This window comes from Mya arenaria, chromosome 15 (genome assembly GCF_026914265.1).
Source record: "Mya arenaria isolate MELC-2E11 chromosome 15, ASM2691426v1".
NCBI classification, from domain to species: Eukaryota; Metazoa; Mollusca; class Bivalvia; order Myida; family Myidae; genus Mya; species Mya arenaria.
The window spans coordinates 39,957,689-40,101,867 of record NC_069136.1 but is presented as its reverse complement, the minus strand read 5'-3'; the positions used below and the strand labels follow the sequence as shown (position 1 = coordinate 40,101,867).

At 35.1% G+C, this 144,179-nt stretch overlaps 2 protein-coding genes across 2 annotated transcripts; one reads left to right on the top strand and one right to left on the bottom strand.

Moving 5' to 3' along the window:
• Window positions 1-22,945: 22,945 nt before the first annotated feature.
• LOC128220755 (uncharacterized) lies at window positions 22,946-32,911 on the bottom strand. Its single transcript, XM_052929261.1, has 3 exons — window positions 32,893-32,911; window positions 31,014-31,096; window positions 22,946-24,099 (listed from the first exon to the last, which is right to left on the bottom strand). The coding sequence occupies exons 2-3, from the start codon at window positions 31,093-31,095 to the stop codon at window positions 23,057-23,059; spliced, it is 1,125 nt and encodes a 374-aa protein (XP_052785221.1). The 5' UTR covers window position 31,096; window positions 32,893-32,911; the 3' UTR covers window positions 22,946-23,056.
• A 7,625-nt stretch (window positions 32,912-40,536) lies between these two features.
• LOC128219375 (somatostatin receptor type 2-like) lies at window positions 40,537-142,271 on the top strand. Its single transcript, XM_052927184.1, has 3 exons — window positions 40,537-40,641; window positions 141,090-141,581; window positions 141,846-142,271. The coding sequence occupies exons 1-3, from the start codon at window positions 40,537-40,539 to the stop codon at window positions 142,269-142,271; spliced, it is 1,023 nt and encodes a 340-aa protein (XP_052783144.1).
• The last annotated feature ends 1,908 nt before the right edge of the window (window positions 142,272-144,179 follow it).

Below are 144,179 nucleotides of genomic sequence, written 5' to 3'. Positions count from 1 at the left end.
GTTTTGAATATGATTGTCATTTATGTTGTAGACGAGGAAACAACAAAACTTCTGGTTTGATCCCTCACAGTTCGGCACATAATCCTGTGAAACCCTCGTCGGAACCGTTTGTTTGCCAGTCCATAAACGATCCAATTCAATCCGGAATTCAGGAATCCCAGCAATAGCGAGTACTCTCTCATACACACACATTTTAGCCTTCTTTTTTGAGAGATGTTCGTTTCTAATAATAATGTGAGGGTTATGAAAGGTAGCCAGCATAATGCAAAAATAATGTACACTTTTGCCATGAGTTTGGCTTTGTCAGATTTTCGCTTGGATTTTCTTACATTAGTTTCCCCATTGATACTCAAATCCTTCGCTTTTTGTTTCTGAGTGGACCTTATCTTCCATAGCACAAATGTAAATAGAACACTGTTAAACACGAGCTGAATGGTTAAAAACACAACCACTGCGATGGAGACTTCTCTGGAAATCCTCGTACTCTGAGAGCAAACCTTTGTCTCAAATGTCGATCTGCTTCCTATCATGAACGTTGGAACGAAGGACGCCAGTATGGAGATTGTCCAGATGGCGCCAATCATAAACCGCACACGTCGCGTGTTTGTCTTATGCCGTAACATATGACGAAGTGGAAACACAATGGCGCAGAATCTATCCAAGGACATAGTCATCAGGGAAAGACCTGAACAGATGATGGAAAGACCGCACACAGCCATCTTGAAGAAACAAAAGTAAATACTAACCTCAATGTCTAAGGTATCTAATAGTAGTTTCAGTAGATGAAGACTTATTCCAAAGGCTATACATATGTCGGCTACAGCCAGATTGCCGATAAGCATAAACATACTTCCTTTGAACTGATTAGAAAATTTTCTTAGTGTCACAAGAATCAATGTATTTCCAAAGTACGTTGTCGTGACGACGATAAAAGCAACGCATATAGATAAAAAGTGAAATGTTCTTTTCCTTGTACATTCAATAAGGTGTTCGTATTCCATTTGCGTGTCATCTTTCATAGTTTCGTTTGTCCCATTCATTGCTAATCATGCGTTGTTACATTAGAATAATATAAATATATATATATTCCGTTCTTGATGAAGATGCTACTTGTAAGTTGGAATTCTGTAATTTATTGTATAACACGTTGAGGAATGAACTGTTACGTTTTACGCACTTTTTTAATATACGGTATCCAGGTAACGATCTGTGAATTCCAATAAAAAGTCTAAAAGCGGTGGAAGTATTTTCTAAACCTCATGTCCTTCTAAGAATCTCTATTCTGTTAGCGTGGACTCACACTCGCTACAAAATTCATTTTTCTTTGAAACAAAGTTCTCGATCAACTTACAATGAGTGATATCGCAAACAACAATGTCGCTGTGCCATCCCAAGTGAGTTCACTTTTAATTATGTCGAATCAGATAAATCCGTCCAATGAAAATCGATCATGGGATCGGCGATCATTCATAACACTGCACGTTTCACAAGATAATGACTATTCCATATAGTACTTTACAACATCAGCGTGGCCGATAGCAAACAAATCTAGTAGAGTCATAAAAGTTTTTGAATTTTATTGTCAAAACATAAACTTCAATTTGAAATGAATGTATATGAATTTTTGAAAATTAAAATACATGACTGCATACCGTAGAATTTGTTCAATTTACTGTTCATCTATTTCCTTTTTTTCTATCAATAAATCCCTTACAATTCTTTGTTTGTCAAATTTGGCGTTTTGTTTTCGCTAAACATCAGTGGTATCCTTGTTTGTCTTCGAATGGCAATTATGTCAAAATCGCCATTAAGTGCCGTGATGTTATCATGTGAGAAAACGATAATCGTTTTTGCAGGAAGGAATATATAGTCACAAAGGCATATTTTTAGTTTCAATAGTCTCATCCAGACAACTTATAACAACATAATAGATATAGCTTTTTAAAAAGTATTGTCACTTTTTGCATAGGAGACTATAGCAAAAAATACGATAAATATATACAACATTCAGGTTCGATATATGTTCAACACATCGTATTTTATATATATATATATATATATATATATATATATATATATATATATATATATATATATATATATATATATATATATTCATAAATGAACACTAATAGGGCGGCGTTTTTTATTCAGCGTTGACATTGAAAACGATACAAACACAGCGAAAAATGTATTTCCTTACATTTTGTACACTGTTCATATATTTCAACATCGAGAATTCAAGGTATTTGTTTATATTAGTAGAGAAGGTTGTTCTACTTGATACATGTTCACTGTATTTATGGAAAAACGAATTGGCAGCACAATGTTGTTGGATTTTTCCGACTTGGCTTAATCTCAAAAACTATTATTAATTTGAGAGTAACTTAACTCATCGTCTTGAAGCTTGGTGATCATGGGAATGCAAAAGGAGTGAAGGTAAACTTTAATATAAATATAATTTTCAAAAAAATATAACAGTTGGACTGTCTTGAATTTTAATACGGTAATGCATAATATCAAGATATAATAAATATTTAAACTTACCGGAATGGGATAAACTCGTTTAATCTCATTTTATGTTTTTAATTATTTTCTTTCCCGTGTACGAACACACAATGACTTGTCGAGTTTCAGTAAAAGTATGTCCAAATTCTTTAAAAAATAGACTTGAGCTGTAATTAAATGAAAGATGTGTATTTGATTTACTTTGAAATTGTTTTTAAAGAAAACATGAAGATAAAAATACGGGATCAAAAAATAAAACTATTTTCTTCGAAAAGATAACATTGCATTTGTGTGAAACAGGGACAGTACTTCGCTGTTCCATTCACTGGTACTGTGACGGGTAGCTCCCCTTTGTATGTAAAAAGAAGCGTTTTTTAAAGAAATAACAGTATTAAAATAAGAGTGCAAAAACTCGTAAATATAAGGATTGAAATTCAATTCGTGGGCATTCATGCGATCATGCCCCGCTCAAAATGGCAATTGACCCATGAATTGCAGTGATGAATGTAGGTTGCAATGACATAGCCATCATGGGAACCAAATAATTATTCATTTGGATTATACTATGGTATAGTTTAGCTAGATTTTGATTGAAATAGCAACATAATTGTAATAAAAGGTATTCCATTGAACATACTTCTGTAAGGTGTAAAGTGATTCAGCATGTGCATAGAAAGAGTGTTTTCGAAGCAAGATATACTAATCTGAAGAAATGTTGATATTCTTCATAAAGACGCCTAAACCGAAGGCGTTTTTTACATATTCTATAAATAAAGCAGCTATTTGACAAACTGCGTCTGTATTGCAGAAAAAATAATGGTTCTTTTAATCACCATATGATTTGTTGTTCATTTTATTCGAATATTGCATGTATATCTGAACCCGGGAAATACATGTAAATGGCCGGTAGCGAAACATAATGACTATGATTTAAGTTACATGGTTAAGGCTTAATATGCACACCCACAATGTCACAATACAGGAAAGAAAGACAATGCATGCACCAAAATAGCTTTATTAATAGATGTTTGGAATAGCACCTGAGGGTAGGGGGAGAGGTGGGGTGATGCAGTTCTGTATGCATTTAAGGATCCCTCGAAATTTATTCTTGAAAAAGTGAGGTTATTTTCCATTTTGATATTGTACATAGAAAAAACCTAATAAGATGCATTTAACATTGAGAAAAAAGGATGTGAGCATTTGAATACGTTTTTTGTGTATACAATTATTTAACAAAATGTTCAAAAATTCTATATTGTAAACAATAAAATCTTTATGATTGTGCCATTTGTACAGTTTATACCCAACTAATTAAAATATTCGCTATTAGCTTGGAGCTCATGACCACAGCAATATCTAAAGTCCTTAAATAGGTGTCGGTATAGTCCAAGATAAACGCGATGACTTTGTACTGGGTATAACAACAGACAAAATGTTTGTATCTGCCATCAGTTAGATCGGATAGTTCAACACTAATAAATAATCCGATAAACTCAAATTTTAAAACAAGAGTCAATAACCAAAGGAGTCTTTTACATTTCAAATAACTGAAACGTGCTCATAAAACTACTGTCATTGATAAACTCACAAGCAGATATCGGGGTCCAGAAATGCGAACAAGCATCTTGCAAATTGCTGTTTGTGACCAACTGTTCACCAGTAATTGCATCAGACCATATTGACGTGTTTGCATGAGACAAAGGCTAAACAAGCACGGACATGGTTACATTACCACTTAGTGACAAGTTAAAAACAAGAACTGTTGGGTCACTCTCTGGTCATAACAAAATGGCATGATGATATCCTGGCGACATCGTGCACCACTATCCCTCTTATGATGCGGTACCCGACGATCACATTATACGAGTTTATGGTTTTAGACACATCCAAACACTACCGTAATAACCCTCAATCGCTGACTTAGGCCAGATTTTGTTTTTCAATTTACGGGAGCGTCGCAGCTTAACTTTTTTGCCACCGCCTATTCCGTTTTACTCCAGTACAAGAAGTTTCCTATCAAACTTGCATATATTTTAGTTTACATGAGCTGTCATTAAATGAAAGATGTGAAGTAGATTTCCTTTAAATTGTTTTTTAAAGATAAAATAAAGATAAAAAATACGAGATCATAAGATATAACTATTTTCTGCGTTTGTGTGAAACGGTTAAAAAAGGGTCAGTACTCTGCTGCTCCATTCATCGGTTAGTGACGCGTTGCTCCCCTTTGTATATAAAAAGAAGCTCTTTTAAATGATTTTGAGAAAAAACTGTATTACAATAAGTGTGCAAAAAACTTGTAAATGTAAGGATTGAAATTCAATTCGGGAGCATTCATTCGATCTTTAATACCCCGCTCAAAATGGCAATTTATCGATAAAGCGCATACGCTAATGAATTTCAGTCCTTAAATAATTGCAGTGATGAATGTTGGTTGCAATGACATGGCCATCATGGGAACCAAATAATTATTTGAATTATACTATTGTATATAATGATTTTAGTTACCTAACGTATATTTGAAGGGTATTTGCAGTAGGAGCATTATTATTTTTCCGACTATGGCTATGGAGACTAACCTTATATTATTGGATAAAAGTATATATTGATATAAACTTATTTAACTGACCTTGCCAAATTATTGAACAAAAAAAATAATATCATTGATGTTTATTTTTTTCTCCCTAATTTCAAAGTCAGAAGACCCAATGCATTTTCTAAAAGCTATGTAATTGTACTGATGTTAAATGGATGTTTCCTTATTGTCAAGGTGGTAGACCCAATATTACCTTATACAAGTGTAATTTTATTTATGTGTATTGGTTAACCTTCTATTTTAGCAATTATACCATATTGTCTTATATAATTGTACTTGTATCGATGCGTGATGGTTAAGATCTTTGATACAACACTTCTCTTCTAAAATGTTTAAGATTGTGCCATTTGTACCATTTATACACAACTAATCAAATTATTCGCGATGAGCTTGGAAACCATGACCACAGAACTCTCTGAAGTCCTTAACTAGGTGTGGGTACAGACCAACCTAAACGCGATATTTTGTCTTGGGTATAAGAACTGGCGCAATATTTGTATCTGCCATTTCAGTTAGATCGGGTAGATGCACACTAATTGATAATCCGATAAACTCCGATTTTACAACAAATGAGTCTAAGAAGTCGTTTATATTTCAACTACCTAAAACATGCTCATGCAACTACTGTTATTGATAAACTCGCAAGCAGATATCGGGGTCCGGAAATGCGAACAAGCATCTTGCAAATTGATGTTTGTGACCAACTGTTTACAAGTAATTGCATCAGACCATATTGACGTGTTTGCACAACACAAAAGCTAAGCAAATATGGAAATGGTCACATTACCACTTAGTGACAAGTTAAAAACAAGAACTGTTAGGTCACTCTCTGGTCATAACAAAATGTCATGATGATATCCTGGCGACCTCGTGCACCACTATCCCTCTTATGATACGATACCCGACGATCGCATTAAACGAGTTTATGGTTTCAGGTTTTCTGGTTATCCATTTTTAATGGTAAAATGTGCATACTTATTGGAAACCACGAAACCAGTCTACCTGCAATGGAAACATGGCAGGTACGATACGGTATTTTTCCCCAGCGTGTCTGGTCTATGTTAGAGCACTAAAAATCTATCTCGATATTGTTTTAATATTTAAATATCCGCTGCAAATCAGCTCAGTTAAAAAAAATTGTAAATCATTGCATGCATATATGTTAGCAGAGAAGTCATAATAGTACAATTACGAGTTTTTGCAGAACATGTTAAACCATTTAATATATGGAGTTGACAGCTTTTTGTGCAATGTTCATAATGAAAAATGCAATAACACATGGTCAGAACATCAAAACAAAATATTCCCAATTTTTGTCAAAATAAAAATCAAATCTGATAAAAAAATATTTTACCCACCTCCTTACACCTATGTTAAAGAAAATGCCCGTAAAATGAAGATACGACATTTTGGTTATAGTGTGAAGGCATTTACACGTCACATGGACCTAAGTATAACTAATATAGTGCATTAATGTGTGTGTAGGCTGAGTTTGTGTCTAAACTAACGTGCTATATTTGTTTTAATAGCTAGTATATTTTGTACTTTTTGTTATGCTCCACATTTTCATGGACTGTGATAACATTACAATAAGCAGGAGATGCACAGCAGGGGATTGTCATGCCAAACATATCTAGGCCAATCACATGAATTAACAGATAATAAACTGTGCTGAGCAATCCTCATTTTGCCTTAAAATACCAAAGAATGAGTATTTTTATTGCCGCACATGTTCTTTTGGAATATTTTGTAGAACCACACAGACCTTTTATCAGCTGCAGTTTCTGCATTCCTGACACGACTACGAGGGTTCGACTCGCGGCTGACTTTGAACCCCGAGGAATTGGCATTTCACTTAGTACTTTAAATTCAAGTTTCTGGATAACACGGAGGAGAATCACGTTATCGCTATAGTACATCGGCCGAACAAAATGGCGAATAGGTCTCCCGCTTCAACCAATAACTTCGGCTTTTACTGATGGTGAATGTTAAGGTAGGATCTTCAAAATAGGCGCAGAATACCCGCATTGTAGCACAGTTTACCCGCGTGATTTTTGTTTTTCGGAGGTTTGCTTAGTTTAAGCCTGAAACTCGATACAAATTTAATTTTTGGTCTTACATTGTCCGAATAAGTCAGTTTTCCGTGTGTTTTAGAGCAAAAAGCGAGTATATGAAACAAATGTCTACAAAATATTAATTAAATTTGCGAATGAATCCTTTGTTCTGAACAATTTTCAAAGCGATCACGTGAATCTCCCCTGTGGATAAGGCTAATCGCCCCCCATCCACGATTATTTTTCTCCCGATTCTATTTCTCTTAATACTGCAGCATAAAAGGCTCTTAGGATAGTAAAACTGAAATGAAAATTAAGGTTAACGGTTAAACAAATCTAAACGACCGTTTGTGTCAGTACAAGAAGTATCACCATCTGATGTGATGTCCAGTACACAATCTAATAAACAAATTGAAAGTTAGTTTATAAAAAGCCATACTCTGAGTCTCTATAAGTACATGGTGTTTCCGGTACGGATCGAAAATCCGATCCGAGGGCACGCGCGAAAACCGAGTTACCGATTACGCAGCGTGCCCGCGGGTCGGATTTTTTTATCCGGACTGGAAAATCATAATTTATAGTTTTTCTTGCATATCGTAAATAATCAATTTGTGGAAATATTGACGTAGAAAACGCCTTTTGTACATTTCACCAAAAAGCGCGTGCCACGTTGTTTACTGACGTTATAGAGCGCAGTAATTTTAAATCACTATTGACGTCAAATTGTTCTACTAAAAAAATAGCGTTTTTACGATGATTTATTTTCAAATTTAATTAAAAGTCTTGCATACTAACATATTTGATTGTGCTTTTTTGAAATGGCATTATATACTGTTCATACACCATTCAATAAAAGAAATAAGAAGTGACGCGTTGTTGCGCGTGACTTATCTTACATGGTGGGTGTAAGACGGGTTTTTCCAGCACTGGTCTCATGACCGGAAACACACGTCCGGTATGCAATATATATATATATATATATATATATATATATATATATATATATATATATATATATATATATATATATATATATATATATATATACCGCAACTTGGATGCTTCTGAGAAATCAGTATTTACCTTTTGCTCTCAAAACTGTATAATCATATGCACTTTTCGAATCAGTGTAACTGTCAGACAATGGCAACCCCAACTGTTTAGCCAACACTCCCTGAGTCTAGTATTTGTCTCAATGAAGTAATGTTCACTTTAGGGGAAGTGAAATCTGATTTGATTTTACTATTTAAAACGGCTTTTTTACCCTATTTGAGCTCGTCGACGTCGTCTTCCTCTTATGCGCAGTCGTTTCTCTTCACGATTCAAGGACTCCAACCATAATTTCGGTCACTTCATCGTCCGATTCGCCTTGGGCATCCGAATCCAGCCCCTTCACACCAAATACAGTGTCGGCCCATAACGAAATGCTGCCGGGTCGTAGTACCCCTTCAAGAAGTTCTTAAGAAAATGTTTCCCCCCATTCAGTTAGCATTTGATGATGAGTATCTTGTATGTATTTTCAAGTTTACACATGATTTATATCATATTTGAAGATAATATATGTGGTTTTGAACGATATTTTGCAGGACCTCTTTCTTGGGTGGATGTATACAGAGATGACCCCAGAGATGCGGCCATGACTGTGGCACAGTGACGTTATATATAGTGACTGTAAAGAAATGATAAATGCAGAAAAACGAACTATCGTGGTGTGGTTTTCCGGTGTTAAATCAACAGACAAAGTGTTCATAATTTGTGGAAAAATAATAGCTGAAATCTATTCTGCAAATTCATAATAAAGTGGTGAACTTGAGTGATTTTACAAGACGGGCAATTTCGTTGAGGGCCGTGTTCCCTTGTAATCAAATACCGTAGAGTGAATAGGGGACATTACACTAATCACCGCATCACTATTCCACACTCTTCTCTAAATTACTTATCTCAACTTCCGAAGTTCAAATGCGGTTCAGCCTTTTATAATCAACTGGTTTTTTTTCTTCCTTGAAGACATTGTTATAAAAATACAAAAATAACACTCACAAAGCTATGCAAAATGATCGCCACAACAATTAACAATATCCTGACGGGCCACTTACACAGAAATGAACAAACCGCAATGCCCTTCCAATCTCCGCCCTCTAAATGTATGTAATAAATACCGGAGATAACCAAGAAAAACAACGCTATAAGTATCAAACTATAAAATAATATTTCTCAAATAATCCACTCGTACAACCGGACGAACAAAGTTTGACTTTAGGTTCTGCGAAATATATTAAAAACAGCCAACCAGAATACAGTTCGAACGCAATGACCCCACTCACTACTGCAGCAAATGCAAATAGAACGTGAAAGTGCATTACGCAGTGAACAATTTTAAAGTTACAATAATGCGATTGAAAATGATACTTTATGTTAATATTTTACATTAATTAGAGTAATGCAAATAATTAATAATTATTATACCTTAAAATCAGCCCAAAACCTGCAATCAGGAAGAATAAAGCATAAATATCTCAGAGATATATATAGTGTTTGTCGATTTTTTTTTAATATGACATGCCTTTTTATTGCATCAATCAATTGAATGCTAAAACTGGCAAATGAAATTATAATCGATAGATTTTCTACATGAATGTTCTAAGTGTAACTCATCAGTGTAACGACAATTTTGTTGTTCATCGCCTGTGCGCTTGCCCACACGGCAACAGTCTTCGAAATAACATATGGTGGTGTGTGTCCACACGGCAACAGTCTTCGAAATAACATATGGTGGTGTGTGTCCACACGGCAACAATCTTCGAAATAACATATGGTGGTGTGTGTCCACACGGCAACAATCTTCGAAATAACATATGGTGGTGTGTGTCCACACGGCAACAGTCTTCGAAATAACATATGGTGGTGTGTGTCCACACGGCAACAATCCACACGGCAACAATCTTCGAAATAACATATGGTGGTGTGTGTCCACACGGCAACAGTCTTCAATATAACATATGGTGGTGTGTGTCCACACGGCAACAGTCTTCGAAATAACATATGGTGGTGTGTGTCCACTCGGCAACAGTCTTCAATATAACATATGGTGGTGTGTGTCCACACGTCAACAGTCTTCGAAATAACATATGGTGGTGTGTGTCCACTCGGCAACAGTCTTCGAAATAACATATGGTTGTGTGTGTCCACACGGCAACAATCTTCGAAATAATATATGGTGGTGTGTGTCCACACGGCAACAATCTTCGAAATAACATATGGTGGTGTGTGTCCACACGGCAACAATCTTCGAAATAACATATGGTGGTGTGTGTCCACACGGCAACAATCTTCGAAATAACATATGGTGGTGTGTGTCCACACGGCAACAGTCTTTAATATAACATATGGTGGTGTGTGTCCACACGGCAACAGTCTTCAATATAACATATGGTGGTGTGTGTCCACACGGCAACTATCTTTAATATAACATATGATGGTGTGTGTCCACACGGCAACAATCTTCGAAATAACATATGGTGGTGTGTGTCCACACGGCAACAGTCTTCAATATAACATATGGTGGTGTGTGTCCACACGGCAACAGTCTTCCATATAACATATGGTGGTATGTGTCCACACGGCAACAGTCTTCCATATAACATATGGTCGTGTGTGTCCACACGGCAACAGTCTTCAATATAACATATGGTGGTGTGTGTCCACACGGCAACAGTCTTCAATATAACATATGGTGGTGTGTGTCCACACGGCAACAATCTTCAATATAACATATGGTGGTGTGGGTCCACACGGCAACAATCTTCGAAATAACATATGGTGGTGTGTGTCCACACGGCAACAATCTTCGAAATAACATATGGTGGTGTGGGTCCACACGGCAACAATCTTCGAAATAACATATGGTGGTGTGTGTCCACACGGCAACAATCTTCAATATAACATATGATGGTGTGTGTCCACACGGCAACAGTCTTCGAAATAACATATGGTGGTGTGTGTCCACACGGCAACAGTCTTCGAAATAACATATGGTGGTGTGTGTCCACACGGCAACAATCTTCGAAATAACATATGGTGTTGTGTGTCCACACGGCAACAATCTTCGAATTAACATATGGTGGTGTGTGTCCACACGGCAACAGTCTTCGAAATAACATATGGTGGTGTATGTCCACACGGCAACAATCTTCGAAATAACATATGGTGGTGTGTGTCCACACGGCAACAATCTTCGAAATAACATATGGTGGTGTGTGTCCACACGTCAACAGTCTTCGAAATAACATATGGTGGTGTGTGTCCACTCGGCAACAGTCTTCGAAATAACATATGGTTGTGTGTGTCCACACGGCAACAATCTTCGAAATAATATATGGTGGTGTGTGTCCACACGGCAACAATCTTCGAAATAACATATGGTGGTGTGTGTCCACACGGCAACAATCTTCGAAATAACATATGGTGGTGTGTGTCCACACGGCAACAATCTTCGAAATAACATATGGTGGTGTGTGTCCACACGGCAACAGTCTTTAATATAACATATGGTGGTGTGTGTCCACACGGCAACAGTCTTCAATATAACATATGGTGGTGTGTGTCCACACGGCAACTATCTTTAATATAACATATGATGGTGTGTGTCCACACGGCAACAATCTTCGAAATAACATATGGTGGTGTGTGTCCACACGGCAACAGTCTTCAATATAACATATGGTGGTGTGTGTCCACACGGCAACAGTCTTCCATATAACATATGGTGGTATGTGTCCACACGGCAACAGTCTTCCATATAACATATGGTGGTGTGTGTCCACACGGCAACAGTCTTCAATATAACATATGGTGGTGTGTGTCCACACGGCAACAGTCTTCAATATAACATATGGTGGTGTGTGTCCACACGGCAACAATCTTCAATATAACATATGGTGGTGTGGGTCCACACGGCAACAATCTTCGAAATAACATATGGTGGTGTGTGTCCACACGGCAACAATCTTCGAAATAACATATGGTGGTGTGTGTCCACACGGCAACAATCTTCGAAATAACATATGGTGGTGTGTGTCCACACGGCAACAATCTTCAATATAACATATGATGGTGTGTGTCCACACGGCAACAGTCTTCGAAATAACATATGGTGGTGTGTGTCCACACGGCAACAGTCTTCGAAATAACATATGGTGGTGTGTGTCCACACGGCAACAATCTTCGAAATAACATATGGTGTTGTGTGTCCACACGGCAACAATCTTCGAATTAACATATGGTGGTGTGTGTCCACACGGCAACAGTCTTCGAAATAACATATGGTGGTGTATGTCCACACGGCAACAATCTTCGAAATAACATATGGTGGTGTGTGTCCACACGGCAACAATCTTCGAAATAACATATGGTGGTGTGTGTCCACACGGCAACAGTCTTCGAAATAACATTTGGTGGTGTGTGTCCACACGGCAACAGTCTTCGAAATAACATTTGGTGGTGTGTGTCCACACGGCAACAGTCTTCGAAATAACATATGGTGGTGTGTGTCCACACGGCAACAATCTTCGAAATAACATATGGTGGTGTGTGTCTACACGGCAACAGTCTTCGAAATAACATATGGTGGTGTGTGTGCACTCGGCAACAGTCTTCAATATAACATATGGTGGTGTGTGTCCACACGGCAACAGTCTTCGAAATAACATATGGTGGTGTGTGTCCACACGGCAACAGTCTTCGAAATAACATATGGTGGTTTGTGTCCACACGGCAACAATCTTCGAAATTACATATGGTGGTGTGTGTCCACACGGCAACAATCTTCGAAATAACATATGGTGGTGTGTGTCCACACGGCAACAGTCTTCGAAATAACATATGCTGGTGTTTGTACACACAAGATGGAACTGTAGAATAAATATTTACACCTCATCTTCCATTCCTGAAATGAAATGCCTTTCGGCAATTGCAGTTATCATCCGATGAACGCAATTCATCGCATAACAATATACATGAACCGTGTTGATCTTGTTATTGTTTGTATTGTGTAGGCTGGTCCCAAAAATTAGAAATCAACACTACAGAAACTGTTAATTTATGCCATGTTAGATGTATTGTTGCCATAAGTGTTCCAATTTTAAGTTTACAAGTGATTTCAAGTGGTTGATCTTTTCATGTGTTATTTGATAAAATGTGTCCGGTTACAGTCGAGTCGATATATTTACAGAATGGGTAGACGGGATTACAGAAAGGTTTTCTTAAATGAAATGATTTTTTTTTTAAACAGTTCTTATAAAAATGATTGGTGTAAATATAAGAAATGAATTGCGGGATTGATGTCATTATCGGGGATATGAAAGAATTCGGCTGGTCAAAGTACGCCTGGTGTCCTTCGGACTCCACACACTTTCAGATAGGCAATCATTTAGTACTGGGCTTAATCAAAAAGGTCTTAAGAATTTCAACTTTCGCGAGTGTTAAAAGGTCCGCGTACTGCCACTCATCCGATACACAGTCCCTGCGTCTGATGACTGCGTTGACAATTTGTCAGCCAATAAGTTTGTATTCTAAACCAGTCATGACCTGAATTATATATCAATAATTAAGAAGGACTCTTTCGCAACGCTAACTCCGCCCATTCTTTACTATCAAGATTTTAATTCATGTCATTTAACTATAACATTTGATAGTTGCTTGTCTGTATTAGTGATCTTATTGACATAAGTGGATTCTTCTATATTTACATCATTCATAGTACGTAATTGGGTATACTTTAATTAGTGTACATCATTGAAACAATAATAAGAAACTTAATTTGATTTGTTTTTCAAGTGTTTATATCGTAGAAACTCATTTGGTTCACGGATATAAATTGAAAGCTTGAATGTCAATTTCTAACTTTACAGCCTAATTTCTTTTATCAGTTATAATTAATTAATAACTTACGCTGTTGTAACCTTAATAAGATTGAGTGTTTTGTTCTACATACATTTTTGTTACCAGGAAAGTGTTATTGAGTGACTTTGTTTAATTTTTAAAACACTCAATAAGTCACATACTCGTACATTTCATCAGCAGGCATCTAGAACGAAAATTTGTACATTAATGGTCTGATATATTTTCTCAGATTTGTTCCTCTTTCCAAGGATATCAAATATAAACTTTTTACTTAAAACATACGATTTCTTCACGACTTCACATATGTCTATCCTTAAGAAATCTTAGAGGCTGTTCTTAAATTTATAGAACCTCATTGCATGTTTAATTAAGTAGGTCCCGGCAATTCTCAGTAGCTCTTCGACAGGTCTTGACAGTTGCTAGTTTTTTAGTCATTCTTAGCAGGTCTCAGTAGCTCTCGGCCGGTCTCAGTAGCTTTTGACAGTTCTTAGAAGCTCTTGGCAGGTCTAAGTAGCTCTTGGAAGGTGTAAGTAGCTCCTGGTTGGCAGGTCTAGTAGCTCTTGGCAGGTCTCAGTAGCTCTTGGCAGTTCTTAGTAGCTTTTGGCAGATCTAAGTAGCTCTTGGAAGGTCTAAGCCGCTAATGGCAGGTCTTAGAAGCTCTTGGTTGGCAGGTCATAGTGTCTCCTGACAGATGTAATTGCTCTTGGCAGGTCTCAGTAGCTCTTGGCTACTATACTAGTCGGCATTATGTTTTCATCCGTGCTCTAGAAAGGACAAATGAGGCGCTAGAGTCGGCGCATTGTTGTTACATACATGTCATTTATGCTCTAGAAAATACGAAATAGACGCTAGACTCGGCGATGTGTTGTCTTATATATGCCATCTGTACTCTTGAAAGGTCGAATAAGGCGCTAGAGAAGACGCTGTGTTGTCATCTATATGTCATCCGTGCTCTAGAAAGGACGTAAGAGGCGCTAGAGTCGGCGCTGTGTTGTCATCTATATGTCATCCGTGCTCTAGAATGGACGTAAGAGGCACTAAAGTCGGCGCTGTGTTGTCATATATATGTCATCCGTGCTCTAGAAAGGACGTAAGAGGCGCTAGAGTCGGCGCTGTGTTGTTATTTTTATGTCATATGTCCTCTAGAAAGGACGCATGATGCGCTAGAATCGGCGCAGTGTTGTCATCTACTAGTATATGTCATCCGTGCTCTAAAAAAGACGTTTGAGGCACTAGAGTCGGCGCTGTGTTGTCATTTATATGTCATCCGTGCTCTAGAAAGGACGTAAGAGGCGCTAGAGTCGGCGCTGTGTTGTCATATATATGTCATCTGTACTCTAGAAAGGACGTTTGAGGCACTAGAGTCGGCGCTGTGTTGTCATATATATGTCATCTGTACTCTAGAAAGGACGTTTGAGGCACTAGAGTCGGCGCTGTGTTGTCATCTATATGTCATCCGTGCTCTAGAAAGGACGTAAGAGGCGCTAGAGTCGGCGCTGTGTTGTTATTTATATGTCATATGTCCTCTAGAAAGGGCGCATGATGCGCTAGAATCGGCGCAGTGTTATCATTACTAGTATATGTCATCCGTGCTCTAGAAAAGACGTTTGAGGCACTAGAGTCGGCGCTGTGTTGTCATTTATATGTCATCCGTGCTCTAGAAAGGACGTAAGAGGCGCTAGAGTCGGCGCTGTGTTGTCATATATATGTCATCTGTACTCTAGAAAGGACGTTTGAGGCACTAGAGTCGGCGCTGTGTTGTCATATATATGTCATATGTACTCTAGAAAGGACGTTTGAGGCACTAGAGTCGGCGCTGTGTTGTCATCTATATGTCATCCGTGCTCTAAAAAGGACGTAAGAGGCGCTAGAGACGGCGCTGTGTTGTTATTTATATGTCATATGTCCTCTAGAAAGGACGCATGATGCGCTAGAATTGGCGCAGTGTTGTCATATACTAGTATATGTCATCCGTGCTCTAGAAAGGACGTTTGAGGCACTAGAGTCGGCGCTGTGTTGTCATATATATGCCATCTGTACTCTAGAAAGTTCGAATGAGGCGCTAGAGTCGGCGCTGTGTTGTCATCTATATGTCATCCGTGCTCTAGAAAGGACGTAAGAGGCGCTAGAGTAGGCGCTGTGTTGTTATTTATATGTCATATGTCCTCTAGAATGGACGCATGATGCGCTAGAATCGGCGCTGTGTTGTCATATACTAGTATATGTCATCCGTGCTCTAGAAAGGACGTTTGAGGCACTAGAGTCGGCGCTGTGTTGTCATATATATGTCATCCGTGCTCTAGAAAGGACGTTTGAGACACTAGAGTCGGCGCTGTGATGTCATTTATATGTCATATGTCCTCTAGAATGAACGAATGAGGCGCTAGGGTCGGCGCTGTGTTGTCATATACTAGTATATGTCATCCGTGCTCTAGAAAGGACGTTTGAGGCACTAGAGTCGGCGCTGTGATGTCATTTATATGTCATATGTCCTCTAGAATGAACGAATGAGGCGCTAGGGTCGGCGCTGTGTTGTCATATACTAGTATATGTCATCCGTGCTCTAGAAAGGACGTTAGAGGCACTAGAGTCGGCGCTGTGTTGTCATATATATGTCATTCGTGCTTTAGAAAGGACCTTTGCGGCACTAGAGTCGGCGCTGTGTTGTCATATACTAGTATACGTCATCCATGCTCTAGAAAGGACGTTTGAGGCACTAGAGTCGGCGCGGGGTTGTCATATATATGTCATCCGTGCTCTAGAAAGGACGTAAGAGGCGCTAGAATCGGCGCTGTGTTGTCATATACTAGTACATGTCATCCGTGCTCTAGAAATGACGTTTGAGGCACTAGAGTCGGCGCTGTCCTGTCATATATGTGACATCCGTGCTCTAGAAAGGACGTTTGAGGCACTAGATTCGGCGCTGTGATGTCATATATATGTCATATGTCCTCTAGAATGGACGAATGAGGCGCTAAGGTCGACGCTGTGTTGTCATATACTAGTATATGTCATCCGTGCTCTAGAAAGGACGTATGAGGCACTAGAGTCGGCGCTGTGTTGTCATATATATGTCATCCGTGCTCTAGAAAGGACGTTTGAGGCACTAGAGTCGGCGCTGTGCTGTCATATATGTGACATCCGTGCTCTAGAAAGGACGTTTGAGGCACTAGAGTCGGCGCTGTGATGTCATATATATGTCATATGTCCTCTAGAATGGACGAATGAGGCGCTAGGGTCGGCGCTGTGCTGTCATATACTAGTATATGTCATCCGTGCTCTAGAACGGACGTTTGAGGCATTAGAGTCGGCGCTGTTTTGTCATATATATATGTCTTATGTCCTCTAGAACGGACGAAAGAGGCGCTAGGGTCGGCGCTGTGTAGTCATGTGTATATCATCTGTTCTATAGAAAGGACGAATGAGGCGCTGGAGTCGGCGCTGTGTAGTCATATATATGCAATTCCTGCTATAAAACGGACGAATGAGGCTCTAGAGTCGGCACTGTGTTGTCATCTATATGTCATCTGTGCTCTAGAAAGGACGTATGAGGCGCTAGAGTCGGCGTTGTGTTGTCATATATATGTCATATGTCCTCTAGAAAGGACGTAAGAGGCGCTAGAGTCGGCGTTGTGTTGTCATATATATGTCATATGTCCTCTAGAAAGGACGCATGATGCGCTAGAATAGGTGCTGTGTTGTCTTATACTAGTATATGTCATCCGTACTCTAAAAAGGACGTGTGAGGCACTAGAGTCGGTGCTGTGATGTCATATATATGTCATATGTCCTCTAGAATGAACGAATGAGGCGCTAGGGTCGGCGCTGTGTAGTCATGTGTATATCATCTGTGCTATAGAAAGGACAAATGAGGCGCTAGAGTCGGCGCTGTGTAGTCATATATATGCAATTCCAGCTATAAAACGGACGAATGAGGCTCTAGAGTCGGCACTGTGTAGTCATGTGTATATCATCTGTGCCCTAGAAAGGACGTATGAGGCGCTAGAGTCGACGTTGTGTTGTTATATATATGTCATATGTCCTCTAGAAAGGACGTATGGGGCGCTATAGTCGGCGCTGTGTAGTCATGTGTATGTCATCCGTGCTCAAGAAAGGACGATTGAGGCGCTAGAGTCGGCGCTGTGTTGTCATGTTAATGTCAAATGTCCTCTAGAATGGACGTATGAGGTGCTGGAATCGGCGCTGTGTTCTCCTCAATATCGGCGCTGTGTAGTCATGTGTATATCATCTGTGCTCTAGAAAAGACCATTGTGGCGCTAAAGTCGGCGCTGTGTAGAAATGTGCATGTCATCCGTGCTCTAGAAAGGACGAATGAGGCGCTAGAGTCGACGCTATGATGTCATCTATACGTTATCTTTGCTCAAGAAATGACGAATGAGGGGCTGAAGTGGACGCTATGTTGTCTTGTTTGTATCATCCATGCCCTAGAATGGACGAATGAGGCAATAGAGTCGGCGCTGTGCTGTCATATATGTCATCTGTGCTCTTAAAAGGACGAATGAGGCGTTAGAGACGGCGCTGTGCCGTCATCTATACATAATCTGTGCTTAAGAAAGGACGAATGAGGCGCTAGAGTCGGCGATGTGTTGTCATTTATATGCCATCCGTGCTCTAGAATGGACGAATGAGGAGCAAGAGACGGCGATGTGTTGTCACCTATATGTCATCCGGTTCTGGAAAGGACGAATGAGGCGCTAAAGTTGGTGCGGTGTAATCATGTGTATGTCATCCGTGCTCCAGAAAAGAGGAATGAGGTGCAAGAGACGGCGCTGTGCTGTGATCTACATGTCATATATGCTCTAAAATTAATTAGGCGCTAGAGACGGTGATTTGTTGTCATATATAAGTCATCTTCGCTCTAGAAAGGACGAATGAGGCGCAAGAGACGACGCTGTGCTGTCATCTTTACGTTATCTGTGCTCTACCTAGGACGAATGAGGCGCTAAGATCGGCGCTGTATTGTCATCTATATGTTATCTGTGCTGTAGAAAGGATGAATGAGGCGCTGTGTTGTCATGTATATGTCATCCGTGATCTAGAAAGGACGAATGAGGCGCTATAGTCTGCCCCCATGTTTATTTTAACAAAGTTCTAAACATTTAAACCATTTTAATTTTTTTCCCAAGTCGACTGTCACATTCTACGAACAATGATCGATCGAAAATATGCGCGCTTTTTTCTACAAATGCGTCACGAGATGGAACAGGCTATAAGAAATCAGAGAATAATAAAACGTCCACATGTTAATAAAACGTTCATATGTTAATTCTCGCGGTTAATATATAATAGATTAATAATACAACTTTAAAAAATATAACAATTCTATTTGATTTGAATTTTATATACATGTACATATAAATTGTACATACTTAGTTTGGTTATTATTTCAAATAATTATCTTAAATTTCAACTTGTCAGATACATAACAAAACCAAAATGTGTTATCATTGTGCATTTTTCGCTTAATACGGAAACTTTATTTGATCAAATAGATATGAACACGAATAACTGCATAACCAATCAGTTTTTTAAATCCGTAACAAAGGTAGACACACTGTTAAGGCTGTAACGTGTGTGGTTCAAAACGCAATACTTTTGATGTGAATCTGAATATTTAATCGTAGCTGACATCGGATTAATCATAAAATCATGATAAACTCCATATTTGTGTATCTTTAATTCGAATACATCCTGTATCTTCAGCCTTTGAAATTGCAGGTAGGCGATTATTTAGGGCGCTTTTGTTGATACCAAACCAGTTTCAGTTTTGGTTTCAATGGTTTCAGCAGTTTCGAAACTGGCTTTGATAGTTTTGCTTGAAGTAACAAATGCATGGTTTTGTGTACATTTTCAACAACATGGCGGAGCTACTGTACTGCTACTGAGCTACACAATTACAGATATAACCCTTTTCATTTAGCTCATTTGCCCATTGTTAGGCATTGTTATAAAAAAATATTGAGTTTCAACAAACAAGGTTGATCACTATCCGCCATGTTGTTTTCGAATTAAACAAGTTTTCGGATGTACGAACCGACGAAACTGCCTTCGGTAGAGGTTTCGATAGCTTCAAACACCGGTTTCGGCTTAATTGTTTTGGAAACAGGTTTGTCGAAGTGTTTGATGAAACTAATCACCTTATTAAACTTCAGTTAAAAAAACAAAGGTGGGGCTCTTTAAGCGACATAGACTGCCCTTTGTTTCATTTAAAATGGTGCAGTAAAAGAAAAGTTATCTTTGATTTTAGTCTTTATTTTAAGAAAAATGTTGCCTTCTGTCGTAGTATATATGACGTAATTTATCACGTGGTATACACACACTGCTACTGCCACGCATCTTATACAAACTCCTACATCAGATTTGCGTTGACAATATATCGGCCTATGAGACAGCTCGCTACGCAAACTCAACTTATTCTTGTTCATTAAAATATTACTTCAGGTCATCTTACTATAACATATTTCACATGTTTGTCAAGTCAAGGGCAAAAATAAAACTATGTAACAGTTTTATGACATGAAGTGTATTCTTAATGATTAAGAATGGGCGGAGTGAACGTAGCGAACTAGTCCTTCTTAATCATAAAGTATTAACTTTATGTTATATAACTGACTTAGAATACAACCTCATTGGCTGATACATTGTCAACGCAAAATCTGGCGCAAGGAGTGTGTATCGAATGACTGGCAGTAGGCGGACCTTAAAGTACGCGCGAAGAAAAAAATCTTAATGATTATGGGTTGTCCGCTTAGCGCACTCGCTTCTCACCAAGGCGACCCGGGTTCGATTCCCGGCCTGGTCGCATGTCAGATTGGCTTGTGGTCACCAAACCGGACAAGTGGGTTTTTCCCGGTACGCCGGTTTCCCCCACAACACAAGACCACACTCTCGCGCAACATCGTGCCAACGAGAGTAACTTAGTATAAGCTATCATAGCTTCCTTTTTTCACAATCGTTGCAAAATATATAATTGTTAAAGTAAAGCAAGTGAAAGAAAATAAATAGGTCTTTATTTACTTGAGTTTATTTCATTATCAGCTATCAACAAAACAAATATCTAATTTGAAGGTAAAACTAAAACAACAATAAAAACATATAACTTTAAAGTTCAATCACGTTACTGTGGCGCTTTACTCGAGTAATTGCTCTTCGTATAAGCCGATGCAACAGACGGTGCTCAGCAAACTATGATTATAGAATGTATCCATTTAGCTCTGTCCTTAAGCAAGCATGATTGAGATAATTGAGATGTTATACTTTGATAAAACACGTTACGACCAATTCTACACAACTGTCATTGTTGAACTTGATAAATTTTCAAAAAAGAAAGATATTTAATAAAATAGTGCGAATTAGTGCCTGATTTCAAACATCCATTTCTTAAATGATAAAGCAATCACCAAAGGCCACCTTATTGATTTGGTAGTCTGTAGTAGTCTTAAAGATTTTGCCCCCCCCCCCACCACCCTCGAAAAAAAAAAAAAAATAATAATAATAAAATAGTAATGAAAATTTAATTAAAAATACTCATAATTGTAGAAATACATCCACGAAAAAAAAAATGCAAGTGCTTTTTGAGACAAACTCTGCTAAAATTTTCATTCGTAGAATTTGCTCAACTTCTGTTTAAACCTACATAGCCTAGGTTTCAAATGCTTGCTTAGTACTCAACCTCAAAACTGAATATAACATGAACTTTTGGAACATTTAATGTTTTGTCCAACAAATAAACTTTTGCAATTAAAAGAATGATATGTTATTGCGTTTTTTAATATGAATCGTATTTCAAGTATAGGATATAAGTATATATTATGTGTTTCCGGTATGGATAGAAAAATCCGACCCGAGGCCTAAGTAGGCGCGTAAGCCGGTAACGAAGCTTGCCGAGTTACCGGCCACGCAGCGTGTCCGAGGTTCGGAATTTTCGATCCGGTCCGAAAAAATATGATTGATATTACGCTTTTTGAAATGGCATAAAATACATTTCATAAGTCATACAATAAAATAAAAAAGAAGTGTCGCGTTGTTGCGCGTGACTCTTCTTACTTGTCGGGTGTAAGACTGTTTTCCCAGCACTGGTCACATGACCGGAAACAAGCGTCCGGTATGAAAGAATACGTTGTTGTACATTCATATAGTTACCATATAATTAAGTAATGGCTAAAGGTTATTTGTATCGATAAATAAATAAATCTGGAGTATCGCAAGCACTCGGCGTATACAACTGTATTAAATACTGTTTAAACAGCTTAGTGTGTGAGATTATACTTTATACACTGACCCAACTTTCCGTTTCACTGATTTAAATGAATAACAGGTGACTGCTGATTTATCAAATTGAATATAATGCATGTTTGAAAAATGCTGCTAACCCATTGCATAAATTTGAGAACTAATGAATGCTATCGTCAAATATCAACCTCAATTAGGGGTTGAAGTTTTTCCTATAAGGTTTATTGGTGTAGGAACACATGTTTACAGTGCCGATGCTTCTTTATTAATTCAGGCTAACTTCATCGTCAGTTTGGATATACCACGTGGTTTTCGACGTCACGTTAGGTTATTGCAGAAAGCAAAATACATGCGTCGACTCAGATAGGATTATCGCTGTACGTTCGTAATTTTCATATCATTTTTTACAAAACAAAGCGCATGTTAAGGGGAAATGTAACCGAGTATAGCGTACATTTTTCCACTATTTCCACCTCTTTTATAAAAATGTGACGTCACGTGGTATGTCCACAATAACCGTGCACTATTGGGTCTTTCTATAATGGTTTTGAGACTGTGTCGCGTCAAACCATTTACTTTTAAAAGTACATACTTACAACCTTAAACCACTACTAAAAGAGGAAATAGAAGAGACAACATCATTTTACACATTTAACATTGATACTGAACATTAAATATAAACTAGAATAGTGTATTGACGTCACTAGGTGGCTACATTCTTACCAATGTTAACTTTGTTCAGACAGTTTCATGATATTTTCACATTTTTCACTATATCTCGTATATGTATCCCTCCTGTATGGGATCCATACCGAAGCTTCGACAAAAACTTAAATAAACGCACAAGCCACGTGTCATTTTCCACGTGAGACCACGTGTGTACCCAGTGATGACGCGTGTACTCAAATTGGGACGTCACCTCTGTCTTTCGGGCTGCTAAAATAAGACAACCCCTTTTTACTAAGGGCGGCTTGTTTTTGAGTTTACAGTTTTCGACCAGCAAACTTTGAGGTTTGTCATACTGATGGTTGAAGTATATCGTGTTTGGAATGTACACACAATTGTCAGCTATACAATTTCGACGGACGACAAACGGTTCGTTTCCATCTATGTACGTTAGAGATGTATTACTCTTTCTTGGCACCAGAGTGTGCATAAATATGAAATACTGCTCAGTAACAAACACTGGCCCCGTTCTGTCTATCGCTGTTAATCCAGTTGTGCTATTTCCTATGTTTTGAAGAAGCTGTTTTAAAAACGGATGACGGGATCGACAAAATATTATCGCATTGTTTATGACAATATCCCTTTTATACAATATACTGCTGTGTTCAAACGGTTCACTAGGAATGATACACGTGTATTTGTACGTGACCCTGTTTAGCGGGCGTATAACCTCCACATCTGTGTCTAAATAAACCCCACCTATCTCGTACAGTACTACATATCTCAGTAAGTCACTCCGTTCAATAGGATTAATAAAATTGTCAAACACATCTATAAGCTGCGGATGTCGTCTAGCAATCAGGTCTCGTGCGTTTTCATTGGTCCAGAAAAAGTAGTCCCAAGTGGGGTTGAATTGGATGAGCGATTTTACACTCTTAATGTTAATATGTGGAACATATTCTGTTGAATGGGTTTGGTGAAAGACATGAGGTATCAACGGTTCTTTTCTGTCCTCATTCGTAGGAAAGTCTTCATTGACCGACGGTTCAAACGGTTCTAGTTCATCTGGATTAATAATTGGCGCATCGTCTTCGTTAAGTGTTTCTGACTGTTGTTGTTGTTGCTCTGAAAAAAATGAATAGCATATTAGGCCGTTTTAACATGTGCTCGGCATCAGCTGTCAGCATACTATAAAACCGAACCAGTCAAACACCATTGGGTATATTCCATATGTGCGCATGCGCATCCAGTCGGCGTCCGATCCGTGTCCGCGGCGTAAATTTGGCTTGACAAAAACAACAGCAGACATATAGAAACAGTGGTAAAACTTAATTTACGAACAAAAATGCAGAAGAAACATTAAACAAATCAGAATCAAATCAAAATATTTGTATCATTTGAACGCTTTTCTGCATGGAAATCCAACGTGTTAATAATGAGTTTTTATGTCTTTGGATATCAAAAATTACTTTTTTAAGTCGAAAAATAGTGGCGACTATTGAACTTAACTGTCGTTTTAACTCTTAGCTGAAATTCCTTCTTAGAAATGCAATTTCTTTATGATATTTTGCGTAAACTTAGAATAGGGTTTCCGTTTTAATATGCGGAGCGTTAAACGGATACGGTTAGCGTACTCATGGAATCCTAACGATTACACATAATTTGATGTGTGTATATATCCCTGTTTTGCATGCCGTTCAAATGCAATAGCCCATTCGGAACTCCTCGGCCATTTTTATAGAAAACAACCTCGGATGTATGCCGGTACATCAGTTGAAGTAGTTCGTATCTTTATTAATTATATCGTTAAATGTAGTGTTTTAGAGTCGTATTTATTGATCTAAGTTTAAATTGATTGACAGTGAAGTGTTTTACTACAAACATAATTAAGACTCCAAAGAGTAAAGTCATAAAGTTTAATTGCTAAATATAATTACTACGCGATCTACTTGCAGCGGACTTAAACGTATCACTTTTTGAGTATGTAAACCGTCCAAATACACCCGAAGTTGTTTTCGATAAAAATGGCCGAGGAGCTCCGAATGGCAATGACCCCAACATTCATCAATAAAGATAGTTCGATAAACGAGTGGTCTGTCTGTGTTGTTTAGACGGCTGAATGTATACGCATGTCCCTCTTGCAGTGTCTCTTTTTGGTATTTAAACTCAATGTGAGTATACCACATGATTACGTCATATATGCTACGTCGAAAGGCAACATTTTTCTTAAAGTAAAGACTTAAATCAAAAGTAACTTTCCTTTACTACACCATTTTAAATAAAAAAGGGCAGTATATGCCGCTTACAGAGCCCCGCCTTTGTGTTATTACAGAAGTTTGATAATGATTAGTTTCATCAAACACTTCGACAAATCTGTTTCCAAAATAATGTTTTTACAGTGCTCCGTCAGACGGCCATATTGTGAAAAGGTTTATCGAAGTGTTTTAACAAACTAAACTCTCAATCAAACTCTGGTAAAAGACCGAAGGCCGGGCTCCATACGCGGCGTAGACTGTGTTATATTTCATTTAAAATGGTGAAGAAATTGTGAAGTTATCTTTGTTTAAAGTTTTCATCTGAAGCAAAATATTGTCTTCCGACGAAGCATTTATGATACAATTCATCACGTGGTATGTATACACACACACACTGAAACTGGTTTTTGTGAATTGTTTGTTCACACTTGCGAATGCAAAACCCAAATACACTCATATATTTGAAGAGGTCTCTTAGTATTCAACTAATAAGTGCAACAGATAATTTGTAGGTAGCTTCAATTGCAACAGGTCCGTTATTGTCCATAATTTATTTTTGAAACAAGGGAATATTTTATTGTGATTTGGATGTATCTGTGATTGAATTGTAAATCCCTCCAAATGATTTAGAGAGAATTCTTATTTAACTGATACTAGCATTAATTCGATTTGAACCATCAACACTGAGTTTAAAAAGTCCATTTTTTGAAAAGCTCTTTATAAGATTGAGTACATGTAGATTGCGTGTTCTATACGCGTGGCCTTCTCCTTGTATCTGTCATTGTATAATAATGAATAACACAAAATTTACATAGAGGATAATGTTTAATTTCAGTGTAAGATCGTAATATATCTCATCGAGTGAACACTAAACGAGATGAAATAAATTGCTATATAACACTGAAACAAACGTTTTCTTTTTTGTATTTGATAATATATTTCTAAAACTGGAAACAACCTCTCTGACAAATTTCCTAGATATTTGGGCTGAAAATGTTACCTTTAGAGTGTTAGCAAGGTATTTCCATATTTGGGCTCAGTGACCTAGTTTTTGACCCCAGATGACCCATATTCGAACTTGAGCTAGAAATCATCAAGACAACCTTTCTGACAAATTTCCAGGTTATTTGGGCTGAAAATGTTACATCGAGAGTGTTATCAAGGTATTTTCATATTTAGGCTCTGTGACCTAGTTTTTGACCCCAGATGACCCATATTCGAACTTGAGTTAGAAATCTTCATAACAACCTTTCTGACAAATTTCAAGGACATTTGGGCTGAAAATGTTACCTCGAGAGTGTTAACAAGGTATATCCATATTTGGGCTCTGTGACCTAGTTTTTGACCCCAGATGACCCATATTCGAACTTGAGTTGGAAATCTTCAAAACATCCTTTCTGACAAATTTCCAGGATATTTGGGCTCAAAATGTTACCTCGAGAGTGTTAACAAGGTATTTCCATAGTTGGGCTCTGTGACCTAGTTCTTGATCTCAGATGACCCATTTTCATACTTAAGCTAGAAATCAACAAAACACTCTTTCTAGCAAATTTTCAGGATATTTGGGCTGAAAATGTTACCTCTGGAGTGTAAACAAGGTATTTCCATATTTGGGCTCTGTCACCTAATTTTTGATCCCAGATGACCCATATTTGAATTTGAGCTTGACATCTTCAAAACAACCTTTCTGACAAAATTCCAGGATATTTGGGCTGAAAATGTAAGCTCTAGAGTGTTTACAAGGTATTTCCATATTTTGGCTCTGTGCCCTAGTTTTTGATCCCAGATGACTCATTTTCGAACTTAAGTTGGAAATCTTCAAAACAACTTTTCTGACAAATTTCCAGGATATTTGGGCAAAAAATGTTGTCTCGAGAGTCTTAACAAGGTATTTCCATATTTGGGCTCTGTGACCTAGTTTTTGACCCCAGATGACCCATATTCGAACTTGGGCTAGAAATCATTCAACCAACCTTACCGACAAATTTCCAGGATATTTGGGCTAAAAATGTCACCTCTAGAGTGTTAACATGGTATTTCTATATTTGGGGTCTGTGACCTAGTTTTTGACCCCAGATGACCCATATTCGAACTTGAGCTAGAAATTATCAAAACAACCTTTCTGACATATTTTCAGGATATTTGGGCTGAAAATGTTACCTCGAGAGTGTTAACAAGGTATTTCGATAGTTGGTCTCTGTGACCTCTTTTATGACCCCAGATGACCCATATTTGAATTTGAGCTTGACATCTTCAAAACAACCTTTCTGACGAATTTCCAGGATATTTGGGCTGAAAATGTTAGCTCTAGAGTGTTAACAAGCTTTTTCCACATTTGGGCTCTGTGACCTAGTTTTTGAACCCATATGACCTATATTCAAACTTGAGCTAGAAATCGTTAAACAACCATTCTGACAAATTTCCAGGATAATTGGGCTGAAAATGTTACCCACGAGAGTGTTAACAAGATTTTTCCATATTTGGGCTCTGTGGCCTAGTTTTTGACCCCATATGACCCATATTTGAACTCGTCCGAGTTATTACTGGGACAAACATCCTGACAAAGTTTCGTGACAATTGAGGCCAAAATGTGACCCCTAGAGTGTTAACAAACGAAGTGTTGACTGACGACAGACGACGGACGACGGACAATCATCGATCCTAAAAGCTCACCCTCAGTCTGCTAATAAGAAAAGCTTTGAAATGGTCACCGCAAATAGAGCCATTCGAATGTTTAAAATCTAAGTTGGAGTTTGATCATCAGAGTCTGCTTGTTTTAACATCCGAGAAATCAAATACATGTGTTTAAATATGAGCGTCAGCATAGCGAGTTTGATTCAGTCTGCATCTGATTAAAATCTGAGTCTTCTCCGCTATCGCTTTGCTAAATCAAAAACACTTGAAAACTCACAACTAATTCTTAACAGACAATAATAGTTGTGTTACCGGACGTGGTTGTTTCTTGTCATTAAACGGCTGGAGTGTTACAGGACATGAACTTTTGGACCGTGACAGGTAATCGAAAACAGGATCGAAACCAGGAAAGGTCGGTCACTATCCAAGTCCTTAAAGGCCTAGTTTAAGGAATGTTTGGCATGGAAATCGCCTGCTGTGCATCTCCTGCTTATTGTACTGGTGTTACAGTAGGGGCCAATTTCCTGTGTATGTGTTTATTGGCTCAGGGCCATTTAGGGTCCATTTTTATAATAAAACTTCTGAAACTGCACAGCAGGATACTCCGATCGGAGATCTGATATGAGGGATCAAGGCAAGTAGATTTAAATCAATAAACAGAGGATGTGTACTATACACATTTTATTTTTTTTTTGGGGGGGGGGGGGGGTGTCACTTATAGAAGGCTTAAACAAGGCCTTTAATTTGAGCGAAACTAGTTATATTTTCCAAAGTGCTTTCTATTGTTGTTAAGCATATTGACAATGGCAGAGGAATGTAAAAATGTCACGCAAGCTATGACTAAAGCGGAATTAAATTCAGAATTTATTTATGCAGGCTCTGCATAGCTTGAGTGGCAATATTTCCGTAAACATGTATCGGAATGTAGTCAAACCATCAGTGGAAAGCATTGGGGATTTATTTGGTAAACATTCGTAATTTCTTCAGATTCATATTAAGAAATGAAAATATTTTTAAATAATATGGATAAATTTAGGAAGTTAAAATCACACAAGAAGCACTTTTGATAAATGCATTGGGGGTTGTTGTTGGAAAACCACACACATACGTAAACTTAAAGTAAACACCGCGGTCGATACACTTTAACCTTATGCAATTAATTTAACAGTGTATCACAGTATGTGTTTGCTTAAAGTGACACTTTTATTCAAAATTAATATATACAAATGTATAACAAACATCACATTTGACAAATAAACCTTCAACTACTTACTTGCATTTATGGAAAATATTAATTAATGATAATACGATTGTAACCGTGTATTTAATAGCAGAAAGTGCAAAAATATTAAATGATTGGTGAATGCTTAAATATTTACTGTGGTCCACTATAGTCTCATAAGGTAGAAATGCCGTGTTATATGCTCATTTCTTCCAAACTAAACTTTTAAGAACCATTGTTTCGACATTTGTTCATCCTTTTTGGAATATTTAAACAATATTATTAATCATGGCTTTTCTTATTTGGGAGTATGAGTGCATTTTTAAAGCTGCACTTTCACGGATATACCATTTTTACAACTTTTTTTTGTCTTGGGAAGAGCAAATTTTTAAGTAAATATCTGCAAACTAATGATATAAGATTGCTGACAAAAAGTCAGATCGTAGATCTTCATATTTCCGTTCGAAATTGTTTTATGGCCTAAACCGTTACTAACGGTTTAATAAAAATGCATAAAACATCTTTCTTTTTTTTAACTGAAATATAACAATATGCGATCTAATGTTTGTCAGCAGTCTTATATACTTGTTTTCATGGATTTTCGCAAAAAATTGGCTTGTTCCAAGACAACAAATTAAAAAGGTGTCTCAACGTTCAATCTGTGAGAATGCAGCTTTAAAGAAGGACAACGATTTGCTACAGATTAAATCAATTAAGGCGCGAGCACGACATGGCAATTTTATCAAACTTTATTAAACGAACGGAAATTAACTTATCAGCTCATTTAGAGCGCGCAAGTGGTGACTCATACAGTTCAAAAAGGAAGATCGTACTTACATTTGAGATTAAAAGATAATCAATCACATTTATTTATTTTTTTGGTCGTAGGAAATTTTGATTACTGATAACAAGATTTTAACCGCACAAAATATATTAAATGATTGGTGAATGTTAAAACATTTACTGTGGTCTATTATAGTTTCATAAAGTAGAAATACCATGTTTTATGCTCCTTTCTTTCAAATAAAACTCGGTATCCTTCTTTCGAACCATTGTTTTTGACATTTTTTTTTTTATCTTTTATGCAATATTAAAACAATATTATTAATTGCGGTAAATCTTATTTGGGAGTAAGAGTGAGTCTTTAATGTTGTTATATCATATTATGATCAGTGAGATGCTCAATTTTATGAATACCCACCCAGCTCCAGAGAAGATTGAAGAAAGGGAAGCATAATAAAAGTAAGAATAAGAAGAATACTGGCAATACAGTATTTCTCCATTTCAGTCGAGGGGGATACACAATGAGTAAGGTCACTTGTCCCGTGAGTAAAGTCATCCTGTTCTTGATATTATCAATTGTACTACAGTACGTGAAAGGAACTTATGATTGTACACAGTATCACGTTTTAATATCATGTAGACTACGAATTACTGTTGAATGGTCACCAATGGTCAATTCAGAATTATATAATATGGAGTTGGAGGGGGAGTCTGCTTTTGTTTTAAAAAACAACGATAGAAAGCCTATGTAAATGGGTTAAAAACCTGAGGCTCTGCAGACCGAGTTTGAGGCAAACTGCTTCGAGATAAAATCGAGAGAATTTGCTTTGTTCTCCCTTGAGAAACAAAACACTTGAAAACAAAAATATTTACAAACAATAGCACTTGCAATAAAGGATGTTTTTTTTAACTTTATTAAATAACATTGAACGGCTTATGGTGCTACTAAACCTGATTGACCTTTCTTGTTTTCAAACGATTGAAATTGTTTTTTTATGTGCCCAATTTTTTCGTCAACCAAAAAGTTAAAGTAATATCAACTGGGCATATTGTGCTTGATTTACATAACTGCCACTATATTATTTACAAACTAACATTTGTTACCGAACAATCTCATGCGAAACAGTAAGCAATCGTTGACCTACCTTGCGATGAAAGAAGCATGACTGTTATAACGAGGCAGATGGCAGTGCAGCAACAACACGCTCTTTTACATGTGACCCGCATGCTGAAACAGACACGGGGAGAGACAGCTAGCAAACAATTCTCTTCTTCACTAAAATAAAATTCTAAACTGGAAATGACTTGTGAAAAGTTCAGGCTGTCATCCCCTTTCCCCTTTGAATCCGAATGCTGTTTATTTTATTACGGATTAACATTTAGTATTAGTGAAAAAATGGCTCAACACTGCTTGATTTCCGTATATTTTTATCTTCTCTGGTCACTTCGGACAGTAATCTGTTTTACCACACGCGTAGCAAGACGTACATAGATATGTTTGTCCGGTGTGGTAGCGGTCAAGGATAATTCTGATTAAATAATTCGCGAATATTAAGACAAAAAGTAATACATTTTCTTGTATACAAATTATACGTTGATTGTTGTACCAGTGTATGCAAACATGAATTTGTGTTACATAAGAAAACACTAGCCATTGAATATAACTCCTGGCTTAAAAACTGATTTACATGTTATATAGCTGTCTAGTAAGAATACTTATGAATGAAAAAGCTTGTCAATCTTTCCAAATCTTATTAAGTCAAAATCGGAGTGAAAGTATCAATCCAATAAATAAGAATTCACGAAACAAGACTAAATAGAGCCAACATTTTTATTAAGGGAAAACAGCTAAACCCCCTTACCACATTTAAAGTTGTTTTTTTTGGCGGATTCACGGATATGCTACCTTCAAAACTCCTGGAATCGCCCCCTGAGATATTCAAAGAAATTCAAACCTAACCGGAGGTAGACAGGTTAAAGGTTTGTTAGTGCGCTATGTATAAGTTTTAATGCAACTTACTACGTCTGGGCCATCATCTTTAAACAAATCTGGAACCATTTAACAACCGCATAATCGTTAAATGGTAAGAACAGTGTTATTTTAAACTGTCCGTGGCTTGTGTATGTCTGTATAATTGTCCTTAGAGGTCAACATACTACTTTGTCCAATGAGAAGGCAGTATTTCTAATGTTTTCCATAACATTTATTTTGGTAAATCGGCCGTCAAAAAATATTTATTTTAATAAGGTGAAGCGGTAGATATAAACAGTGGCTTGTCCAGTAAATAGGTAGTTTACACAATACAATGTAGACCACTAAAAGTTAAATAGTGTTTGTTATTACGCAAAATAAATAGCTATGCAACTGCGCTAGCTCAAAACATTTATTTGTGTTCAAGTTTTACTTAAAAGTTAAAAAAAACAATGATTCCACTGAACCTACATTGGTTTATTTTGTTTCGTACGCACCTGCACTCTCTGATTGTGTTTATAGTCACAACTTTAAAATTTTAAAACGATTTCAATTCTTAAAAATTCATTGCATCTGACACCCCGCAGAAACATTCAAGTTAATAAATTTTCGAAATAATGTTTATTGTAATATTTAATGACGAAACGTGTGCTCGTATTTGAATTACAGTCGAATCCCGTTGGCTCGAACTCGCTTGGCACGAGTTCCTTGTTGGCTCGAACTGATGTAAAGGACCGATTTCATTATACTGAAGGAAAGCATCACCGCTTAGCTCGAACTGTCCGAGGCTCGAGGTATTTCCGACGGTCCCTGGGAGTTCGAGCGAACGGGGTTCGACTGTAGTTTGTTCATACTTTAAAACCTAAATCTTATATTAAATTTTCATTGAACTGCGCATCTGAAGAAAGCAGCAAAAGATATTCCTACCAACAATATTTCCTTAAATAATGACTTAGCGTAAGTTAGTATATCTTCACTATCGCTGTAAACTAAATAAATTTTAAACTTACCTTTCATTTTTATTGAGATGTTAGTAGAAAAATGCCGTTTACCTTATAAAACCTCTTGTAATAATTTGAAATCAGCGTCCTTTTTGTGGTTTTGGTACTATTCCACACGACTGACGTACTGACTAAACTTGAAGCAGACTAGGAAGTATAAAAAATACATGTCCGATTTTCTTAAAAACTATTGCGAAAAGTTATGTTAGGCCACTCCTTTTTTATTTTTTGGTTTACAAGAATTTTTGGAAAAAATGTCCACCGGGTGGTCGAAAAAAAAAAAAAAAAAAAAAAAGGTAAAAAGTCACAAAACATACTCTTAAAGGGTGAAAATCAGAGAACAACATAAATACATTGAAAATTTATATCATTTACTTGACATTTTAAATTTTTAAACTGCTATTAATGCATGTTTTAATACACTCAAAGTTTCAAGGTTCTAATTAAACACACAGTTTAAATCTTACCTACTGTGCATATAAAACATCAATGAAATTACTATAAAACATGTTTACATGTATAAACTACACTTTTTATCAAAGATACATTGAATATTACTCAGCAGGACATTTGTTTAGCTTTAAGGGTATGCTAAAGCAAAAGTGAATGCAGAACACTTAAAAACTGACCAATATTAAATTGGAAAAAACGGGAAGGCAAATTTTACGCTTTAAAATACACAAGAATTGCACTGTATTAAGACAACACATTACATTTTCTAAGCATTGTTTCAGTTATTTCAATATTGGAAAATGTCAATAAAGTGAAATAATTTCCAATTTTGTAAATAAGGAAGTAATATTGTATGAAGACATTGTTCTTTAATATTGTGCAAACAATTCCTGAAAAACTAAAAACCAAACTAGACCTAGATTTGAGTTTTAATAACCTTTACCATGCGGGGTCCTAGTTGTGTGTAACCCAATCCATGCTAAGTCCGGATATTTTCGGACCGGGATATTTACCATGCGATGTTCAGCAAATCCATTTCAAATTCAAAGCTTGCAGCAAATTACCACATCAGTACATAAAAATCACATAGCAAAATAATAAATCTAGCATGTGACTTAACTTTATGTACCAATGATAGCAACAGTGAAATCCATAATTATTTATCGGATATTTTCATCTTCTCCCAACTCCGCCATTTTGTGTATCATGCGTTCACAGGGCATCTATACTTCATGATTGTTTATTTTTCATTTTAAAGAGAATTCCTTGGTTACAACAACAAATCTCATTTATAGTGAAATATCAAGGTCATAACAAATTAAAATGGACTTATTCAAAATAGTTTTCCGTGTTGTTTTATCTTAATGTTTTGCACACAACTCCTGGCATTAGTAAATGGCATTAACACATGTGTTCAACTCTTTCATTGTTTTTACTCTACTATTAACCCAAACATGAATAAACATTGTAATCTAGAATAAACACAAGCTTTACATTGACTCAATGACAAGTATTTCCAAACCAGTTTGTGATTTAAAATCCATAAAGAGAACCGACCGAACTTGTGAAACTAGATCACCGGTGTCAACTTAAAAATTTTACTTTCGATTTCACCACTCACACTAAGTGCACTGTTATTTGAAATGTAACCATAAAATGTTATAAAATATTTTTTCTCACACATAATTTACAGATATTTGTGTCTACTTATTCGATGGCAGCCGCTGCCACTTATTTTTCATCTATAAACAACAATATTTTCATGACCTAAATTTGCGGGGAAAAACAACAATCACGTGACAGTTATTGTTTGTGTCGGCTGTTAAATTTGCCAATGTATTTTGCTATTGTTATTTTAACAACTCCTGCATATTTAACTTAATTATTTCATACAAAGAATGACTGCTATCGTCAATTTCGCCATTGCCAACGGCGCTGCCATAACAGTTGACTGGCTCACATGTTATCACTATAAATCGGCGAATACGGCTACGGAACAACACACCAGTCGAGATCTACTACATTCGTACTCTTATCTGTTCGTTTTTCTTTCGTTTCGCACCAAAATCAATACGGTCGGGAAAATAATCTTAAAAAAAAAGTGAAATTCATTTTTTATTTTTTTTGTACTTTTCGGAAAATTAGAACCGCCGGTTTTGTAAACCAATTTATATAAAAGTAGTGGCCTTACCTCCAATTTTAAAGCGTCTGAACAGGGCCTTGATAACAGTTGATCGTTGATATTCAATAAAACCGTGTCTGCCATAAATTCAAAGATAAGGCATTGATAAAATACCACTACAGTCAACTTTTGAAATATTATACCATACAAATAATACACATCCATACAACGAATAAAGCGGAAATGCTTCAGCCATATTGCTATCGGATCCAGGGGCGTACCCGGTCAATGCATCAGTGGACGTGATTTCGTGTAAATTTGGTAGAAAATATGCACCAATACACCAGAATGCAACAATTTAAACTAAATTAGCCAACATATTCATAAGTGATGCAGGGGCGGTTCCAGGACGGAGAGTTAGAGGGGGCGTAACTTAAGGGCGCAATCCTTTGACTTGCGCCCCTCCCACTGAACCGAAAATTAGTGGGTTTAAAGTGTTGGCAAGGGGTTTGGGGGTAGTCCCCCAAGATAGTTTTAACAAGCGTACTTTATCACTTTTCTCCCTATTTTGAAATTAATGTAAACTTGGATGTTTGTTATTGTTGTTGTTGGGTTGTTGTTTTTTTTTTTTTTTGGGGGGGGGGGGGGTGCGCCGGGCACACGTCCAAAGCTGCTACCTTATATGCGCCCTCTCCTTTATGACACTACTAAAATATAATGCCACCTAATGTTTTACTGCTTTTTTGATAATTTGGTAATATTATGAATAATTTTCAAAAAGTTTAACTTAAATCTTGTATGTGACGTCATCCACTCTATTGAGGTGATTTGACCGTGTATATACTTAAGTTCTACTAATGCACGAATGCACCAAACCAGCCTAAATAGGGCCTACATTTTTATAATGGGAATACAGCCAACACCCCTAACCACATTTAGACTATTATTTATTTCAGATTCAGGGAAGGGGCTATCTTCAAAACTCTTGGAATCGCCCCTGAGATATTCAAAGAAATGCAAAAACTAACCGGAGGCAAACAGCTTAAAGGTTTGTTAGTGCTCTACAGACAAGTTCTTATGCAACCTACTACGTCTGGGTCATCGTCTTTAAACAAATCTGGAACCATTTAACAACCACATACTCGTTAAATGGTAAGAACATTGTTATTTTAAACTGTCCGTGGCGTGTGTATGTTTGTATAATAGTCCTTAGTGGTCAACAAAATACTTTGTCCAATGAGAAGGCAGTATTTCAAATGTTTTTCAATTTAATTTGGTGAATCAGCAGTCAATAGTTATTGATTTTAATTAGGTGAAGCGGTAAATATAAACAGTGGTTGGTCCAGTTATTGGGTAGTTTACACAATAAAATGTAGACCACTAAAATGAATTATTGTTATTTTTTTTATTACGCAAACTGAAAAGCTATGAGACTGCGTTAGATCAAAACATTTATTTGTGTTTAAGTTTTACTTAAAACATAATCAAAAAATGATTCCACTGAACCTACACCGTTTTTTTTGCTTTGTACGGACCTGCACTCTTTGATTGTGTTTATAGTCACAACTTTAAAATTTTGAAACGAATTCAATTCTTAAAATAATCATTGTATCCAACATCCCGCAGAAACATTCAGATTAAATTTCGAGATAATGTTTATTATAATATTTAATGACGAAAACATGTGCTCGTATTTGACATACAGTCGAAACCCGTTGGCTCGAACTCGCTTGGCACGAGCTCCTTGTTGGCTCGAACTGATGTAAAGGATCAATTTCATAATACTGAAGGAAAGCATCACCGCTTAGCTCGAACTGTCCGAGGCTCGAGGTATTTCCGACGGTCCCTGGGAGTTCGAGCGAACGGGGTTCGACTGTAGTTTGTTCATACTTTAAAACCTAAATCTTATATTAAATTTTCATTGAACTGCGCATCTGAAGAAAGCAGCATATATCTTCACTATCGTTGTAAACTAAATAAATTTCAAACTAACCTTTCATTTTTATTGAGATGTTAGTAGAAAGATGCCGTTTACCTTATAAAACCTCTTGTAATAATTTGAAATCAGCGTCCTTTTTGTGGTTTTGGTACTATTCCACACAACTGACGTACTGACTAAACTTGAAGCAGACTAGGAAGTATAAAAAATACATGTCCGCTTTTCTTTAAAACTATTGCGAAAAGTTATGTTATCTCCAATTTTAAAGCGTCTGAACAGGGCCTTGATAACAGTTGATCGTTGATATTCGGTCAAGCCGTGCCTGCCAAAAATTCATAGATAAGGCATCGATAAAATACTAATACAAATAATTTTAATATTGTTTAAACCATATAAATAATACACATCCATACAACGAATAAAGCGGAAATGCTTAAGTTAAGACACATGACTATCGGATCCAGGGGGTGTACCCGGTCCATGCATCCTCTTGTGGACGTGATTTCGTGTAAATATGGTTGAAAATACGCATCAATACACCAGAATGCAAAATGTTCAAATAAATTAGCCAACATATTCATGAGGGATGCAGAGGCGGATCCAGGACTGAAAATTACAGGGGGCAAAACTTTGACTTTCACACATCCCTCAGTACCGGAAATTATTCGGTTTTAAGTGTTGGCAAGGGGGTTTGGGGGGGGGGGTAATCCTCAAGACAGTTTTAACAATATCTAGTCTGAAATGGTGCATCTGGGGCGTATTTTATTACTTTTCTCCCTATAATGTCAAAATAAGTAAAAGGGGGGGGGGGGGGGCGCCGGGCACACGTTCAAAGCTTCTACCTTATATGCGCACTCTCCTATATGACCCTACTAAAATATAATGCCACCTAATGTTTTATTGCTTTTTTGATTATTTGGAAATGTTATGAATAATTTTCATAAAGTTTAACTTAAATCTTGTTTGGCATGACAATCCCCTGCTGTGCATCTCCTGCTTATTGCACTGATGTCACAGTAGGGGCCAAGTTCCTGTGTATTTTTTTATTGGTACAGGGCCATTTAGGGTCCATTTCTATAATAAAACCTCCCAACTGCACAGCAGGATACTCAGATCGAAGATCTGATAAGACAATTATGCAATAAGATTAAGCTCAATACACAGAGGTTGGGGGGGGGGGGTCACTTATAGAAGGATTAAACTGGGCCTTTAATGTCTACTAACTGACCAATATTTTCAGAAGGGACTGTCTAATAGTTTAAGAGAGAACTGTCAAGTATTGTAAGAATGGAAGTCTTTATATAGATACTGTACAGTCAGTTGAGTCAACGTTATGTATACAGTTAAAAAAACAATGGGTCTCGTTACAAACATGTTTCAAGTGTCGTGATATGAAACTCACGCAGCTGATCGAGTTTCGATGATAGACGCTAACTTCTTCATTAAAATAAAACATCATGTGAACAAAACATCGAGTGTGATTTCCTTTATGCTCAATACAAAGTTTATTGATCTTGAACTGATAATTATAGCCAACTACATTTCAAGGGTTTTTGAATTGAGTTATGGTTTCCTTATTTGTACGAACAACAATTATAAGAGACTCATAAACCAGTTGTTTCAAAACTGACCCTATTGCACCTTACTAAACATTAAAGTCTGCCCTTATACAAGATGGAAGTCTGAACCTGTTGCACCTTATCAAACATTTAAGTCTGATCTTATAAAATATTGAAGTCTGACCCTATTAAGCCTTATTAAACATTACAGTCCGACTCTATAAAATTTAGAAGTCTGACCCTATTAAACCTTATAAAACATTAAAGTCTAACGCTATAAAACATGGAAGTCTGACCCTTTTTAAACTTATTAAACATAGAAGTGTGACATTATAAAACATGAAAGTCTGAGCCTATCAATCATAGAAGAATGACCCTATTTATCATAGAAGTCCGACCCTATTTATCATAGAAGTCTGACCCTATTTATCATAGAAGTCTGACCCTATTTATCATAGAAGTCTGACCTTATTTAACCTTATTAAACATAGAAGTCTGACATTATAAAACATGGAAGTCTGAGCATATCAAACATTGAAGTCTGCGCCTATAAATCATAAAAGTCTGACCCTTTTTATCATAGAAGTCTGACCCTATTTATCATAGATGTCTGACCCTATTTATCATAGAAGATTGACCCTATTTATAATATAAGTCTGACATTATAAAACATAGAAGTCTGACATTATAAAACATAGAAGTCTGACCCTATTTATGATATAAGTCTGACATTATAAAACATAGAAGTCTGACATTATAAAACATAGAAGTCTGACCCTATTTATCATAGAAGTCTGACGCAATTCATCATAGAAGTCTGACCCTATTTATCATAGAAATCAGACCCTATTTATCATAGAAGTCAGATCCCATTGATCATAGAAGTTTGACCTTATGAAACATAGAAGTCTGACTTTATGAAACATGAAAGTCACTTTGAAATGTTAATTTCGATAATAATTATCGAAATTAACATTTCAAAGTGACTTTCATGTTTTTTTGGGTCAGACTTCCATGTTTTATAAGGTCAGTCTTCCATGTTTCATAAGGTCAGACTTCCATGTTATTACTATTTGGTTACATTAAAGATCTGGGTTTAAAGTAAGTGAAACGCCACAAACTGTGCATTATGTCAGAGAAGACAGTCATGCATGCGTTCCTCAGACATAATGAACAGTGTTCGTCATACCCTTACTGACATCATCATATTTCACTTTAATATTGATTCGACGTTATCAGCATTGGTTGCTGGATTTCATATATTTATAGGAAACGTATGTGTGTTTTGTTATCAAATGTTGCCATAGTAACGACTTAAGCTTAATGCATTCATTTTTATTACAGTTATTTATAATTGCTTACTCTTGTATCGAATTCCAATTTAGTTTGCTCAATAAACCCTGCGAACGTAATCACGACATCCGGAAAACCGCCACCATGGAATCAAAACGGTTTGATACCCTCGTATTGTATTGTTGCTCAGTATATATGATGCATGTTAAAGCTGCACTCTCACAGATTGAACGTTTTGACAACTTTTTTTCATTTGTTGTCTTGGAACGAGCCAATTTTTGCGAAATCCTATGAAAACCAGTAATATAAGACTGCTGACAAAAAATTAGATCGCAGATTTTAATAAATCAAAATTGATGTTTTATGTATTTTTCTTAAACCGTAAGTAAACGGTTTAAGCCATAAAGCATTAATTTTCGAACGGAAATATGAAAATCTACAATTTGATATTTTGTCAGCAATCTTATAGCAATGGTTTGCAGAATTTTACGCAAAATCTTTCTCATTCCAAGACAAAAAATAAAAAAAAAGTTATATCTGTGAGAGTGCAGATTTAAAGTCGGAGACCAAAATAAAGCAAAATAGATCTATATGTATCGTAACATATTCAATTATTTAGTTTGTTATAAATACGAATAAAGAAACCTCAATCATTTTACAACATGCATGGTGATATTTTATTCTTATCAATACTACTAACAAGTACAAAGTTTATGTAAACTTACGCTAGTTTCACAGTATACTACTCCGTCTATCATTTACAAGACACAAAGCGGGGAAAAGACATGTATGTGTTTATAACTTAACTACTACACAATAAATGATATGACATGGACTGGTGTATACTTGTGGACATCCTCCCACTTACCAGCATCCTGTACTCTAGTGACGGATGTGAATGCCCCATCAAAAACAACTGTAGCTGTGGTATTGAAGTAAATGGATTAAATATCATACAATACATTGACAGTTAGCTTGATATCTGCTGCATATACTATTGTCAGCGTGCAGTCAGTATGTCTTTGTATTGCAAACATGCCTGCTTACGATATAACTTATTAAATACTTATGCATTACTCTATTCATTTAAACATGTGCTGGTCGTTAAGATTTTCGATACGTATATTGCATTAACGCATTTAACTGTTATTGCCTTTGTATGGGTCTCAATAAAATGTCTTTCTCTATTTATATGACTGTCATTTAACTGCTATTTCCACGTCATGTGTATATTGTATACTCGCATTTAGCCTTTCTTGCTATACATTGTGTAAATTGGACTTTCGCATTTAACTGCATTTTCCATGCCATAAGTATATTGCACACTCGCATTTACCTGTACTTGCCATGACATGTGTCCATTGAACACTCACATTTACCTGTACTTGCCATGCCATGTGTATATTGCACACTCGCATTTACCTGTACTTGCCATGCCATGTGTATATTGCATACTATGCATTTACCTGTACTTGCCATGCCATGTGTATATTGCACACTCGCATTTACCTGTACTTGCCATGCCATGTGTATATTGCATACTATGCATTTACCTGTACTTGCCATGCCATGTGTATATTGTACACTCGCATTTACCTGTACTTGCCATGCCATGTGTATATTGCATACTATGCATTTACCTGATCTTGCTATGCCATGTGTTTATTGAACACTCGCATTTACCTGTACTTGCCATGCCATGTGTATATTGAACACTAACATTTACCTGATCGTGCCATGCCATGTGTATATTGCACACTCGCATTTACCTGTACTTGCTATGCCATGTGTATATTGTACACTCGCATTTACCTGTACTTGCCATGCCATATGTATATTGAACACTCACATTTACCTGTACTTGCCATGCCATGTGTATATTGCACACTCGCATTTACCTGTACTTGCCATGCCATGTGTATATTGCACACTCGCATTTACCTGTACTTGCCATGCCATGTGTTTATTGTACACTCACATTTACCTAACCTCGCATTTACCTGTATTTGCCCTGCCATGTGTATATTGCACACTCGCATTTAACTGTATTTGCCATGCCATGTGTATATTGCACACTCGCATTTACCTGTACTTGCCCTGCCATGTGTTTATTGTACACTCACATTTACCTGTACTTGCCATGCAATGTGTTTATTGCACACTCGTATTTACCTGTATTTGCCAAGCCATGTGTATATTGTACACTCACATTTACCTGATCTCGCATTTACCTGTATTTTCCATGCCATGTGTTTATTGCACACTCGCATTTACCTGTACTTACCATGCCATGTGTTTATTGAACACTCGCATTTACCTGTATTTGCCCTGCCATGTGTATATTGCACACTCGCATTTACCTGTATTTGCCCTGCCATGTGTTTATTGCACACTCGCATTTACCTGTATTTGCCCTGCCATGTGTTTATTGAACACTCGCATTTACCTGTACTTGCCCTGCCATGTGTTTATTGAACACTCGCATATACCTGTATTTGCCATGCCATGCGATTATTGCACACTCGCCTTTACCTGCATTTGCCATGCCATGTGTTTATTGCGCACTCGCCTTTACCTGCATTTGCCATGCCATGTGTTTATTGCGCACTTGCATTTACCTGTATTTGCCCTGCCATGTGTTTATTGAACACTCGCATTTACCTGTATTTGCCCTGCCATGTGTTTATTGCACACTCGCATTTACCTGTATTTGCCCTGCCATGTGTTTATTGCACACTCGCATTTACCTGTATTTGCCCGGCCATGTGTTTATTGCACACTCGCATTTACCTGTACTTGCCATGACATGTGTATATTGAATATTGTGTATACAATGGCGTTATCTTTGATTTAAGTCTTGAATTTAACCAAAATGTTGCCTACCGACGTAGCATGTATCAATTCATGTAATGCTCATAAGTGTCCGATGTTTCATATCTTTACCAGTGTGTGTATACCACGTGATAAATTACGTCATACATGCTACGTCGGTAGGCAACATTTTGGTTAAATTCAAGACTTAAATCAAAGATAACGCCATTGTATACACAATATTCAATATACACATTCTATTCAAGTGTATTGCACATTATTGGACGAGTTTCGTTTTCTTGCAAAAGTTATTTTATAGCTGCAGTAAGAGGAATGACTACAAGGTGTTGAATTACAATGGGATGCATTGTCTGCACTTCTTAAGATATGTCAATAAGGGTTAGGGCTCAACAGCTTCGTGAAGAATTGGAAAATGCCACAGTTAAGAATGTTATATATAAAAACAGCTTATTTTACATTTTGAAACAAAAGGGTTCAGAATTAGTCATGGTTGAGTTAGAATATTTTTTTAAATAGAATAAATAGGTCTGATCAGCCAAATGTAGGTAATGTTGTTACAAGCTCTAGGGATGCAAATGAATGGCAATATCAATATTCGATCATTCGGTAATTTTGTCGATCGAATATTCGATAACTCAAATAATTATTTTTACAACTGTATTATTCATAGTCGCTATAAACGAAGATTTCCTAGTTGTATGAACATTTTCAGTGCTATTGGAATACAATCATTAATTGGAGAATGTCAAATATTTTCAGCTTAAACTGAACAGGCAATTTAAAGTAATAGATTTAATCATAAAGAATGTCATCTTTCGCGTTCAAAGGTCCTTCTACTGCCAATCATTCGATACACACTCTCTGCGTCAAATTCTGTGCTGACAATGTACCAATCAATGCGTTTGTATTCAAAGTCAGTTTTATCACCGGAAGTAATTTCTTAATGATTAAAAAGGACTCATTGGCTACGCTCACTCCACCCATTATAACCATTCAGAATTTACTTAATGTCATCTAACTACTAAATTTACTCAGAGTCTATAATAGACACTAGGAATTCTCAATAGATTAAGACGACAGGCGCTTGTAAATCAGGTATAAGACAAGCGTTTCAATGATTGCAGACGAGATCATATCTCAGAGTTTGTTTATTGCTGCTCAGATGTATAATTGGCATTTCCAACGTTGTTAAGATATACAAATTAAAGTTGCACTCTTACTCCCAAATGAGATTTACCACAATTAATAGTATTGTTTTAATATTCCAAAAGCGATGAATACATGTCAAAAACAATGGTTTTTACGAAGGATATCGAGTATAATTTGAAAGAAATGAGCAAAAATCATAGTATATCTACCTTTTGAGACTATAGTAGACCGCAGTAAATCTTTTAGCATTCACCAATCATTTAATATTTTGCGCTTTCTCCTATTAAATTCACGGTTACAATCTTCTTATCAATAGTTAATATTTTCCATAAATGCATTATTAAGTAAGTAGTTAAAGGTTTATCAGTCAAAATTCATGTCTGCTATACACGTGTATGTATTGATTTTGAATGAGAGTGTCACTTTAATATTGACTGTTTTGAGTGCAGATATGCGGACAGAATGAAGAGGTATTCAATTACCTTCCGCATGTTATACGAACGCGGCGATTAGAGCATTACTGCACAGCTTAAAGTTGTACTCTTGCAAATTGAACGTTTTGACAACTTTTTTTGTCTTGGAACTAGCCAATATATGCGAAAATCCATGGCAACCAGTTATATAACACTGCTGACAACAAATTAGATCGCAGATTTTTATATTCAAGTTAAAATATTGATGTTTTTCGCATTTTTCTTAAACCGATAGTAATGGTTTAAGCCATAAAACATCAATTTTCGAACGGAAATCTGAAAATCTGCGATCTGATCTTTTGTCAGCAATCTTTTATCATTGGTTTGCAGAAATTTACGCAAAAATTAGCTCTTTCCAAGACAAAAAATAAAAAAGTGGTAAAAATGTTTAATCTGTGAGAGTGCAGCTTAAAGATACATAAAATAATCTTAGAATGTTTCGAGAGCAGATATGCGGAAAGAATGAAAAGGTATTTTATCACCTTCCGCATATTATATGAACACGGCGATTAAAGCAATATTGTACAGCTTAATTTACAGGCAAGACAAGACTTGCAGTGAAGGCCGTTTCCTTAAGTATTTAAATTCGCATGGAAATTTATATATTTCGTAAATCATTTGAACTTGTTTGATGTCACCTTCTAAAAGCCAGTTATTTTTCAGTTATGGGGACTTATAACGCCCTTGGGTTCCGAATTTACGCGAGGGAAGCGTATTGTCACCCCGTTCAGGCTTCATGCATTAGGCAAACATCGTTGTAAAATCAAGAAAAGATAACTGTATAGACAACAAGACCGGCGCAGACACATGCTGGTCTGGACATCTAGATCCTGTGGTTATTACATGTACTCTTATTTACGTACTCTAGGCTGCTGGTAATTATTGCTCACCTATACGCATCCTTAGCTGCTAGTCTAGACACCTAGGTCCAGTAATTATTACTCGTCTTAGCTGCCGGCCTTAACACCCAGGTCATGTGGTAATTACTTACAATGCGTAATCTTAGCTGGTGGTCTTTACGTCTAGGACCTATGGTCATTACTGGTCTATACGCACAATTATCTGTTGGTCTGACACCCACTCCCTGTTGTTAATACTCTACTATACGTACCCTAAGCTGCTGGTATGGACGCATAGGCCCTATGGTTAAAAACCTTTTATACACGCTTTTGTCGCCGATCTGGAAAACTAGATTTTGTGGTTAATTCTGTTCTATACATTATCTTAGCTGCTGGTCTACACATCTATGTCCTATGGTTTTAACCCTTCTTTACACATAATTACCTGCTGGCCTCGACACCTAGATGCTGTGGTTATTCTTCTTCTTTAAGCACCGTTAGCTGCTGGTTTAGACACCTAGATGTTATGGTTATAACACCTTTATACGCGTCCTTAGCTGCTGGTCTAGACCCAAAGATCCTTTGGATATAACCCTTCTATACGCGCCCCTAACTGCTAGTCTGGACACATATATCCTATGGCCTAGCTGGAAATCCTAGGTTCTGTAATTATAACTCTCCTATAGCGTCCATTCTAGGACCTTGTTGTCCAGATCAGCACCTAAGGACGTGTGCAGCGGGGTTATAACCACAGGACCTGGGTGTCCAGACATAACCCTTCTGTAAGCGCTCTTAGCTGCTGGTCTTGACACCTAGGTCCTGTTGTTATTACTCTTTTATACGCGCCCCTAGCTGCTGATATGGACACCTAGGTCCTATGGTTATAAGTTATAACCCTTTTATACGCGACCTTAGCTGCTACTCTGGATACCTAGGTCCTATGGTTAGAACGCTTAATTGATGGTTTTGACACCTAGATGTTATGGTTATAACTCCGTTAGACGCGCCCAAGCTGCTAGTCTTGACGCCTAGGTCCTATGGTTATAACCCTTCTATACGCACCCTAGCTGCTGGACTGGACACACAGGTCCTGGAGTTATTAATCTTCTATACGCGCCACTAGCTGATAGTCTGGACACCTAGGTCCGGTCGTTATTACCCTTCTATACGCGACACTAGCTGCTAGTCTGGACACCTAGGTCCTGTGGTTATAACCATTCTATCAGCACCCTAGCTGCTGGTCTGGACACACAGGTCCTGGAGTTATTAATCTTCTATACGCGCCACTAGCTGATAGTCTGGACACCTAGGTCCGGTCGTTATTACCCTTTTATACGCGCCACTAGCTACTTGTCGTGACACCAAGGTCCTGCAATTATATATATTCTATACATGCCCCTATCTGCTAGTATGGACACCTGGGTCTGGTGGTTATTACCCTTCTATACGCACCCTAGATGCTTGTCTGGACACCGAGGTCCTTTGGTTATAATCCTTCTATACGCACACCTAGCCGCTGGTCTGAACACCTAGGTCCTATGGTTACAACCCTTCTATACGACCCTCTAGCTGCTAGCCTGGACACCTAGGTCCTGAAGTTATTTATCTTCTTTACGCGCCCTAGATGCTGATCTGGACATCAAGGTCCTGCAGTTTTTAATCTTCTATACACGCTACTAGCTGCTGGTCTGGACACCTAGGTCTGGTGGTTATTACCCTTCTATACGCGCCATTACCTGCTTGTCTGGACACAGAGGTCCGGTGGTAAATAATCTGCTGGTCTGGACACCTAGGTCCTGTAGTTATTTATCTCCTTTACGCGCCCCTAGCTGCTACTCTGGACACCTAGGTCCTAAGGTTATAACTCTTCATTTCGCGCCCCTAGGTGCTACTCTGGACACCTAGGTACTATGGTTATAACTATTGTATACGCGCCCTTAGCTGCTACTCTGGACACCTAGATCCTATGGTTATAACTAGGGATGCAAACGAATATTCGAATAATGGTTATAACGCTTCTATACGCGACATTAGCTGTTATCTAGACATCTAGGTTTTATGGTTATAACCTTCTATTTGCCCCCCCCCCCCTGCTGCTGGTCTGGACACCTAGGTCCTATGGTTATAGCCCTTCTATACGCATCCCTAGCTGCTGGTCTTGACACCTATGTCCTATGGTTATAACCTTTCTATACGCACCCCTATCCGCTGGTTAGGACATCTAGGTCCTATGGTTATAACCCCTTATATACGGCACTCTAGCTGCTAGCGTGGACACCTAGGTCCTATGGTTATAACCCTTCTATACGCGCCCCTTGCTGCTGGTCTGGGCATCTAGGTCCCATGGTTATAGCCTTCTATACGCACCCCTAGCTGCTTGTCTGGACACCTAGGTCCTTTGGTTATAATCCTTCTATACGCACACCTAGCCGCTGGTCTGAACACCTAGGTCCTATGGTTACAACCCTTCTATACGACCCTCTAGCTGCTAGCCTGGACACCTAGGTCCTATGGTTGTTATCATCTATACGCACACCTAGCTGGTAGCATGGACACCTAGGTCCTATGGTTATAACCTTCTATACGCACACCTAGTTGCTTGTCTGGACACCTAGGTCCTATGGTTATAACCTTCTATACGCACACCTAGCTGCTAGCCTGGACACCTAGGTCCTATGGTTGTAACCTTCTATACGCACACCTAGCTGCTAGCCTGGACACCTCGGTCCTATGGTTGTAACCTTCTATACGCACACCTAGCTGCTAGCCTGGACACCTAGGTCCTATGGCTGTAACCTTCTATACGCACACTTAGCTGCTTGTCTGGACACCTATCCTATGGTTGTAACCTTCTAGATGCACACCTAGCTGCTAGACTGGACACCTAGGTCCTATGGTTGTAACCTTCTATACGCACATCTAGCTGCTAGCCTGGACACCTAGGTCCTATGGTTGTAACCTTCTATACGCACATCTACCTGCTAGCCTGGACACCTAGGTCCTATGGTTGTAACCTTCTATACGCACACCTAGCTGCTAGCCTGGACACCTAGGTCCTATGGTTTAAATCTTCTATACGCCCCTCTAGCTGCTAGCCTGGACACCTAGGTCCTATGGTTGTAAACTTCTATACGCCCCTCTAGCTGCTAGCCTGGACACCTAGGTCGTATGGTTGTAACCTTCTATACGCACACCTAGCTGCTAGCCTGGACACTCTGGTCCTATGGTTGTAACCTTCTATGCGCACACCTAGCTGCTAGCCTGGACACCTAGGTCCTTTTGTTGTAACCTTCTATACGCACACCTAGCTGCTAGCCTGGACACTTAGGTCCTATGGTTTTAACCTTCTATACGAACACCTAGCTGCTAGCCTGGACACCTAGGTCCTATTGATGTAACCTTCTATACGCACACCTAGCTGCTAGCCTGGACTCCTAGGTCCTATGGTTGTAACCTTCTATACGCACCCCGAGCTGCTAGCCTGGACACCTAGGTCCTATGGTTGTAACCTTCTATACGCACCCCGGGCTGCTAGCCTGGACACCTAGGTCCTATGGTTGTATTCTTCTATACGCGCCCCGAGCTGCTAGCCTGGACATCTAGGTCCTATGGTTGTAACCTTCTATACGCGCCCCGAGCTGCTAGCCTGGACACCTAGGTCCTATGGTAATATATCTTCTTTACGCGCCTATAGCTGCTGTTCTAGACATCAAGGTGCTATGGTTATATATCTCCTTTACTGGCTATTGGTTACAAGCTATAACGATATACACACCTTAAAACCAACTTGGTGCTACCTCTGAATAGCAACAAATCACATCTAATTAATTAATGGGTAATATAATTCAAGCATTGTTTGTCACAAGACATCGATCCCGGTGGTGTTCACTTCATCGTTTTTACCTCTAATAGGAAAGCAGTTTTTTCTGGAATATTCAATCTATATGTACTATTTCGTTCCGATAAAATTCATTTATTTCCGAAAAACTTAACTTCCGTCGCAAGGTAAGTTCAGATTTTCTGACATCAACCATTGTGGCTATTATTTACTCTTGCAGGAAAATGTGGCAGTTCAACAACAATTCATTGGCAGTTACGTGACTGCCCGAAAAAGGCATGTATAAATAAAAATGGCAGTGCTAGGCAGAGTAAATTTTCCAGTAAACTGCAATAATGAATGTAATTATAGAAAGTCAGTCTATATGATTTTCCCTTCCGGAGGTCGTTTGAATAATAACTATAAAATGTTATTAGCACGGTTAATCACTTTGATTAATAAATTAAGTTTGTCAATATTTCTGATTTGAATAAACATGTGTACAGTAATTTCCTCCTTAAACACTGAACACTTAAACTAATATCAGTATATCCTATCTTGTATGTGTTAAGTGATCTGTATTGTACTTAATAAACCATTCATGAGCTTTATAGACTATGAACTATGACTGTGACTATGAACTTGCACTCTCAATCCGTAACATTGTTACGAGAGTGAATACATCTGAACATGCTGAACATCTCAACATATGGATATGTTGCTACGGCTATCCTGAAGTATTGCTTTTTCCAGTTTTGGTGTTTTCTTGGTGAAATATGTTGTGATCATACACTGAAAGAAACAACTATTTTTTTTTTACATCCGGTAAATACTTATTCGATGATCTACAGCGTAATATATATCAAACGTAGAATTATAGCGCGCACATTTTCAAATTAATAATTTATGACGTCACGTCAGTCATTACAATAGTTATATATCAAGAATATTATTTCATAATTTTGTCATTTACGATATAGCACGTGAATAAAATTCGTAACGGAAAACTTCACATGAACATTATTTAAAAAAATGTATTAAATGGCAACTCCCTGTAGATCATAAATATTTATATTTTTTTCACACCATCAACATGAATAACACGACGCCATTGGTCCAGGACTGGCCACGCGGTGACAGTATACGTTTCCATATTGGGTAACTAATATTTATATCGTACCAAAAATGGCGTATATTTTCTGAATCCGAAGAATAAATGAAACATATCCCAGATAAGGTTGATGTCCTTATCAATATTATTTTGTAACACACACACGCATGTGTGGAGAAATTTAATTTTAACGAATGAGTAACAACCCAAAAATTGTCTCGAACCGTGTCTCAAGTGCTTAGACAGAAATAGTTGGTGACAAAAGATGCTTTAAGACTAATTGTAAAAAGTGACTTAAACATTTTGGTTCAGTTGCATTTTGCTACATCGACCCCATGCAATCCTTAGAACGAAATCGCTATCAGAAAAGGTTACGGACGTTATCCAGTTTCTGTCCAAAAAGCAAAGGGCCGACATGAAACCCGTCGCTAAGAATTCATATTACGGTCTGGACCAGACCAATCAGATACCCTTGTGTTGAGGTACGACGAAGACAATCTCTTTATATCCTTTAGGGATTGGGAGCAGCCAACATGGGATTACTTAATCAAATTCTTAGAACAAATCAACTACATCGAGCTCGAGATCGAGTTCTTTTTGTCCTTTACCACCAAAAAATAAATAAAAAATAAATAAAAAAAAATGAGTTCGCCGGAAGTTTTGAATGAAACAGTGTCCTCAATTTCGACTATTCATACCGGGAATATCTGGAACATGAATTTCAGTGCTTATCTCAACATATTGAGAAGCCAATCCTTTTACCAAACGCTCATTCGGTTCAAATTTTAGATAACGGCACCCGAAACTAAAAGCCACCTCTCAAAAACAGATCATGGCAAAGAAAACAGCATGAAGCCGACCTACAAGTTAAATCTATGAGGAAAGTAAAAGACAACTCCCGGATGACTACTACGACCGTGATTATTTATTGTTTAGAGTAAACAACGGTTTCAAATTGTTAATTCACAATAACAAAACATCACGTTTTTTGGAGGTTGATAATTAATTATCGGCCACAAACGAAAAGATGCGCGTGCGTTGTGAAGATCAAATTCAAACAGAACTATTAAACGAAATTACAATAAAAGTGCATGAGAAACCATTTGTTGTATTTGTGCGACTCCAAAGAATGAAAGTTTTACTCGCGATTGTAGCAGACCATTCCGTGCTTCTGTAAGCTGCCTTTGAATTAAGAACACCTGATTTCAACATGCCATAGTTGGACTTAGCAATTACCTATCGCAGTGAGAAAATGCATCCATCAAATGTTAAAGCAATAGGTCTATATTTGTTTAGTGGACATGAAGATAACGCCAGCCTGGTAAACCAGCGTCTTAGTTTCGGCGTGCCAGGAAGTCCGGAAATCTCCAATCGTATAAGGGAAACTCATAACGACGACTAGAAAAGGCTGCAAAATAATCATCTGTTACCTGCACGATTTCCTAGATATTACCCAATCATATGAAGAATTAATGCAAGATGGCATTCCGAGAACAACATTATATTTTCCCTTTGTGAGTATTATTGCACATTTGATGGTCTAAAACAATCCAGCTTAAATCCAAAACACTTGACGTGCCATTTCCACGAATGCAGGAGAGTGTTCTTTTCCCCGTAAATGACATCTTTCATTGCTGTAAAATGAAACTGACCGCTAATCCAGACGATCTGATATTTGTTTTCCAAGCTCAAGGTGACATAAAACCCCTTACCAGTAAACTGTGTCTTAACAAGCTTAGACACTGTCTGCAGCTCTAGGGTACTAACGACACCTATATTGCAACCCTACGTTTTCGACGCGTTGGAAAAAAATACGGATACCAAACTGGGCTTTCTCCGAAAGTGATTGGAACTCTTCGTGCTACCAGGATTATACAAGCAATACTGTCCAAACTCGGTTTCATATTTTGAAGAAAGTTCGATGAATAACTGATCATTCTCACTACCCATTCTGAATGTTCCTACTACCTGGCTGTATTGGACGATTAGTTTATAGTTTAATACAAAATGCAATTAATTATATTAAATCTATTTTCTTAAATCACTAAAATATTTAAGCTACGCTGTTAAATTAAGATGGCTTGTAAGTGTTTATATGTTTGTGTTTATACTGTAATTCGCTGATCATATTAAGTATTTGTTTGACATTTAAAATGTCGTTTGTGTATATATATTGTTTGCCCGCTTCTGTAGTTTGGGGCAAAGGTTTAGTTTATGCAATAAAGTTTCCTTTACCATCTTATGCAGTTGTTGGTTTAAACAAGAACTACACGGTTTATTCTCTTTTATTAGATTCACGCGAGTTCATATTAGCATGTGAATAAAACATATCCGTTCAATATATTTTGATTTTTTCCAAGTAGATTTATGTATGTTTCACACGTATACATATAAATGGACAACATATTATATGTTCAGTTTAGGGTTGGTAAATGTACATTTTACTGATCGATCCAAGGCGGTACCTAACAATCCTTGATAAACAAACCTAGTGTTTTTATATAGTATGTATGCACTGTGCTGTTTGTGGAGTTCTGTGCTGTTTTTCCTTGTTTCTTGTCTGTGATTTTTTTGTTTTTGTGTTCTATGTCTTTGGCGTTTACCAAGTGCCATTAAACCGGGTTGATGTTTAAACATTTTGCTACTGAGCTTGTTTCTGTAGTTTTTCACATAATTATTGGTTTAAACATTTTTGATTGCATATAAGTACATAAGACATACATAACATGCATGATAAGTACATGATAAGTAAGTATTGAGGACACAGCGTTGAGATTATAGTTTAGGGCTGTTCAGTTGTCTTGCATGATTGCCCTGTTTGTGACCCTTATAAGCATTACATTTTGTTTATAAATCTGTGGATTAGCGTCGGATTGAGCGTTCATTAACTTGTCTTAATCACCAGCATGTTCAAACAAGGTTTTACCTGCATGAAGGAATAACCCAGAAATTAATTGAACTCGATATCTCATAAGATATTAAGGTCGTATATATTGTCATATGGTGTTTCGTATCAGAGTATTGGTCCTTGTAAAATGCTCGAAGTTTAAGTTATGGCTGTTTTGTATCATAATTTATCAAAAGCCACAAAGACATATTGACAAACGCTCAAACAGTTTCTTCATATTAATTGATCAAGACTCTTCAAATCAAATTTATATAATACCAAAAAATATTAGTTATTTTACATTTGAAATGATATTCATAAAAAGTTTAATTAAAGGACTCTTTTGATGAATTACCCAAGACAATAATTTATTTAGATTAAAATAAATCTTTATAAACCTTTGATCAATGACAATTTACACGCCAACTTCTGATTTATCAAACAAAGTAACGGTGTGTAAGTTTTGATGATATTTTAAGATGAGAGCTCTTCAAAGTAACAACAGTAATGGGACTTGAAACTATTATCTGCCAATATAATTGAATGTCTGACTTATCGGCTTTTATTCGAAATAAAAAAATACCAAACGCAGGAACAGAATCATCAAACTTCGTTTTAACTGTAAACTGTGTTTAAAGGTTAAGATATGACAAAATAATGCATTTCAAAATTGAGAAGCATAAGGAGTTGTTTACATGTATGCATACATAATGGATTATTCTTGCGCAGAGCAGAATACTTAAATTGACACTTGCAATATGACTTGGTTTACTTAATTTAATATATCTAATTCTAAACCAAAGAATACAATCACTTTTGCTGAATTGCAAATCGTGTCTGTACAGACGCTACAAACATTTTGCGAGATCCGCCGACGACTTTTATGTCTGTCTGAAACCCTTCCTTGTATAGTAGGCTACACGTACAAATTCACGTGTAAGTACTGTTTTCCTGTCACTTTAATATCCGAAGAGTTCTATATTTCTATATTTTGTTACAATGATGCATAAAGGCACCTTTAAAGTATAACAATAAGAATATTTATTGCAGAAATGATAAAACAGCAATCAACACTTCCCTTTTGCCAATCAACAAAAACATAATGAAACAAAAGGGAAAGAAATAAACTTCTAAGAAATATATCTGTTTTATTTTCTTTGATGTACAAATACAATAATGGAATTCTGAATTATCCAAACGTAGCTTAAATATTAAATCATCTTTAACTATTTTTAAGTCGTCTGAAATGCAATATAATCGACTGGGCGACTAAGTATCCATGTTTGGTTTCTAGAGAAACAAAGGCGTTCGCAAATATCCAAGGAAGGTATGTTGACATATATTTACTTAAGAATATTTACATGTTACAAAATATATGAAGTAATTAGACAACAATCATAGGCCTGCAAAAATGTTTGATAACTGTTTTTCTGTCGGATATTTCAACTGGTAAATCTCGTGCAAATCGTGCACCAACTAATGTTACAAGGGCGTTCTTAATACTACAGAAATGTTTGTTTCCTATGCTTTACTGACATTTTTCTCATACAAATGTATGGTATCAATCTGAGAAACAAGCAATAGTTCGTTTGTTGAATTATTTAGATGAAATGTTACAACACACGCAATTTAAACATGAGTAAATAGGATGGTTTCTCCGCCCCTTGATAAAACAAGACACACTGTTTTGGGGTATGTTGCTTTTTAAATAGAACGCTTTGTAACTGATACTTTAAAAACGGCAAAGGATCTAAATATAATGCCTTAGCGTGACACAAACTAAACATGTTTAGCTTTATAAGAGAAACAACAGCATTGTTCTGTTTGGTTTTCTTTGGCTTACATGGAAATTATTATAGACGTCTAAAAATAAACTTTCCCAAGCCGAGTTTATAGGATCAAGCCGAGTTTATAGGATCAAGGGGAGTTTATAGGATCAAGGGGCGTTTATAGGATCAAGCCGAGTTTATAGGATCAAGGGGAGTTTATAGGATCAAGCCGAGTTTATAGGATCAAGGGGAGTTTATAGGATCAAGGGGAGTTTATAGGATCAAGCCGAGTTTATAGGATCAAGGGGAGTATATAAATATCTATCATGTGTTTCCGGTACGGATAGAAAAATCCGACCAGAGGGCACGTGCGTAAGCCGGTAACGAGGCTTGCCGAGTTACCGGCCACGCACCGTGCCCGAAGGTCGGATTTTTTTATCCGGACCGGAAATACATGATTGATATATTTTCTTGCATATCTGAATTTAATAATTTGTTCAAAACAATGACGTAGAAAACGAACTTTTGTACAATTACACCAAAAAGCGCATGCGACGTTGTTTACTGACGTCATAGAGCGCAGTAATTTTAAATAGCTAAAAATAGCGTTTTACGATTATTTTTTTTAATTTTAATTAATAGTCTTGCAAACATATATATTTGATTGCCTTTTATTAAAATGGCATAATATATTTTTCATAAACCATACACTAAATGAAATAAGAAGGGGCGCGTTGTTGCGCGTGACTCATCTTACATGGGGTATGTAAGATGGGTTTTTCCAGCACTGATCACATGACCGGAAACACACGTCCGGTATGCAAGAATACCAATTGTTATTTATCGTGAGCTATTAGTATAAACCCATGAATAAGCTGAGCAACTTGCTGATAGTGTGTTGTTTCTTAAAACATGTTTTTACTCCTACTTTAACAAATACATCGGGAGTGCATTAAGTACTAGAAGCTACCGATGCGAATTATATTAATATATGTTGCAGTATCCAAACGTTGTCTATGAAACAGTTCGAATGACACATTTTTAATTTTGTATTAGTAAAAATCACTTTGCTTAGAATTTACCAACAGTAAGGCACACAACATAATGCTATTGATAAATAAATAGCCACTCATTAAGGTACAATGATGATTGAGATTTACAACATATGACATTTCACGTCCTCGTAAGTCATTAACATTTAAATCACGTGATTACTTTGTATTTGTAAAACATTATTTTAGAGAGGAATACATCTACCATGCATATATTTTGTTGTGGTAATCACAAAATAATAGAATTGTCAATAACAATTTGTAATGAATACACAGGACAAGCTCGGACTTATATATTATGTCTGGGTTGAAAACTGCGATTTTGTTTTAATCTTCTTCGGGGCAAAAATGAAAAATTCCGCCACGCCAACAGACGACAATATAGTAGCATGCTGACTTAATAACAAACGTTTCGGATATGTAGTGAAACTCAAAGAATATATTAAATGAGCTTGATCTAGATATAAGACCAATTAAGAGTTGTATGCAATGGATTTATTTCAATTTTGAGGGGAAAAGTGGCACCAAATGGTTGTTTGTTCAAAATATTATTAACCTTTCATAAAGTCTTTATTACCACTGACAGTAATATTTATGCGAAAAGCTACAGAAACAAGCTCAGTAGCAAAACGTTTAAACATAAACCCGGTTAAATGGCACTGGGTAAACGCCAAAGACATGGAACATAAAATCACAAACAAGAAACATGGAAGAACTGCACAAAACTCCACAAGCAGCACAGTGCATGCATATTATATATAAAAAATAGGTATGTTTATCAAGGATTGTTAGGTACCGCCTTGGAACGATCAGTAAAATGTAAATTTACTGGGAGTCTAAACCAGTTTATGTGCACAAACCGAACTCTTATTCCAACAATCCTACATAAAGACAAAACACAAAAGGTACATCTAATCAAAGTATGCATTAATAAAACTATGGTAAAACTAATGTATTATGTACCAAACACTTCAACCATTTATTTCATTCTCATATTACAGCTATTTATCGTCGACAGATTATTTAACACTCAAAGTACCAGTGTCAATAGAAAACTAAAGATGTGTAGGCTTCGTATTAAATATATTTTATGTAATTATAACGGATACATAAACTTAAGTTGTACTCTCTTTACGCTTTATATGTATTGTATCTAATATTAACATGTCCTTGTTAAATGATGAAAACAAATCAATTGATATGTGAATGACAATTGTTTATGATCATTTTATCAAATGTATGTTTTACTGCTTGTGTAAATATGGCGTTGCCTTGTGTATTTGAAAACAAATGTTAATCTGAACGAACAAACAAGGCGGCAAAGATTTTGTTTTATCCAATTTCTTTTAACATACTTTAATTTACTGTCATTTGCAAAGGTTATTTTGAAAGTATTATTTACAGGTTATTCTTCTCACTTGGCGGCGGCAAAATCATGAATCAAACAACGACCCTTAGGTACGAGTTCAACCGCACGTATTTCGACAATGTAACAACGTCAGTATATCCCCTAGTTAACGTGACGGCAGGGTTAGCTGCGTATGTGGACTCGCAACTAACAGCATTGGTGGTGTTTATGGTCGTCACTGGATCGACTGGATTGATTGGGAATATTTTGACGTTGTATTATTATAGAAAAATAGATACACAACGCACCACGAATAATCATCTCATCGTCCTGCTTAGCACCTACGATCTCATGCAGTGTGCCATCGTCATCCCGTTGAACATTATAGAAAGACCAATTACCGTCTTTATGTCTCAACCCAGTTTTAATGCCTTCTGTAAGATGTCAAGATATTTTGAAAGCTTAGTTACAACATGTAGTTGTTCGAGTTTGGCTGTTATTGCAGTAGACAGATATAAAAGAATTTGTCGCCCATTTGGTAATCAATTTTCATTGAAAGAAATTAGATATCATATATTAATGGCGCTGCTTTCCTCGTCAGTCTTGTTCTGACGCTACCGGTCTTTAATTTTTATAAAGGTTGGATTCTGCCAAATACCGGCATGCGTTGCTTCTTCGTGTGGTCAACTTTTGGTTTTTACTATTATGCCTTTCTGTTGGTTATAATTGTAATGGAAAACGTATCGTTATTGGTAGCTTATGGACGTATCATATACTGTTTATTCTCGCAAAAACGAAAACGAAAAATTATGATGAGGGCGTCGTTGGGAACGGAAAGACACGCTGGGGTAATTCGGACGATAAATCTAAGCTAAAAATTAACCAAATCGAGTTACGAATCACCAAAATTATGCTTGGAATTACCGTAGCATTTAATGTCAGTTTTATTCCATTTTCACTTGTCAATATTCTTGACATGTCTTTGATACTCAATAAATTTACCTGGTCTAGTTTTTCACTCTTTTTGTATACATTGTCGTTCTATTCCTATTATATTACCGCCGCAGTAAACCCCGTAATTTACGGATACTTCAATATGTCTTTCAGGAAATGGTTAATTTCCTTGTTTTGTAAATCAAAGGATCACAATGAATCAACACCTCACAAACAACGTCACGATACACACAGAAAAAACGATTGCTCTAAATATTAAACAAACGGTTTCCACACTTTGTACGTATCGAAGATCAACAGCAAAGAATAATATTTAAGTTAGGTCAAATCTTACAAATGGCACTGTAAATCAAGAGAATAAGGAAATCCCATCACAAATATACCAACTTTATCCATTCGCATAGGTATCCGATATTGTATACTATTGTTTAAAAATAAAGGTTCAAACAAGACTTTATTAACTTGTATTTCTATTTAATAGTACTATTTCCAAGAAACTAAACGTTAAATTTCTTTGTTTCACGTGCGCCTTTAAACACGTAAAATGATGACATTGTTGCCGAATAAAATACTTAAGAATGCAAATCAAGCACTAAGAACATAAGCTAAAAGCAGTTCAACAATCATGTTTCACATAGAAGGGGTGTTCGCGAGTGTTTGAGAATCGTTTACATTCAGACTGGGCTGCCCGAAAGAATTTCGATAGCTTTTTGATCGACGTGATCTTTATAGATTCAAACAATAACTGCATCATATCTTTAAAGTTTTTGCATTAGGTATTCTGAATTATATTCCTTCGTTTGCGTATAAAGTTGGGATCCCTAATCATAGAATTACTTAGGGTTTACCTATAAGTTTATTATATTTTGTTTTATTATTAACTGTTCTCAAGGTAATGCATACTTTTATCAGACTCGCGATTTACGGTCTTACTTTCTTTGGGACTGTTGGAATAAGTGTAAGCTCACAAACTAGTTTTAACACCATTGAAGTAAATTAACAATTTACTGACTGTTCCAAGAAGGTACCTAACAGTCCTTAATAAACACTTAACAATCCCCTTTTTTATTGTGTATAATTATGTACTCTTTTGGTTTGTGGAGTTTTGTGGACACATTCGATTGCAACTGATGTACCTTTCTGGTGGATAAGAACTTAAGTACTGGACTAGTCCATAGAGTTGTTTCCTATTTTATTATTGTTCCTGTTCATCTGTTTAACTGACTTTACGGAAAGACAAGCTCTTTAAGTGTAAGTAAATGTATACATTTATTGTTTAATTTGAATATGTTGATTATATTAACCTATTAAGCAACTATGTTTGTTGTTTGGCTGTATATATTTTAATATGTTTAACGTTTTTCATTTTCATTTTTAATTATCTATCATTTAAAATTTCCTTAATATATAGATGGTGTATTTTGATGATTTTGGTTAAGACAATGGTTTTGGGTTAAATGTGAAAACATAAAATGTAAACCAATTGCAATAAATAGAAATATCAGCATTATGCTTTTTTGTTTCTCTTATCGGATGCATTTGACGAATGTTTTACCAGCATCATCGGTCAAGTCAACCGAACCATACGCTAGTCCTATCCGTCAATATACTTTTGTATTTATCGATTTTTAACTAATTCCATCTTTCACTAAGGGCAGAATGGTCATGGCGTCGGACTTAATTATTCGTCATATAATTTTAATTGACTAATGTTTTGATATTGTATTTTTTTTACATTGAAATAAAATGATATTCCACACAACAAACAAATGCCCATCTGTAAATTCTTGCAGTTAGGTCTGCAAACCATTTTGTCTTAATAAACAGACCAAGTTTCTTTTGGTGGGCGTCGTTTTAATGTAATTTCAACAAGTCCTTTTCAGATACAAGTGATCGGTCTGAAACATACACAGTCTTATAGGATGCAGTCCGAAAAAATGTTTCTATTGAATGTGCGGTAAACTGCTTTTATGGTTGAATGAAAGAAATGGTTTAAAAAAAACATTGAAGAAATAAAAGCTTAAAATTAAATCAGCATTTCAAGAATATAAAATTCTAAGCTTTTTGTTTTAATATTTGTAAACAGAGACACCCCCACTCCCTTCAAAAAGGGGAAAAAGAGAGGAAAACAATAAATAGATAAAAAAAACATTATTATTTCATAGCACCGATATATGTAACCGTCAAAATTAGTTAATATAATAACTGAGTTGGAATAGACAAGTAAGTCTTGGAAGATAATCATGTAATATAACATACGCTACCTATATAGGTTTGTTAAAACGGAATACTCCAATATATCACAGGTGACGGGGCAAAATCCGACTTTATGTGGCCATAATGGCTAGCAAAAATTCCCATGACGTTTCCAAAGCTGCTCAACAATTTTGAGTGTTTTGATAAGGACTCAAAGCCAAATTACCAAATTGAATATAGAATCAAGATAAGTACGTTCAGTGTATTGAAAAAAGAGTTTGATATTTTCGATAACAATCTAACAAAAACTATTAAATTTGGTGCACAATTCAGATAAACGTTTTGATAAAAATAAGACAAAGTGGATGAAAAGGTTGAGCAGTTAGACTTCAGGCAATCATAGAATCAGTCAAAAGTAGACGTGATGGAGTAGCTAAATCTGAAGGTTAAAATAACTTTTCGAAGGCACAACGCATGATACATAGCTTGATATTTGATGGGATAGCAGAGACGCTTAATGAAAAGGAATCCGATATAGAGGTCAAAGGCTGTGGCTTTCTTAGAGAAAAGCTTAAATTAGCACAATACTTAGTTGCCTCTTGTAAGTAGTCTATGTGAAACTTTTAAAAGTGTGCTCATTAAAAAGTTGGTTAGTGGTTCGATGAATATACAACTTATTGTCTGATTCGGGTAAAGAAAGGGGTGAAACACAAGCGATATTCGTTTTACGTAATACAATTAAACCACACGTTTAACGAACTAACGTTTGCTTTGTGCATTTATTGATCTTAAAATACCATTTGATTTAGACTATAGGACGGCATTATGGTAATTACTTTTCAATATGAAAAATGTCCACTGTTGACATATTCACTTACATTTTAATATTATTATTTGTTTCCATAGCTGACCTTACAGGCTCTGCCGTCACGTCTCTGCTCATTTTAGATAACCCTCACTCAAAATGTTTCTCGTATTTTGAGGGTTAAGTTGTTCTTTACCTTATCAAAATGTTACTAAGCAAAGCAGGAAATGTTCATCCCCATTCAAGTCCCACACAAACGACATCAGCGTGTCCGTGTATTCCAATATAGAACTCGTTGATTTTGAGCACCGATAACGTCATCACGCGTAATTTAAACAACATGCTTATAACCGGGGATTTTTGTGGCAATGTATAAGATTAAAAAAAGACGTAAATTGAAGACAAATTTCAGCTTCCACTGTCAAACTGTTACTTTGTGCAAAGTGAATACACCTTAAATACATGTTAATTGAACCTATTTATAAAAAAGTAACAGCATCGACCGTGGTATGGAATAAATAAATGAAAGTTATAACTATTCGCCTAAACAACTTTCCTTGGTTCAATTCTAACCTCTGCAAATTAACCCGTAAACAAAAACGTAAACGACTTAAACAGTTAAAATTACTAAAAACTGAAATCGCATGGTCATGGTCACGTTACGAGGTCACAAAAGTGATAAACAAAGCTCGACTCGAGTTTCAAAACAAACCCAGTGCAACAGTGAAATCGTAAGTATTCAAGCTTGTTACTGAAAAACTATATATTAAAGATCATTTATTACCCTTAATAGCTGCAACCAATGATTTCGACAACGTAAATCTTTTGAGCTATTTCTTTCAACGATACACTGTTTAGGATGAACAACTATTAACTTTTCCAGACACTGTTCATCGTGCAAAATTCAAAGTATCTTCAACTGTTACTTCCTAAGAAAATGTAAGAGTCATGTAGGTCGAACATGCTACTCTTGCGCTTTCCATATCATTGTTCTTTACTAAATTAATATCGTCATCAAACTTCCTTTCAAATTGGATACATGCGAATGTATCTACGCACATTCAGAAATGACACGTTTTCACCAAGAACTACTGGCCTATGTCTCATCTAAGCTGGCAAATGTGGTGTTGCACGAATATTGTTATATTCAACGGAACATCAACTGATTTACATCTGTAGTGATATCTGTAAGGCCATTGGCCAAGGTAAGGAGGTCAGTGATGTTTTTGCAATATACTCAAAACCAAGTCTTGTACAAGGATCTAATTTTCAAGCAACATCATCTCGGTATTAAAGGAAATCTTCTTTAATTGGTTTAACTCGTTTTTGTTTTCTTGAACACAAAGAGTAGTCTCGCTAACGTGCACTCAAGCTTGCAGAACATGTCATCCGGCGTCCCCCAATGACCCATTCTTTGCTTCTCACTATTTCTAATCTTCATCAATGATCAAGTCATTCTTCACCGTGATAAAATGTCAAACACTTTGATGATGACTCTAGCATATATAAAATTGTGAACGATCTGATTTGGGTCAAAATCTTTACCCATCAAGGGCACGGTGTGAATCCTTTAACTCTGCTTAACCAAAGACTGGTACCTCCCGATGAAGATAAATAAAACAAGTTATTTTGGGATGATGTCCAATGACATATACACCTGCTGCTTTCATATCAGTTTTAAATCCCGCACGACGTCATCAATCTTACCATTTTTTCAACATTGGCCTGTACCTCACTGAAACACCACCTCCATTGTCGTTTTCTTATGGATTCATCCTTACCATCGTGTGGCCAATCTGAAACCTTAGACCACCTCATTTCGTACTGTAGGAACTATGAGCTATTGCGTCGAGTCTTGTTTTCTGACCTCAATGTCCCCACTCTTAATAACCTTTGAAATGGAGATGATCCATGAAACAAATGAAGATGCCATTTTAACAAATTTTCTTATCGAGCCTGCAAGTCCTTTCTGATAGTGACATGTCCGGCTAAAATGTGCCAATATATCGAGTCTCCTTTCTGTTCATTTTCTCTTCAACAAAATTAATTGCTATCTCTAAAATCATATTCTTTCGAAGGAATATACAAGTACAAACTTGAAAGCATTTACTCGATGCGATAGAAAATCCATAGCAACTAGATCACCAATAAATATGTATAGTTTTCTTCAATGATGAAATGAAAGGACTGGTATTTATTGATATCATAATTGATATTGTTTTGTTTTTTTGTATTGTGTTTTTGTAAGAGACTCTACAGTTATAAGTAAATTAATTGGGGGATAAGAAAACAACACATTTTGAGGAAAAAATGGAATCTATTCTTGAATGGCATTGTAAAGCGAAAAACAAGCCACAAGTCAGTTTTTCAACACTTCCTCTAGACCTGTACGTCTAAGGGAGTTTACTATCCTAGAGATTTAGAAACATGTAATAGCAACGTGCAAACTCCATCTATTCAGAGAAAAGCTAGTATATATATCAATATTTCAAGAACTACAATATTCGGGACCGTTATAATTTAAGAGTTCGCTATCATTTGAATTTTACATTTTTTTAAAAAACAATCTACCTTTATATCGTTTCGTGAAATGTTGAAAGTATCAACAGCATTTTTTTGCAATTTGTGAACAGTTCACTAACTGAATCTATATTTTGGACAATATGTAATATTGTCAGCGCGCCGACCAATAAGCAGCCTTTTCTGAAACTTAAAACACATTTATCGAACGAACATGAAGTTAGAAAAAAAACAATTGTATAACATCAATAACAAGAAACAGTAGAAAAAGCACTGGCCATCACTTCTGATTAAACTAAACGTAACCTTTATATGCGAAATATCAAGAATGAGACAAGATATCAATTAGAAATTTTAGAAGCTCACAAGCTAAACAAGCTATAGTATAAATTAAAATACAAAATAGTATATTTTGAAATACATGTATTGCATTGATAAGAGTGAGATTGTGCACACAAACTGATTTAAACCCCCAGTAAATTTACATTTTGCTGGTCGTTCAAAGGCGGTACCTAGCAATCCTTGATAAACACACATAGTTTATATATAGTATTTATGCACCGTGTTGTTTGTGGAGTTTTGTGTTGTTTTTCCATGTTTCTTATTTGAGGTGTTTTGTTTTTATGTTCTATGTATTTGGCGGTTTTGGCTACTGAGCTTGTTTCTGTAGTTTTGCAAATAAATATTCAATAAAGCCGATAGGAGTTAATAAAAAACAAGGACGTTATTTTACAAGCAGTGTGATTTATGTGTGTGTGCTATTTCAAACCAGTATTAAGTGGTGAAAATATATAACGTTGCAGGAGCATACAAAACATGTCTTCTTCCTACGTCGAAAGGGTGATTTTGCTATTCTTGCGTCTGAAATGGAATTAGGCAAATGCTTAATACTTGCACTACGGGTTTGAGAACAGTACAAGAACGCAACATGACCGGTTCATAAGGTACAGGCAACGATCACCTAAGTGGGAATAACTGGTCTTGTATCAATAGATGCTTCTTTCTATCAGAACAAATAAATAACAATTTAAATAATATCTGTGTATAACTTTTGTTTCGTATTCTCTTACATATTGTTCAAGTACTTGTTCATGAATACTTGGACTATTGTTTTCATTGTATTAGTTTTAATCTTTGATTGGAAGGGTTTCACTACAATATAATCATATTGCTTTATAGTTAGCAATATAAATGTTGGAAAGTTTTGTTATATATTATTTTAAGCTCTGATTTAATTTCTTTACAGACTTTATAAACCCTCACAAACAGCAAATGGCAAAACCGCATTGGGAATGTTTGTATTTTTCCAAACATTAACTTATAACATTTTTACATTTTTTGCGACTCAATAGAGCAATTTCAGTGAGACGTATCCAGATAAGAGTTCTAATATGCACGTTTTACGATGTTTGATATCTAAAACAAGCCTTTTGGTCGTATTTCAATAGAATTGATTTATTTCGATATCTAAACCTTAACAGCTTGAACGAGTGTCCTTAAGATTGAATTGTTAAAGCAAGTGTAGAGCAAATATTTGAATATGCAGTAGTGTTCAAGGGATTTAATACGTTAATGTGATTGAATTGAGTAAGTGCTTGTTTGAAGGAGCTAACATTACAATTAAAGCTTATGGGATAAGTCGAGTATGTAAATATTAAAACCTCTTTAGCGACATAAGAAAAGTAAGATATAAATAAACACTCAGACAATGCATCTAGAATGGAATAAATCATCCTTCTGGGAAAACATCACATATTCAGTGATTAAAGAATGCATTATTATAAGGATTCATCCTCGGAATACTTTTAGACAAGGCAGTTGAAAGGATTCTCTTTTATTAACACCAAAAATATGACATTTTGTTTCAAAATTGTTTTTTCCTAAGTTGATAAATTCTTATTTTCATCTCCAAACAGTACATGATGTATACATATTTGAATAGTGATATGTGTTCAATGTCCTTATGGTAAGGGATTATCAAATTAAACAAGCACCGGCCATTGATATATATGTACACATTTTGTTATGGGAAACACATTGAAACGAAAGAAGTTTATGTTAAATGGAAACAAAATGCTCTCTACAATGAGACGTCAACAAAAGTTCAAATCAAGTAATGTTATTACTTATTAATTGTATTCATTTATATGAAATGTATTTGCAAAACTGTGAACAATGTTGAAACTTCAATGAAGTAGCTTCCAAAATAAGAATATAAAACTAAAAGCTATCGGTTAAGGTTGTCAAACGACAATGTTCGAACAGCCTAAAATCCACAAACCGAGAGGCAATATTACCATGACACAACATATATCACTTACTTTTGATAGGCACACAAACAAATGTCAATAAGATTATATTGAAGGCTATATTCAGATTGGTTTACAATACTGAAAACATTGAATAAATGCCAATCTTTATGGTCGAACAAGATATGCTTATGAAATTGGATAAATTGAATGCTAAAGCTTCTTAAAAGTAAGGTGTGTGTCAACGAAGGCCTTATATTAAGACATTATTGAAACTAGTTTGCAAAGAGCAAAGGCAAATACATAATTATTATATTCTGTGACCTCAAATTTCGCGCATTATGACGTCAGTTGACAAAATGCATGCGCGTTTCAGTGTAATTAGCAGACGATGTGTATTTAACCTCAACTGTGATTGCATATAAAAGTTATGAAAGTATATACGTAAGTGCCTATGGTAAGGATGGAAAAATTCCCATCATAGGGCTAAACAAGCCTCCATAACAGCTTTCACACGAACTCTCGTGTAGGATATTCCCTTTGCACCGAAACAGCGTACAGTAAATATTGTCAAACATAACTGAAGAGCTTTTTTTGTCACTTGACAGATGGTTCAACGGCAAATTTGGTTTTAGTTTTATTTGGCGAATGGTACCAAACATCAGACAGATAAATCATGCTCGGTACATAACATACAACGTCAAGCATGGTAGGCTCTGAAAACGAAATATGATTTAACTTCCATCGTATCATTAACTTTTGGAGGAGTGCATAGACCATCATATTATCATTATTCCTAAAACGTTTTCTGAGCATTTCTATTGAAACTTATCTAAATGATGTGTATCGTCTGGGCCTTTTCTCTTTTCTTTTATTTTACCAAACTTAAGAATATAGTTGAAACTTTGTGTATTAACATAAAAAAGTGGTTTAGAGTTCTAATGTGGACAAATGAGTTTTGGTATTTTCGGCTTGTACTAAGAACATTTAACTGTTTTAATCGTGTTGGTATTTGTATGAAACTTCCTAAATAAAATGGCAATATGTTTGTTCATTTGATATGTCAAATTGTTGTTGTAACTTTGGTTAGTTACACCATGAAGCAACCGAAATGGCTAACATATCGTACAGTTAATCCCGCCTGATTTTTCTTTCGCGATATGGCCTATCGCATGCTTACTCTTAGGCTGAGCGAATAGGCATTATAAAAAAAGGCTTTCAGATATATCTAAAAATAACAAGAAAACATTTCTTATTTTTTAAGGAGGAAAGCATTGGCAATATACCGGTCCTGATTATTTGCTCTAAAGCGAAATTAAAACAGGAATTAAAAAACATTCATGTCTTTATATAGTATCATGGGTATCGTTGAAAACAAGTATAATTTATTGATAAAAATGATAATTTTACAAGTAAATTTCATTATTGAACAAAGAATATAAGATGACGCGATATCCTATTCTATCGACGTAAGTGGACATAAACAAATTAAATTTGCAAAATCTAAAGATAGTATTTATCGAAATGTTTGATTCAGTTTAATTATATCCTTGTATTGTTTCTTACAACTGTCTGCTTAGTTTGCGATACCCTTTGAAATGCAACAAAAACTTAAGACCTTTCTGACCGTTTTTATTTCAACACACAAACTGAACCCACTTTATGTGAATAAAAAGAATTGATCATTTATCAATTTAAACAAATCGCACTCTTTTCATCAATACTTCGCGCCAGGCCATTGTTTGTTTGACGCTTATTCCACGTCCATTTGTTCCTTTCAAATATAAATGTTCATCTCCTTATTGGATTTTTTGTCTCATACGAGATTCGATCTGTTTTGTTCAGTGCCGGCCTTTTCCAATACCTCTACAACAATTACATTTAGCTAACATCTAACCAACTGTGCGTTGTTGTAAATTCCGCATCATAGTATGGTGATGATATAAACGGATTTTGTTTGGATAACCAAAGTCATGGTAATCATTGTATTCTGTTAATAATTTTCATTAATCAAACTCGATATTTTAAGTGTTTTTTTTACTTAATAATACAAATGTTTGTTATCATTTGATGAAAATCAGTACAATAAAATCCTAAAGAGTAATAATTATTTTGCAGTGAGTATTACAAATGTTTTTACGATATATTTCACGTCTTCATAGCTAGTGTCGTCGATTGAACTGGAAGGAAATGAAACAATTCTTTTTAATAAAAAAATATTAACCTAGCATGAACTTCTTAGTGTGTGCGGCGAAATGGGAAGATGAGGGATACTACATAATAAACGTCATCTTTGTAAATTTTACATAGCGGATGTGTTATCCTTACGCTCGATTTGAGCGAGGATGTTCAAATTACATTAATGTTGATATAAATCACAAATGGAAGGAACGCGATGCTTTTAGCTTATCAACTTTAAAATTGTATTAAATATAATAAATTAAATGACTAAACGATATTCTCATTGTTGGAATCCAGAAGTTGTTACTGTGATAACTTTTAAGAATCACACTTTTTAGAGATATACAAAACGAATAGCCTCCGTGTTGAGGACTGATATACTTAATATATTAGTTGACTTCAGTTCGAAAGTTTGTAAACTAACAAAAACTCTTCCAGGGAATATACGTATCCATCATGTGTTTCCGGTACGGATAGGCAAATCCGACACAAGGGCACGTGCGTAAGCCGGTAACCAGGCTTGCCGAGTGCCCGAGTGTCAGATTTTTCTATTCGTACCTGATATATATTTCATGATTGATATTTTTTCTTGCATATCTAAATTTATCAATATGTGGAAAAAATTCCGTTGAAAACGAACTTTTGTATAATTACACCAAAAAGCCCGTGCGACGTTGTTTGCTGACGTCATAGAGCGCAGTAATTTTGAATAACTAAAAATAGCGTTTTTATACGATTATTTATTTTCAATTTTAATTAAAAGTCTTGCAAACATATATATTTGATTGCGCTTTATTGAAAGGGCATAATATATTTTTCATAAACCATACAATAAATGAAATAAGAAGTGGCACGTTGATGTTGTGACTCATCTTACATGGGGTATGTAAGAAGGGTTTTTCCAGCACTGGTCACATGACCGGAAACACACGTCCGGTATGCAAGAATGATAATTGTACTGTCTTCCGCTGGTTAAACCACTTATCTATTTCATTGGCTAACGTGATCTATCTTAGTCAGGCGTGAGTTTGGGCGAATTGCAAAGAACACTGACACAGACTTTTATAGAAAGCTTGTGACATGTGATAATCGAATATGCTTTGAAGTAAAATAGAAACTTTGTATGGCAATCAAAGAGAATAGAAAATAATGAAATATGTATTGCTGTTACACCGTGCGGTTTGATGCGAATAAATAGGAATCAAATATGAGACATTTGTTCATTCTCAATGTAAGATCGTGAGATTGGCAGCTCAGAAATAAGTCAGTTGCGAGACACTTTTTTCTTTCTTCTTGAACGATCTTGAGGTTAAAAGTGGCGCTGTAATGAGTATTCATAATATGTTATGCGGTTAATATAGAATGAATAAGCTGCATTGTTGCGTAATTACCAAATTTAGATCATAGAATAAGAAATTGTTTTAATATCGACGAGTTACAAAACGCAATATAAAAAGCAGAATACGCAAATGGTTTTAAAATGAATCAAAACAAATACATGTATATATCTGTGTTTACATTTTCGCCGCAGCCGGGCAACAAGATGCTATCGGATGAAAAAAGAATCTGGGTCATCGTATTTGACAGGATTATTTCCCGAAAATTAACCCGTAGAAGTCGTTAAAACATGTTAAATGATTGATATTTTTAAGATGCTATTAAATGCTCATTTGGCGTGATATATCAAATATTTAATTTTATCGTATAATCAGTTCTTTTGTTGATTTTAATTCATTAATAAGTATATTTTCTATGTTTAACATAGCCTGAATCGGCTCTTACTTGACAATTTTTGATTCTAAGTAAGTACGTACACAAAAAAATGGTTATGCAACTGTGTTGTATCAAACCATTTACTTGTGTAAGAACCGAATAACATCCTTTAACCATTACTTAATGCATTTCATACACGTATAGAATGACAATCAAAGCGCATAAAGCGTTGACAAGCTTCTGGCCTGCTACAATTTGTGAGTATAGTCATCTGATACCGACTGGAACGAAAAGTGTGTGATGATTTCGCCGTTTCTCTCAGTAATTCCAACCAAGAGTCTTGAGCATATTGCATATGCATATTTATAAAACTACTGATATAAATCTGTTTATGTTGTCCACGAGTGACATAAATTGAGGACAATATTAAGATACATCAATACATACAGGGGATAAATAGTATGTGGGTGATTTGATCCCTAGGAATTTTGCAAGAGCATCCTACCATTGTAGAAATAAACTTTAAACGTAAACTTAATTAACATGTCCAATGCATTTTGTTGGATGCATTTGGTAAAGCGGTCATACCCTGGAAGTAAATCAAAAATGACTCAGTCATGTCTGAAGTGAAGAGATCTTACTAAATAAATGTCTAAATGCTTTATCCGTTGCAGATAAGGTTTCATATGCAGTTGAGAATTACTCCATATTTCAGTAACAATTTTGGTATTTTACATATTGAATAGGTATTTCAAGAGAGTGATACTCCATGGTTTTGATTTAATCCATTTTCAGCATACAAATCTAAAATATTTACAAACGAATTGGCGAGCATGCATATTCTATCTTTAGATGTTTATGTAAATTTCTGATTACAATTACATGACTATTCTCACAAACGTAGCAGACCGAAAGCCTTTCAACGCTTTTAGTGCTTTGAATAAACAGCATTAAACCATACCAAACTAATTCTGTGTTAAGCATCCTGCCCTAATGACAAAACCTATAAGAAGGAGGGAACATATGTATCTTAAATGCTCGTAAAAGCCTATCATCAATGTAAAACTTACAGTACCGTGTGTGTGTGTGTACACTTGCATGTCCATACTGTACTTAGTCAATGCTAATAAAATACATGAATATATCTGGATTCCAAAAAAATCCAAGAATCTAATCAAATCTCTGAAGAAGACTTATTATAATAACACTTTTACAATGTTCTAGTAAGCTACTTGCATTTCTATCACAAAATGTTCTTTGAAATGATTCCGTTATTTTCATTTGCCTTCAATTAAGCCTAACGAAATTCAAAAAAGGTGTTGTTGCCTTTGAACAGGATCTTGAAAATACAATAGTTGATGGTTACTTGCATTCCCACTATAGATTCCGTTTAATCAGAAAAATCCACGGTGTGCTGAAATCTGCATTTCTTACACATTTCATGAAAACCGAAAAGTACTTGAGGAAATTGCAGACAATAAATTGATTGTTCGCTTTATAAAAAACGATAAATTACATTGATAACATTTTTGTGTTGGTTGTTATTAAATCAAAAGCAATTGGCCATAATTAACCATACTGATATTTGTATGAGATAAAACGCCCCCGACAAAGTTGGCGAAACACAAATGCATATCTATACAATTATTAAGTTGATTTAATTTATGTGAGCATGCTGATTTATGAGAACGCAATTATTTCACTCAAAAGCAGCAGTATAGTCCAATTATAGCCCGTTTATTATAAATATTTAAAATAATAGCCTTTAACTGTACATCGTCGGGATGAATACCTCTACGTAACAGTGCAAAGCGATATTTAAAATATAACTACTTTGGGTATTTCTTGGGCCCTACATACTCACTGGAAAGACGATGCATCGTTTTTCTTACGTATACTTTTATGGGGAAAATACAATCTGTCACATATTTGCACAGTCACATGAAGTTAATTTTGTGATTTCATAATTTTCTTGTTGTTTTTTTTGTTAAGAATACTACTGAAAACCTAATAGCATTTGCTGACTTTAAGAAAGATTAATTTTGAAAAATATAATTGAAAATAATACTTTTTTTTCAGGATCTATTCCTTTTTAATCGAATGTTTATTCAGTAGTATAGGTCGGACCTCTTTCCGCGTTAGCACTTCTTTTAAAATTTGCGCCGAACTGTCGATTCTAAGTTAACATTGGAACAGTGCGAATCAGTCCTCATGTTTACATTTTTTCGGCAAACACCGTCTAATAAAGCCTTAATTCTATGGATTTGCTTTATCTAGCCAGTGAAAATTTTATTGAATGTGTGATCAAAGTATAATAGTTATAAAACGTTTATCAAACGCTTTAATCAGATCAATTAGATGTTTGGGGGAGAACAGTAGTGACAATATAACTATTGGTTCTAACAGCGTATAATTGAATTACATATAATTCATTTCAAAAAATGACTTTAAGAAATGTACTAAACCTGATAAATTGTTTTCCTCAAGGACTCCTCGACATCAGATCTGAATGGGAGGCAGGACGCCTTTGGAAACAGAAACGATTATTTCAATGGATCAAGAAATAACACAAGTATTCCTACAGCAACATTGGAATATGAAGACCCCATTTACAATGCAGTTATAGTTGTTGAAAAAATAACCATACCAGTTATATGTGTTTTTGGACTTGTGGGCAACACGCTGTCCACGTTGACTTTCCTTCGTATTCCTCTTCGTAGAGCGCATTGTTCTATCTATCTTGCAGTAAGGGGAATGAGCGATAATGGCTTCTTGATAAGCCTTTTGATGACTTGGGTTTCAAGTGTTTTTGAACTAAGACTAAGTCGGCTCAAAGGTGTGTGTCAAGCTATTATTTTTACGACATATGTCTGTGGATGTGTGTCGGTGTGGTTGTGCGTGTTCATAACGGTTGAGAACTTCTTACTTATAAAAAACCCAATTATGGCTAGACGAATGTGCCGAGATGTCATTGCAAAAGTATGTACTATGGCATTGATTTTGATTGCAATATGCATTTATAACTGCACACTCTGGATAGTAAATGAGGACTGCTCACCTAAAAAAGAGTTTATAGTATTAACCGAAATGTTGGTTTACGCAGACACTATTTTAACTCTCGTTATTCCAACAGTATGCATATTAGTTTTGCTAGCGGTCATTTCGTACAAAGTACTCAAAGTTCTTCGCATCAGAAATCTGCATTCCAACACGATACTCAAGGAAAGTAACGAGATGCTACAGCAGAACATATTACCCATTGCGAAAGTAACAAAAATGTTATTTGTAGTGTCTTTAGTGTTCTTTGCTCTAAACCTCCCAAGCCATGCTATCCGTTTATGGCTTCTTGTGAATTATTTTATAAAAGGACAATCGTCGACAACGACAACAACTGCTACGATTCAATCAGCATTTCAGATCCTCTATTACACTAGTTTTTCAATAAACATTATCGTATACGCTATATTTGGCTCCAACTTCCGGCGACTGTTCCGGACAACCTTCTGTCGTTACCAGCCGCCGACTGTCTCTACCCAGGTGCAGACAGACGTAGTGACCCTAGGAAGGATGCGACGTCAGTCGAACAATGCTACATCGGAGATCATATCAAATGGCTGTGATTGTCAACTACTTGCGCCTACTATTGTTGAAAGGTGTCAAACCAACTGACCGCGAATTATTCACTTTGCTTTACTACAATTGCCTTTTCTAACAATGCTATTTGCATAGATTGATGACGCAAATAGCAAAGATTGCAATTATGCAAATGAACAGAAGTATAAATGCATCGAGAGATACATTTTGTTCAAGAATTGTTACCGGAGCGTGTTTTTTTTGTGATGTTTTGTTTTTGTGTTCTATGTCTTTGGCGTTTACTCTGTGCCATTAAACGGGGTTATGTTTAACCTTTCAGCTACTGAGCTTGTTTCTGTAGTTTTTCATGTGCATATTTATAGCGTTAACTAGCGTAATGCTTTTGTGACACATTGATATTCAATTAGTTTATAATTATTCATTGAGTAGCTTTCGAGTCAAAGTTAGCTTAAAATCTGTCATAATTTGTTTCAAATTTAATCAGTTCAGATATTAGCACGTATTAATAAAGAAAGGATATACAAAGTAAGTATTATTGTCCTCGGACTTATAGGTGACCTACTTGCAATTCTATTCATGGGCTTTATAAAGCAAATTGAGGTACTATTCATCAGAACTCAAATTAGTTTCATTTTTTGGCGGGTGTCTATACCCTTGATATTGAGCCGACATATTTCTAGGATCGATGCCCGCATTCAATACAAAAAAAAACTAACCGTCTTCCGGCAAGAACGTTAAACATTGGTTGCAGGTGGAAGGGATATTCAATTGCGCTTGTAAAAGAACCAGTGTGGCTCCTAACATTATTGCTGTGCATTATTTACCATAGCATTATTACTGCGGCCGACGTCTATGGTTATAGGATTTTGTATGCGACAAATCGCTTAGTTACGTCGCTTGCAGCAAAGTTTGGCGGACAGGCATTTACGTTTGACGAAAATTATATATATTTATGCATATCATTCTTTTCTACATACGGGATCATATCTGCGTTACTTAATATCCTTCGGTATTCAAACCATTTACGTAAAACCGTCGGACGCTGACGAGCGTTATCGGTACACACCAACATCGCACGATGATAACAGATTTGAACGGAAGGTTTGATAAATACATATTTTGAAAAAAACAACCCATCAATATCAAAGTTCGAAATGAATGTGCATCACCTATGCATTATCTATTTCATCGATGTAATATCGATGTTTCATCATTAGGCAAACATCTGCTTGAATATACAAATTGTTTTATTCATGATAACTTTAAATATTTAGAGAAGTGACACTTTGAGGCAAGCGCACTTTAATTTTTACATATCGCTAGGCAAGCCATTTTCACCGAACTCAGCGTTCAAGTAAAATTAATAGTGCGCTTCCCCTTAAATTGTATTATCTCTATCTATAAGAAAACTTTATACAAATGCCACTTGAGCCTAGCTTAAGTGATTCCATTTTTGGATTGACCACTTCCATCTGTGTATCTTCAGCATCAGTGAAAAGAAAACAATGTCTTTGTTCATTGCAATCGACGTAATGGAATCATGTCCATATTAGTCGCTTGTTCTGAATCACATCGGCAGAAATAACAACAGTCGGGAGGAGGATTCTACCGATATCTCCCGGTTTTTGCTCGTGAAAACACCCCATATCGGACCGAAAACGCACATTTTATAAAATAATAGTATATTGTGTTATATTTCCTTATTAAATGGTAACTTTGTTATTGTAGTCTTACAAACGTTAGCAGTGGTTATTACTTGAACACAGATTTTAAACATTCAGCTAAACTCTGTTTAACCGGTGACAGTAATGTATCACTCCTGGTGGAATCGTACATGCCATTCTAAACGTTCATAAAGTTCACATACCTTGATGACATTGTACCCACACGTTCACAAGTTACACAGAGCTTGATGACGTTGTGTACAATATAGCCCACACGATCATAAGTAACACAGAGCTTGATGACGTTGTGCACACTCAAAAGCCCACACGATCACAAGTTACACAGAGCTTGATGACGTTATGTACACTTTAGCCCACACGATCATAAGTAACACAGAGCTTGATGACGTTGTGCACACTCAAAAGCCCACACGATCACAAGTTACATAGAGCTTGATGACGTTGTGTACACTATAGCCCACACGATCATAAGTAACACAGAGCTTGATGACGTTGTGCACACTCAAAAGCCCACACGATCACAAGTTACACAGAGCTTGATGACGTTGTGCACACTCTATAGCCCACACGATCACAAGCTACACAGAGCTTGATGACGTTGTGCACACTCTAAAGCCCACACGTTCACAAGTTACACAGAGCTTGATGACGTTGTGCACACTCTAAAGCCCACACGATCACAAGTTACACAGAGCTAGATGAAGTTGTGAACACTCACTAGACAACCCGCTCAAAAGTTACACAGAGCTTGATGACGTTGTGAACACTCATTAGCCAACCCGTTCACAAGTTACACGGAACTTTATGACGTTTTCCACACTCTATAGCCCACACGATCACAAGTTACACAGAACTTGATAACGTTGTGTACACTATAGCCCACACGTTCACAAGTTACACAGAGCTTGATGGCGTTGTGCACACTCTACAGCCCACACGATCACAAGTAACACAGAGCTTGCTGACATTGTGAACACTCATTAGCCCACACGATCACAAGTTACACAGAGCTTGATAACGTGAACACTCATTAGCCAACACGATCACAAGTTACATAGAGCTTGATGACGTTGTGCATACTCTAAAGCCCACACGATCACAAGTTACACTGAGCTAGATGAAGTTGTGAACACTCATTAGACAACCCGCTCAAAAGTTACACAGAGCTTGATGACGTTGTGAACACTAATAAGCCAACCCGTTCACAAGTTACACGGAGCTTTATGACGTTGTCCATACTCTACATTCAACACGATCACAATGTACACAGACCTTCATTACGTTGTTCACACTCTATAGCCAACACGATCACAAGTTACACAGAGCTTGATGACGTTGTGTACGCTATAGCCCACACGTTCACAAGTTACACGGAGCTTTATGACGTTGTCCACACTCTATATCCCACACGTTCACAAGTTGCACAGACCTTCATTACGTTGTCCACACTCTATAGCCAACACGATCATAAGTTGCACAGACCTGTATAAAGTTGTCCACACTCAATAGCCCACACGATCACAATGTACACACAGCTTGGTGACGTTGGGCACACTATATAGCACACACGATCACAATTGGCACACACATTGATGACGTTGTGCACACTCAATAGCCCACACATTCACAAGTGACACAATTGGCACTGCAGGAACAAGTCCGCATACTACATTAATCATAATACAATGATATATACAGGGACAAGCCCAGTATGAGAAACACTCCAAAATAAGCCCTATTAAGGGGCATAAGCCATGATCACACGGACTAATGCCTTACAAACACTCAACCAGAATCACACAACGTCTCAAAATAGCACGCGCAAATTACAGTTCTATTGAATAATCGTTATAAATAATGTTGGGGTTGCAACCTGGGAACGGTTTGTGAACATCGACTTCCTATAGATATAAACAGGTTTATCAGCGTTCTACACTTCATTCTTGTCCATATATTTCGTATCAGTACGCGGAAATTTAAACGTTTTAGCGCAAACACCATGAACAAAAGGAATTGTCATATGACGGATATTATCATAATTTTAAACTTAGAAAGATCAAGTGACAATACCTACATAGCTCAAAATTGCACGTTTGACTGGAAGTTCGTTTGAGTGTTAAAAATGTATTAAATTGTTAAGCATTGTTTCGGATATAATAAAACCAATACCTAAAACATGACATGTTTTGTCAGTATCAATCCTTACTTAATCGAATTCACAAAAAAGGATATTCATTTTTTTCCGGACCTTACACTCGTTATCTGTCCCATCCAATTCTTAGTCGGTCATGCTATTACGAAGCTGTAACTGTGAACAAGGTAAAGCTGGTATTGTGAAACACTACACTACAGCTGACGGCCAATCATTCGATTACTCTTCTGCAACTGTTATTTAACTGTTCGGAGTGTATGTAATCATTATAGAAATTGTCTGGCGATAATACAACCAAATGTGTTTATGTGTCTTACATTTTGATTGAACAATACATTGTTGTGAAGTTTAATAGATAAGACAGAAACGTATAATTGGTAGCGGTAGGAATGGTAAAGCCATAACCAAGTTTCACATGACATTAGTTTCAATGTAGTGTATATAGAGACACATGGGTATGCAGTCACTATGCCTTGCACATATAATAAAATATGTCGTTTATGAAGCGTTCACAGTACCTTACAAATAAAGTTGATAAATTCAAAACCGAGCAAGTTGTTGTAAGTGCAACCTAAAGTTTATCTCTAGTGATAATTCGTGTCGGCGAAATCATAAATGTGCGCAGATCTTCCTCCAAAAGCGGTATGTTATCTGAATTGTATTTTGTTGTGCATACAAACTACCTACTTGGTTGCTCAGACGTCTGGTGCCAAATTCCTTGCTAACAATTAAACAACAGTTGCAATGATAAACTCTGGCCTTTAACAGTATGGGTATTAGCGTCTGTGAGAATGTGGGTTTACATAAGATAAACATAGCATGAAATTTGGACAAAATGCTTATCATCGCCGTCTTTAAATAATGGTTGGCGAGCAGGCCAACACGTTTGTTGCACCTTGTACACGTTTAGGAATGCCATTTTTTACGAATTCCATGCAGACTACAACACGCATATAAAGCGAATGCAAGTCTATCTCTTATGCAATGCAATGCTATTTCAACATATTTTTATGGTAATGAGTTGTTATTATCTTAATGGACAGTATATTGATATAGCACTTAAAAGTTGTGGACAATTGATCAGAGTTGAACTTCTAGATGTAAATACGATCCTCCATAAACCAGGAAAAATGATCTTTGTTATGTCAATACAAGGTGCAGTTTTGGATAGAATGATATTTTCTTTCATGCTTTTCGATGAAATATGGGGTTTAATCAATGAAATAACAACAGTGAAAATATCAATTTGATATTTTCACTGCAAAATAAGGAGTAGTAAAATATCAACTTTCAGAACTACTTTTAAAATCCTTTGCTTCGCATTGATCAAAACAGAACAGTTCACTTTGAACCAGAAAATGTTGGCAAAAAATGTTTTAATTTTAAAGAAATGTTTTATAAATTTAAAACAAAATATATATTTGGAAATTAACAACTTACCATTTAGTTCCGGTTATCCCGTTTTTCAAACATTTTCTTGATCTTGAAGCTGAATGTTCGAATATTTGCCTTCATACCAAACAAAATACAGACGAAAACAACTGTTCGAAAATAAATAAAATTTTATATCATCGTTTAAATATATTTTGAACTGTTTGTCGTTGTAATACGTAAAACGAGCTTCCCGGAAAATTTACACAACAATTTACATATACTCGGATATTTTTTTTACCCAACCCACGCCTCAAAAATTGTCAACAAACTTGCGTGGCATTCACTCTTTACCTGAAAACAAACCTGTTGTCAGGCGAAAAAGACTTGTCAATGACAGTAAGATGACTGAATACTCATGTATCATGTAACACAGTCTAAAACTAAGAAAAATGTTCAAAATCCAATGATTATCCGCATTTGTTTAGCTAACACATTTGACCTCCAAATTTCATTCATTAAATGGCAGCGTAGTAACTTGGTTATGCATTCATGCCCCGCTTAAAATAAAGTGTTTTCGTTATTTTTTGGAACATATGTGCGCTTATAAAACTTCATTGATTACTGTTCACAAAAGCTTTGCACTAAAAAACGAGCGAATAATAAACTATAAAAATGAATTGCAGAGAACTTTTTCGAAACAAACCAGTTATAGAAAAGTTGACAGCTATAATTTTGCGTGAGGGGCGCCTCACGGATAGCGGCGTAAATAACAACCTTTTCAAAAAAGGGGATAATTTAGAAATAAATTTAAAAACTAATAAAACTCCGACAATAAGCATAAAAGAAACAGAAAATATGTTTATTTCAGACTCGTGATCATAGAAGAACTATATTTTATATGACACTCGTGAAATAAAATACGATCTTACACTGAAATAAACAAATATGCTCTATGCCTTATATTATTAGTTGGCAATTGCCAAAGCAAATTAGCTGATATTCAGACGAGACCAATGATAGGTATGAAAATAAGATATATATAAAAATGTACAGAATATTTCCAAGATACCCCCAAACCCTTTTTTAACTCATTTGATTACCTAAATACTTTAGTAATGCAGATCATAAACAGCCCATTCTAAATCATTATGGTTTTCGCTCATGTCATCTAACTGTAACTTAATCTATTAATTCATATTCTTTTTTTTGCGTCATTCTACATTGTTTTCAAGTTGATGCCTGCTCGGATGAGGCTTATATATTTAAACTAAAATGATTGATAAATGATGGGAAAGTTATGTGGTTATGGCTTTACTAACTAGTGTAAGCCCATAGTAGACTGGAGTTCCAGTGACCGTTTGTTTCATCGACCGTTGGAAGGCGGTAATCCCGTCATTAAACGGTAAAACAAGCTTTTTATGAATGTATGGTTTATTTGTAGTGTTTGTTTATGTTGTGTAAGTGTGTTCTTGGTGATTGTATTTGTGTATGTGATGTAAATATGTTTATGTTTATAATTTATAGCCGTTTGGGTCCTTGCCTTTTGCCCCTAAACAGGGATCAGTTTCGACTGCTGGGCTTGTCCCTGTATTTTTCATTCTATTATGAATCATTTTAAGGCAGTTTACTTACACCCTACACTCATACAAAGGTAATTTGCATTGAGGAGACAGGGCTAACGTTATAAACCAAATATTGCCAATTCGACACACTATGCCGTCCTATCACGCCAATATTTGATTTCATTTGGTGTTTAGAGTTCAATTGTTATTCACCAATTTGTACAATGATTTGCAAGCCAGACTTGTTATGCACAGCCGTTTGATTCGAAAAGCAACGTTTTCTGTTTGTAAACATGCTTATGTAATGTCTCTTTCCGTCTACGTTACTTTCATTTAAAATGATGTCGAAGCAATGGTGACATAAATTGGTTAAACTTCATAAGCCAGGCACACTATCGCTATAGGGACATTTCAAATTCTCCTTATCCCCACTCTCATCGTGTTCCCGTCTCATCTTTCTCATTATTTCCATATTATTACTTACTCAACTTCACAGTTTTTTGCCTCATATCCCCCATCTCATTATTCATCATAAATCATTTTGTTAATATGCGATTAAAACTAACAGCCTTTACACCATTATAAGCAGCTTAATAATATCATAGATGCGAGACATAGCCTGCGCCTTTAAAAGTTCTTCTCTTTTCTGTATATTTATGTTTTATGCATATATCACGTGTCTTCCTTCATGTAAAACTACTCATACCAATGATTGTGTTCATGTTCTAATTGTGTTTAAAGTTGTTAAAATAAAATCCGAATAAATGTTTTTAAACCAAATACCGTTTCGAACTTGTTTATATTTTGTCCAAAGAGCTTGAATATTTTCTTCCTCTTATAACTACTGATTCTTTTTTAATTCTTCAAGTTAATTATCCGCTGTAATAAAATGTTATTTTCGATAAACCGAAATGTCGCTTTCTAGAAAATGTAATAAAAGAAGTGTGAACACTTTAGCATTGTGGCCAGACTGCCGGGTAACTCAATCCTCTCACATTCGAACTAGGTTGCATATCAATAATCACATTTATATAAACCAACAACTTAAAGGTGAAGGTATTTGTACCTTCTCGATACTGGTCAGCTGCATGTAGATGCAAGTATGTTCACTAACTTAATATAAGCAACAACCTAGGATAAAAAAAATAGGATTCGACAGTCAATGTTCCAGTTATAATATGCCCAATAAAAGCTGTGGTGTATTTGAAAGTTGGTTTTATTGTGTTTCTTTAAATGATAAATAACGTCTTATAAGTGTTATTCGTGTGAAAGTAATTTTTGTATGAATCAATTTAAGACATTAACCAACTAACTGCTTATGAGAATGAACATTAAATGGAAGTGGAAATTACTTCAAATGAAACATGGGCACTTTATAAAGATTGAAAAATATAATCGATCAATATATGGAAGAAAGACCATTTGTAATTCTGGTAAAAGAGCTCCACTGTTTAACACATGAAAATATTATATAGGGAGCATAACAAACGTGATGGTTAAAACAAAACATTTTAATGTGTTTCATTTGATGATATGACATAACATGAACAGGAGTTTTAACATATATTCTTTTACAATTGCAATAAAGTTGACAAATTGACACAATTGACAAGTTGAGAATCTTGTTGTACGAATTAACTCTAGCCAAAATGTTCCTTTTTGACTGATATGCAGCACTTTACTGAAGTTTGTACGAAACCTTATGTGACAAATAACATAATGTATCCTTTGTGTGTTGACAACTATGAAATTGATAGTTTAATATCGAAACACACATGAACAATTCATAACCATTGAAACAGTTGTATGACGAAATTCATTATTTCAATTGCTTGATAGGAATTTTAGATATGATAATATGACTGTACGCTTTTTCATTCGAAACATTCGAGACAAGTATGTCCTCCATACATTAACATACTGTACGTAAAACGCGTTTATTTTATTTCTTAAATAACAAAAACATTAAAAATTTCACCTCGAAATAACATTTTAATACGACAGTGGTAGGAAATGAATTCATAGCATGCCATTTACTGTATTTTGTTAAACTTTAGTTCAATATGGTGTTGATATTTGTCTTGTATGATAAATGTCTGTATATGGTACGTTTATCTTTTAATACATATTGTTTTATGTTATAAATGTGAATATGTTATACCAGCCACATTTGACAACTATTTACGTCGTAAGTCGATGATACTTACGTACGAATTAGACGGATGCAGTAATATATCTAGCATGTCATAGAAATTTTGATTGGTCTAAAGAAGTATAGTTTCTGGTTCCAAGCGAAAAGTTATATCGAAATTAGAGAATGATTTAAAATCGTTTGAAGGGAGACAATTTATCCGTAAAAATGAAATAAATACTGAGAACTAACAATACAAGAGTATAGTAGAAATGAACAGCAGAAATCGCAGCTTGGTACTCTATACTTTATACCGCTCCTTTGCATTATTTATGTAATATTCTTATATGCAGAATTTAATATTAAAGCCGTATACTTAATCATAAAAATAATTATTCGACTGATTTGTAATCAGATATTTATTTTTTTTTTCAATATAAAGTGCCTGAGAATATCCTATTATTTTATAAGACTACTGCAGTATGCTCCAGTTGCAAAGTGATATTAGTCATATGTGTATCTTGGCTATGGTAGTTCGGAATCCGAGCAGGGAAGTGGCATGTATCCGTCACTGGAGTTCTGTTGTATCGCTCATTTAATGTCAATAATGTCCTTAATGTATATTTTTTAATTCATAAATGAATACGTAAATATAAAAAAATGAACACAGTTAAATCTTTGAATTTGAAGTCAAATATTTTATTTGAAGCTTCTACAGTTATTCTAATAAAAATATATCAGCCACTTTCGAAATGATAATAACATCGTTTACTATTGCTCATGTTCTGACACAATTTATTTTACCTTAAAACACAACCAATGTGGATGAATCTTGAAATGAAACATCTTTTTCGATGGATTCAGAAATTATACCATTATATGATAAATGCAGCAATAACAATTTCATATGATGACCCCTCCTAGATTGGAATAAACATATCTGTTTTATGCGTCTCTGAATGTGTTAGCAGTGACTTTCCATCGTACTCACCTACGGAGGGCGTATTGATCAATATATCTCGCTATACGAGGAATGCGCACCAATGGGTTCCAAATAAGCGGCTTTCAAAGGAGTTTGTTTTAAGTCTAAGTCAGGATAAGGGTATGTGTCGAGCTCTTAATAGTATGGCATTGTTGTGGCTGCGTGCAGGCGTGGTTGCGCGTTTTCATGACCATTGAGACTCTAATGATTCAAAACCCAATAAATGTTAGCCGAATATGTGAAGATGTCGTTACAAATGTACGATTTATTGCATTGAATTAACTGCAATAGTTATTTACAATTCCAAGCTCTTGATTGTAGATGCTATATTATATCTCCCTCAACTATTTATTCAAACAAACACTAATTAACTCGCGTTATTTCAACGGTATGTTGTTGGTTTTGTTAACGGTCAGTACCCCAATATCCTTGATTCAGAAATATGCATTCAAACATGCTAAGAAAGTACATGTAGCTTAATGTTATAGGAGCAAATATTAATTTTTGCATATAGTGTTTTTACTCTAAACCTCCCAAGTCATATGTGCGTTCTTGTTATGCATTTCATTAACAATAACGACCACACCGGCTACGATACAATTAGAATTCCAGATCCTTTACAGCTTTTGTTGTTCAATAAACATAATTTTGTTCGGTACATTTGTCAAAAACGTCTGGCGAGTGTTACCAACAACCTTTTAACTGTTATTATTTAACGCCGACCGACTTTTCCCAGGTGCTTACGGACGTAGATACACTAGAAAGGTCGCACTAGTTGTCGATCAATGCTACAATATACAATATGGGTCTGACTGTCAACTACTTGGGCCAATTATCGATAAAGAACATTCAACTAAATTCATTTGCTATTCCATTATGGCCTTTTATTCCCATCATAACTGATTGTAATGATGCGTTGCTATGGATATCCTTAGCGACGATTTGACAACTGTCTGACGATATATCCGCCAATGAAGCAAATTTTCAGGATGTAATTATATTGCGCGTATCAACTAACTATCTTATATATGCAAAATCGAATTATGGATCAACATTAAGTACAATTTCTCCTCGCAGACGATAAAACACCAGTTGAAATAAATTATTTTGTCCTTTAATTAACTTTAAATTCTCATATTGCGGTTTATTACCAAATATTCATGAGGAATATTAAGCAATGAAAATGAACAACAAGAAACAAGCTAACCATTCTACAGCGAACACTAACATGACACAATTCTATACCGTACACTAACATGCCAACGTTTCATACCGTTCACTAACATGACAACATTCCATACCGTACACTTACATGACAACATTCTATACCTTGCACTTATATGACAATATTCTAAATCGTACACTTACATGACAATAACATATAGTGATGTTGATCGTTTCCATACATTTCCTTAATTCCTTCGTCAATTACAAAATTACAAAATAATTAGCGCTCGTGACATATTTCAATATAATATTTGAGAGGTTAAAGACTACTAATATTACGCATTATATTTCAAGTATTTTATAAACAATACAATGCATGCGCATATTCAACAGTTATACCCCTTTTCAAAGGGTTTGTCTTATATTGGGTGAGATAATTATATATAGTTTATGTTTCATGCTGACCGGCTGTGTAGGTAAGTGTAGGCAGTAACACACTATTTGGACATTGTATCCGATGTGAAGAAGCTTAGCGGAATCTCTTGAAACCAATCGTAGACAAAGCATAATCTGCGGGTGTACCTTCCTGAATTTTTTTTATGTTGTTCGATTTTGTGTAGTTTGGCATTAAATTACAAGTCCTAATGATATCTTGTCCGAAAACTTATTATACGTGTTATCTTTGTGTTCGGAAGACAATATAATACATCAATTATGTTTCTGTGTCTATAAGCGGTGTATTTTTTTGCGGAAACTTACAATTTTATCATAAACGACCATACCATTTTATCATAAATGACAATATAAGGACTTATCACCGAATGTATAGCTATAGAGAAAGATGGCTCGTTGTTCTTTTACATAGTGGATTTAATACTGTAGCATATTTGTAATGTCCGGAATCCACACCACTCACAGTCTTTAACAAGACTACCCTCCCGCTCCTGCATTTGTAACATAAACCAATATAAAACTAAAACAATGAATACACGTTAATATTACAAAACAAAACAAACGTATCAACCTATGCACAAAAAACTGATACTCTACGTTAATTGCAGAAACAAACGCTATTCCTCTTACAAACATGTAGATCTTTACTGCACCCTGCCTGCTTATCGAATGAATACCGCTGAATGCCTTTAACTTTCCGAAGAAAAATATTATATTTATATAGTCTGCAGTTACGTACCAACCTAATAGCACGACCGTATTTCACAGCATCAATGCCGACAATAAATATATTTACAACGAGAGGAAATATAACATTTAGATCTTCCATTTGTAAAATACACTATAAATCAATTATTTTCTAGAAAGTCTGAGTGCTTTTCAAATCTTCAAGAGAATAAAGTTTGAACATAAAGTTTCCAGAATGATATGAACACCGCAATTTAAAACATCAACAATAGTTCTAAACGTAATGTTTTCCTTTTTGCAATTGAATAAGTTAATAGTTTTATAAAAACGAAAAGATTGTTCCTTTGGGTTTACAAAGCATGATTCCTCGGCACAAGTACACAAGCGTATGTACGTTAATAGTTCACTTTGTCCACGTCTTATCTGATAATTCTAGACATTCGTAATGCCATTCAAATGCCTCGGCTCAGGAAGGGGTCTAAGATTACCATATGTCATTTTCCGGAAACACATTATTATTATCGATTCCCTTTGCAAGAACATATTGTTTAGATGGCGTACAAAAATAGACATATTGATATAGTTTTGATTCACTATTGTTTTACAGATAAAATGGAATAAAAGAATTACGATGAGAGGATTCAATATTGTTCTCAATATCAACCACTGGAATGAATATATTATATTGTTTGCATGATTTGTAGTTCTTAAGACCAGGTAACCGGTTCAAGGATTTTGATGTTCAAGGGGGGCATTTTGGGGAAACACTTTATACATACGCCAGTTCACCAAAACCTTAAACATGTACTCAAAACGTAGAGTTTAGTGTTATTTAAGCAAAGTGTAATGATGTAGACAAATGGTCTCATAAACGTTTGTTTAGGGGGTTGGCTGGGTCGGGGTTGCCGTAGGTTAGCGCCGGCCCCCATTAAATCAGTTAGTGCTACTTACAATGATTAAACAAGTACTGTAAACACCTGGCTGCATATAATGAAGGTGGCCTACACAAGGTGCTAGTTTTGTCACATAAAACAATAACTTACCTTCTTTACAATAACTATCACGCTCAGACCGCGCCAATACAATTTCCTTAAATTCCAAATTGAATACTAAACTCAACGGTATGTCATCGGAGAGAAATAACTTTACACGCATTTGGTGTTACAATTATTTCGATATCTTGATACAAATGTCGTATGTCTGTAATGTGTAACACGTTAAGTGTTTATGTAGTTTCTATTACATTCAATGAAAATACCAAAAGAAACGAGACATTTGGACTCAGAATACTATGAATAAAATAGTAATAGTAAAATAATGTCATTTAGTTGTTGGCATTGTGAACTCGTTATAATAACTTTTTGGATATTATATATGAGCAGGTTAACAAAACATCATTGCTTTGTAATGCAATTTGCAATAAATATGCAATACCTCTCAAGGTTCAGGCGAAAAAAACACAAAAAAAATACTGACTAATTATTTATGAATTGAACCAAAACTATTGATTGAGCAAGTAAACTGTCAAACAAAATATAAGTGTCTTTGTCTACCATACTGCCTAACATTTAGCAAGAATGTTGAAACCCTTTTAAATTACTCAATGCCTTAACTATTAAGAGACCGAGAATGTCCAATAACATATAGACAATTCGTCACATTGAACACGATTCTTGTAAACTTTTGGATGTAAAGGTGCAATACTTGAAATGCACGTGACTCAATATTTAACAGAGCATTCATTACTAAGTAAAAGAAACTTACATTTATTATATATATAGAATATATCAGGGTACATAAATACAATTGGAAAAGATCACAGTAACCTTCATTCATGTATCTAATCACTGGACCAGTGGTCTATCACTTTCATTGTTTTCACTAAGTGCATCTTGTGCACTTTTTTGTGACACGACCGTGGCCACTGGGTGGATACTGTTTGATAGCACCATTCGTACGACATAGACAAGGTTAACTCACTTTATTTTTAATATATGGCTGACGTAACTGTTTATATACTGGTTGACAGTACGTCAAACTATACAGGGATCATGCATATGTATAAACAATTGGTTTTCCTGTAAACTGCGTAATGTGCATATCTACTAAATTGTATTGTTTTGCACACAGTTTTGCTCTTATCGAATGTAAAAAGATGAATATTGGAACACATGAAAATTTAAGTTTATATTACTGTCAATACACTTGTTAACTTAAATGGGCTTGTAATTGCATTGTACTATCTCAGAGAACAGATACTACCGTGTTAAGGTTCATTGAAATATATACTACGTGTGCAATAAAAAAGAAAAGGAAAATACGATAGATTTTTTGCTTTGATTGACTTGACCGGCACTGCTGGTAAAATATTTATGTCAGGATACATTTGCAAATGGACGAACGTTTGCATTGATGAGTTACTATTTCATCGCGTGGATCTTGCGCTAAACTACGATGTAAGATCTAACGTAAATCATTCTTGTTTGTTGTTGATCATCAATAAGTTCATTTGGTGGTAAATGCTACAGTAACTGTAAGCATAATTTTAGCTCCAATTGTTTACTGTTTAACTTAGGTTTGTCGTCATGATTACCTCGAATAATGTCGCCTGTCGGGCCCAACGACACCCATATAACCATTTTCGTTTTCGCTGATGGCATATGATACGTCCATAAGCTACCAATCACGATACGTTCTCGATAATAACTAGAAGCAAGAGAATAACATTATAGTAAAAAATCTGACCTTTGAGTCTATGCTTCATAAACCTCAAATACCGGTATCATCAAAGCCAGACTGATGAGGTAAGCAGCCACATCGTACATTTAATTCTTTATCCAAATGGGTGACAAATGCGTTTATATCTGTTAACTACAATAATAGACTCCACCAAAACAACTACAGGTTCAAACTGCGCTTTTAATATATATCTTGCAGAAGGAATGACGATGACACAATACAGAAAGACTTATATGATAAGCAGGACGTTCCTGGCTTTTGTTATAAAAGAAGAGCGTTTTAATGTTCCCTATCATTCCGGTCGACTCGATATGGATCATAAACATCGTCAATGCTGTAAGCTGCGTGTCCACATACAGAGATATGTCCTCCGTCACGATAGCCAGGAGTTTTACTGCCGTTGTCACACTCTCGATTTACGAGAGGTTGAACTCGTTACTAACGATTGGTATCTGTGTTTTTGTTGTCGCTAGGTTTAAAAATAACATGTTGGTAATAATAACACAATCATAATCATGCTACTTATGACATTTTACTATAAAATATCTTTTTAGCAAAAATGAGTATCGTTTCCGGCAGATTATTTAGGCACGTGAGGCGATAATTGTATAATAGCCCGAGGTGGATGAGCACATGCACCATGACGTCATCTTAACGCAAATAGAAATGGCCGACTAATACTAGGCAGGCAAACATTTATAAAGGAAAATAATAAAAGGAATTTAAACGGAACTATCGGTGCAATGAAAGCAAAATTAATATTACCAATATTGGCACCTTCCCTGCTTCAGTACTACCTCAAACAGTACCGGATTTTTACATTCGGTGAAGGTCAAAAAGCAGTGAGACTAGGAAATGTTTTGTTGAAACATTTTGTTTTATTTTATTCGCTGAGAAATGTTAATTAGTCCTGCGAATTGGCTAGGGTCATTTAAGCCGAGATTCTGATGAAACTGATCCTAGGATGATCGACCCTAGCTGTGCTCACCTATTGAAATGAACGTCAAAATCAGCCGAAGTAAAAACAGGAAATATTCGAAGATAAAATATTGGAATATTATGGAATTATTGCAGTCGTATTTCGAAAACACGTGAGAAAAAGATGCTGTCAAGGGTTGCTATTTTAACGCCCAGTCACTCGTTATTTTTCACAGCTAATGCCATTCAAAACCAATTTGCTATGTCTCATTAGTTAAACTTTCAGAGTTCACGCTCAACACATCCTGTATTATTCCACAAGATTATTTTCAAAACAAGTTGAAATTGCTGAAAAATGACAAAACATATGTATTATATATGATAATACATGGTTGACACTGGGGGCAATTATCAACTAAAACCCATGATCAAACATGTATTATTATATAAATAACCTTCACACAAGGATGGTTAATGAGGTATATTTTGAATAATTTATATTTGTGATAAAACAAAATGAATTTAATTAAGTCCAGTTTTTTCGATACTACAAGTACTTAACATTTGTAGTTGCATGCTGTTTAAAAGACCAAAGCATAACAAGTAAAAAAAAAGTTTTGATGTTCAATATTTAGCAAGCATAAATGTATCCGTTGCAACATGTCTAGTTTTGTCAGATTTCTATTCAAAAAGCATTTCTATTAATCCGGAAATGTTTCGATAAAAAATGAGTATTTATTTGTGTAAAAAAGTCAGTTCTTCCCGGTCAACAATGTCTTGAGGCTTTACCCATAATGAGACTATTTGACAAATTGTTTAAAAAAGTTAAATCTTCTTTATGCGGTCGCTTCTCGGATAACTGTATTTGAGTGGCTCTATCGTGCCTTTGAGGAGTTGGCACTATTGGTACAGCTGGAGCAGGGGACGTTCCTATCTTGTTGCTTAGAACGTTAGTACTGGACTTGTCCATAAATTTGTTGTCTATGTTATTATTGTTCATGTTTATTTGTTTTGCTTACTATATAGATAGATAAGCACTTTATGTGTAAATAAGTGAATACATGTATAGCTTACTCTGTATATGTTGATAATATTGCTGTTTTAAGCAACTATGTATATTATTTGGCTGTATATATTTTATATCTTTAACGCGTTTCGTTTTCAATTGTAATTATTTATCAGTTAAATTTCCTTAATATATAGATGATGTATTTTGTTCATTTTGTTAAGACAGAGGTTTTGTGGTAAATGTGTAAACATAAAATGTTAACCTATTGTAATAAATAGAAACATCAAAATTAGGTTTTCCTGCTTATCTTACCGGGTGCATTTGACGAATCCTTTATCAGCATAATCGGTCAAGTCAACCGAAGCGGCTACAGTTGACTTATCTTTGTTAATTGTTCATACGCTTGTCCTATTTAACGCATTGAGCCGTGAGTGTACCTTTGTATTAATAGATTTTGGGCCAGTGTTTAAACTAATTACATCTTTCACTAAGGAGAGAATGGCGTGGCGAAAAAGCGTTGAACTTCAATCACCAATACGTTTGATTTCGAATCAATCATTTATGTATCTATTTGTATGGAGTTTCTTTTTTAATTATTATACACCCCCCCCCCCCTCCATCGAAAAGGGAGGAAAAGAAATGAAAAAAAAAGGTCAGAGATCACGGGTCAAAATTCGACTATATGTTGCTACAATTACCAGCATATAATCACTTGACGTTTCCAAAGGTGACATCCTAACCCACATAAGCGTACATTAAAATACAGTAAACATATAGGGCAAATATTTTCAAGTCGTGCCTCTGTGGTTAGGACTGATGCTGTAGACTCGTATAGCAATCACATTTCAAAAATAATCTTATCATTAATCAGAATGTACATGATTTTGATATTTGGTTTTAAGCAATATCTTAATGTGATTCAACCAATTGTTTAGTTCACGGTCATGTGTTCTGGTGTCTATATCGACACATACAGCAAATACAGGCTAAAAACTATACTTATGTAAAAAAACACACTAAAGAAACAAGCTCAGTAGCCAAAAGATTACACATTAACCCCGCTTAATGGTACAGGGTAAACGCCAAAGACATAGAATAAAAAAAATGCACAAACAAGAAACATGGATCAACAGCACAAAACTCCACAAACAGCACAGTGCATATATACTATATATAAAAACTAGGTATGTTTATCAAGGATTGTTAGGTACCGCCTTGGAACGGTCAGTAAAATGTAAATTTACTGGGATTTTAAACCAGTTAACGTGCACAAACCTCACTCTTATCTAAACAATCCTGTATTATAAAGAAAACAAAACGTAAAAGGTAAATATTATCAAAGTATGCATTAACTTGAGGATAGTTAATAACAAAACAAATTATAATAAACTAATAGGTAAACACCAATGATCTTCAATGATTAGAGATCCCAACTCTTATCTGCAGACCTCACACACATGCCATTTTAGGATTTGAGGAAAACTATTTATATCTTTTTTCTCTTTACGTATATACCTGTAAAAGATTATATGTCATGCAGCAGGTCATGATTTTTTTAAAGAAGAATTTTTTTAGAAAAACAACAAAAAAACTCGAACGAGTAAGATAAGATCAAAGCCTTTGATTGGTTATGTATATTAGTGCATATGGGTCATGATTAAACGTAAACCATTGTTAAGTATATATCTTGGTTTTAAAATAAATATTCTGAAAAAAAAACCGATGTAGTCTAGATATGTCAATTTATCTACGTAGTAATCTCTGGTAAAATGCCACAAATACTGATAAGCCAATGGAAAGCGAACACATTATGCTCTACATTATTGATTATTGGCCGTGTAATTGGTCTGCACGCTTTTTATGTGTTTGGTGTCACCATGGGAAACATTTGCTAGTGGTTCGGTAAGACAATATTATTTTTTTATGTATTCTGTTTCAAAGGTCCCCCGATCCTAGGAATTGAATCTCATATGTAAATGCCAAGGTGTTTTGTTAAACATTACCTTTATTATTACTAATGGATATATAACGATACGCAATATACTGATAAACAATAGTCAAATACATCAAACGGGCTTACAATTAAAACCAGTTTCAATGCATTTTATATGCGTCAAATGCATATTCTAATTAATTAAGTATTGTTACAGCTACTGTCGATACTACGGACAATTGTAATCAATTGACACTGTTGAATTATTACTTATCCTGAGGTTTTGCAGTCGTATAAATTAAGAAGCTTTGGCCGTAATACACGGCGATTACACAAAATGGTTAACATGACAATTGAATATCAAACGGTATATCAAAAACTTACACATGAAATCAATTTATTTTTTGCTAAACTAAGTGTTTAACAGACATTTTTTTACAACTGCATACATATTATCTAAAATGTGTTTAATGCAACATTGTATCAACATTGTATGTCATACAATTATATACATGATGTATTGAAGGGGATTAAAACGCACGTAGAGCCTAGTATGCACACTAATGTAGTTTGACTGTTTCTGTAGTTTTTCACTTTTCAATTAAAATCTAAATAAAATTATCACTCAATTTAAGACAAACATATCATTCAAGAAATATAACTTAAATAAAATAAATAAAAAAACACCTCAATATTACGAAGCTTCCGCTAGGCTTCTTGTTATTGATTTTAGTGCCACTTGCAGATTCCAGATGATTTTTCACTTAACTGTAATGTATATTTCTTCTTTAGAGCAATTTATGAACAATCTTGAATGAATCGAAATACACATGTCAAATCTGTAGTCTGTATGGAAATTCGAAACACTCAATTATATCATTTGCTGTGAAATGGCAAGTTTGTTTATCAGTGTGCTTTCACTAGAATCTAAAATGACCTCAAGAGATTCAGATTCTAAAATAACATCGAATATATTGTTTATGTTAAACTGTATTCACACCAATATTTTACAATATTTCGTTTGCCAGTGCTTGATTCTGTTTGAGAAAGAATGCCGATCACAGCCCTAGAACCACGCGTTGTGTATTGTTAGACATCACTTTACAGCTATTCCACAGCCCTGGACCTTTGTGATGTGGGCTTTTGTTGCAATTTTGTACATTCATGTTCATTTGATGTATGTTACTTTAAAATAACGATAAATATTAGAACGAAGTAACCTACGATATAACGTTTTTTAACCTAACCCAAATCAAATAAAATAAATGTTCTTTCTTCAAATTTGGGTTTCAGGGTACCAGTAAACAGTGGAATTTTTAGATACAGGTTAATGGAGCATTTGTGACCCTTGATATATTGAGTGCTGTGTTAAAGCATCTCAGTGAGAGTAGAAAAAATCGAACAGATTTTCACTCAGAATTAAAATACCATCATTCAATGGACTTTATTCTCAAATCAGTTGTTTAAGGCCGTCACACAAAACCTTCGGACTTCGGGCGCGGGCCAATACAGCTGTCCTCATTTATATTGTTTATATTGTATGATTAGAGTAGAAATTCTACGCGGGCTTGTACACATACGAGGCATTATCAGTAGGGGTCGTGAAACATACGTAAGTATATACATAATAAGAAGGTATCTAATACCTCGTTCACTCATCGCCCAATACACCTGAAATGTTTAAGAATTGAAACAGAGTTAAGGGGTACAAACCGTCTTTGAACAGCTCAGATCCACACTCACTTCTTTACAAGGACCGTGTTTAAACTAATTTAACAATTGACGGTAAATCATACTTTTTATCTCATTTGATCGTGATACATCATCTTACAAATAGCTCACCGGATAAGGTAATTATTGTGATAATTAAAAGCTTTTCCAGATAATAAACGAACGACACAATCGTTTAAAGTCAATGAAAACTAATGGTTAAAATGGAAAAAGTCTACATATTTATTCAACATATCTATTTCTAATATCGTTTCTAAACAATTGGAATAACACATGTATGTTCTAAGTTCAATTACACACAAGCCCAATGAAATTATTACGTATATGTTTACGCCAAGACGTTATCTTTGGCACCACAAAAAAACACAAATATTGACTTAATTAGTGGAATGAAACCTGAAGCTAAAGAAGCGCAATAAATTTTTTTTTTTTCTTCATCATGGATACGGTTGGCAATGATTTGTTTCCCCACAGAGTATGAAAGTCTCTACAATAGCAACTAGGATCTGTTTATTGTTTATCATATGTTGCCCATACGATGAAGAAAGACTACTCACTACTACTACTATGTCTTTCTGTTTGCCGTCCAACACAGCTAGAAAGTTATGGGTTGCACTCACCCAAGGCTGAGTCAAGTGATAACGGTCAATGGATTATTATCAGTTTCCCGATATTGCTAGGGTCTGTCACAGATACAGCCGTTTTGGACTTTTGCATGGAGGCTACGTCCTTTCCGCAAAACAGATAGTACGGAGCACAGAACACATCCTTCTTGCTCTGTGAAAAGTGGGTCCAGGTTTTGCTAACAAAAGAGTGACTTTATATTTGTTTGAATTTCCCATCAACACATCTATATAAAAATAACATTTGAAAAAAAGAAGAAGAAAAGTAACATGCAGTACGGTTCGAACTGGAAACTTCGAGTTTTGCAGTCTTTGCTCTCCACTGCTATTAGTTTACGGACAGTACAATTTATATGACTTACAAAATATTATTTTAAATTCTGTTATATGAATGGGAATAATACGGTTGCTAAAACTCGCCTAATATATTGTTTTAGATATATAAGGTTATGAGGTATAAAGTCAAGGACCCGTAAGACATCAAGAGAACATCCCAGATTTGTCCGTAAAGAAGTTCTATATTAGTTCTAGATTCCACAGTTTTGCGAATAGATCTCCTTTTATCTTCAGGATTGAAAAAAAATCAAAACAAAAATAACATTGTATGCAGTATGGCTAGATCTTTGAAACTCGAGGTTTGCTTTCAGTCATTCTACCTCTGCGCTATTGCGAACAATTCATTTTTTTGTGTTTTACTAAAAATTATTTTAAACTGTAAATTGGAATGAAATAACACGTGACAGATGGAATTTTTTATTATTATAAAAATGAATAAGCATATTTAGCTTAGGATCTGTATTAATACTTATAATCCGGCATAAAACTGGCATCCCGTTATGGTCCCCCGACACCCCTAGCCCTCAAATTTGATGCCATTTTGTGTCATTTTTAATGTTTCAAATTTATGTTGCGCACGTGCGTAAGGTCGTCACACTGGCAACGCCCCAATGGTATGGTCCAAAAAGGCCTTCTCTTACCCGATATATAAATAAATAAACTATTATTAGGTTATACTATACATGGGGGTACAGCAAAGGAATCGGCAGGAAATTAAAATACTACATTTAAATAATGTTAAAGTAGAAACCATTGCAAAAAAGTGTTTTTGGAGCTGAAATGTCCTTAAAATTCAAATTCTCGCTTGCCATCTTTCTTAACAACAGACTGGTCGAAGGTTTCCCTTCAATAATTGTTTTATTCCGTAAACTAGAAGCATGAAATAATATTTTGGAAACATATACTTTATACTACTAACCAGGCGACAACATTTCCCGAAAATCCTATCTTTTTTTATTATTTCGCCGCCATCTTGCATAGCAGATTCCAAAACCTCACTTAAACCGTTGCAGATTCGGAATGCGTGTACCCCCCTGCTATAATCATCAATAACGAAGGGAAAGCAGACTATGTGCGGACTCGAGCGACATAGCCAGGGTGAACGAGAATGAAGTTGATAAAAGAGAATGAGGAAAGACGTTTGAAATAATATGTTGAAATATGTAGGTAAAAAAGAATTATAAATAACATGCTTATAGTGAGGAATTGTTCTATTGAGATTTGAAAGGTTAGCGAATAATTTCTTTCATATAATATAGCTCGAACGTTAGGAATCTTTGATCTTCTAATGATGGCCTACACGCAAACTTCGCATATATAAAAGAAACTAATGATGATAATGTTTTGATACGTTACAAGATCGGCGATGAATACATAAATTAAAGGGACTTGAAGGCTGAAAACATCATTCGTCAAAATAAGTTAAATCTTTACCTACTGGACTCAAAATTAAAATCGAGAAGGACAAAAAGCAGATATCAATCATTAGCTTCGTTTATACAATTGAGTGTACAAGCAAGAAATAGCAATGCCAAAATAATGCATTGAAACGAAATGAGGAAAATAAACAGCTGTTGAGATTCTTTCCGACTTAATCGATAATAGGATTAAAACTGGAAAAGCTTCTCAAAACATGAGATGAGTATTTGCTTTGAAAATTACCAACTTAACATCGGGCAACAACTACGGAAGGAAATCACTTTTGCCCTTATTGCAAAAGGTGTCGGTACAAAGGTTGAAAACATTGTTTTCGAGAACCTTTTTGCATCCTTACTTGTACAGTAAGCCACACTTAACATAGCTGGTACAAGGAGTCCTCCACAATCTCCATAATTTTGCTATTTTTTGTTAAAAACGAAGGGAGTTGGCGCCTTTTAAACAGATTGTGTTAACATTGCAATTATGATAATTCATATATCAATACGTTCCCGAGATAAAGGTTCGTTAATGCAATATATTTACTATGCAACAGAACTTAACTAAATCTTTTTTCAACAAAAAAATATGCGACACAAAGGGAAGAAATTAATTTCAAAGCCGTACATCTGTTTTATTCTCTTTGATGTAAAAAGGCGAAATTAATAAAAATCTCACTTATCATAATGTGAAAAATAGAAAATAATACCTTTATTTTCATATTTCTTAATAAATTCGTCTGAAACGCAAAAAGATTTGATTGGGCGTACCTAATTTGTTTTTTTCCGAGAACGAAAGCCGATCACTTCTTCAAAGTTGCGGAAAAGATCATAAGTGAGTATAACAAAGTATTAAGTCATATAAATGTTAGTGTTATAGTTGTTTTGTCTACAAAAAATAATATAAAATGATTTGATAGTACACAATGAAAAGTGTAAAGACAATTTACAAAACACCACCACAGCATGTCAAAAGATGGATAGAAGGGCTAATCTGTTTCTTCACTAAATAAATGTGGTCTCCTGTCATAATACTTTATTGGGTACACTTTCTTTCAGCGTTTCCTAATCTGTACAAACAAACAAGCAATGGTATTTTCACCAACAAGCTTAAGCAAAACCGTGACAATATCTTTTTGTATGGTCAATTTTAGTATATGTATATTTGGAACAGAACTATCTTATTTAGACCGATATATATGTATTTGTTAAATTTGAGACAAATAATCTGTTGAGCTAGTTTTCCATTACTGATGTTCATCGGGGTATCTATTTTCCCTCATCTATTAAATTGGACAATGCGGTAAAGAAGGCGATGTGCGTTTATGATTTGTCGCAGTTGCCACAGTACTGTTTCTGATGCGGGACAAGTGTCTCATTAAGCGACCTCGCAGGATGCGCAGACGGAACGCCAGATTTGGAATTGAGACGTTTTTCGGCCATATATTAACATCATCAAAATTCATAACAACTTCTTTGCGTTAAGTCATAATGGACGCAAGTCACTAAATGATCGTCGTGGGAGAACTTGACGCGCACGCTAAGGATTATTTATTAAAACAATGACTGGATCGTCTGAACAATTATATATTTTCCATATGAAGTGAGTTAACGTTTACAATGTCTTACGCGTGGTGAGTTTATTTCGGCATATCATGACCAAACCCTATCAAACCGTACCCACCCAGGCACCACGGCGGTGTCACAATGTGTGCACAGTATGGTCTTAGTGAAAACAATGTGACAGACCCGTTGTATAGTGATAAGATACATATAGTATATACTTAATAAAAGTAAGTACCTTTTACTTAGTAATAGATGCTCTTTTAAATATTGAGTCACGTTCATTTCATGTTTTGCACCCTTACATATAAAACTTCACAGGAATGGGGTTCAATGTAACGAATTGTCCAGTATGGTTAATATAGCACTTATATGTTGTTTGACATTGTACTTGGTCAATCAAAAGTAATTTCCCTTCAATTCATAAACGATTAGTCAGTATGTTTTTTTTATTATTATTATTTCGCCTTAACCTCGGAAAGAAGTGCACCTACACTCATTGCATTATAAAACAATGATTTTGTGTTCACATGCTCATATATAAGATTTAAAAAAACACATAGTTTTTTTACTAGTTCACAATGCCTGCAACTAAATAGCATATACTAGAATAAATACTTGAATGGGGTTTGAAGTGTTTTTGCATAGAAATCAAAAGAGATGAATCGCATTTCAAAATAATGATATTTGTAGATAAAACTAGCAAACTTACACTGAGACAAAACCGTTATTCTAAATAAATGGCTCCTTTCTGTTGGTATGTTAATCGATTGTAATATAAACTACATAAACGCTTAACCAGTAACACATCACAGACAGACGACACTTGCAACAAGATATCGAAATAATTGTAGCACCAAATGTGTGTAAAGTAATTTCTCTCCGATGACGTACCGTTCAGTTTAATATTCAATTTGGAATTGAAGGAAATTGGCTTGGCGCGGTATGAGCCTGATGGGAGTTATTGTAAAGAAGGTTAGTTGTTGTTTTATGTAGCTCCTTGTGTTGGTCTCATTATGTGTAGCCGGGTGTTTGAAGTAGTTGCTTAATCATTGCAAGTAACACTAGCTGATTTAATGGGGAGCGACGCTTAACTGCGGCAATCCCGAACCTAGCCAACTCCCTTAACACACATTTATGTGAACATTTGCCTATATTATAACTGTATGCTTAAATAACACCAAATTGCAGATTCATTGGGAACACCAAAAAGCCACGTTTTGAGTCTATGTTTTAGTTTTTGGCGGACTGGCGTATGTATGAAGTGTTACTTCAAAATGCGACCCTCGAACATCAAAATCCTTGAATCGCTCCCGACCTGAGTTACCTGGTCTTAAGAATATTCATTTCACGCGTTTCGTTAGTATTGCGTGAAAAAGTTGTCTTGGCGAAATGATAGTATTTTAATACAGTAGTGGTCAGTCTTGCACGAGGATTTCGTGCTATATTGGTATATTAGTGTGTAGAGTCATTCTACCAGTCGACTTCACTCAGTTCACTTCGTAACCTAAATTTTCACTTCATTAATTTTTAGTGATTTTGTTTCACTGTTTTATATCCATATTTGAAACCAGACAAATGAATGAGGTTCGACATTCATACTTTGTGGATCGACACTTGGCAAACGAACACAGGTTTCCAGAGTTAACCGTCTATGGTTTTTCCTGGCCGGTCGGTTGCACTGCATAGGACTTTATTAGCCAATGAATTTCATTGTGTTGTGCTCTACATAAATGCATGTACTCGTTTTATACTTACTTAACCTGGCTGCACGTCATCATTTAATAAACAACTCGTCTGGTTTTGCAAATTTGTGTTGTTGTTTTTATGGTAAAAACGAAGTATAGCAAAGACCTACAATTCTTACATAAAATATATTTTCCGACTGTATTTTATTAAATTATTCCACTGATTGAGATTGAGAACGCTATTAAATGTTCTCAATGTGGTCATTTTTGTCCACTGTTTCTGCAAAACAATAGTAAATAAAACTCTATCAATATGTCTATTTTTGTATTCCATTAAAACAATATCTTCTTGCAAAAAGAATCGATAATATAATAAAAGGTGTTTCCGGTAAATGACATATGGTAATCTTAGACCCCCTTCTGTTCACTCAATCAATAAATCTGAGCCGAGGCATTTGTATGGCATAAGAATTGTCTGGAATTATCAGACAAGACGTGGAGAAAGTGAAAAATAAACGTATATTCACTTGTGTCAAGGAATCATCTTTTGTAAACCAAAAGGAACAATTCTTTCGTTAACTATTGATAAAACCATTCACTTATTAAAGTGCCAAAAGTAATACAGAACGTTTAAAACTAAATTTATTCGATGTTTGAAAATGCGGTCCAACCATTTCTTCTGGCAACTTTCGTCAATCAAATCTTTCTTAAAACAATTGACTTTATAGAGTGTTATTTTTACAATATCAACAATAGCTATCCATTTAGAAGAATAATTGTTTGTTTGGTCGTTTATGATAAATTGTATTTCCCGTAAAATAGAATAACCTGCTTGTAGGGACACATACATTGTATTTCTTTTTATAGAAATAAAGGGTAAGATAAAAACTATTCATGAAATGAAATAGAAAACATGATATGTCTTTCAAACGCATAGAGCTTTAACAAGTATAATTATAATTTCGGACAAAATGTAATCAGGACTTGTAAATAAGTACATAACTACATGTTTGAAAATAAAAAAAAATCGCATAACAAAAAGGCGTTTTATCGAGATATACCAGTAGATGGTGTATTGTCTAGGATTGGATTAAAGTGTTTACACTAAGCTTTTTCACATCGGAACTAATGTCAAAATATTATGTTTTGTCCCACTCATACCTAGACAGCCGGTAAGCATGGACAATAAACTTGTCATTTTAGCGCTCGGTATAGAATATTGTCATTTTAGTGTACGGTATAGAATGTTGTCATGTAAGTGTACAGTATAAAATGTTGTCATGTTAGTGTATGTTATAGAATCTTGTCATGTAAGTGTACGGTATAGAATATTACCATTTTAATGTTGGGTATTGGATGTTGTCATGTAAGTGTACGGTATAGAATATTACCATTTTAATGTTGGGTATAGGATGTTGTCATGTAAGTGTACGGTATAGCATGTTGTCATGTTAGAGTACGGTATAGAATCTTGTCATGTTAGTGTACGGTATAGAATGTTGTCATGCTAGTGTACGGTATAGAATGTTGTTATGCTAGTTTTCGGTACTACATGTTGTCATGTTAGTGTACAGTATAAAATGTTGTCATGTCAGTGTACGGTATAGAATGTTGTAATGATAGTTTACGATATAGAATGTTGTTATGTTAGTGTAAGGTATAGAATGTTGACATGTTAGTGTACGGTAGAGAATGGCGTCATGTTAGTGTACGGTATATAATGTTGTTATTATACGGTATAAAATGTCGTCATGTTAGTGTCCGGTATAGAAAGTTGTCATGTTATTATATGTTATAAAACGTCGTCATGTTAGTGTCCGGTATAGAATGATGTTATGTTAGTTTTCGGTGTTGAATGTTGTCATGTTACTGTACGGTATAGAATGTTGTCATGTTAGTGTACGGTATGTAATGTTGTCATATTATTGTACGGTATAGAATGTTGACATGTTAGTTGACGGTATAGAATGTTGTCATGTTAGTGTACGATAAAGAATGTTGTCATTTTAGTGTACGGTATAGAAAGTTGTCATGTTAGTGTACGGTATGGAATGTTGTCATGTTAGTGTACGGTAAAAAATCTTGTCATGTGAGCGTACTGTATAGAATGGTTAACTTGTTTCCTTTTGTTCATTTCTTAATAGTCCTTATGCATGTTTGGCTATTTACACAAGTGTACCGCAATATGAGAATTTTGCAATTGGCGTATTATTGTCTGCGAGGAGGAATTGTACTCAATTTTGAGCAATTATTTTAATCTTAATATGCACAAAATAATTACGTCATGACAATACGCTTCCTTGGCGGTTTAACTGCAGACAATTGTCAAATCGTCGCTAGGGATATCCTTAGCAACGCATCATTAAAATGAGTTATGACGGGAATAAAAGGTCATCATAGAATAGTAAATGAAGTAAGTTGAATGTTTTTTTAACGATTCTAGCCCAAGTAGTAGACAATCAAACGCATATTGTCCAGTATAGCATTGATCGACCGATGTCGCGACCTTTCTGGTGTCCCTACTACGTCCGTATGCACCTGCGTACAGGCGGTAAATAATAACAGAATGTATCGGTAACATTCGCCAGACGTTTCTGACAGATTTGGCATATAAAAGTATGTTCATTGAACAACTAGTGTTATAAAAGATTTGGACTTCTAAATGTATCGTAGACGGTATTGTCATTACCGTTTATGAAATGGTTAACATGAAGACACACTTGGCTTTGGGGCTTTAGAGCGAAGAACAAGTAATACAAATAGTAAAATAAATATGTTCTTTTATAGTATTAAGCTACATGTACTAAATATCATGTTTGAATGCTGAATGAAATCTGATTCAATGAGTTTCGAGTTCTCTGATGACCAATAACAAAGCCAACAACATACCGTTGCAATAACGAGGACAATCCTCATCTACAGTCAAAGGCGAGGAGTTGTAATAGGCTACTACAAATAATTCAATGCTACAAAACGTACTTTTGTTATGATATCGTCGCACATTTGGCTTACTATAAATGGGTTTGAATCATCAGAGTCTCAACAGTTATGATAGCGCGCAACCGCGCCTACACACAGCAACAAAGAGGCAATACAATTAAGAGTACGACACATACCCTTTACCTGCCTTAGTTTCAGATCCAACTCATTTGAAATTCGACTGAGTAAGAAGCTCATTATCGAAGGTGAGATCGATGGAAAGTCACTGATCACACATTCAGTGACGATTATAACAGGTATGTTTATTCAAATCTAGATGGGGTCATAATATGACATTGTTGTTGCTAGAATAATGGCTTTATATTCTCTATTTGCACATACGTTTATCTTGACAACGTCACATTTTTGCATGTACGCACATGCATTTCCTCTCTCCTTTTTGACATTAACATATTATTTAAAAATGTATTTATTTTTTATTCTTTCTAATTGCATCTGTTTGTGTCTATACATTTTTGATCATGTTATAAGTTAATTTTCGCATGCATTTATCATGACATATTCCTATTCTTTTATTTGTTAGCACATAAATTCATAATTTTATTTAATCTTTGCATCTCGATCATAGTTAATAAAGATCATATGAACAATAGTAAACTATTTAATTATCATTTTGTCATCAAATGCTCGTTGGAAATAATAAGATACTAATGCTGCGAAATGATCACTGACGATTATGTTATATTATTTCTACCAGTACTATTTAAAGTACCCTCATATAAATAGGTTATTTGTTTTTAACAGTATTTGGTTTGTCAATATACTCGAAACGTAATGTGAAACATTATGGTCAAACCTTTGTTAAATAGTGTTATATCATTCATTACAGAACCGTTTTAAAAACCGTCCTCTTTCCACTGTTGTTTAATATTTGCAGGCAACATGAAAGCCTGTAAACCATTATCAGCGGCGATACAACATAATTCCATTGACTGATACGTGTCACTTCCCTGCTCGGTTTCCGGACTACCATACCCAAGATACACATATGACTAATAGCACTTTGCAATTGGAGCTTACTGCAGTAGTCTTATACACTTATAGGATTTGCTTTCAAGTATAGACACTTTATATTGAAAAAAAGATATCTGATTAAAATTCAGTCGAATAATTATTTTCATGATGAAAAATACGGTTTTAAAATTAAATTCTGCATATTAGAATACTACATAAATCATTCAAAGGAACGGTATGAAGTTTTGAGTAAGCTGTGATGTGTGCTGTTCACTTCTACTATACTCTTGTATTGTTAGTTTTCAGTTTTTATGTCATTTTTAAGGATTAATTGTCTCTATTTCAACGATTTTGAATCATTCTCTTTTTTCGATATTACTGTTTCTTTTGGAACCAGGAACTTGACCACTTTCGACCAATCAAAATTGCTCTGAGAGTATATTATTACTTTTTGCATCCGTTTAGTTTTCACGTAGGTATCATCGACTAACGACCTTAATAATTTACAGATGTGGAGATATTCCTCCGTTAAATGCCATAATTATGATATTGTACACATTTTTATTTATCTGTATTTGACATTAAGATTGTCTGCAATTCCACTAGAGATTGAATTATCAACCTATTAACATTTATATCGAGAGAGAAAATTGTATTAACTAAATTATACTTTTTGTCAAATGTTGATAAATTGAATATGAAACCAAAAACCATTTAATAAAAATAAAACATAATATTTTTCTATAGAGTGTGATTTATTGCAAGCATTTGTTCACGGAAGGAAACACTTATCGCTATTTATGTCTCCTGAAACTGATATTATTTTCTCCTGTCATAATTTGTCTTACTTTTTATAGTTTTAAAAAGAGGAACTGATTTATTCCAGGTTATCTCGAGAATTTTGCACAAACATTGAAAACGTACTGCGAATTTGCCTTATCACGATACGTTTATTATCTTTTCATACACCATTTAACTTAACCAAATTGACGTTTCTGTGTATCGGATACCGTAAACCAGTTTTTTCCTAACCACTTTCAGTCTTATCAATGCATATCGTAAGATAACGAAGTATACCGAAACGTTTGTCTGCTTTTGATTGATCTTGGTAAAATAATTAATGACCGACCCGAAGAGTTTTGCGGTACTTTTGCATCCTATATCCGACAGACAAAAATGTTTATTGTCATAAATATGTTATATAACAGTTTCTTGGCAAAATAAAATAAATATGTGCCCGGAAAAAACCCTAACATATCCGAAGATGTTGCGTTTATCGATTGATAAACGCAATTGTCGGAAGGCAGTTCATTTACTCAATGGACGTTGAGGTGTAAATATAAAAGGATATGTTTAAACTCCTCCTGGCATGTAATGCAATGTAATAAAATGAAACACACTTAAATGTTTTGTGTTATCATGTTTGTTATGCTCTCTATCTTAAATGATTGGTTATATTCTAAAATCTTTATGGAGTGAAAATGGTTTATTTGACGTAATTCCACTTCAATTTAATGTCAATTATCATAAGCACTTGCGTTCAATCATTAAATAAAATATAAAAGAAAGGTATATCAATGTATATTATATCATCGCAATCTTATCGAAATAATTAGTAAAATTACGTTCACACCAATAATACTTATTTAAAAAACTACTGAAACAACCTAGTGTTTATACATACACCTCGTTAAAGGGCACAGGGTAGAACGCCAAAGACATAAACACAAAAACAAAACAAAAACACAAAGAAGAAACATGGAACAACAGCACAAACCTCCAAAAACAGCACAGTGCATATATACTATATAAAAAACGAAGTATGTTTATTAAGGATTGTTAGGTACCGCCCTTGAACGGTCAGTAAAATGTAAATTTGCTAGGGGTTTAAACCAGTTTACGTGCACATACCTAAGTCTTACTAAGAAGACGTCATGTATCATTACAAGAAACGCACTAGACTCCGCTTTCAGATTACACCTCGGCTTTAAATGTTGTATTTTATAATTGGAAGTTGATTGTCGAATGCTATTTTTTCTTGCATAAGATCGTTTTCTTGCGAAGAGGTTGTTGCTTATATTAGGTGTACTCCTAATGAGAAAGTTAGTGAATATCAAACATGCTTGCAGCTGGGGGAACATCGAGTAGGTACCATAACCTTAGCTCGGTTGTTGTTAATTGGTCAGCCATTTTCAAAATCACGAAATTTAACAGCTGATTCTGCATGTACACTCAGTTCGTCTGTACAGTACGAAAACATAGTTAATTTCAATAGTGAATGATATGGTTGCTACTTTAAGTTGTTGATATATCTAAAAGGGAATACACACACTTAGGATATATATATAGCAAAGCTCAATCATGTTTGATTCTTAACGCTGTTCGATTGAGATAACAGCTAGTCTACATAGTGTGGCAAGAGTGTTATAGTGTTCTAACTTCTTCTATCACATTTTCTAGAAATGGCTTTTCGGTTTACCGAAAATAATACTTTTAGTAATGCAATTCATAAACTTGAAAAATATAAAGAATCGATAAGAGGACAGAAACTATTCAAGCTCTTAGGACAAAATATAGATAGTTTGAAACGATATTAATTTAAAGAAAAAGTATTCGAATATTACAATAAAAACCTGGAACACAATTTGAGCATTAACACATATTTGTATGAGTAGAATTACATGAAAGAAGGCACGTGATGTATGCACACAATATAATAATTTTACAGAAAAGAATGTAAAGTATAAAAGCGCAAGCCATGTCTCGCTTCTGTGATGTCGTCAAGCTGCTTATAATGGTGTAAAGGCTGTTACCTTTAATCGAATATTAAAATAATGATTTACGATTAATAAGATGGGGAAAATGAGGCAAAATAATGGTGAACTTAAGTGGGTAATAATATGGAAATAATAAGAAAGATGATACGGGGGGCACGATGGCAGTGAGTGGGAAGGAAAATTTGAAATGTCCGTATAAATATAGTATGCCTGGCACATAAGTTTAGGACTTAATTGTTAGAACATGTTAGCATTTTCATATAATAGAAATAATATGGAAATAATTACTTTCATGATCATCTTAGCATTTCTTAGTATAATTGTGTTTTCTTTATTAAACATTGAAATGTTGCCTACGCAATTAATTGATGTCAACATTGTTTTACCAGTAAAATGCATGTTTGCTTGTTGTTCTATTTCTTGAATGAACACCAAACACTTTTCATACCACCATTTAAAAGTGCTTGGCCGTTGAAAGATGGCATTACCGCCTTGGACCAGTTTACTGTAAAAAGTCGCCCCGCATTTAATGTTGTCATAATTTCCAGTTTTACAGAGACTGTGATCGGTAGTTTTTGGTTTGAATTTGTGTTCTATGTCTTTGGCGTTTGCCCATTGCCACTAAATTGGGTTTATGTTTAAACTTTTTGCTACTGAGCATGTTTCTGTAGCTTTTTACATATATATTAAATCAGATAGTATACCATAACCTTTTACGTCTTATCAGAGCACGCATGCACTTTAAAACAATGTAGAATGACACAAAAAAAGAACATAAACTAATTTATTAAGGAATAGTTAGATGACATATACTGAAATCTTAATGATTAAGAATGGGCGGTCAGGTCATCAAAATGACTTTGAATACAACATCATTGGCTGACACATGGTCAACGCAATGTATCGGAAAATCTTAATTCTTAATGATTAAGCCTAGTACTTAATGATTGCCAATCTGCAATTTCATTAGCTGTTGAATTTAATCTGTATTCTGATTACAAGTATTCAACGAACTGGTATTAACATCACCTGTTCCAATCAAGCCGGAGCAATTGTGCCAGCCCTTAAGAGGTACCATAAGGTCACTCAAATACAACTATCAGACATAGCTCGCCTTAGCAAGGTTTAAAATTATGTCTTCATTTAGTCTAATTAAATTATCATTGTATAAGTAGGAGGAGAAACACTTTGAAAATATAATAATTCAATAAAAAAAATCAAATGCTGTGAACTATTCTTCGAGATCTAAAAACGGACAGTTAATTGATATATGAGGCCGACGCATTAACCAAAAAAACACCTAAAATGGTCTAGAAGATAACGTTCGATCGCCAAGAAAACCATTCGCGGTCTAAAATGCTCACCTCGATCGAAAACGGTTTGAAGAAATATTATATTATCGAAATAGAGTTAATAAGTTCAATTGCAGATGACTTAAAAATCAATCGTTCCTTTAGAAGAAGATAGTAGGAGCACTACTTGTGAAACTTTAAACAAAATGGCAAAAGTGTTATAAATGTTTATCAATTAAGGTCATCGAAAGGAATTTTATCTTCCGAGAAAATCTGTTTAAAATATCTAGAAGCATGTGTCATGTAAAATAGTACCAATTTACGCTAAAACTACTACTAAAAATGCCATAAAAATGATCAGTTAGTGTTATTGGAGACATCATTTTAATTTTACGAAGCTTTTAGATAATGTTGTTACCCTGATAAGTTATATTATTTACAAGTTTAAAATTATTGTAATCCACATAAAGTTTGGTGGTTAATGTTTCATCTGTTAAGAAGTCTAAACTCTTAAAACGAAGCATTTTGATCGGACGTGTTTAATTTATTAAGTTTAAATTCTGAAGGATAATCCATATAATATCATCATAAAATGTCATCATGTTTTACAGTTTTATTTCAAAATACATCTAGACAAAATTGCCGATGCGTATACATAATATAATTACGAAACATGATTCTAAACATAGTCAAGGTCCAAAACATGCATATAAGCAACTTATCAAAATAATAAATACATCAAATTATGCGACAAAATGATATATCATCAATAAACGTACATTTAAGCGTGAAGTAGTTAATGCTGACAAATAAAATTACCCGTAAAACAATTAATATCTTTTTCTTAAATCCATTGCCTTAAACACATAAATGGCAAGGTTTCTGTTTACAGTTACATTTTGCGATTTAAATAATGCAATGAATTTAGGTATTTTCGGTGCAGTATAAATATATGTTTTAAAGTATTGCTTTCTTAGTTCTTTATACTGTTGACATTCAAAAATAAAATGAAATTCATCTTCAAGTAAATTACATGCAAGACATTTTCTATCACATTGTGGTATTGCTACTGGTTTGTGCCATCTACCGGTTTCTATTTCTAGTCTATGTGCAGATACTCTTATTCTCGATAAAGCAGACCTATATTTTACTATATTAACATTTGACAAATAAGATTGAAGTTTAAAATCGGCAAACAATATGTATGATCTAGCTTATGTATGTAAACGTATTGTTATATTTCTGAGAAAGCGCAACTACATCACACTTAAGGATGTTGAGCATATGTTCACTTTTAAATCACTACTGGCTGATGAAAGCAAACAGGGAGTCAAGTATGTCATTTTTATAAAAGTATTACATTTTAAATAGTTTTAGGTAAATATCAGGAGCTATTAATCTTGTGGTGGAATAATTAACACTATTTGAAATTAGTGTAAATCATCATCTATTGTTGACCATTCCTTTGTCATTTTTCATTCAAAATCGTTGTACCGTTTGTTAACGTTATAAGAAAGAATACCTGGCAAATTCTTTCGAAAGAAATTATGAGTCCACGTACTTAGCGGAAATGATTCCTAGTTATTATTTAGTAATAACGCAGAATCCAGACCTTTATCCGGGATGCGTCCGATTATCTATTTCACAGGACTCGCCCAGCATTAGTCTGCTTCCGTCAGTCAATGCCGACGGCACACGCGTTCAATTTGAAACAAATAAATATTAATAAAAATATCAAATTATCACGCACAATTCGAGGGTGGAATCCAGACGAGACCCGATGGAGAAATTAGCGTAAAAGGCAGGAGAAGCTGTACATGTCAAGTTAATTTCGTAGAGCAGTTATAATTGAATTAGCGAATGTACATATTAATGTATTTTGTCATTACATGGGCTACGTCTCAGCCTTATCAGCAGCTTCTGTCTCCAGTGCATTTTATCATCTAGTCTTAATCACAGCTCCCTCTCATACAGACAGGAGGGGCGAGCTCTATCAGATTGGATGCATACGACATAGCCGCACATGTGTTCGGGGTATTTGTACGTTAACGTGACTCTGCTCTCAATGGACTCAAAGCAGGGGGTCGATATCTGTGATGGCACAACCCTGCAACTGACAGATATGCAGTTGCTTTCTATGTCTAAAGAATGTAAGGAAAAAGATACAATCAGAATGGACTCACACATTTATTATCAAAATGTCTGTATATCTTAAGGTACGCTGTTCGAAAAAGCATTAGCTATTATCTTACATGTGGAACATAAACGAATGCACAGGCCACCTTAGCGGTCTGGCCTTGCGCAATAAGGCCGTGCCAAACATTAGCTTCCTCACATTGAGTCTAAAGAAGTAATGACGTGTGGTACTGGTAGTGTATTCTTTTTCCGGCATATATAAATCACATTTTTCTACTCTATTTTGTATACCATAACGTTTTGTACTCTCCATTGTGTGACAAACATTCTACAAAAAGGTTCTAAGAAACAAGTGCCCAACATAGCACAGTATGGCTATAACGCTATACCGCATATACCACATGTTGGCAAACATAACGCCCAGTCAGAGCTGAAGAAATTGATGTGCGTATAAAACCTTATTTAACAAATATTACTGTTAATGCATGTTTATGCTAATGTTGTAAGTTAAAATACTTTTAGTAAAAATACGATAAATAATATGAGGACAAGTCTAATTGTCAAAATATAAAATATTAAATATTAATCCTGTTTTTAGGGGCCAGGCATTGGCTCAAACTACACAAACACTACACACAGACAAAACATGGATCAACAATAGCTAAAGTCTTTTCCGATAAACAATCGGATTACCGCCTTCGAACGTCAACATGGTAACATTCATGATGCCCTCGTGTCACCCTCGCTTAATAACCATACGCTTCCCAACACAATTATACAAATGAACGTTATAAGAATTATTCACGCCAAAAACTTTTGGGACTCTAGTTTATCGCAAAGTCGAGTCTCCATGTTTGTAGAAGATATGCTTATCATTGAATTAAACAAACGACCAACACATATGACGGGTACGGAGAGCTTTATTACTACTACAACTAGCTACAGCTCCAAACTAAGAGTAAGCGCGGACATAAAAAAAACAATATAGAAACCCAGATAAGCGCAGTTGACAGTAGCTGATAAACAACCATATTTAATAGCATTACGAAACATAACACGTTAATAATAAATCATAAAACAAATATGAATGAATGCATGAATGATTATAACAGTCATAAGCAGCATTTTCGCGATACATTGAGACACAGATTCACATCAAGAAGTTCAACTCTGATCAATTGTTCGCCAAAGTTTTGAGTGCTATGTCAATATCTAATCCATTAGGATTATTACATCTCACTACCATAAACAAATGTTTAAATATGATTGCATAAGAGATGGACTTGCCTTTGGTTTTATACGCTGTTGTAGTCTGCATGGAATTCGTGAAAATGACATTTCTAAACGTGTGCAAGATGCAACAAACGTGCTTGCCTGCTCACCCACCATTATTATAAAACCGCGATGCTTAGCATTTTGTCGAATGTTTCATGCTATATTTATCTTATATAAAGCCGCATTATTATGGACGCTAATACGCATACTGTTAAAGGCCAGAGTTTATCATTGCAACATTTGTTTTATCGTAAGCAAGGAATTTTACACCAGACATCTAAGAAATTAATAAGGTAGTTTGTATGCACTACAAAATGAAGCCAGATAACACGCCACTTTTGAAGAAAGATCTGCGCAAATTTATGATATTGCAGACACGAATACTCGCTTGAGATTTTGGGTTGTATTTACAACAATTTGCTCGGTTTTGAATTTATAATTTAATTTGAAAGATACTGTGAATTCTTCATAACCTACAGATTTTATTAAATTTGCAAGACATAGTTACTGCATAGCCAAGTGTCTTTATACATACATTGCAACTAATGTCATGTGAAACTTTCTTAAGACTTTACCATTCTTACCGCTACCATTAATACATTTCTGTTTTATCTAGTAAAATTTCCCAACAATGTATTGACCAATCAACATAAAGGACACGTTATCTCATTTTTTTTTGTATCGACGTCACACAATTTCTACCATTACATACACTCCGCACTGTTCGAAAAAAGACAGTTTCACAAGTTAGATCAATCGAATGATTGGCCGTCAGTTGTTGTGTAGTGTTTCACAGTAACAGCTAGTTGATATCATGACCGAGCAAGTATTGGTCTAGACGGATAACGCGTATAAGATCAGCAGAAAATGAAATCGGTGTCCTATTTTATGAATTCGATTTCGTAAGGATTGATACTGACACACATATGTCATGTTTTAGGTATGGGTTGTATTTAACATTCAAATTTATTCGAACTAATGCTAAGATATTGAAAATATTTTCAACACTTAAAAGTACTACCAATCCAATGTACAATTTCGAGTTATTTACGCCGCGTCACTTCTTAATATTATGCTCATAAATGTGTTACTATCCTTTATGTGACAATGCGTATTGTTCATGCTGCCTCCGCTAAAACGTTTCCATTTGCGCGTTCTGATATGAAAATATTTGGACAAGAGTGAAGTGTAAAACGCTCATAAACCGGTCTATATCCATATCCGGTTACAGCCCCATATGATAACATGCCTTAACTGTTTAAAACATTCGTTTAAAAATCGCTAATTTCGATCGTTCCATTTCTGTAGATCGCCAAAATAAAATTTAACATTTACATAATGTTTTTCAGTTATGACAAATACGAACTATTTCATTAAAATGCCACTGCTCGGGTGAAGCATTTTTTTTCTGTGCAAGTTCATGACGTGACATTTGGTGCAAACATTTTAATCATGGTAAATATTTATTCCGGGAAAACATTTCTGTCAAAATATTCACATATTTTATTCTTGCCGGCAGGTCTATTTATAGGACAGTCGATGATTCTGGATAGATGGGAATAATTCATTTATCAAGGCCCGATGCAACCCTCGCTCTATTTTTTCAAATGAATTTAGATGCCAAAAATGACTTCAACACCACGAATTTAAAATTCCATTTCAGGGGTTGGATTATATTAAACAACCGCATTGAAAGCTCTGATTTTTAACCGTCAGATGCAAGGCAAGGTTCTGCAAGAACTATTGACAGACCTAAAGATGTTATAAGTTTTACCCTGTCTGAGTGTTTAATTTCTTCTGTCTACGCATAACCCCAATATCGAAACATAAAAAAGTAAAACAAGCCTAACCGTTATACCATTACGTTAATTATTACAAATTTTTTCACCAATACCCACAATGATATTTTCAATGTTGTCCGTCAAAACAATGTAAAAACAGGTACAAAACCCGCAACCCTCATGAAATTGTTCACACGCACTAAAGCGCTCATGTATAATCTAAAACACTCTAATTGTTGGTGCGTACCATTAGTACAGTTTATAAACTGAAATGATTATCTTTTGTATATGAATAGGAATACATTTGACCGCTTAATAATTCTCGTTCTCAAACTTACCCTAAAATATTTCTTCCGTAAAAAAAAACAATTGTAAAGGAAAAATGGTCAAAATAAACCATTTGGTTGACTTTGGTCAACTATGAAGCGCGTGTAGGGTAATTTTCATTAAAGTTAAAACAAATGAATTTTACATCTCTGTCAGTGAATAAAAAGGCATCTTTACGACAATTTTTTTCACTATTGAATCCTAAAACTCACAGTTTTGGGTCTTTTCTTAAATCAACTTCGGTTAAAAATGAACCGTGTAAGCGTATATAGGGGAACTTGCATTAAATTTCAAACAATACATGTGGATTTTACATCCTTGACACAATTTGTTTGAATACCGAATCTTATTGGCCGGGTTTAAGATAAAAATAAGCCAAATTTTTGTTTGGATATTACAAATTGAAAAAACGACATTTTTCCAGAGCGCTAATATGCAAGGTTGTACTGAAATATCTCAATCACGAGATTAACTTAATTAAAAATTGAACAAAACTTCGCCAAACTTTTTAGTTTAGATCTCGTTATCAGCAATATTGTTTGTTGACAGGTGCCAATAGACCTGGTATCGACTCGCACAAGCAGCATCCATTTTTTTCAGTCACAAACTCGCACTCAACTATTGTTTTGATTTGCAGGAGGGGACACCCCTCCCGCACCCTCCTCTTCAAACCTATTATTTACAATCTGTCGCTCAAACACGGTAATGCAGGTAAGGGGGGGGGGCAACATCCCATTAAAGTAAACAAGAGAGGAAATATTTGCCAGGTATGGGACTCGAATAAACGCCAGAACACCAGAACGGTGCCCCAAACTACCAAGCAGCCATGGGCCAGCTCTTACTTACACTTACACTACATCTTTCACCATTTTAGTGACAACTCTCATACAAGGCACATTGTCCCTTTGCGGGATGGGACACCTCTCGCGCACCAGCCCGTCAAAGTTTTTGATTACACTCTGTCACATAAATACGGTGTTGCATGACAAGAGGGGACATTACCCTCGTTAAAGTTGGGAGGAAAATGTGTCCAGTATTGGTCTAAAACACATGACCGCCAAAACCCAAGCACGGATCCACAATCATCATCCTTATCATCATCATACAAAATAATCATACAATACCTTTTCCGTGACCTGCTCTACTACGTGTAAAAACCAAAATTAAATCGGTAAGCAGGAATAATTCATGACAAATAATGTCCGAAATGTATGCCAAATCCGACTACCGTAGAACATTTACTAGACAGTGACTTTCGTTTCATGCGTTATAATATCTTAAATAAAATATTTCCCAAAACATATAGAGGTATGATTTGTTTTTTGGTTTTAGTTTGCCCAGTGTTTTCATATTCTTTGTTTATCAGCACATTAGAAAATATTTTGATAATTTCTAGAGGACTACGTTTTGCGTCTAGTGGTTTCATTTTCCATTTAGAAAAATACGGAAACGGCCGGGTCGCAGTTTCGTCACGCTCTGATAAAATTTTGGTGTCCGGCATTCATTCGCTCAATAGGGGTTATGAACAGAAAAATACTGGTTCCATCACCTTTATGTCCTGTTTTTTAAGCTATATTTTTACTTTATTCGGGATTGTTGGAATAAGAGTGAGGTTGTGCACGTAAACTGGTTTAAACCCCCACTAAATTTACATTTAACTGATTGTTCCAAGGCGGTACCTTACAATCCTTGATAAACATTACTAGTTTTTTTTATATAGTATATATGTACTGTGTTGTTTGTGGAGTTTTGTGCTGTTGTTCCATGTTTCTTGTTTGTGATTTTTTTGTCTTTGGCGTTAACCTTGTGCCATTAAACGGGGTCTATGTTTTAACTTTTGGCTACTGAGCTTAGTTCTGTAGTTTTTCACATAAGTATTGCGAATGTTTGTGTTTGCTTCCTATGTCTTTGGCGTTTACCCTGTGTCATTATACGGCCTTAATATCAAATCCTAAGCACTGAATAATTATAAAGTAAGCGACATTTATGTGTCACAAAAGCATCATGCTAGTTATCTCTACCATTCTCTTGCTTTTGTACAATACTTGTACACAATATATATCTCAAAGCATGTTTAAACGTCTTTTATATAGCATAATTACAATCAGTTTTATTTGCGTCATCTATCTATGCCAATAGTGTGGTTGGATTAAAGGCAATTGTAGCAAAGAAAAAAAATCGGTCATTTGGTATAACAGCTTTCAGAAATACCAGGCACAAGTAGTTGACAGTCACAACTATTCGATATGATTACCGATGTTGCATTGTTCGACTGACGTGGCATCCTTCCTAGGGCCACCACGTCCGTCTGCACCTGGGTAGAGACAGTCGGCGGCTGATATCGACAGAAGGTTGTTCGGAACAGTCGCCGGAAGTTAGAACCAAAAATAGCGTATACGATTATGTTTATAGAAAAACTAGTGTAATAGAGGATCTGAAATGCTGACTGAATCGTAGCAGTTGTAGTCGTTGTCGACGATTGTCCTTTTATAAAATAATTCACAAGAAGCCATAAACGGATAGCATGGCTTGGGAGGTTAAGAGCAAAGAACACTAAAGACACTACAAATAACATTTTTGTTACTTTCGCAATGGGTAATATGTTTTGCTGTAGCATAACGTTACTTTCCTTGGGTATCGTGTTGGAATGTAGATTTCTGATGCGAAGAATTTGGAGCACTTTGTACGAAATGACCGCTAGCAAAATCAATATACATACTGTTGGAATAACGAGAGTTAAAATAGTGTCCGCGTAAACCATCATTTCTGTCAATATTATAAACTCTTTTTTATGTGAGCAGTCCTCATTTACTATCCAGATTGTGCTGTTGTAAATGCATACTGCAATCAAAATCAATGCCACAGTACATACTTTTGCAATGACATCTCGGCACATTCGTCTAGCCATAATTGGGTTTTTTATAAGGAAGAAGTTCTCGACCGTTATGAACACACACAACCACACCGACACGCAGCCGCAAACATAGGTCGTAAAAATGATAGCTTGGCACACACCTTTTAGCCGACTTAGTCTTAGGTCAAATACACTTGAAATCCAAGTCATCAGAAGGCTTATCAAGAAGCCATTGTCGCTCATTCCCCTTACTGCTAGATAAATAGAACAATGAGCCCTACGAAGAGGAATACGAAGGAAAGTCAACGTGGACAGCGTGTTGCCAACAAGTCCAAACACACATATAACTGGTATGGTTATTTTTTCAACAACTATCACTCCATTGTAAATGGGGTCTTCATATTGCAATGTTGCTGTAGGTATACTTGTGTTAATTCTTGATCCATTTATATAATCGTTTCTGTTCCCAAAGGCGTCGTACCTCCCATTCAGTTCTGATGTCGAGGAGTCCTGGAGAAAAATAATTTATCAGGTTTAGTACATTCATAAAAGTAAATGATTCAATAAATAATATGTCAGTCAGTAATACGCTATTATTATAATTTGTTTTTGATTAAACTGCAAGTAATCATAACGTCATTGTTTCTTTCATTGCTGTATTCACACAGGACAAGCGGGGTCATTTCCCCAATGGTAAAAGACTTATCATGAGCTCGGTTTTTTTACACCTATGTCTAATGTCTCAATTTTTACATGTATTGATTTGTATACGTTTACACACACACACAAAACAAATACAATAATTCAACTTGGGTTCTCGCAGATACTTGTGAGTATTGAATCCCAGAAAAAGTGTCTTAATAAATAGAGGACCTCAAATCAGGGTTTTATTTTGTATTGAATTTATTAAATGAGTTCATTTTAAAGGCGATACCATGACGATTTTTATTTGTTTTTGATAAACGCACATTTGGGATTAAATTTTTACTACATTTCCGTTAAATATCAAGCTGAACCTTTCTTCAATACACATTAACGTGTCGTAGCGCGCAAAGAACATTGGATGTTATAAGTCTGCTTCATCCGCAGAAAAGAAAATAGTATCACGTAAAAACATTTTATTTATAAGAAAACACATAAATTATCCCTCAGTTATCAAAGACTTTTCATAAATTGCACTTAAAAACAACATAAATACATAATTCAATTTATTTAATTCCATCAGAAGAGCAATTTCATAATTGCGTGGCGTCATCAGTAACCACCCAGATGTGTATATGCCATTAGCTAGTTTAAGTTTGAAAAGACTGTCAGTCGGTGTAACTCTCGCTTTCTGTGGTGCGAATTCGCTTTTTAGCAGACGGATTACCACACGAATTTTGTTCATGTTGTATAATTTAAAGATAAACTTTGAGTGGCGCTATTTTTTGAGGTGGCTGGCTGAAAGCAATGCAAGGTAATTATCGGTTTGATTTTCTCATGGAATTTTGAAACGCAGCGTTATATTAGTATTGATTATACATTCCTACATCACTGCAATAACGGATACATTTGGAACAAATCACGGGCAATAAACAGGCATTTATCTGTTAAAAACGTTCATAAACGAAAATCACTTGACTTCATTACATTGGCCGTACAATAGCATTACGACCGATCCACCATGGCTTTTGTAATTGTTACAACTCGGCAAGCTTCGGGTTAGACATCGTAAATAGGGTTCAAGTTATACAAAAATGTGCTAACGGGTTTCCTGGAGTTTTGAAAGAGGTCTGAGCTGTACTGAAATAATGCTCGAAAAGCAGGAATTTATCCTGAAAATAAATTATTTTTTTAATTGAATTTTTCCGGAGTCACTTTTATCAAAGTCAGCAAATGCTATTTGGTTTTCAATGGTAATCTTAACAAACCAAACATGGGAAATTATGAACACAAAATAATTTAATATGACTGTGAAAATATGTAACTATTGTTTTCGCATAAAAGGATACGTTAGAAAAACAGTTAACATCCTCTTTCCGTTGAGTATGTTGGGCCCAAGAAAATGATCAAAGTATCTTTATTTAAAATATTGATTTGCACTGTAACGTAAAGATAATAATACTGACCATGTACAATTTTGATGTTAATATTTCAATTATTTGTAATAAACGAGCTTTATTCGCACTATACTGCTGTCTTTTTCGTGAATTAGTTGCGTTCTTGTGAATCAACATATTCACGGAAATTAAACTTTCAAATCAATTTTTGTTTGATTAACAATTTGAATCCTATTGCAGGTAGCAACGTTGGATATAGATCAATTACTGTACAGTCATTCATTTTAGTTTGGCCGATTTCGTCGGGGGCATTTGATCTAACACTGATATTATTACGGTTATTTATGGCCAGTTGCCTTAGATGTTATAACAACACACAAAATTGGTATCAATGCAATTTATCTTGTTTTTATCTAATGAACAGTCAATTAATCGTCTGCAATTTCTGCCAGTACTTTTTCGTTTTCTTTATGAATTGTGTAAGAAATGCAGATTTCAGCATACCGTGGATTTAATGGAATCTACAGAGGGAAGCCAAGTTATCATACATTTTTTCACCAAGATCCTGTTCATAGGCCATACTCACTTCTTTAAATTTCGATTAGAGAAAGAGAAATGGAATATTACGGAAGGCTTTTTAAGAACATGTTGAGGTATAAATGCAAGGTGCTTACTTGTACATTATTAAAGTGTCATTACAATTAGTCTTTTTCAGAGAATTGATGAGATACTTGGATTTCCTTGTAATCCAGATATAGTCATGTATATCATGCGAATTGGCTAAGTACATTATGTCACTGCAAGTAACCACACACGAGGTTCTGTCTGTAAGTTTTACAATACAATGCTTTTACGAGCATTAAAGGTACATATATTCACTCCTTATTGTCTGGCAGGTTTTGAAATAAGAGCCAGATGCTTAACACAGAATCATTTTGGTACGGTCTAATGCTGTTTATGCATGCGGTTAATAGACTAAATCAAAACCATGGAGTATCAGTCACTTAAAAGACTCATTTAATATGTAGAATATCAAAAAAAATACTAAAGCATAGAGTAATACTCAGCTGCATTGGAAATCTTGCCTGGAACGGATAAAACATTTATGCATTTATTCAGTAAAATCTTCTCGACACTTACAACATGACCATTTGATTAACTTGATATGACCACTTAGCCAAATGCATTCAACAAAAATATTGTAGACATATCAAATAAGTTTATGTTTAGTTTTTGTCAACGATGACCAGATTATCTTGCAAAATTCCTCTGGATCGATTCACCCACATCCTATATATTTTCTGTATGTATTGATGTATCTCAATATTGCTCTCAAACTATGTCACTCGTGGACAAAATGGGCGGATTTATATCAGTGGTTGATAAATATGCATATGCAACATGCTCAAGAGTCGGGGCTTAAATTTTTGAGAGAAACGGAAGTATTCACACCATTTCCATTCTATTCAGTTGTACATGACTATACTAACAAATCGTAACAGGTCAAAAGCCTGTCAACGCTTTGGGCGTTTTGATTGCAATTGTAAAAGTGTACAAAATGCATATTGTAATTGTTGTTTAAGGTTTATAGTATGTATTACACAAGTACATGGTTTGATACAACACAGTTGCATAACCATTTGTTATGTGTAAGTACATGTATATACTAACAATCTTAATCAAAATATGTCATGAAGAGCTGATTAAGGCTATTTTGAGCAAAAGAAATATACTAATCATTATAAATGAATTAAAATTACCAAAATATCTGATTATAGGATAACATGAAATGATATCTTTCGCCAAATAAGCTTTTAATTGCATCTTCAATAAGATCATTTTCCTGTGTTTTAACGAGTTAAACGGGGGGTAAATTTCCGGGAAATAAACCTGTCCAATTCAGATGATCTAGATTCATTTTTAAATGCTGGTATCTAGTTGCCCGGCCGCGGCAAAATTGTAAACACCGATCTAACCCTAACTCATGTGTTTATTTAGATTCAATACGCGGTCAGTTTGAAACCAGTTTGCCTATCTTGCATTTTAATATTGCGTTTTGTAACATAAAGTAATTGCGTATTCTATTATTAAAATTGCGCTGAAAAATATTGCTGAATCGCACTATATTAACAGCATTACATACTATGAATACACGTTACAGCGCCACTTTTAGCAAGCTATTCAATAAACTGAACACAGCTCCGTAGAGTAGATATTGTAGCAGAATGTTGATGTAAATAAGTTCAATAAACACTGCAGTTCTAATGGCGCAAGGGTTGACACGCCCGTGTGTGCATTAAATCGTCAAATGTTAAGAATATTATGTCGATCTAAATAAGGTACATTCGTATTTACGGTTAAAAAGCTATGCAGTCCTAGCGGCACACATCCTTACCAGATTTACTATCGCGGTATTTGCGTAAGTGAGTGAGTTAGTGAGCAAGTGAGTGAGTGAGTTAGTGAGTGAGTAAGTTAGTACGCGAGCGATTGAGTGAGCGATTGAGTGAGCGATTGAGTGAGCGATTGAGTGAGCGATTGAGTGAGTGAGTGAGTGAGTGAGTGAGTGAGTGAGTGAGTGAGTGAGTGAGTGAGTGAGTGAGTGAGTGAGTGAGTGAGTGAGTGAGTGAGTGAGTGAGTGAGTGAGTGAGTGAGTGAGTGAGTGAGTGATTGAGTGAGTGAGTGAGTGAGTGAGTGAGTGAGTGAGTGAGTGAGTGAGTGAGTGAGTGAGTGAGTGAGTGAGTGAGTGAGTGAGTGAGTGAGTGAGTGAGTGAGTGAGTGAGTGAGTGAGTGAGTGAGTGAGTGAGTGAGTGAGTGAGTGAGTGAGTGAGTGAGTGAGTGAGTGAGTGAGTGAGTGAGTGAGTGAGTGAGTGAGTGAGTGAGTGAGTGAGTGAGTGAGTGAGTGAGTGAGTGAGTGAGTGAGTGAGTGAGGAATAAGTTTGCAAGCGGCTAATGCGATAAGTGGGTACTTAAATAAAGGTTATATTAAATTGACTAGTGTATATCACATACTGATATTTTCAATATCAACATATAAGAAATCTTACACCGGCTATCAATTGTGTCACCTAAATATCAACGATATAAATAGTATAAAATCCTGATGAAAAACAATTAATTGTTTTGTCACAGAGCATTAGTTGCAGCAATTGATCCGTACCGCGCGAGTTATTTGCATTATTACTTACATTTGTTTTCTTATCATTTTATATCATAATTCAATTCAATAATATTTCAAAAATCAATAGTGAAAATTCATATTGAGTTCTCTAAAATTGCGTAAACAGTGAATTTCAAGGTAATACAAGCATTGCACTTGTCAAATGTTTATTCAACAACAAAAGTATGTTATTATAACATATATAATATCTTTGGAAAAGACAGGCATAATTAACGTATTACTATTATAACTAGCTTATAATTTTAGTTATTTTATTCTTTCAAGGACTGATTATGAAACATATAGTTTGCGGATTCCTTTTAGCATTTTTTAAACTGATGATTGAAACTGATAATTGCAGCGGAAAAGAATTCGGGAATAATTCTATGGACTATGCCATTGAGCAACAAGTAAATGATACCATACAACAATCCTTTAAAGAAATAAAACTACTAGTATATACATAATATTTATGGCAGAAGGCCCAAAATATGTTTGACATGATGGAATGAACCAATGTCTCACAATTGACATGTTTTAAGCTATTATTTCTAATAGAATTCTAAGATTGATGATATAAAAGCATCGCGTTTGCTTGATTTGTGCTTATTTTGAACAATAAATACATCATTGCCTAAATGACCGAGCGCATGTATAAGACTTCGGTCATATACAATTTACAAGATAACGTTGAATTGTGTAGTATCCCTCATCTTTCCGTTTCGCCTCACAAATTAGAAAGTTTATGCCATGTTTAGTAATAATATTACGTTTCAAATTATTTGACTTTAATCGACGAAAATTTAGCTTTGAAGAAGAGAAATGTATCGTAAAGACATTTATACCACTTAATGCACATTAATTATCACTCAACAGATTTTCGTAATACTTATTTTTATCATTTAATTACAATCATTTGTATTATGATTAAGTAAAAAAATAACACACACTGAAATTATTGTGTTTGTTTAATAAAAAAATAAACAGAATAATTACCATAACTTTGGTTATCCAAACAAATAACCGTTCATATCATCACCATCCTATGATGCGGCTTCTACAGCTATCGCACAGATTGTTAGATGTTATCTAAATGTAATTGTTGTGGAGGTATTGGAAAAGGCAGGCACTGAACAAACAGATCGAATCTCGTATGAGACAGAAACAATCCAATAAGGAGATGAACATTTATATTTGAAAGGAACAAATGGACGTGGAATAAGCGTCAAACAAACAATGGTCTGGCGCAAAGTATTGATAAATAGAGCACGATTTTTTCAAATTGATAAATGATCATTTCAATTTATTCACATAGAGTGGGTAAAGCACCATTACGTTTGTGTGATGAAAGAAATAAAGGTGAGAAAGGTATTTATTTATTGTTGCCTTTCAAAGTGTAACGCAAATATAGCAGGCAGATGTATGATACAATACAAGGAAATTGTTACATTTAAAACAAACATTTCGATAAATACAATCATAAGAAATTAAAATTGTCCGTGTCCACTTATGTCTAAAGAATAGGATATGACTTCATCTTAATATATTGTTTGTTCAATAATGGCATTTACTTGTAAAATTTTCTTTTGTATCTATAAATTACTCTTGTGTTTCAACAATACTTAATATATCTATAAACGACTTGTTTTGATTCGTGCTTACATTTCCCAGAGGGAGTTTCAGGACCGGTATATTGGCCCTTTTCTTCCTCCACATAACATAACATATATGTCTTTTTCAGGATATCCTAAATGCTTTTCTGTTACGCCCATCGTGCAACCTAAGGGAAAGGTTACGATAAACCATATTGCGAAGAAAATGTCATAGAAGATTGGGCTAACTGTGCGACATGTTGACCATTTCTGTTGCTTCATGGTGTAGCAAACCAAACGTGTTTTCAATGTGCATACAACTATTCGACCAATCAAATAAATACTAATATTGCCATTTAATGTAGGCAGTTCCATACAAATTTCAACACAATGAAATAGTTTATTGTACTTAGTACAAGTCAGATATACCTATTCGTATTTTCGACAATGGAAAACAAAACTTTTTATTTTTATGTTAATACACATATTGCCAGCAATGTTCCTAAGAAAACAAATAGAAAAAATACACGTTATTTAGATATTTCTTCAATACAAATGCTCAGAAAGTATGATAGGAATAATGATGACATTGTTGTCTATGCATTTCCCCAAAAGTTAATGATACAATGAACCTTGAATCATGTTTCGTTTTCAGAGCCTTCCATGCTTGACGTTGTATGTTTATTTATGAGTTATATGTCTCCTGTTTGTATAATTCCCCAGATAGGAACTGAAACAGTACTTAACGTTGAAATCCATCTTTTCGGTGCAAATGGAAACTCCGACCCGAGAGTTCGTGGGAAAGCTATTCTGGGTGCATATTTGGCGTGCCTAATAATCGAAAATTTCCTATCCGTATCGTAGGCACATTCACAGATACTTGCATAACTTTAATTTGTTTATGCAATCAAAGTTGAGGTAAAAGACACATCGTTTAATAATTTCACTGAAATTTGAATTCACAGTTGACTAAAACTGCTATGTATTTGCCTTTGCTCTTCGTCACAATTGAAATTGCAAAAAAATACATTTAATTATTTTCCATTTCAAGGTGAGGGAATGTGTTAATGTTTGCAAACTAGTTTCAATGTTGTCCTGGTGTAAGACCTTGATCGACACAGACCTTACTTTGATGAAGCGTCAGAATTCAATTTAGCAAATGTCTTATGAGCTTTTAGACATGTTTTCTTTTTCAATTTTCTAAAGAGGTTAAAGTAACAATTATGAGCTAAAGTAGAACAAAAGTTTCATTATTTTTTCTTTTTACATCAAAGAGAATAAAACAGATATACTTCTTAGAAGTTAATATCTTCTATTTGTGTAACAAATCCTTATGTTGTCCACAGGTACATGGGCTCATTATTTGCATTGTTTTTAAATGCAAAATTTAAGCATTGATTCTTCTTGCTTTACACGCAACGTATTGTGTGTAAACGAAGTTTAATGATATAAAATTTGCTTTGTGTCCTGCTTGATTTCGATTTCGAGCCCAGAAAGAAGAGATCTAATTCATTTTGGCAGATGATATCTTTAACCTTCAAGTCCCTTTAATTTATTTATTATGCACCTATCGTGTAATATCTCAAAATAATTAATATTTTCTTTGATATATGGGAAGTTGGCGTGTAAGCCGTTATTTAAAGATCAAAGGTATCTAACAGATCGAGTTATGATATATGAAATAAATAATTGTATAACCTATCTCAATAAAACGATTCCCATACATCTTTCCTTCCCTCTTTGCTTTTCTTTTTTGTATTCTTCCTTGGTACATGTCAGTCAGTATTCAGATATCCCTCAATCAAAGAGCCTTTTGATCCCGGTATATTAAAAGAATAAATGTCTATTGAAATAGGCACATATCGAATGGGGGTCGGTTGGGACTGCTATTATCAAGCTCAAGCTAAAGCTGTTGTACAATTAACTCATTTTTAATTAATTTGTTTGTTGTTTATACCTCTTATCCTTTCTGGTGATTTTCATAAAAGTCCTTTTCCTACATCACCACTGTCAACCACCTTTTCTGAAGCTTCTACTGCGATCGTTTGTAGCTTAAGTAAAGTACATTACAATATGCAGAGTTTTACGGCAAAAAGACACTTTGTATACTGACCTTCATAACTTTGGAAAACTATTAAAAGTTATACTAGTTCTACGTCGGTATCGAAGCACTCTCATCCACATACGCACCATCTTCGAATCGATATTGACAAGGCAAATCTTCTGAACAACTTTTTTTCCAAACACAGAGCTTTTAAGCTGCACCTAACATACCTTTTCCTATTATCTCCGGTGTACCATTTCTGAAGGATTTTGATATTTCCCATCAAGGTGTTTTTGATGTTAAAAAAGATTCCGAAACCAGGCAAGGCAACAAGATAGGACTGTGTTACAAGCTTTGGTCTAAGGGAGATAGCAACTGTTATTTCACATCCCCTTCGAGAGCTTTTTTAATTACTCTCTTTGTGCTGGTACAGTACCTAACCAGTGGAAACTGCACATGTAAGCATGTTTTTAGGAATGCAGGTGTCGTTAATTTACGTCCAATATCCATGTTGAGTGTTATAAGTAAGGTACTAAATAGAATAAATTCACGTTCACTTCTTCCACCCTAATGACTTCATAACCCCATTCCAGTCAGGCTAAGTTACACAGGAATCCGCTGTTGATCAGCTTATAAATATCTTGCCCTCTTTCTGTCTTGCTCTAAATGAAGGACAAGAAGTAAGGGCAGTATTCTGTGACACCCGAAAGCCTTTGATTGCGTGTGGCATGAAGGTCTTCTTTTCATGCTTCGTGAAAGTGGTATTTCCGGTTCCCTATTATTATGGCATACTGACTATCTTAGTGAAAGCAAACAGCCTGTTTTCTTGTCTTGTAATATGTCAGATACGTATTCAGTATCTGCCGACGAATAGATAAAGTTTAGTTGTACATGTACTCTTTTCACGCTTATATGTAGTATTTATTATTAACATGTTCTTGTAAATTGATGTACATAAATAAATTAATTTGTGAATGACAATTGTTTATAATTTATCAGATATATGTTTTACTGCTTATGTAAGGAGGGCGTTGCCTTGTGTCTTTGAAAATATGCTCACCTGAACGAACAATCAAGGCGGCCAAGATTTTGTTTTATCCAATTTCTTATAACATACTTTAATTTACTGTCATTTGCAAAGGTTATTTTGCAAGTATTATTTACAGGTTATTCTTCTCTCTTGGCGGCGGCAAAATCATGAATCAAACAACGACCCTTGGGTACGAGTTCAACCGCACATATTTCGACAATGTAACAACGTCAGTATATTCCCTGGTTAATGTGACGGCAGGGTTAGCTGCGTATGTGGAGTCGCAGCTAACAGCATTGGTGGTGTTTATGGTCGTCACTGGATCGACTGGATTGATTGGGAACATTTTGATGTTGTATTATTATAGAAAAATAGATACACAACGCACCACGAATAATCATCTCATCGTCCTGCTTAGCACCTACGATCTCATGCAGTGTGCCATCGTCATCCCGTTGAACATTATAGAAAGACCGATTACCGTCTTTATGTCTCAACCAAGTTTCAATGCCTTCTGTAAGATGTCAAGATATTTTGAAAGCTTAGTTACAACATGTAGTTGTTCGAGTTTGGCTGTTATTGCAGTAGACAGATATAAAAGAATTTGTCGCCCATTTGATAATCAATTTTCATTGAAAGAAATAAGATATATTAGTGGCGCTGCTTTCCTCGTCAGTCTTGTTCTGACGCTACCGGTCTTTACTTTTTATAAAGGTTGGATTCTCGAAAATACCGGTATGCGTTGCTTTTTCGTGTGGTCAACTTTTGGTTTTTACTATTATGCTTTTCTCTTGGTTATAATTGTAATGGAAAACGTATCGTTATTGGTAGCTTATGGACGTATCATATACTGTTTATTCTCGCAAAAACGAAAACGAAAGATTATGATGAGGGCGTCGTTAGGAACGGAAAGACACGCTGATCGGGGTAATTCGGACGATAAATCTAAGCTTAAAATTAACCAAATCGAGTTACGAATCACCAAAATTATGCTTGGAATTACCGTAGCATTTAGTGTCAGTTTCATTCCATTTTCACTTGTCAATATTCTTGACATGTCTTTGTTACTCCATAAAATTACCTGGTCTAGCTTTTCACTAATTTTGTATACATTGTCGTTCTATTCCTATTATATTACCGCCGCAGTAAACCGCGTAATTTACGGATACTTCAATATGTCTTTCAGGAAATGGTTAATTTCCTTGTTTTGTAAATAAAAGGATCACAATGAATCAACACCTCACAAACAGCGTCACGATACACACAGAAAAAACGATTGCTCTAAATATTAAACAAACGGTTTCCACACTTTGTACGTATCGAAGATCAACAGCAAAGAATAATATTTAAGTTAGGTCAAATCTTACAAATGGCACTGTAAATCAAGAGAATAAGGAAATCTCATCACAAATATACCAACTTTATCCATTCGCATAGGTATCCGATATTGTATACTATTGTTTAAAAATAAAGGTTCAAACAAGACTTTATTAACTTGTATTTCTATTTAATACTACTATTTCCAAGAAACTAAACGTTAAATTTCTTTGTTTCACGTGCGCCTTTAAACACGTAAAATGATGACATTGTTGCCGATTAAAATACTTAAGAATGCAAATCAAGCACTAAGAACATAAGCTAAAAGCAGTTCAACAATCATGTTTCACATAGAAGGGGTGTTCGCGAGTGTTTGAGAATCATTTACATTCAGACTGGGCTGCCCGAAAGAATTTCGATAGCTTTTTGATCGACGTGATCTTTATAGATTCAAACAATAACTGCATCATATCTTTAAAAGTTTTTGCATTAGGTATTCTGAATTATATTCCTTCGTTTGCGTATAAAGTTGGGATCCCTAATCATAGAATTACTTAGGGTTTACCTATAAGACTTAGTTTATTATATTTTGTTTTATTATTAACTGTTCTCAAGGTAATGCATACTTTTATCAGACTCGCGATTTACGGTCTTACTTTCTTTGGGACTGTTGGAATAAGTGTAAGCTCACAAACTAGTTTTAACACCATTGAAGTAAATTAACAATTTACTGACTTGTCCAAGAAGGTACCTAGCAGTCCTTAATAAACACTTAACAATCCCCTTTTTTATTGTGTATAATTATGTACTCTTTTGGTTTGTGGAGTTTTGTGGACACATTCGATTGCAACTGATGTACCTTTCTGGTGGATAAGAACTTAAGTACTGGACTAGTCCATAGAGTTGTTTCCTATTTTATTATTGTTCCTGTTCATCTGTTTAACTGACTTTACGGAAAGACAAGCTCTTTAAGTGTAAGTAAATGTATACATTTATTGTTTAATTTGAATATGTTGATTATATTAACCTTTTAAGCAACTATGTTTGTTGTTTGGCTGTATATATTTTAATATGTTTAACGTTTTTCATTTTCATTTTTAATTATCTATCATTTAAAATTTCCTTAATATATAGATGGTGTATTTTGATGATTTTGGTTAAGACAATGGTTTTGGGTTAAATGTGAAAACATAAAATGTAAACCAATTGCAATAAATAGAAATATCAGCATTATGCTTTTTTGTTTCTCTTATCGGATGCATTTGACGAATGTTTTACCAGCATCATCGGTCAAGTCAACCGAACCATACGCTAGTCCTATCCGTCAATATACTTTTGTGTTGATCGATTTTTAACTAATTCCATCTTTCACTAAGGGCAGAATGGTCATGGCGATAGAGCGTCGGACTTAATTATTCGTCATATAATTTTAATTGTTTTGATATTGTATTTTTTTTACATTGAAATAAAATGATATTCCACACAACAAACAAATGCCCATCTGTAAATTCTTGCAGTTAGGTCTGCAAACCATTTTGTCTGAATAAACAGACCAAGTTTCTTTTGGTGGGCGTCGTTTTAATGTAATTCCAACAAGTCCTTTTCAGATACAAGTGATCGATCTGAAACATACACAGTCTTATAGGATGCAGTCCGAAAAAATGTTTCTATTGAATGTGCGGTAAACTGCTTTTATGGTTGAATGAAAGAAATGGTTTAAAAAAAACATTGAAGAAATAAAAGTTTAAAATTAAATCAGCATTTCAAGAATATAAAATTCTAAGCTTTTTGTTTTAATATTTGTAAACAGAGACACCCCCACTCCCTTCAAAAAGGGGAAAAAGAGAGGAAAACAATAAATAGATAAAAAAAACATTATTATTTCATAGCACCGATATAAGTAACCGTCAAAATTAGTTAATATAATAACTGAGTTGGAATAGACAAGTAAGTCTTGGAAGATAATCATGTAATATAACATACGCTACCTATATAGGTTTGTTAAAACGGAATACTCCAATATATCACAGGTGACGGGGCAAAATCCGACTTTATGTGGCCATAATGGCTAGCAAAAATTCCCCTGACGTTTCCAAAGCTTCTCAACAATGTTTTGATAAGGACTCAAAGCCAAATTACCAAATTGAATATAGAATCAAGATAAGTACGTTCAGTGTATTGAAAAAAGAGTTTGATATTTTCGATAACAATCTAACAAAAACTATTAAATTTGGTGCACAATTCAGATAAACGTTTTGATAAAAATAAGACAAAGTGGATGAAAAGGTTGAGCAGTTAGACTTCAGGCAATCATAGAATCAGTCAAAAGTAGACGTGATGGAGTAGCTAAATCTGAAGGTTAAAATAACTTTTCGAAGGCACAACGCATGATACATAGCTTGATATTTGATGGGATAGCAGAGGCGCTTAATGAAAAGGAATCCGATATAGAGGTCAAAGGCTGTGGCTTTCTTAGAGAAAAGCTTAAATTAGCACAATACTTAGTTGCCTCTTGTAAGTAGTCTATGTGAAACTTTTAAAAGTGTGCTCATTAAAAAATTTGGTTAGTAGTTCGATGAATATACAACTTATTGTCTGATTCGGGTAAAGAAAGGGGTTTTACGTAATACAATTAAACCACACGTTTAACGAACTAACGTTTGCCCTGTGCATTTATTGAACTTAAAATACCATTTGATTTAGACTATAGGACGGCATTATGGTAATTACTTTTCAATATGAAAAATGTCCACTGTTGACATATTCACTTACATTTTGATATTATTATTTGTTTCCATAGCTGACCTTACAGGCTCTGCCGTCACGTCTCTGCTCATTTTAGATAACCCTCACTCAAAATGTTTCTCGTATTTTGAGGGTTAAGTTGTTCTTTACCTTATCATAATGTTACTAAGCAAAGCAGGAAATGTTCATCCCCATTCAAGTCCCACACAAACGACATCAGCGTGTCCGTGTATTCCAATATAGAACTCGTTGATTTTGAGCACCGATAACGTCATCACGCGTAATTTAAACAACATGCTTATAACCGGGGATTTTCGTGGCAATGTATAAGATTAAAAAAAGACGTAAATTGAAGACAAATTTCAGCTTCCACTGTCAAACTGTTACTTTGTGCAAAGTGAATACACCTTAAATACATGTTAATTGAACCTATTTATAAAAAAGTAACAACATCGACCGTGGTATGGAATAAATAAATGAAAGTTATAACTATTCGCCTAAACAACTTTCCTTGGTTCAATTCTAACCTCTGCAAATTAACCCGTAAACAAAAACGTAAACGACTTAAAAAGTTAAAATTACTAAAAACTGAAATCGCATGGTCATGGTCACGTTACGAGGTCACAAAAATGATAAACAAAGCTCGACTCGAGTTTCAAAACAAACCCAGTGCAACAGTGAAATCGTAAGTATTCAAGCTTGTTACTGAAAAACTATATATTAAAGATCATTTATTACCCTTAATAGCTGCAACCAATGATTTCGACAACGTAAATCTTTTGAGCTATTTCTTTCAACGATACACTGTTTAGGATGAACAACTATTAACTTTTCCAGAGACTGTTCATCGTGCAAAATTCAAAGTATCTTCAACTGTTACTTCCTAAGAAAATGTAAGAGTCATGTAGGTCGAACATGCTACTCTTGCGCTTTCCCTATCATTGTTTACTAAATTAATATCGTCATCAAACTTCCTTTCAAATTGGATACATGCGAATGTATCTACGCACATTCAGAAATGACACGTTTTCACCAAGAACTACTGGCCTATGTCTCATCTAAGCTGGCAAATGTGGTGTTGCACGAATATTGTTATATTCAACGGAACATCAACTGATTTACATCTGTAGTGATATCTGTAAGGCCATTGGCGAAGGTAAGGAGGTCAGTGATGTTTTTGCAATATACTCAAAACCAAGTCTGGTACAAGGATCTAATTTTCAAGCAACATCATCTCGGTATTCAAGGAAATCTTCTTTAATTGGTTTAACTCGTTTTTGTTTTCTTGAACACAAAGAGTAGTCTCGCTAACGTGCACTCAAGCTTGCAGAACATGTCATCCGGAGTCCCCCAATGACCCATTCTTTGCTTCTCACTATTTCTAATCTTCATCAATGATCAAGTCATTCTTCACCGTGATAAAATGTCAAACACTTTGATGATGACTCTAGCATATTTAAAATTGTGAACGATCTGATTTGGGTCAAAATCTTTACCCATCAAGGGCACGGTGTGAATCCTTTAACTCTGCTTAACCAAAGACTGGTACCTCCCGATGAAGATAAACAAAACAAGTTATTTTGGGATGATGTCCAATGACATATACACCTGCTGCTTTCATATCAGTTTTAAATCCCGCTCGACGTCATCAATCTAACCAATTTTTCAACATTGGCCTGTACCTCACTGAAACACCACCTTCATTGACGTTTTCTTATGGATTCATCCTTACCGTCGTGTGGCCAATCTGAAACCTTAGACCACCTCATTTCGTACTGTAGGAACTATAATCTATTGCGTCGAGTCTTGTTTTCTGACCTCAATGTCCCCACTCTTAATAATCTTTGAAATGGAGTTGATCCATGAAACAAATGAAGATGCCATTTTAACTGATTTTCTTATCGAGCCTGCAAGTCCTTTCTAATAGTGACATGTCCGGCTAAAATGTGCCAATGTATCGAGTCCCCTTTCTGTACATTTTCTCTTCAACAACATTAATTGCTATCTCTAAAATCATATTTTTCGAAGGAATATACAAGTACAAACTTGAAAGCATTTACTCGATGCGATAGAAAATTCATAGCAACTAGATCACCAATAAATATGTATAGTTTTCTTCAATGATGAAATAAAAGGACTGGTATTTATTGAAATCATAATTGATATTGTTTTGTTTTTTGTATTGTGTTTTTTGTAGGAGACTCTACAGTTATGAGTAAATTAATTGGGGATAAGAAAACAACACATTTTGAGGAAAAAATGGAATCTATTCCTGAATGGCATTGTAAAGCGAAAATCAAGCCACAAGTCAGTTTTTCAACACTACCTCTAGACCTGTACGTCTAAGGGAGTTTACTACTCTAGAGATTTAGAAACATGTAATAGCAACGTGCAAACTCCATCTATTCAGAGAAAAGCTAGTATGTATATCAATATTTCAAGAACTACAATATTCAGGACCGTTATAATTTAGGAGTTCGTTATCATTTGAATTTTACATTTTTTTTAAAAACATTCTACCTTTATATCTTATCGTGAAATGTTGAAAGTATCAACAGCATTCTTTTGCAATTTGTGAACAGTTCACTAACTGAATCTATATTTTGGACAATAGGTAATATTGTCAGCGCGCCGACCAATAAGCACCTTTTCTGAAACTTAAAACACAATTATCGAACGAACATGAAGTTAGAAAAAAACAAACAATTGTATAACATCAATAACAAGAAACAGTAGAAAAAGCACTGGCCATCACTTCTGATTAAACTAAACGTAACCTTTATATGCGAAATATCAAAAATGAGACAAGATATCAATTAGAAATTTTAGAAGCTCACAAGCTAAACAAGCTATAGTATAAATTAAAATACAATATAGTACATGTATTGCATTAATAAGAGTGAGATTGTGCACACAAACTGATTTAAACCCCCAGTAAATTTACATTTTACTGGTCGTTCCAAGGCGGTACCTAACAATCCTTGATAAACACACATAGTTTATATATAGTATTTATGCACCGTGTTGTTTGTGGAGTTTTTTGTTGTCATTCCATGTTTCTTATTTGAGGTGTTTTGTTTTTATGTTCTATGTATTTGGCCGTTTTGGCTACTGAGCTTGTTTCTGTAGTTTTGCATATAAATATTCAATAAAGCCGATAGGAGTTGATAAAAAACAAGGACGTCACTATGTTATTTTACAAGCAGTGTGATTTATGTGTGTGTGCTATTTCAAACCAGTATTAAGCGGTGAAAATATATAACGTTGCAGAAGCATACAAAACATGTCTTCTTCCTACGTCGAAAGGGTGATTTTGCTATTCTTGCGTCTGAATTGGAATTAGGCAAATGCTTAATACTTGCACTACGGGTTTGAGAACAGTACAAGAACGCAACATGACCGGTTCATAAGGTACAGATAAGGTTCTATAAATGTCTAAAACTTAAGGTCCTGCAACCGGCCATTTAACGTTCTTGCACTGTTCTAGAAATGTATTCTTCAACTGTTCAGAAAGTGCATGCTTCTAGATTTGTTTGATGATTAAAACGTAAACTATAATAGTCTTATTCAACTAATAATTGTAAGATACAATTATGCGGGATGGATTCAACTCATTTTAAATTATGCGTATCTAAAGATACTTCATTATAATTGTAAAATGTGCAGAAAGGCCTGCCACATTAAGAATATATTGAACAATCTTGAAATAATACAAATTATATAGTACACAATAGTTCTTTGAAACAACTGAAAAGTGTTCACATTCTTTCATTTTTAGCGGTTTATTGCATGCGTTATTTGATGATAAAAACGATCGCCTAAGTGGGAATAACTGGTCTTGTATCAATAGATGCTTCTTTCTATCAGAACAAATAAATAACAATTTAAATAATATCTGTGTACAACTTTTGTTTCGTATTCTCTTACAGATTGTTCAATAACTTTTTCATGAATACTTGGATTATTGTTTTCATTGTATTATTTTTAATCTTTGATTGGAAGGGTTTCACTACAATATAATCATATTGCTTTATAGTTAGCAATATAAATGTTGGAAAGTTTTGTTATATATTATTTTAAGCTCTGATTTACATTCTTTACATACTCTATAAACCCGCACAAACAGCAAATGGCAAATGGCAAAACCGCATTGGGAATGTTTGTATTTTTCCAAACATTAACCAAACATTTTTACATTTTATTTGCGACACAATAGAGCTATTTCAGTGAGACGTATCCACATAAGAGTTCTAATATGCACGTTTTACGATGTTTGATATCTAAAACAAGCCTTTCCGTCGTATTTCAATAGAATTGATTTATTTCGATATCTAAACCTTAACAGCGTGAATGAGTGTCCTTAAGATTGAATTGTTAAAGCAAGTGTAGAGCAAATATTTGAATATGCAGTAGTGTTCAAGGGATTTAATACGTTAACGTGATTGAATTGAGTAAGTGCTCGTGTGAAGGAGCTAACAATACAATTAAAGCTTATGGGATAAGTCGAGTATGTAAATATTAAAACCTCTTTAGCCACATAAGAAAAGTAAGATATAAAAAAACACTCAGACAATGCATCTAAAATGGAATAACTCATCCTTTTGGGGAAAAAAAAACACGTATTCAGTGATTAAAGAATGCATTATTATAAAGATTCATCCTCGGAAAACTTTTAGACAAGGCAGTTGAAAGGATTCTCTTTTATTAACACTAAAAATATTTTTGTTTCAAAATTGTTTTTCCTAAGTTGATAAATTCTTATTTTCATCTCCAAACAGTACATGATATATACATATTTGAATAGTGATATGTGTTCAATGTCCTTATGGTAAGGGATTATCAAATTAAACAAGCACCGGCCATTGATAGATTCGTACACATTCTTTTATGGGAAACACATTGAAACGAAAGAAGTTTGTGTTAAATGGAAACAAAATGCTCTCTACAATGAGACGTCAACAAAAGTTCAAATCATGTAATGTTATTACTTATTAATTGTTTCATTTATATGAAATGTATTTGCAAAACTGTGAATAATGTTGAAACTTCAATTAAGTATCTTCCAAAATAAGAATATAAAACTAAAAGCTATCGGTTAAGGTTGTCAAACGACAATGTTCGAAAAGCCTAAAATCCACAAACCGAGAGGCAATATTGCCGTGACACAACAAATATCACTTACTTTTTTGATAAGCACATAAATAAATGTCAATAAGATTATATTGAAGGCTATATTCAGATTGGTTTACAAAACTGAAAACATTGAATAAATGCCAATCTTTATGGTCAAACAAGATATTCTTATGAAATTGGATAAATTGAATGCTAAAGCTTCTTAAAAGTAAGGTGTGTGTCAACGGAGGTCTTATATTAAGACATTATTGAAACTAGTTTGCAAAGAGCAAAGGCAAATACATAATTATTATATTCTGTGGCCTCAAAATTCTCGCATTATGACGTCAATTGACAAAATGTATGCGCGTTTCAGTGTAATTAGCAGACGATGTGTATTTAACCTCAACCGTGATTGCATATAAAAGTTATGAAAGTATATGCGTCAGTGCCTCTGGTAAGGATGGAAAAATTCCCATCATAGGGCCAAACAAGCCTCCATAACAGCTTTCACACGAACTCGTGTCGGATATTCCATTTGCACCGGAAACAGCTTACAGTAAATATTGTCAAACATAACTGAAGAGCTTTTTTTGTCACTTGACAGATGGTTCAACGGCAAATTTGGTTTTAGTTTTATTTGGCGAATGGTACCAAACATCAGACATATAAATCATGCTCGGTACATAACATACAACGTCAAGCATGGTAGGCTCTGAAAACGAAATATGATTTAACTTCCATCGTATCGTTAACTTTTGGAGGAATGCATAGACCATCATAATTATTATCATTATTCCTAAAAAGTTTTCTGAGCATTTCTATTGAAACATATCTAAATGATGTGTATCGTCTGGGCCTTTTCTCTTTTCTTTCATTTTACCAAACTTAAGAATATAGTTGGAACTTTGTGTATTAACATAAAAAAGTGGTTTAGTGTTCTAATGTGGACAAATGATTTTTGGTATTTTCGGCTTGTACTTAGAACATTTAATTGTTTTAATCGTGTTGGTATTTGTCTGAAACTTCCTAAATAAAATGGCAATATGTTTGTTCATTTGATATGTCAAATTGTTGTTGTAACTTTGGTTAGTTACACCATGAAGCAACAGAAATGGCTAACATATCGTACAGTTAATCCCGCCTGATTTTTCTTTCGCGATATGGCCTATCGCATGCTTACTCTTAGGCTGAGCGAATAGGCATTATAAAAAAGGCTTTCAGATATATCTAAAAATAACAAGAAAACATTTCTTATTTTTTAAGGAGGAAAGCATTGGCAATATACCGGTCCTGATTATTTGCTCTAAAGCGAAATTAAAACAGGAATTAAAAAAAACATTCATGTCTTTATATAGTATCATGGGTATCGTTGAAAACAAGTATAATTTGTTGATAAAAATGATAATTTTACAAGTAAATTTCATTATTGAACAAAGAATATAAGATGACGCGATATCCTATTCTATCGACGTAAGTGGACATAAACAAATTAAATTTGCAAAATCTAAAGATAGTATTTATCGAAATGTTTGATTCAGTTTAATTATATCCTTGTATTGTTTCTTACAACTGCCTGCTTAGTTTGCGATACCCTTTGAAATGCAACAAAAACGTAAGACCTTTCTGACCGTTTTTATTTCAACACACAAACTGAACCCACTTTATGTTAATAAAAAGAAATGATTATTTATCAATTTAAACAAATTGCACTCTTTTTATCAATACTTCGCGCCAGGCCATTGTTTGTTTGACGCTTATTCCACGTCCATTTCTTCCTTTCAAATATAAATGTTCATCTCCTTATTGGATTTTTTTGTCTCAAACGAGATACGATCTGTTTGTTCAGTGCCGGCCTTTTCCAATACCTCTACAACAATTACATTTAGCTAACATCTAACCAACTGTGCGTTGTTGTAAATTCCGCATCATAGTATGGTGATGATATAAACGGATTTTGTTTGGATAACCAAAGTCATGGTAATCATTGTATTCTGTTAATAATTTTCATTAATCAAACACGATATTTTAAGTGGGTTCTTTACTTATTAATACAAATGTTTGTAATCATTTGATGAAAATCAGTACAATAAAATCCTAAAGAGTAATACTTATTTTGCAGTGAGTATGACAAATGTCTTTACGATATATTTCACGTCTTCATAGCTAAAGTGTCGTCGATTGAACTGGAAGGAAATGAAACAATTCTTTTAAATAAAAAAATATTAACCTAGCATGAACTTTTTAGTGTGTGCGGCGAAATGGGAAGATGAGGGATACTACACAATAAACGTCATCTTTGTAAATTTTACATAGCGGATGTGTTATCCTTACGCTCGATTTGAGCGAGGATGTTTACATTACATTAACGTTGATATAAATCACAAATGGAAGGAACGCGATGCTGTTAGCTTATCAACTTTAAAATTGTATTAAATATGATAAATTAAATAACTAAACGATATTCTCATTGTTGGAATCCAGAAGTTGTTACTGTGATAACTTTTAAGAATCACACTTTTTAGAGATATACAAAACGAATAGCCTCCGTGTTGAGGACTGATATACTTAATATATTAGTTGAGTTCAGTTCGAAAGTTTGTAAACTAACAATAACTCTTCCAAGGAATATACGTATCCATCATGTGTTTCCGGTACGGATAGAAAAATCCGACACGAGGGCACGTGCGTAAGCCGGTAACGAGGCTTGCCGAGTGCCCGAGTGTCAGATTTTTCTATTCGTACCTGATATATATTTCATGATTGATATTTTTTCTTGCATATCTAAATTTATCAATTTGTGGAAAAAATTCCGTTCAAAACGAACTTTTGTATAATTACACCAAAAAGCGCGTGCGACGTTGTTTGCTGACGTCATAGAGCGCAGTAATTTTGAATAACTAAAAATAGCGTTTTTATACGATTATTTATTTTCAATTTTAACTAAAAGTCTTGCAAACATATATATTTGACTGCGCTATATTGAAAAGGTATAATATACTTTTCATAAACCATACAATAAATGAAATAAGAAGTGGCACGTTGATGTTGTGACTCATCTTACATGGGGTATGAAAGAAGGGTTTTTCCAGTACTGGTCACATGACCGGAAACACACGTCCGGTATGCAAAAATGATAATTGTACTGTCTTCCGCTGGTTAAACCACTTATCTATTTCATTGGCTAACGTGATCTATCTTAGTCAGGCGTGAGTTTGGGCGAATTGCAAAGAACACTGACACAGACTTTTATAGGAAGCTTGTGACATGTGATAATTGAATATGCTTTGAAGTAAAATAGAAACTTTGTATGGCAATCAAAGAGAATAGAAAATAATGAAATATGTATTGCTGTTACACCGTGCGGTTTGATGCGAATAAATAGGAATCAAATGTGAGACATTTGTTCATTCTCAATGTAAGGTCGTGAGATTGGCAACTCAGAAATAAGTGTCAGTTGCGAGACATTTTTTTCTTTCTTCTTGAATGATCTTGAGGTTAAAAGTGGCGCTGTAATGAGTATTCCTAATATGTTATGCGGTTAATATAGTTTGAATAAGCTGCATTGTTGCGTAATTACCAAATTTAGATCATAGAATAAGAAATTGTTTTAATATCGACGAGTTACAAAACGCAATATAAAAAGCAGAATACGCAAATGCTTTTAAAATGAATCAAAACAAATACATGTATATATCTGTGTTTACAATTTCGCCGCAGCCGGGCAACAAGATGCTATCGGATAAAAAAAGAATCTGGGTCATCGTATTTGACAGGCTTATTTCCCTCATTTGGCGTGATATATCAAATATTTAATTTTATCGTATAATCAGTTCTTTTGTTGATTTTAATTCATTAATAAGTATATTTTCTATGTTTAACATAGCCTGAATTGGCTCTTACTTGACAAATTTTGATTCTTAGTAAGTACGTACACAAAATAAATGGTTATGCAACTGTGTTGTATCAAACCATTTACTTGTGTAAGAACCTACTAACATCCTTTAACCATTACTTAATGCATTTCATACACGTATATAATGACAATCAAAGCGCATAAAGCGTTGACAAGCTTCTGGCCTGCTACAATTTGTGAGTATAGTCATCTGATACCGACTGGAACGGAAAGTGTGTGATGATTTCGCCTTTCTCTCAGTAATTCCAACCAAGAGTCTTGAGCATATTGCATATGCATATTTATAAAACTACTGATATAAATCTGTTTTATTTTGTCCACGAGTGACATAGATTGAGGGCAATATTAAGATACATCAATACATACAGGAGATAAATAGTATGTGGAATTCGATCCCTAGGAATTTTGTAAGAGCATCCTATCATTGTAGAAATAAACTTTAAGCGTAAACTTAATTAACATGTCCAATGCATTTTGTTGGATGCATTTGGTAAAGCGGTCATACCCTGGAAGTAAATCAAAAATGACTCAGTCATGTCTGAAGTGAAGAGATCTTACTAAATAAATGTCTAAATGCTTTATCCGTTGCAGATAAGGTTTCATATGCAGTTGAGAATTACTCCATATTTCAGTAACAATTTTGGTATTCTACATATTGAATAGGTATTTCAAGAGAGTGATACTCCATGGTTTTGATTTAATCCATTTTCAGCATACAAATCTAAAAGTATTTACAAACGAATTGGCGAGCATGCATATTCTATCTTTAGATGTTTATGTAAATTTCTGATTACAATTACATGACTATTCTCACAAACGTAGCAGACCGAAAGCCTTTCAACGCTTTTAATGCTTTGAATATACAGCATTAAACCATACCAAACTAATTCTGTGTTAAGCATCCTGCCCTAATGACAAAACCTACAAGAAGGAGGGAACATATGTATCTTAAATGCTCGTAAAAACCTATCATCAATGTAAAACTTACAGTACCGTGTGTGTGTGTGTACACTTGCAGGTCCATACTGTACTTAGTCAATGCTAATAAAATACATGAATATATCTGGATTCCAAAAAAATCCAAGAATCTAATCAAATCTAATATTGTATATCAAGTATAATAATACTTTTACAATGTTCTAGTAAGCTACTTGCATTTCTATCACAAAATGTTCTTTGAAATGATTCCGTTATTTTCATTTGCCTTCAATTAAGCCTAACGAAATTCAAAGAAGGTGTTGTTGCCTTTGAACTTGAAATAGTTGATGGTTACTTGCATTCCCACTATAGATTCCGTTTAATCAGAAAAATCCACGGTATACTGAATTCTGCATTTCTTACACATTTCATAAAAACCGAAAAGTACTTGAGGAAATTGCAGACAATAAATTGATTGTTCGCTATATAAAAAACGATAAATTATATTGATAACATTTTTGTGTGGGTTGTTATTAAATCAAAAGCAATTGGCCATAACTAACCATACTGATATTTGTATGCGATAAAACGCCCCCGACAAAGTTGGCCAAACACAAATGCATATCTATACAATTATTAAGTTGATTTAATTCATGTGAGCATGCTGATTTATGAGAACGCAATTATTTCACTCAAAAGCAGCAGTATAGTGCAATTATAGCCCGTTTATTATAAATATTTAAAATAATAACCTTTAACTGTACATCGTCGGGATGAATACCTCTACGTAACAGTGCAAAGCGATATTTAAAATATAACTACTTTGGGTATTTCTTGGGCCCTACATACTCACTGGAAAGACGATGTAAATCGTTTTTCTTACGTATACTTTTATGGGGAAAATACAATCTGTCACATATTTGCACAGTCACATGAAGTTAATTTTGTGATTTCATAATTTTCTTGTTTTTTTTTTGTTAAGAATACTACTGAAAACCTAATAGCATTTGCTGACTTTAAGAAAGATTAATTTTGAAAAAAATAATTGAAAATAATACTTTTGTTCAGGATCTATTCCTTTTTAATCGAAAGTTTATTCAGTAGTATAGGTCGGACCTCTTTCCGCGTTAGCACTTCTTTTAAAATTTGCGCCGAACTGTCGATTCTAAGTTAACATTGGAACAGTGCGAATCAGTCCTCATGTTTACATTTTTTCGGCAAACACCGTCTAATAAAGCCTTAATTCTATGGATTTGCTTTATCTAGCCAGTGAAATTTTTATTGAATGTGTGATCAAAGTATAATAGTTATAAAACGTTTATCAAACGCTTTAATCAGATCAATTAGATGTTTGGGGGAGAACACTAGTGACCATATAACTATTTGGCTCTAATAACAGCGTATAACTGAATTACATATAATTCATTGCAAAAAATGACTTTAAGAAATGTACTAAACCTGATAAATTGTTTTCCTCCAGGACTCCTCGACATTAGATCTAAATGGGAGGCAGAACGCCTTTGGAAACAGAAACGATTATTTCAATGGATCAAGAAATAACACAAGTATTCCTACAGCAACATTGGAATATGAAGACCCCATTTACAATGCAGTTATAGTTGTTGAAAAAATAACCATACCAGTTATATGTGTTTTTGGACTTGTGGGCAACACGCTGTCCACGTTGACTTTCCTTCGTATTCCTCTTCGTAGAGCGCATTGTTCTATCTATCTTGCAGTAAGGGGAATGAGCGACAATGGCTTCTTGATAAGCCTTTTGATGACTTGGGTTTCAAGTGTTTTTGAACTAAGACTAAGTCGGCTCAAAGGTGTGTGTCAAGCTATTATTTTTACGACATATGTCTGTGGATGTGTGTCTGTGTGGTTGTGCGTGTTCATAACGGTTGAGAACTTCTTACTTATTAAAAACCCAATTATGGCTAGACGAATGTGCCGAGATATCATTGCAAAAGTATGTACTATGGCATTGATTTTGATTGCTATATGCATTTACAACTGCACACTCTGGATAGTAAATGAGGACTGCTCACCTAAAAAAGAGTTTATCGTATTAACCGAAATGTTGGTTTACGCAGACACTATTTTAACTCTCATTATTCCAACAGTATGCATATTAGTTTTGCTAGCGGTCATTTCGTACAAAGTACTCAAAATTCTTCGCATCAGAAATATGCATTCCAACACGATACCCAAGGAAAGTAACGTTATGCTACAGCAAAATATATTACCCATTGCGAAAGTAACAAAAATGTTATTTGTAGTGTCTTTAGTGTTCTTTGCTCTGAACCTCCCAAGCCATGCTATCCGTTTATGGCTTCTTGTGAATTATTTTATAAAAGGACAATCGTCGACAACGACAACAACTGCTACGATTCAATCAGCATTTCAGATCCTCTATTACACTAGTTTTTCAATAAACATTATCGTATACGCTATATTTGGCTCCAACTTCCGGCGACTGTTCCGGACAACCTTCTGTCGTTACCAGCCGCCGACTGTCTCTACCCAGGTGCAGACAGACGTAGTGACCCTAGGAAGGATGCGACGTCAGTCGAACAATGCTACATCGGAGATCATATCAAATGGCTGTGATTGTCAACTACTTGCGCCTACTATTGTTGAAAGGTGTCAAACCAACTGACCGCGAATTATTCACTTTGCTTTACTACAATTGCCTTTTCTAACAATGCTATTTGCATAGATTGATGACGCAAATAGCATGGATTGCAATTATGCAAATGAACAGAAGTATATAAATGCTTCGAGAGATACATTTTGTTCAAGAATTGTTACCGGAGCGTGTTTTTTGTGATGTTTTGTTTTTGTGTTCTATATCTTTGGCGTTTACTCTGTGCCATTAAACGGGGTTATGTTTAACCTTTTAGCTACTGAGCTTGTTTCTCTAGTTTTTCATATGAATATTGGTAGCGTTAACTAGCGTAATGCTTTTGTGACACATTGATATTCAATTAGTTTATAATTATTCATTGAGTAGGTTTCGAGTCAAAGTTAGCTTAAAATCTGTCATAATTTGTTTCAAATTTAATCAGTTCAGATATGAGCACGTATTAATAAAGAAAGGATATACAAAGTAAGTATTATTGTCCTCGGATTTATAAGTAAACTACTTGTAATTCTATTCATGGGCTTTATAAAGCAAATTGAGGTACTATTCATCAGACCTCAAATTAGTTTCATTTTTTTGGCGGGTGTCTATACCCTTGATATTGAGCCGACATATTTCTAGGATCGATGCCCGCATTCAATACAAAAAAACTAACCGTCTTCATGCAAGAACGTTAAACATTGGTTGCAGGTGGAAGGGATATTCAATTGCGCTTGTAAAAGAACCAGTGTAGCTCCTAACATTATTGCTGTGCATTATTTACCATAGCATAATTGCTGCGGCCGACGTCTATGGTTATAGCATTTTGTATGCGACAAATCGCTTAGTTACGTCGCTTGCAGAAAAGTTTGGCGGACAGGCATTTACGTTTGACGAAAATTATATATATTTATGCATGTCATTCTTTTCTACATATGGGATCATATCTGCGTTACTTAATATCCTTCGGTATTCAAACCGTTTACGTAAAACCGTCGGACGCTGACAAGCGTTATCGGTACACACCAACATCGCACGATGATAATAGATTTGAACGGAAGGTTTGATAAATACATATTTTGAAAAAAAACCCCATCAATATCAAAGTTCGAAATGAATGTGCATCACTTATGCATTATCTATTTCATCGATGTAATATCGATGTTTCAACATTAGGCAAACATCTGCTTGAATATACAAATTGTTTTATTCATGATAACTTTAAATATTTAGAGAAGTGACACTTTGAGGCAAGCGCACTTTAATTTTTACATATCGCTAGGCAAGCCATTTTCACCGAACTCAGCGTTCAAGTAAAATTAATAGTGCGCTTCCCCTTATATTGTATTATCTCTATCTATAAGAAAACTTTATACAAATGCCACTTGAGCCTAGCTTAAGTGATTCCATTTTTGGATTGACAACTTCCATCTGTGTATCTTCAGCATCAGTGAAAAGAAAACAATGTCTTTGTTCATTGCAATCGACGTAATGGAATCATGTCCATATTAGTCGCTTGTTCTGAATCACATCGGCAGAAATAACAACAGTCGGGAGGAAGGTTTCTACCGATATCTCCCGGTTTTTGCTCGTGAAAACACTCCATATCGGACCGAAAACGCACTTTTTATAAAATGATAGTCTATTGTGTTATATTTCCTTATCAAATGGTAACCTTGTTATTGTAGTCTTACAAACGTTAGCAGTGGTTATTACTCGAACACAGATTTTAAACATTCAGCTAAACTCTGTTTAACCGGTGACAGTAGTGTATCACTCCTGGTGGAATCGTACATGCCATTCTAAACGTTCATAAAGTTCACATACCTTGATGACATTTTACACACACTATAGCCCACACGTTCACAAGTTACACAGAGCTTGATAACGTTGTGTACAATATAGCCCACACGATCATAAGTAACACAGAGCTTGATGACGTTG

Excerpts from the sequence above, each read along its gene's own strand:
- LOC128220755 (XM_052929261.1), bottom strand. The coding sequence starts at position 31,095 with ATGCGGGTCACATGTAAAAGAGCGTGTTGTTGCTGCACTGCCATCTGC. Across the intron at positions 24,100-31,013 it reads CATGCTTCTTTCATCGCAAG|AGCAACAACAACAACAGTCA; the intron begins GTAGGTCAACGA and ends CATTTTTTTCAG.
- LOC128219375 (XM_052927184.1), top strand. The coding sequence starts at position 40,537 with ATGGACTGGTGTATACTTGTGGACATCCTCCCACTTACCAGCATCCTG. Across the intron at positions 40,642-141,089 it reads ACTGTAGCTGTGGTATTGAA|GACTCCTCGACATTAGATCT; the intron begins GTAAATGGATTA and ends GTTTTCCTCCAG. Across the intron at positions 141,582-141,845 it reads GCCGAGATATCATTGCAAAA|CAAAATATATTACCCATTGC; the intron begins GTATGTACTATG and ends GTTATGCTACAG.